At 47.1% G+C, this 142,694-nt stretch overlaps 1 protein-coding gene and 1 long non-coding RNA gene across 4 annotated transcripts; one reads left to right on the top strand and one right to left on the bottom strand.

Annotated features, from left to right (window-relative positions):
• Positions 1-50,306: 50,306 nt before the first annotated feature.
• Positions 50,307-54,046, bottom strand: LOC141951714 (uncharacterized). The gene is made up of 2 exons (XR_012631435.1): positions 53,936-54,046; positions 50,307-50,875 (listed from the first exon to the last, which is right to left on the bottom strand). It is a non-coding gene; the product is annotated as an uncharacterized LOC141951714 (long non-coding RNA).
• Positions 54,047-54,177: 131 nt separating this feature from the next.
• Positions 54,178-106,945, top strand: PMEPA1 (prostate transmembrane protein, androgen induced 1). Of its 3 annotated transcripts, none has more exons than XM_074888322.1 (5): positions 54,178-54,722; positions 71,505-71,543; positions 94,726-94,880; positions 101,430-101,483; positions 101,584-106,945. In XM_074888322.1, the coding sequence occupies exons 1-5, from the start codon at positions 54,620-54,622 to the stop codon at positions 102,130-102,132; spliced, it is 900 nt and encodes a 299-aa protein (XP_074744423.1). In that variant the 5' UTR covers positions 54,178-54,619; the 3' UTR covers positions 102,133-106,945. The 3 variants fall into 3 exon arrangements, with proteins under 3 accessions (XP_074744423.1, XP_074744424.1, XP_074744426.1); XM_074888323.1 differs by having other exon boundaries at positions 101,587-106,945; XM_074888325.1 differs by lacking the exon at positions 71,505-71,543.
• The last annotated feature ends 35,749 nt before the right edge of the window (positions 106,946-142,694 follow it).

Here is a 142,694-nt window from a genome sequence, read left to right on the forward strand (position 1 = left end):
AGCAAATCCTAAGCCACTCCTACCTCCTCTGACTTTTTCCCCAGTGTGGGGGGATTTGCTGTTTCTTAGTTTCTCATATCAATGATGACAAAAGAACATGGGTGTCCCAGCTTCCAGGGATGTTCTGGGCATCATTTGGGAAGCTCTGGACTTTGAGTTGTTCATGAACTCCTCATTTGGCTACTTTAGAAAATCTTGCTCAGGACACCCTATGTGGAGCTCCTGACAGGCTGAACACAGGAGGGCATTATGCATCTCCCGCTGGGTCTGAGCTGCAGCATCCTTGATCAGATTTAGTATAGGAGATGTGAAGGCATTTGGTCACCCCTCTCTGTGGGGCACATGTGACTCACCTGTGAGGTGGTTGGGGAGGTGGGTGGCAAGGGAGAGCCCATGGCTTTGCTCAAAGCTGCAACTGTGTCCATAGGACATTTACCTGAAACAGCTGCAGAGACCTGGCTGGGCAGAAGAACCTCATGAACTACCAGTCACTCACCCACTGCAGCAGTAGCATGTGCTAAGAAAATGCAGCTGGAGGATTTTAAGGCATTGGAGATCAAGGTACACAGTGAAAACCTCAAGGACAGTTTCAACCCCAAGCACTAGGTTCATCTTAGCAGCCTACACCACAACTCAGATGGAAGGGTGGTTCATACGATGCAAGTGGGAAAAACTAGTTAGATATATTTATGGGATACAGTGGAAGAAACTCATTACAAAGTAGAAATCCTTGACTCTTAACTAGATCCTCCCTTCCAGACAAATTGGAAGCAGTTGGTGGAGACTTGCCGGGTGATGGGCAGAAATAAGGACCAGCCCTGCCTACCCTGATCAGGAACAGCAAAGCTGTCCGTCCCAGGTGCGGTCAGGAAGAGGTGATATTTGTACAGGAAACAGGAGGAGGAGGATGCTTATTGTTGTGTCTCACTATGGATGCTGGGAGTTCAGCTGTACGTGTAGGCATTGTCTATTGGGAAATAGGTATGGATGGAATTGCAGTTTCCTTAGAAGATAACAGAGGTATTAACATTAAAGAGTAGAGATTGTTTAGATTGTTTGGGGAGGAAGAGAAGGGAATGAGAGAAGAGAGAGCTATTTGAGAAGGAAAAGGATTTATTAGCCTTTGAAAGTGGGGATCTGAGAGAGGCTGGAATGGGGCTGCTATGTCATTATGGGCTGCAGTTGGAGATGTTTCAGAGAGTAAACTAGTAATAGAAATATTTTATAGGCCACCTGACCAGAAAGAACAACTGGACTGTGAAATGACTGTGCAAATAAAACAGGCATGTAAAAAGGAGAGAGTGGTAGGAATTGAAGATTTTAACTACCCAGGCATAGACTGGAATACATTAAGGGAAGGAAAATAAGGCTGGAGGTATGTTTGCAGATCAGACGGAGGCCTGCTTTCTAATTCAGTCTGAGAATCAACTGCACAGCTTGGGTATTACAAAGGGACTGCATGAGGACATGCACAATAGGGGAGAGCCCTGGGGAGGCAGCTTTGACAGGCTCCAAGGGAAGAAAAGATTTTAAAGGTGGATTGTGAAGCAAAGGATGAAGGAAAAAAAGAAAAGAAAGAAATAGTGGTTTTGGTCTGAGTGGCCTTGGAACTTGCATTTCAAATATTTGGGTTTTATTGGACTCACAGGTCCACAGAAGCAATCAGTGGTGTGTCTGCAAGTGTTAAATCGTGACCCACTAATGAATTAAATCCTGCAGTAACGCAGCTTTACCCCAGTTGAAGCTCTGTCTGCCATTAGTTAGGCCTGGAGAAATAGGGCCTATAATGAAATCCTGGCCCCACTGACACCAATGGTAAAAGTCAGACTTGATTTAACAAGGCCAAGACTTCATGCCTGATGCTCATAATCTTGTTGGGCAGGAGGATGATTAGGGGAAGTGGGAGTACAAAGCTGGTTTGAGGAGCCAGGGAGGCTCCCCAGTGGGAAGAAGGTCTAGGGTTTCATCGCCTGCCATAGGCACCTCTTAAAGAGTCATCAAAGAGTGAAACACCCACCATTAAAGGTAATGATTTCAGACCACTAAGAGCAAAGCTTGAGACCATTAGCGTCTGCATCTCTGAGAGCATAACCAAAAGGATTTGGCAAAGGTTCATTCACCAAAAATGGCTTGGGTGGCCCCGTTCCAGGTCCTAGGCCACCGCCCCTGGAGATGCAACCATCCCTCTGTGCGAAAATGAACACTGAGCCTGGAGTCAGCTGGTGCAGGGGCTGGTGCCTACAGACTGCCCCGCTGAAGGGGCTCGCTCCTTGCTGGGAAGCTCTGAAGTAACTTTGTAGAGACTGGGGCACCTCCAAAGCTTCAGTACTGCGCTTGGAACTAGTGAACTGCGCTGAAAGTGTATGGGGGTTTTGGTGTTGTTTGGTTTTTTCTCCATAATTTTGGAGACTCCTGCCTTGCTAATTCCTTTTGCTGGCTGATTCAAAGGTACTATTACCAACTACATATGAATATGACTGATTTTTTAAATTTTTTTTTTTAAATCAAAAAATGGGTCTCTTCTAGGCAGGGACTATGTATGTACATGTATAAAAGGGACAAGGAATAGCTAATTTTTGAGCACTGTAGCTGTCATGAATCAGACACTGTTTTCTTATAGCCCACATGCTTGACTTCACCTTGTATTTGCTATCTGATGAAAAAAATAAAGGTAAGTAGCATGGTAGGTAAATTTGAGAGGTTTTAGGAACTTGGAGATGGGTCTGAAATAGCTGCATGTATGACACATACTAAGATATGAATTTTACTACAGTTGTAGAGCTACTGCCAAAAGATAGCCTTCTTGTTTTATTCTTTTGTATTTAAAAGAAAAAAAAAAAAGTGTGTGTTTAGAGGAAGCAGAAGAAAGAGGTTGTAGAGTGAAAAGAAACCTCAGACACCCCACACCAAGAGGTGCCAATGAATCTCAGCTTTCTTAGTCACCATTACTGGCTGCATGAATCAACAGAAGACTCTGACTATTAAATAAAGATTCAATCTTTGTATAAAATATTACCTGATAACCATCCAGTCTATATTCAGTAAATGCCTTATGAAAGACTCTGATGGAGACCTCCAAAGAGAGACAACTCTGTGCACAATCATTTAGCAGAAGTAAAATCTGAGTTTTAAGAGTCTTTATAAATAAAAAATAAAAATCTGCTATTATTATAAACATAATTTAAGTTTTTAATTGAATGAGAATGAGCACTCCAGTAAAGTTATTCAGAGTGCAACGGCTACCAGAGAGAAAGGTAATTGTATTTGTGTTGCAAATGTTTGCTTAGCAAAATGAAGCGTCCTGCAACGGGGGCCCAAACTTCAGGGAAGCTGCAGGTCATGAGTGATTCAGGCTGTAGCACAGAGGGTGAAAGCGGACCCTGTGCCGGGCAGCTCAGTGCAGGGGTGCAGCCAGAAACCCCATCCTGTGCAGTCAGGCACCGCCCAAGCCCCCAGGCCTCAGTGCAGCTCTGAACAACAGCAATTGTCAATCAAAAAGCAGCAATTTGCAAACTATGTCGACTCATATTTGTACATAGCAATGTGTCCAGAGCCAAGGACACATCCATTGTGACTACTACTTGCAAAAATGTTGAAATGAATACAAAACGCCCCTTTTCTCCTTTCCTGTCTCTCACAAACTTCTCAATTTGGCAGATAAAAGTCCTGTCCCCCCCACCAAATACCACTGAAAATAATAGTAACTATTTAAACGGATTTTTTTGAAGGTAATGTTTTTTTGGAGGTGAGAAGTGTATTTGTTCATTAAAACTGAGATTTTTCAAGAAGAACAAACAGGATCTCTGGCAATTGTTTCTGAGTTATTAATCCATTTTTTCACCTCCTTCTCCTTTAATATTCGGTGGAGTTTTCATTCATTCTCAATAAAGACTACTCATTAAATGAATCTTCTAGCAGAACTGGCAGGGTATAATAAAGAGATTTTTAATCCCTTTTTACTCCAAACAACATACGGGCAACAGAAGTGTTCAGTTTGATTCACCTGGAGTTGTTGTGGGGGCTTCTAAGAATCTGGTTGCATTTCTCAGATCTACTCAGAGGATTTTAAGCAGCAGCTGATCTCCCAGTTTCTAAAATGTAATTTGTGACAATGCTTTCTTCAAGATGCTTAAACTTCCTAAAAGGCTCCTGACTGCCAACTCATAGTCAGAGAGAAAGCCAGCCCTGATCTGGCTGGCACAGGGGACGGTGGCATTGTGTGTGGTGCGACGCAGGGGCGAGCGCTGTGCCGGCTGGTGCTTGCTGAGACCTAAATCCTCTTTGGCCTCTGCTGTCTGCAAAGCTGTGCCTGCTTTTCCTGCAGCAGGAGCCACCGGGATGCTGCAGTCTGTGAGATGGCTGGGATTTCTTCTGCAAGAGCCAAGCGTTGATCTGTACTGCTGATGCTTAGGATAATTAAACAATAGAAGCAAAATTATTAATAAGGTTCTTTTCTAAGGCGTGGAGAAGGCTGAAGGCCTGGAGAGGGGCCACTGAATTTGACTAAATAAACTTAGCAGAATAGGAAGATTTTCAGCAATTACTGGCTCATTTTTTCCTCAGGCTTTCTAACCCATCGCTTTAACTTATTGGCTTAAGACACTCCTTACACCCACATCACATTTTGCCTTGGGCCATTCTGCTGCTCTTGACAGCTGTCTAGGGCAAAAGGAAATCACCCGACCACAAATGTTGTCTCATAGCTTCGTAACAAGGGGATCTGAAGAAGTCAAAACTTTGGAGGTTCAGACCCTGCTTTAAAAAGCAAGGTAAAATTAGGACCTGAAAACCAGGCATTGCCCTCTGCCACCCCAGCTGTATATCCAGTTGCGCTGCTGTGTACACAAATTAATAGCAATTAGCAGCAATTTGGAAATGGTTACCTGAATTTCTGAACTCATGGTGATAATTAGAAGCCAAATCGCAACCACTTGGTGCTGCTGTTTGTACCTGGTTGGCAATGCAGACCAATGGGGAGGCGCTGGGCCGGGGCTGGTGTGGTGGGACCTTGCTGGGGCTGGATCCCAGCTGCTGATGGATGCCACTGCCCGGGGACAGGTTGAGAGTGGCAGGGCATGTGGGCAGAGCATTTGCCCTCTGGCAGTGCCAGGTGGGCAGGACAGTCTCGATAGGATGATCAGTGTTCAAGCTAAAAGTAAATTATGTTCAGCACTGATCTGGCTGCTGACCATCCCAGGGGAGGGAAAAGGGAAAGATGCCTTTGAGCCCACCCAGCCCTTGTGAACTGAGCCAGAAGATGCAGAGCCATGGTCACACACCTCGCCATGGAAGCAGGTCTTCCTTGTGCAAGCTGCTTGGTTGTCTTCATTGTGCACGTGAGCTGGCTTCACTGATGGCTGTGAATGAGCCTCCTGCGCCTTGAAGAGTGTTTGTGTTAGCCCTGCCCGCAGCACAGCTAGCCACACCAGTGGCAGCTACCATTATGGCACATTTCTGATGCCTACTGGAGATTTAAGTCATTGAGGCCTTCAGTATCCCCTCTATACTGTAGGTGTTCAGTGTTTGCTATGCTGTACAGCTGAAACACACTGAGTAAAAGGTGTCTGTGAGGGACTGACATTAAAGGGACTGGGAACAGACACGTGTCCTGACACTGCACTTACAGACATTACAGTTCAGTGATGTTCAACTTGTGCTCCATCGTCTGCCAATGGTCCCTGCAACAGGTGGATCAACCAATGACTAGAAAATAATAAAAACCTGCTCTGTTTTCCCACACAAGCTAGCAAATCAACTGTGAGAAAATAAATGCAAATTAATGAGCAGTTGCTGTTTAGGGTCTTTTGTTTTCTCAGCAAATGGGTGTAAGGGTGTCCTGGGACTGCTTTGGATAGGTCAGGGGTCCTTTAAATGTCAAAAGCTTGAGGGATCCAGCTGGATCTCGCTCAGATGTCCCTGTCTGAAGGCAGACAATGAGTTGCCTTTTAATTTCTTCATGTTTTATTTAGACCTCTTCTTCCTTCGGATCTGTTTAGAAAACTGTACACTCAGTCATTCTTCCACACTCCTGTCCCCTTCCGCAGAGAGGAGAAATGGGGAGGTTTTAGTGTGAGTGTGACTGCCTGTCTGAACTAGTAAGAGATTAAGCAACTTGCACAAGGTCACAAATAACTCACTGACTTCCCCTGATGATTTTCAATACAACATGTGCTCCAGCACAAGTCCTCTTTGGAGAGTTTGTATTTCAGTTTTACTGTGGCTACCTGTATATGATCACTTCCCCCTTTTTTTTACAGTTACACGTGCTCAGCCTGAAAGCCCAGTTTGAAGGAAAGTTGTTATATTGTTCCTGGGAATAAGTCTGTCTGCAAATTTGATAATGGTTGAGGATCTGGGCCTTTCTGTCTTCACTGTTCTTCCTCCAAACTTGTGTTGGAAAATCTTGAGGAGCTGTTCTTACGGCTCCAAAATGTACTGGCCAGTTCTGATTTCAGTCTGCAGCTGTGACGTGTGGCTGTAAGCTCAGCTGCACACAGCCTGACCCCCTTGCTAGGTGTGTGGTCAAACTCTCAAATCTTGCTGGAAGAACAGTTGGGAGGTTCATGGCGCCGCTCCATGGTGCATCCAACAGGGACAGAAGTAAAACTGCAAAGCAATAGCTACTGGCTATTAAAAAGCATAATTAAAAATTTAATTACTTCTGAAAATAGTCGTGTCACTGACTAGACATGCAAATCCCACTGCAAGCCAAGTAAGAAATTCAGGTTTCCAGGAGGACCCTTGTTGGGTACACCTATGAGAGTGGAGTGAGAGGGTGGGATCCCAGTAAGGCGGACAATGGGTGCCGTACCTGTTGTGGTTAGATCACCCTTCCCCAACTGCCTTCCTTCCCTAGCAGTCTGTCTGTCTGTCTGTCTGCCTCCCTCCCATTGCTGTACTTATCTGATGGTCGAAGTCGCTTACTCTTATTTACATTGCCCACAGGGCATGTTGGTTTGGAGCACATTTCCTCTCTTGTTACAGTTGATGAATGCAGCCCTATTAAAATATCATCTCATCCTCACACTAGATTGCAGTCTAAGATAATATGTGTTTTTTCTATATCGTTTATACAAGAAAGATTATGTTAAATGCCAGACCCAGTAAATATTTCAAGATCCACTGCATTGCTGAGAACAGTTTCTCCCCGGGCATATGTTTCAGAGCCAAAGAAAACACTTTAAAAATTTCCTTCCTGTTTAATTTTTTTTAAAGGGCATTTTCCCTATATCTCTTACTGAAATGACAAGTTGTCATGTTCCATGATCTTATTACAGTTGCAGATGTAACTCAGCAGGGAATCTGCCCGAGTTTACATTTAAAATCATAAGACCCTGATTCTGATCTTTTTTTTTATCAGTTTAAATCTTTCTACGGTATAGGACTTCCAGCTTTACCTCATTGTAATCAAGATCAGAATTGCTCCTAATTATAACACTTAACTCCTGTGTAGTGCTTTATACTTTCCAGGCTCTCTATATTCATCAATTAATTAATCCCCAAAGCGGTATTACATTCCCACTAGAAAAATGGAAAACCAAAGCACAAGGGTGAGAAGGACTTGCCAAAAGGCAGAGGTGACGGAGCTGGTGCTGACACCATCAACACAGTAGCCTGGGCCCTTCCCTCCCTCTCCCCAGCTGCCCTCCCCTGACGGTGGTGTGATGAAACAAAACATCACCCAGGGGTCCTGGAAAGATCCCTCAGTGGAATCTGGGTTCCTCTGGATTTTGGGGACTAGACGGTGGTTTAGAAAAACAAAAAATCTTGGAATATCACGTGTCTCTAGAAGAGGTGTCTTACCAAGGCCTGCCAGTCCATGTGCATTGCTGAACTGTCATCAGGAGGGGGCCAGAGGGATGGCCAGGCACTAGAAATAAAACGTCAGACCACTGAAACCTTCCCTTAGAGAGAGATATATATCTCTCTGGAAAAACACAGTTAGGAGTAGCCATATGTCTGAAAAGCTTACAGATCTGTACACCTAATGCAAGCAAAGGTGATGGTCTTTAACCTCAGTGGAACCAGATTTGTCCCATATTTCAAGCATTTCCTCCATGCTCCAAAGACCTCACTGTCCTGGGCTGATGTTAAGCAAGGTTAATGACAGTGCAGAGCGAAACAGCTCAGGGAGGAAGAGAGAGGCCCCAGTTCTAATCCCAGTCTCTTTTTGCAGTTCATTCTCTCTCAAATCCTTACTGGGTGGATTTTCCTTCCTAGAGTGCTTGTGCAGGGAAACTTCCTTGCATAGTTGTGTCACAGTAACTGCTCTGTGCGAGCTGCACCCTGCATGGGTTCTGGAATAAAAGCCATGGCTGCACAGAGACATGCTTCCAGAATAAGATAAATTTCATTCCATAATAATATCTAGGCAGGCTATTTTACTGGCCTGTCTATAGTAGATTAATTATTCTAGTACAGCTGTTCTGGGAAGGTATTTCCCTGTAGACACGCGCATGGAAGGTAAAGGGGAAATGTGAGCTTGTTGAGGGATTAGGCAGAAGGGTGGGACGTTTAAAGGTTCAGCTAAGCTTCAAATAAATGAATTTAAACCTTTGGAGGTTTCCCCATTGCTTCTCATGGAGATCAGATCACTTTTATCAAAGAGAGAATAAAAAGGACTGAGATGCAAATTTTTTTCTTACTAGGTTGGTTAGTTGGAGAGGGAAAAAGAGAGAAGTGACTTCAAGAGGAAAAGCAGGTTACATGGACTTTAGATTATGTGATTTTGGAAGGTGTGAGTCATTAGGAAAGAAGGGGGGGGGGAATAATTTTCTTTGGTCGCTATGCAGTAATGCAGAACAGTTGTTCCTGTGTTTATTTCTGTGTTTTCCAGCACGGAAATTGTTGGCATGCACCATTGTGAGATAGGGATTGTGAAAACTCAAATAGAAAAGCAAATATTCACCAATACAATAGCAGCTGATGCCAACTGTAACACCTGACGCAAATATGTTAAACATATCAGAGAAGGAGGGATCATTAAATGAAACAAGTATTCCTTTAACTTTCATTTCCTGAAGGGTTTTTGATTTGTTTGGGGTTTTTTAAGAATAACTGGAACAACTGCACTGGACTGGAAGTACACACCAAGTAAGGGCAGAGAGAAGGAATCTTTGATTGAAGGAATCTTTTGTATGACAGAGTCTGAAAACAGAGACTTCATTAAAAATACAGGCAGCAGAAGATTGAATGGTTTATTCTTACAGTGTATTAATATTTTGAATCAATATTTCATTAATGAAATGCCTTACTACATATTACATGCCTTTCTACTCTTTCTTAAGAAAAATTGAAAATCAAATAAAAGTAAAACAAGCTGTTGTGTTCTTCCTGAAGGTCCTCTCTCCTGTGCACGTGGGTGTTGGTCGCTTTCCCCCATTTTATTTTGTTTTTAAACCCTGAGGTTGATAAAAGTCAGATTATTATCAAATTGTTTATATTGTTGCCTACACTAAAACCAGCCCTTTTCAAGGAAATTAACTTAAAAGCAGCCAAGTCTGCTGACATGGTATCGTCTGTTGAAAATGCCTCTGGTCATGGCTGCTTTTTTCAGATTGGTTACAGGTACATGAATCATTGCAGCATTTTTCTCTTGCTTTCTCTGACCTTGCTGGTTTTTGTTTGTTTGTCTTTTGGGTTTTTTGAGCAGATTTGTAGATCAGAGTCACGCAGGAGATGTCGCAGCATTAACCCGGGCTGCCAAGCAGCTCTTCGTTACACACCTTGTACACAGAGCGTTCAGTGCCGCGGCTGCTCCAGGCCCCCTTAGATTTCATATTCCTGGGGTTGTTGTTGTTGCTGCTTGTAGAGCAGCGCTGTGGCCCCTTGCCCGTGTGCCAGCTGAGGCTGCAAGCTCTCCGAGGCTGGAGCAACCTCAGCACCAGTCTGTCCTGTACGGTAGCTAATGGTTTAGCCTGAGCATCCTGACTAACAGCGCCAGGGCAAATCCCCGCTCAGGTTATCATGTTGTTGGTCTTTCTCTGTTTACTTCTGTGTTTGAGGGCGCTCTCTGTGCAGAGACAATCTAAAGCTCACCAGACTGAGAGGTGGTTTGCTCAAGGACCTGAGTGCAGCCGTTCTTCTCCCACCTGGCCCACCTCTCCCTTGTGGCTTGTCTCCCCGTGGTTCCCTCCCTGGGGAAAGCAGCTGCTCTGCAGGCTCAAGGCTTGTCCTGACCCTGGGTAAGGAGAGAGCTGAGAGCACAACTTGGAGCTCTCAAATGCTTCTGGGTTCGCCCGTGCAGACACAAAGTACTCAGCAGGAGAACATCTGCCTACAGGGAGTACTGTGGAGGAGTTGTAATGCTTGAATCATTTTTGTCTGCTCCTCTGGTGCAAAATGGACAGATCGCAACCCAGCACATAGCAGAGTCAGATGCTGGATTCTCTTCTGGCTGAATAAATTATCCCTGATTACAGCTCCTTCCCATCCTGGAGGAAGCCTTTGCTCTGCGGACAGCGGGGCAGCAGCACAGCATTCGGACAGACTCAGCACTATGAAGGACCTCTGTGTGGAGCTGTGTGCCCTGGCAGTGCCCCACATTTGGAGGCTTTGGACCCAGGGTTTGTCTGTCCTTAGTCTCATGAGAGAGACAGCAGTGGAGCGCTGATCCAAATGCAGATGCTAGTCTCCTGTATAAAGAAAATACTGGTGTTTGGGGATATTTCTCTTCTTGCATATCTAGTCCCAGCCTTGAACTGTCCCTCTCTATCCCACGGAGTTATCTTCTCTTCTAGCATGGATGTTTTTCACTGGTCCTTCAATACCTGCATTTCTTCTTTCCCAAAGTTTAACTCTTCCAAAACAGAGGCTCAAACGTGTTTTCTGTACGTTCATGGTTAGGCTAGCAGAGCCATTCAGACAGGCTAAGAAAAGCCAGCCAAGCAGGTCAGAGAAAAGAAAGCCTTCGTATGCTTTGTGGATTGCTCTCATGGTTGGTGAAACTGGCAGGACAGGAAAAAAGAAAAAAAAAAAGTGTTTGTCTGTGTGTGTGTATGTGGAAATCTTTGTAGCTCCAGTCTAGACCTTCCCTGCTGTTCAGGGAATCAGGGAAACTGTAGCCGGAGCAGCAAGGCTGGGTGAAATCATAATAGTCCCATTGACATCAGCCTGCGCTCGGCGGACGTGCAGACCCAACACCCTGTCAGGGAAAACGTCTCACACTTGCACTGACACTGTGTTGTGACTGAGGGACCCTGGCTAACACCAGTTGTGATACTTTCTCATGCAACAGCAGAAATACCAATCAGGACACTTCCTCTGAGCTTTAAGTAGATCCAGGAGAGCTGTAGATCAGATGTTGCATAAGTAAACAGCACTTTAGCACCCCATTTATACAGGAACACGTATAAGGTATGATGTGAGAGTAGCTTTTCCTTCCATAGTGCCATCAATGCTCTCCACTTCTGATGTGAGAAAATCACATACGCTACCCTGGAGACTGAAACACATTGAGGTTGGCCAAAGATGGTGCGTTGAGCCATATGTTGACCCAAATCATCAGGAGATTCTGTGGGTTTCGTGTCCCAGCTTTGTTGCGTTCAGGCCCTCCCTTGTGTTTGTCAGGCTTCCAGGGACTGATGTCTGGTGTTCCCACCCTGTCTGCCACCCAGTCCCAGCGAGCTTTTTGCTGGAACAGGAGCCTTTGATTTTTTATTTTGAAGTTACTTTGGGGGTTGAAATTTCTTTCCTGGATGTTTTTTAAGATTTCAGATGAAAAGAATAAAAAGGCTGTATCCAAAACAAAATCTTTTATGTTGGGGGCAAATTAAATGTTTCCCCTTTTTTCTCCCCCCCCCCCCCCCCCCCCCCCTTTCCCTAATTTGATAATGGTTTAAAACACAAACTGTACTCAACCAGAAATGACGTTACAGTGCTATTATCATCTTTTTCCTTCCTTTCCTTGGCACTGATGCATTGCTCTGCCTGCATCCTGACTTCCCCAGAAGACACTTCCCGGGAGCCTCTTTTTCCTTAGAAACTCCAACCCCGTCTCCCCAGGTTGTTCCTGTATGTACCAGATTAATGACATCAACTCCACCAGTCTGTATTTGCGGCTGCAAAAATAGCAAGGTGGTGACTCAAAATGAAAAGTGCTTTCCAAGTGGTTATGTTGTATTTAGTATATTAACCACCACCCCTCAGAGGAGGCGGATGAATGTGGAGGAGGAAGAGGTTGTTTTGGAGATTTTGTGCGAAACTTCTTTTGACTGACAGCATTCTGTGACAGTTCCCAAAAGCAGTGCTTTTTACTGGCTCCTGAATTCGCTTATCTTTTGGCAAATCTCCTCCCCAGCCTGCTGCCTCTCCTCCTTTGGATACTGAGACATTGTAAAGAAACAACAAAAGAAACACCTGGTACGCTACCCCCGTGGCACAGGGACACGGGATGAATGCAGCTCAAGAGTCAGTTCTCAGCATATGGGCTTGTAGTGGAGTGACGGCTCCTGCAGCCTTCAGAGTCATGTTGGCCCCAGTGACCAGAATTCTGATCATGTGTCCCTGATTATTTTCTGAGCTGCTGCTGACTTTTAAGACCTACTGCATGGCTAACTGATGGAAAATAAAACCTTTATAAGCGCTACCGGCAGCAAGGGTGGGGGAGGATCTTATTATGAAAGCCATATATGGCATGCTGGCCTATGCTATAACTGTGTATTTCAATTGTGCTCTGCAAACTTTGCCCCTGCAGACTGATGGAAAATGGCTAGATGGAGCATGGATTCATTTTCTAAAGGAAATGAGGATATAAATTCATTTAAGAAATGACATGCCAATTTTTCTTGCTCCGTTTTCCTCTCATAATAAACGGTACAGCTGCCAGGAATTTTTGTGAGAATAACACTTGCTTTCTTCTTTTTTTTAAAAAAAAAATCCTGCTCAAACGTTATAAAAGACCCAGAACCAGATATATCCTATTTAAGATCTCAGCAGAGGTAAACCTCGCTAAAGAAATTAAGATCTGTCCCTGTCCCCATTGACTGCTGACAATGATAGTGACATAGGCTGCAACATTACTTCCTCAAAACTTGGAGAAAATATATAACCCATTTACTTAATGGACTGAGCTATAATGTCATCAGTTAAGTGAATCCCGTGAATAAAGAACAAGATGAAGTAATTGCTTCCAAAACATTTCTGGAATGAAGTAGAGCTTCACAGTGACTGGTCTCCTGGGGTCCCATTGATAACCTCTTTTGAGCAAAGTTTGTTCCGTGATGCAAAGGTCCTTTTCCAAGTGTTATTAAGGACTTAATTCACTAGTCAGCGTTAAAGGGGGCAGCTTGATCTAACCCCACTGTGACTGGGTTTGTGAATTGCCATCTTGGTTTGGTTTAAAACACAGCAGCTGGAATAAGAGCCCCCTCTAACCACACTGAGTAAAATTGTTACAGAGGCATAGTGCCAAGTGCTGTTAAGCTTGTAAGGGGGTATAATAAAGTCTTAATGCCTCCAAAATACACTGGTCTAATGATCGAAGCACAGCTCCAGAAGTCAGGTCACTTGACCTGTGTCCCATGAGCACTGTGCAGAGCTGGGAGGTCGTTACCGCTATGTGTAGCTGGGTGGTGCAGGCTGAGATGCAGGTACCCTCATGAGGTTGGCACTTGCGGCGGTGTAGATCAGCACTGGAAGAGCCATGGACCACCACCACAGACAAGTGGCTGTTGTGCCACTTGGATCCAAGCCCATGCCTCTGTGAGGACACGGGGCTGCTGGCTTCAGCCTGTAACCCGGGGCTGTGCTGTGCACTGCGGCCGCAGCTTTGAACACGAGCCCTGTGCCTCCTACTCTTCACTTTGCCTCCGACTCCATGGGGCCAACTTCTGGGGGAAAATAATCTGAAGTGCACAAACTGGCATGCATGTACTGTATTTCAGCTATATTTCTGGGGGTGCTGAGCACCTGTAGGCCCTACATACAGCAGTTATAAACACAGCCAAGAAATGAGACAGAAAGCTGGGGTGCGTGTCCCAGCTGAGGCAGTTTCAAAATAAATGAAGAAACTCTACTGATCTAATGTTGCAATCATCACTCCTTGACTGCTGTGGGAGACCAGCAGAAGCAAGGTCTGCAGTGTTTGCATCTTATCTTTCATTTGGCTTTGGCCTTTTTCTTAAGAGTCAAATAAACTGGAGAGAAAAGGCTAGTATGCCATCCCAAAGCAAAAGCAGAGAATGAAAGGCTTACCTGTCACTGAGTAGCTTGGTGGTCTGTCTGTAGAGACCCTCTCTTTCCTCCAGGATTTCAGGGGTGTTGAGCCCCTGAGGTCTAGGTTTTTTCTGATAATGAAAAGAAACAACTGTTGGAAATGCCGTTTTTGTAGTCCACAGGATAGAAAGGTGGTTTTCCTGAATCTTTGCAGCTTTTGCTGGTAACCTGTGACAAAATCAAAAGACTAGGTTGGAAGGGACATCTGGGGGCCATCTAGTCTGACTGTCTGCTCAGGGAAGGGCTATTTTCAAAATCAGATCAGGTCCTATAAAATAATCAGTTTAGTCCATGATTATAATTTTTAGAGGTTTCTGCCTCTGTAGCCACACAAAGAGCTAATCTGGTACTTGGCACAATGAGTTAGGCAGAAATTTCCAGCTCCAGAGGAAAAGCAAGACAGAGGCAAGAAACTCTTGAGGTAGGTCAGCTGTGGGCAGGATAGCTCCTTTCTTTGTCAGTGGCAGATCCATTTGGCAAGGTTCCCACCCCTGATTCCCATCTTCCCTCCTGTCCCCACTGCCTGGCTGCTGAAGGTCATGGGGCCCATGTGGTTGTGCAGAGTGTGAAACGAAGTGTTTGTGTGGCTGTGCTCCGAGGGTCAAAAACCTTGGGGAGCAGAGGCAGGAATGGGAATGATAATTGTTCACCAACTGTGCTTACAAAGCAAAATTAGCAGCCCTCTCTTGTTCCTAACTCTCCTTCCTTATCCTTTGCACAATGCCCCTATCTGCCCTTCTCATGTGATTTTTATATTTCCTTCAGCAATGTTATTTGCGCAATTTTTTTTCCCGCATGCTTATTTTTCTGGCTACTTCACATCGGCTGAAATGTTTAGTTCTTTCCATCTGACTTAGAGGCTTCTGGTCTTACAATTACTCTGGAAAAAATTAAGTGCTTAATTAACATGCAACTACTGGAAGTGAAGAGAAAAAGGAAATATATGATCACATTCTTTTATTTGACAGAGAGCAGAGCCCAGTGGTACAAAACGCACAAAAATGGGATTCATCAGGAGATCTGGATTCTCTTCCCATCCCAGTACCTTGTATGACTTCCAGCCAGTGCCTGATCTCTCTAAGCCTCCTTGTCTACCTCCTGCTATTGTGTCTTGCCTTTCTTTCCCATTCCCTTATTTTCCTATCTGTTGAGGTGCTGAGCAGCTTAGGGCAGGTGCCATCCAACCTAAAAAGTACCTGTGTCAGCTAGCAAAGCACCTGCCCTGTGATCGCTTTGCACTCAATGGGGAAGAGAGACACCTTCAGAATGATTCAGATCTTAAGTGGGATAAATCACAGCTCTTAAAAGCCTTTTTCCCTCCATTAGCTGCAGTGGGAACCTAAAACTACTGTGTTGCTAACCTGGACAAAGAAAAGCTAGTGGGAGCCTACGCAGGCTGGAGCATATGCAGTGTTTATCACAAGCAGCTCAGCTGAAAACTTTAACACCTAACTATAACAAATTATAATGCTAGGAAAAGCTACTTTTCCTGGGTTTCTTTCACACAAAGAATCTCAATGCTGAATATCACTATCAAAGCAAGCAGAGCAGAAATGACTTGAGCTCTTTTTTGTAATAGCAGTGAAGGACTGTAAGCAAAATCAAGCATTGTTCTTCTGGGAATAAATAAAAGAGCAGGGATCTGTGTTAGAGCAACCCTGATGGAAATTTAGAGGAAACTTAGGGCTTGATACTTGGTTTGCAAGGTGAAGAAGAATAATGAGGATGCAGTGATTGGAGTGGGGAGTTTGCCCTGTTGGGTTGTTCTTTAGTGGAAGCGAATAATCTGCGTGGCTCTGCATGATGAGCAGACTGCCTCATTATAGCCAATCTAAGTGGAAGAATTACTTTGAAGGGGAAAGGAACTGCATGGTGTTCAGCTACCTGGCTTCTAAATGAAAAAACTTGTGGGATTAAGATAGCAAATTGTTGAACACCAACAAGAAGTCTCACTTAAAAAAAATAAAGAACCCTTACCCCCAAACCTCTCAATAGGCCAAATGGTCTTTGAAATGTGGTATTTTATCTGAGAAATGCAATAACAATGGATCATGGAAGTCAGTAAGGGGTTTCTGAAAGCAGTTGCTACTGCTGGGTGTGAGGATGGAAGAACAGGTCTCTCTTATCTGATCTGGTGGAGTCACCTCTCTTTGTCCACCCTCATGATTTTCCATGCATCCCTTCTGCCCTCTCCTCCCTGCCCTATCCCCCTCATCTTTGCTCCCATTACATCTCTTTCCAGTTGGATTATTTTTGATGGATACACTTTTTCCTCAAAAAAGCACATATTCATGAAGATAATCTGTCATTTGCCATTATGACTTTGTGTGTTTTGTTTCCCTTCCTACTGTGTGTTGGGGTCATCTTTAGCTTTAGCTCTGGAAGAGCTTCTCTTCCTGCTACCCTGTGCTTGTGCAGTGCCTAGCACCACAGAGCTCTGTTCTGTTGCCATAAACTCTATGATGAACCACTCCTGCATGTGCTGAGTTGTAGGACTCATCTGTCAGCAAATGGGTGACCGTCGCTACAGTAGCTGATATAGCCACTGGATAGGTAAAATAGCAATAAAATTCTAATAATTAATTTGCTAAAGCCTGTTCTTATGGACAGATTTCCTGCTACAAAATGACGACTTGGCCGCCACCATTTTCAGTGGTCCGTTCTTCAAAGGAGGAATGCTTTTCACCCAACAGGGTATTGAATCGATTCCCTAGGATGTGTTAGGTATTTGTGCAAGCACCATGTCGAGGTGTTGTTGTTATGGTAACTCTTCTGTATTAGTCTTGATTCTGCATATAGTGCAATTATGAATGCTGTTGTTTTAAAATAATCTGAGCTGTCTCCAGTCCAGGGAACCAGCATTGCTCAATAAGACCTGCACATCCACACTGAGGCAGAGCTGCTTTACCATATGTTGTTAAAATAAAAAGTTGATGAGGGAAAACAACACATCAGAAATATTTCTGTGGAAAATCAGTGGAGAAGTCCACATATCCCTTGAACTTGTCTCCACAGCTATAAGACAGACATCTACTGTATTTTTCCTTTTAAATTAATTCAGCCTTGGTTCTCAGGTAGTCACGAGTCCAAATAAGCAAGACTGCACTGTACTAATTTAAATGATTATATAAGCTGTGATACTTACACAGGGGTGCTTTAGAAAAGCCCACGTTCACCCAAGTCTGTCAAGGTCCAGAAATTGTACACCCATGCCAGACCTTCCTCAGTATATCCCAAAAGAGCTAGGGGAGGGAGCTGAAAGCGGAGGCACACGTGCGAAGAGATGGTGTCCCTGTGCAGTTACTCCCAGGGTCCCCAGGCGAGGAGACAGGGCCAGCTGGAGGCAGGGAGGGTACAACTTGATGATCCTGACCACTACACACAAAGGGGAGAGGGGATGTGCTCCTGACCTCTCTAGCAATAACTGACTCTGCCCCAAGGTGTGTGATGGAGATCTCAGCAAGCTCACCTGAGGAATAGCTCCCTCAAACCTGGTCATGAAACCGTTAACCTTTATCTCTGTAGTAGAGATGGTCCAAGCCAGCATCTCGAACTGCAGAGCCCAGCATGCTCAAGCTGCGAGCAGTTTCTTCAGATCAAAGTCTGAATTTCACAGCTCCAAACTTTCTCTTAACTTGCAGCCTCCAGCCCAAAGCCTCTTTGTCCTGGCCAGCAGCTACCTCTGCCACCTGGGCCGTGTACAGACCCCTCCTGCAAGGTTTATGCCAACACTGCTGCAGTGGCCCACAGTGCAAGGCCTTCCTCTTGCTCACTCCCTTTCCAGGTGTCATTCTGGATGTGAAGCAGCTCTGGTCTCAGTGCAATATTAAGAACACACAAAACCACTGAGGACTGTGGCTCCGGCTTCCACAATTTCCCTCAAGGCTCCAAAACATTCCCTGGATGTTGCCCAGGGGACTATAAATCCACTTCTATCTCTCCAGACTTTGAAGGACAGACATTTACTCTTAAATAGACCTTCTCTGTTTTCATTCCCTTATTTATCTGGAGCTGACACTTTAACACAGTAGAAGCAGCCAGGCACTAAAAACAAAGAGAAACTCGAGTCCTTGACTTCTTCTGAGACTTGCAGCCTGTGTTTAAGAAGAAAAAAAAAAATCTAACAGAGAAAGCGCTTTTACAGATTTGTGTCTTTGGCTTTTCTACAACATCAAATAGGCAGAGCAAAGATTATTGGTTTCTTCTACTTGATGAGATACTAGGAAAAAAAAGAATAAAAATATTCACTGAATAAAAAAAATAAGAATCAAAGAAACAAAAGATTCAGTACATAAGGTGTTCCTTTGGTTTCTTGGGAAAATATGCGGTGAGGCTCGAGATTGTTTGTCTGCATTGCAAACCTTCACATTGAGCTTTTGAAAAATGTTGCCTTTAACTAGATACTTGACCCTCTGTGTGGATAATGTGTCTCCAAAATGAAGGGAGGAAAGGAGGAGGCAAGGAAGAAGAAAGGAACTGTCTTAATGCTCCTATTATCTTCAAAGACTGCAACATTTCTGCAGGGTTTCTAGATAAACTGTGAAGGAGAGCTCTCCCATCCTTCTTGCCACTCCGGGAGACGTTGTCCTCCAGCCTGTCTGGTGGAGGGCTGATTTCACTTTCTAACCATTTGCGGCAGCGTGTTTTACCAGGCTTCAGCTGCAAATAAACCCAATTACCCAGCTGGGCCGGCCTCAGCAGAGAGTATTACAACTTCCAGAGACTGAAATCAAGGTTTTTTGCTTCAGGTTCAAGTACTGAATAAGGCAGAAACCAGTAACAGGGGAGAACGGTAAGATGGCCAGACATCCAGAAGTGCTTGGAGCTGCATGAAATATCTCTTCCTATGGCAATTTCCCCCTCTTGGGCAACTTTGGGTGGAAGTGCCCTCTTTGCTTTTGCCACTAATAAAGCAATGACTGCTGTAGGCATGAGCACTCTAAGTCCTGAGAGGATGCAGAGAGCAATTGCGCTGCTCTCAGGTTGGGCAGTGGGATCAGAAATGAGGAAAGCAGTGACCAGAGAGGGAGGAAGCTGCAAGGACATAATTTGGCCCAAAAGCAGTTTGAAAAAGTCTGGAAGGCAGTTTGGGTGTTGGTTTGGCAAACAGTGCACTAGTCATCCTAGCAGGCCTCGCCATTCCTTTCCTACATCAGTGAGGGCTTCACAGTCTCTGTAAAACCCAGCCATTTATTGAATCACTCAGATAAGGACTTGGGGCAGTTTATATTTCAGCCAGCCAGGTTTGAAGCTCTTGGCCTTGGCCTTGAAGAGGAAAATGAAGCTGGTCCTGAACACAGAGTGGTTCTCACGTGGGTTTTTCTGTCGCCACCATGTGAGACTAGCGCGTGCATGCAACAGGCACCAAGCCACAGCCACCAAACACATCCAGACTGCCAGCTGGACTTCAACCAGACATCCAAAGGTGAAATCTTATCTCCATGCCTGAGAGAAAACAGGAGGGGATGCAGATGGTCCCAATAAACCATTGCAGGAAACAAAGTACACTTGATAAGGAGCAAGGGAAAAGGAGGACGAGAATTCCTAATGTCAGTGATTCTGTTAAAGACTTTGACCATGCCTTATGGGAAACTGCAAAGTTAAAATATAAATAAACTGACTTTAAAACCTCAATATTGCAACAGTAGCGGCTGAGTTGAATTTAAATTACCTTCTGTAATTCTTGGAATGTCTAATGCTCTAAGAAAGTGTGATGTTTTTCTTACCTCTTACATAACTTTTTTTTTGGTCAAATTTCTGAAGCAGTGTATTGATTTTATTTTTTTAAGGCAGAGATTATCAAGCCTGTTATCAGCTGCTTACAAACAAGATGCAAGGACTAGGCATAAGGAAGGGAACTAACAATTCAAAGAGTAGGGGATTGTTCTCAAAGTCTTGTCTAAGCATCCTAATCCTTTTCTCAAAAGTCCCTGAGTATTGAAGAAAGATATGGATGGAAGCATCATATTAGTGACTGTTGTTTTATTTTATTTATCTGCTGAGTGCAGGGCAGAGAGGGAATCATTTCCCAGCATTAAATTACTGTAGCTTTTGTCCACAAATAAGACCTAAGTGCTGCAGACTACATGGTGCATTTGCTCTTTGCATTCTGAAAGACCTGTTGGCTTGAGAAAAAGGCAGTTGTGTATCTGCTTTTAAACAGTGAAAACCAGACCTAAGATCTAATTTGAAGCTTAGTTTTGTCTTCATCATCTGAATAGGAATGAGTATTACATCAGCAAGAGCACAGTCTAGCATCCTCAATGGCTCAGCATTTTGGGATAAGTCCATGCAGACCTGCAATATTCTGTCTTATTGATTAGAATTAATTTAATAATACTATTATGCCTCTACTGAACACAAAATTACTCTATAAACCCTAGTGGTGGGGGGGCTCCCCTTCTAAAATGGTATATGAGACAAGTAAATCTACGGGACACTCTTAGACTGACTGCTGATTCATTTCTGATTCATAAAAATAAACAGATAGCAAGACATATGTCTGAGCCAAACAGCATTTACTCTGTGGGAACATGTAAATGTAATAACACTCTTTAACAGGGTTAAACAATATTAGCCCTCTGATTTGTCATTATTAGTGTCACTAATTCTAGTTTCATGAACATCACTGAAAATATATGGCACGCAAAAAACAACTACCATAATGTGAGCACATCCATCTGTCTTTCCAGAAGAAAAACAGGCTTGGCAGGGACTGCAGTTCTGCAAGGATTTGAAACAACAACTTTTTATTCATTAAAATGTGGTTATGGTCTGAAAATGGACTTGGGGGAGAGGAGGAGGGAGGGAAAAAATGATCTCTCATTACAGACAGCACTTAGCCATTCCAGTTTGTCTTCCATTGGCAATCTGCACTGACAGATAAAATGGCTTATTACTGCCCCCATTGAAGCCAACAGAAAAATTCCCTGTTGAATTCAGTGGGAGAAAGACCAGACCCCAAATCTGGACTGCTGTCAACAGTGGGGAGCCAATGTCAGTCTAAACAGAGCAAATTCGGTTTCTTTTCTGCCCCATGTGTCTTCAGCAAATTGCCAGCTAAGTGTTGAATCCAGACTCTTTATAGCTCTTGAGGAGAGTGGCGGGTCAGGCTTTGCCAAGCTTGTGGAGTTTGAGGCTTTGTGAACCTCGTGAAATATTTACTAGCTTTGCAGAACGTGATTGACTTTTGCAAGCCAGTTCTCCTCTGACTTCAGGTCAGGGCTCACCTCTTTCCCAGGACAGTACTGTTTTGCCTGGGTGTCCATGCACACGTGCACGTGAAGGCAGTGGTCAAAATGTAGCACCTGCACAGGGGTGCGCTTCCCCAAAGCCACAACCTGGACCAAGTCTCTTCTCCAGCGTGTCCCTGCCTTGCTCTCCCTCCTCTCCTTGCCTGCTGCACAGATTGTTTGTGTTGTGCCCACGAGTCTCACTTTGTACAAAGCCTGACACAGTGGGGCTTCCCTTCGAGCTGCGAGGGGCTAATACCAATAAATAACAGTACCCCGAGCGGAAGAAACGCCTCTGCTGCAAATGAAGGGCCAAGCTGTGATGAAGCACTGAGCTGGAAAGACAGACAGAGTCGTCTTCTGCCCCTGCACATGACAAATAGGCCAGTGATAACTGCAACCCGCGTGGGAGCCTGGGGGTACACGGGATCCTTCTGAGGCCAGAGTTACCTCCAGAAGGTAACCGTACCCCAATGGTCAGCGTTGCCCAGCAGGGAGCTCCAGCTTTTCCCTAACCCTACCAGCAAGAGGAGAGGGGCTGCTTGGGGCAGGGGGGGTGATGGACACACACACAGTGGGTGTCACCAGCAGCGTCTGGCTGCAGGAGCTGAGCACAAAGCAACAGAAGAGGGTTTCTGAGGTGCATGGCCTCTGCCTCATTAGTGTGTTGTGAAAGCCACCGGTGCAGAGAAGGCACCAGGACTGCCTCACACAGTCTGGTCCAGGATTTCCGTACTGTACGTAGTTGGAAAGATGTTTTCCTAATGCCTCACATCAGTCATTTTTGTTGTAAATAAGGTGATTTCTTAAGGAACAAGGAGAGCTGTTGATCATTGTCCTCTTTATAACAAACTTCTGCATATTGGACGACTTTTGTCATATCTTTCTTCATTCTTTTCTTTTCCAGGCTAAACAAACCCAATTCCTACAACCTTTCTTTACAGGTCGTGTTTTCCAAATATCTTATCATTCTTGTTTGCTCTTCTCTGGCCTCTCACCAATCAGTCTGTGTCTTTCTCAAATTATGGTGCCCAGAGCTGGACATCCTGCTCGTATTTTGCTGCTTTGGACCTAGGAGGACAGTGAGGCAAACAGAATCAGCATGAGATGAGGAGCTGATTTTTAATCCCCTCCATTATCCCTGAGCTGGATAGCACTGTTGCAGGATTTTAGGAGAAAAAAGAGCCAAAGTGAGAGCTCACTAAAGCACTCAGCATCAAATTACATCAATTCCTAGTTATGACCAACTCTTAAATTATGCCAAGTCCTAATTAACCCTGAGGTTATTACTTTGCTCAGATAAATATTCACCTGTACATTCACCTCCAGTGGGGTTTCAGGGACAGCATGAAGTGTTTGCCTTGCTTCAGCCTGACTCCTGCCAGCACCTCTGCCTCTCCACTGCATTCCTGCAGTCCCACCGCTGAGTGGATCACGACGGATATCGCTGTGCCGACTGTGGGAACAGGGGGAGGACACTGTTGTCATGTCCATGTTCTATCTGTCATCTACTGGTAGCTATTTATACTGCGCTTATCGCTGTGGTGGGGATGAACATGGGGTAATGGTAACGCATTAGAGAGCCTTTGAAGCAGAGAGCTGAAAAAAGAAAGATACTGTTGGATTTTTAATGTGCTAGACAGAGCCTGGGAGGGAATAGCTACCTGTCACAGCACGGGGACCACTCTGCAGGCACGGCGTCTCCGCAGACCCACGGCCTTCCAGTGGCACTCAGAATCCCTGAAAAATCACGGTCTGCATCAGAAAAATGCAAATCCCTTCGAGACTGAGCTCCAGGGCTTTAATAGCAGCATGTTTTATTCAGCCTGTTTCCCCTGTGCTGTATGTTGTCCTTTATGTGTTTTCAATATTTAAAACCTGCTTTTCATGAATGTTTCTTCTGGCATTTCCACCCCAAAATTTCTCTTTTTCCATGCCTCTTCATTCCAGGAAAGGTGTGGTTTTGTGTTTCCTCCTACAGTTGTGAAATCTCTGGGTATCCATTAAGATGAAAAGAGTGACAAAAAATTAAATTAGTTTTATTATCTATGGTAGCAGTGGTAGTGAAAAGCTGGAAGCCATATCTGTTTGGGCTGTGTAGCACAAGTAAAGTCATGGCAGCACCTGGATTATTCGTTTTGATTTTTTTTAAATTCTGTTTTTCCCCTCAATTGATTTGTAAGGAACCATCATTGCCTTTTATTGTTATAAACTAAGCTGTGCAGGAGGTTTCAAATGAAACCATTTAATTTTTTAATCCTCCACTTCCTTCATGAAAAAAACCATTCCCCAAACACTATGCATTCGGTGCCACTGGTGACAGGAAATCAAGGACCATTTTTAAATAGATTCATTTCTCCAGACAGTCCTGCCGTTGACAAATCCAGTTAATAACACTACACAATTTTAGAGAACACAGAGAAATGTTATATCTACTCATTCACCTGCAGAATAACTTAACACTGCATGTCAGCATTTAAAGTGGATTGTCTGTAATTAGGCTGCTATAAAACATAAGTATAGTGGTCACAGACAATAAAACCCAAGGAAGTATCTTTGCAGTATGCCTGAGCACAGGCAGTTTATACATGACCGTAACAGTCTTTCACAGGAGACTCATACAGAAGAAGAATAACATGTATGTGTATATATAAATGTATATACACACAAGCATACACACACTACAGAGGGTAGGTCTATCAGTCGTATTAGTTATGTGTCGCCTCCAGGGAAAATGGAACTTGGGTTTGGGGAAATTTAAAGGAATTATTTTTAACTGAGGATTATTACATCTACATCTGTGATCCCGCAAGACACTGGGGTTTCTCTGTCTTCCTCTGTGTTTTCCCTGGAGACTATGTAGGAAAATGAACAAAGCAGAAATGCAGGGGTCTGTGGCTGCTCTGGAGACAGAGGCAGCCTCATGTATGGCATGAGAGAGGAGAGCCAACACTCTTCTTTCCATCAGGAGCCCAAAGCTCCTTTATAAAGACAGATATGCTATTGCTCTGCCAACACAGAGGACATCCTTTGAGGGCTCTGGAGGCTTTGGAGTCACTCTGGATGCTGTTGCTGGTGGGTTGGAACCCCCGAGAGTTGTTCTGCCACAAGAACAGGGCTGCTTATTCCCTCTGAAACAGGATATCGAGGGGTGGGGGGTCCCAAATGAGCGGAGTGTTGGGACTCTTGGCCAACTGCACAGCCCCACCTGCGTTCTCCAGTCTCTTAGTCCTCTCCTTTGACACACAGGGATGGTGACCGGGCACTCTGGGGGCTACAGAAGCAAAGTGCTGTATGGGTTGCGTTGGTATTGCGTGGTGGAGCCCGGTGCAGAACGGCTCGCAGCACTGGGCAAGTGCGTCCAAAGTGCTTAACCTTGCTTCAGACGAGTCTAGCTGCGGCTTATCTACAGCGCTCGCGTCTGTCAGCTGTGTGTTTAATGGCTCTGCTCTCTGGAAAGATGAAATATATGGTTGGGCAATAAAAGAAAAGCTGGAAAGAAAGATTTATAATTTTCCCCTTAAGCCTGTCATTCATGTCATTAATATAGATGTGATTTAGGAGGGCAACAACTTTTTCTTCTTTTTTCTTCTTTCTTTTTTTGCTAAAAGCTTTGTGTATGTACCCACAGTCTGACAACCAAATGGGTCTGCCTTTCTTTTTTCCCCCTCCAATATGTGGATTGCTTCTAATTCTGTCAGTCAAATGGAGCAGCAGTTTCGGGAGGGGAGTGATTAAGGCGCTCTCAGAATAAAGGACTGCATGCTGCGCCTCTGCTATTCATCAGAGCTGGAGATGGAAGAGCGATTCCGGGCTCCTGAATAACGGGATTTTTTCAAACATACAAAACACACCTTAGAAATACTGTACAAACAAAGCTCAAAATCTCCAAGTGCCATGCTTATTTTCTATTTATTTCTTCATGCTTTATTTTCACTTTTCATCATGTGCTCCAGGACCCCACTCAGCCAGGCTCTCGGTCCTTGACTGCAGACTCACTCAGCAAAGCACTTGGCAGCTCCTTAATTTCAGTCTGTGCATAACTCACGAAAATCAAACGAATTTAAGCTTGTGCTTAAAGTAAAGCCTTTTATTATATAACTTGTTAAAAGAAACTTCCCGATTAGAACTGAATGCGTGGTTTTGGTCATTGGGGGGGCGGGGGGGGGCGGCAAAAAATGGAGAGTATGTGATACTGCAGTGTTTCCCAAAACCAGTGTCAGTTTACCAAAATATTTGTGTAAGGAAAAAAAATAAAATAAATAAAATAAAAAAGGTGAAATGTTTGTGAAAGTGTTTCTAAGGAACACATTTTGATTTTTTGCAAACTGTCATTTTGCAATTTCTTCCAGCATTTTGCAGAAATGTTTAAAAACCACTTATAATGTAAAAAAAAAAAAAAAAACGCCTTTTATTTATAGTCAAACAATATCTTTTATTTGACTTCAGATATTTTCTTTTTCCTTTGTGACTCCTCAAAGATTTTTGACAAATATTCATTTCCAGTTCTTCTGAAACAAAATACTGAGTTGTTTTTAGACTAGTATTTATCAGCATGTATTATTATTTTGTTCTTGACTACCAGGCAAGACTTTGTTTCTTTAGTTAAGCTGTTCCCTTATAAAACAACATAAAAGCACTGGTGGACATACTGAAGCAGGATCAGTGTCTGTGCATCTTTCCCCCCAGCCCTCAGGGTGGCCAGCCCAGGTGTGCTTCTCTCCAAGTGCTGGCAGCCGTGGAGGAGCTGCAATATGAGCTCGTGTGTGCAGCGTGAGAATCCAGAGCTGCATCTCTCCCCCAAGCCAAGGAGATGCTTCAGTCTTCGTTTCAGGCTGGGAATCCTTCAGCTTCCCAGCTCCACCTCCAGCAAGCCTCCAACAGCGTTTTCCGGAGAAAAGAGAGCAGAGAGGAGCTAGTTCTGGAAGTCTCGAAAACAGACGAAATAAAAGTTGTCTCTATACATTAGAATTGAAGTGGGAACATGGACTGACTTTTTTGTTTGCAATTCAGTTAAAAGATAAGCCCCGTCTCCGAGTCATCAGATACGCTATTGTCATTCAGGGGAACAAGGAGGTCCCTGTCCTGGCAGCAGGGCTGAGAATGGGCTCAGGGCAGAGGAGCAGAGGCATTAGTGGCTTGTTCCGCAGATGGGAGACCAAATGGCTGTGACTTATCAGGGGAGTCAGGGAGTCTATTGCAGGGTTGGTAACTAATCCACAGTCCCCCAAATATCAATGCAGCACCACTGTCATAATATTATCTTCTCTATGCAGTTAAGATAAAAAATATAGATGACTAGAAATTGTACTCCTACATACCAAGTGTATCAAATGGATGGTGCAGGTCCTCAGAGACCAAGCATTTGTTGAAATGCAAGATATTACTTCCTGATTCCCCACTATGTTTTATGGTGTGGCAAATTTATTATGGAGATAATATTCAATGCCCACACTTAACTGAATTTAAATCCAGGAGAACGTATCCAGGTCAGGTTTTTTTCTCATCACTTTTAATGGCTGCAAACATCCTGCACATGTGAGTGACTGTAACAGCATGTCCACTGTGTTTGCTAAGGTACAATGGAGTGAACACGTCGGTACAACATAGTAAATGTTTCATGAAAAGAGTATCAAATGGACTGTCTAAAACCCTCAGAGACTGTCTGCTCTGCACTCAAATGCAGGACATTATTTCATGATTCCCTGTGATCCCTTTGGCATTGTAATTCTAAACTGTGCAAAGAGAAGTGGATGAGGGCGGATTACAAATTCTAGTCCATATAAAGAACCTGTAATTATTTGTTAAACTGTTGTGTTTAGTCTCCTGTTCTGCTCTCTCCAGACCAGGCCATGCAGTATTTTCCAGTTTAACTCCCTGACTGTATTACTAGTTTTAAGAACTTTGTGTACCTCCTCCTATTTTCTCACAAGCCTGCAGATAAGATTTCTCCTTCAGATCCCAGGCGATAGCCTGAGCGCGTCTGCAGGCAGAGGATAACTGCCTGTGGGATACAAGCTCCAGTCCCACGCTGTGCTGGTGGGACACTTTGTGACCTGACAGCAGATATTTCTGTATGAGCAATTTACATGTCTCCAGACTTCTCATACTTTTTTTTTTTTTTCTTTTGCTCTTGTTTCCCCTTAGACATAATAGGATTTGTTTTGCTTTGAGATAGAATTTCCCCTAAATTGCAAGAAAGTATCTGCTTCTTTGTCCATCCTTCCTTTCTCGGAAAAAGTGTCCCCTGCTTCATCTAGAGATGTGTGTGTGTCTATACCTATATATATGTATCTATCTATAAGTACATTCTTCTTACCCTGTTCCACTGTGATTTAAAATAGCAACACTTTGCCAGTCTCTTCTCTCCCACCAGAGACAGGTAGGGTTATTTTGGAAGGTGCGAGGGTTGTTTGTTTTAATTTTTCTTTAAGTCACCAAAATGGTGTTAAATATAATTTTCATGAAGTGCTCCAAACCCACTGCATTTGCCTGGGTGTATTGTTTTTCAGGCTCTCTCCCACCTCTAATCAGCTATGATTCGGCACAGTTGGCAGCCTCTGCTCAGTAAGCAGACTGCCTGAATCACAACTCAGCCCTAGAAAGGATGGTCTTTCTAGGTCAGGGCTAAATATACTGAGTATGGGGGTGAGAATGGAAAAGTTCCCATTCCAGCTGCTATCCTCCACTGAGTCTGCGGGGATAAAACTCCCCACCTTGCCGGCACATTGGGAAGCTTCATTCACTGGGATTTGCAAGGGGAAGAGGGAGGGTCCTACCCCAGCAGCAGAGAAGTCTGCTGGGGACATGGCATTCAGAAGTGAGAGTAGTCACTGGTCACCTCAGCATGAACCAGGCTCAGGTCTAAACTTAATATTGCTCTTTCCTAGGCCTCCCAGCTGTGGTGGTAGGATCAAGAGGTCTGGGTTCACCTACTCTCTGTGCCTAGCCGGGCAGGGTGCCCTGCAAATGCACTGGCCTGCAGGATGCTGCCTGTTCTCCAGTAGTTGCCATCCTCAGGCAGTGAGGGATAGCTACCAGATCTTTTCCTGATCTTAGGGATACTTCCAGGATGGCTGGCAAGGAAAGCAAGCTCAGGCAGCTTTGCTGAGATATGGCTGTGCTGCAAAGGGCAGGGTATGGGTGACATTCAGCCATGTTTGGATGAGGATGCCCCAGACAGTTCATGAAGCACCAAGGCTGGCAGCGTAGGGAGAGCCAAGTGCTTTCTTCAGGGCTGATGTCTGCATGATGCCTTCTGAAGCACGTCAGCTATGGAAAGAGAGCACTCACAGGATCTCCCTCCAGCCTGGTCCAGCTATTCTTCCAGCCCATGGCTGAGACTTGGCAATCTGGCTGGAAAAATTAGAGCACAAATCCATGTGCTGTTTGAAGTCTGTAATGAAACAAACTCCCTTTTCCAGGAGTGGGACTACATTTCCATTGGCCCCTTCCTATTAATTCTCTAATACCATCTTTCGTTTTTATATAACACACTAGCCTCCTGCAAGAGTTTTCTTTCCTTTAGAAGATGAAGCTTCAAGATTGTTACAGTTGCTAGAGGCAACTATTCTGCACAAGCTTTTTATAAAATGTATTTATCTAATTAAAAATCTTTTAACAGCACCATGCCTGTAGGATCAAATATCTCATTTATACTGTGCAGGGCTGGGGCAAGTGTTTGCTTCTTCTGTAGAACCACAGATAAACAGGGACTGGAGGGGCATAAGATGGCTGCTCTAACTCAGCTAATCCTAATGCACCTTTTCCAATAAAATAGTGGGATCTAAGATCTCTCTGGTTTATTATTGGAAGAAAAGTAATGAGGAGGGGGGAGGAGTAAGCTTATAATGGAGTCAATTCAATGTAGTTGGCAACAAGAGTAGAACAGCCTTACATCAGTGACATTTTCCAGTGAAACAAACCTGTTGTACAGAGAACAATTTTTAATTAACTCTGTATCTCATGTGTCGAGGAACGTGAGCAAACTTCTTTATGACTTTACTTTTGGCTGCAAAGTATATCCCAGTTTTTATTCTCCAAGAATAGATTCATGAGGTGAGTGGCAGGGAAGAGAGGGTTTCTAAATATGCATGTGAAACTCAGTACAAAGCAACTTTGCAAGCACTTTATTGATTTTTTTTATCTGCTTCTTTTACATGATGTAGAGCACGGCATATTAAACATTAAATGGTACTCAAAGAATCTTTAAGAAGACAAGGCTTGGTTGAAGTTAGTATGGAGTTTGGAGAAAGTAAGTACTTGACGTTCAGCCTTGACAAGAAAGAGCCCAGGTTTCTCAAAATGGTGGCCAGTGTGGGCCTGTCAGGGTGGCAGCGCCGCTGACCTGCCTTGGTGTCTCTCGTGGCCCAAGAGAAGCAGCCCAGGAGCTGCCGGTGGCCCAGGGTGGACATTTTGTCTGCTCCCTTGTCCCCACTGCAAGAGCAGGGAAGCAAGCAGCCTGCTGCAGAGCCCGCTCCTAGCTCCGACGTAACCAAGGGTGAAAAGCATTTTCTTTCTGGTGGCATTACCCTGTCCTGTGTGTTTGGGTCTTCTCCGATGGGTCAAGATTGCCATCTGGTAACGTGGGGGACAAAGCTCAGATGGGGTACCAGAGGAGGTGACTGTTTTCAGGTATTGGGTTGGTGTGAGCGACTTCTCGTGTTTGAAAGTTCAGGGATGAAATCAGGAAGAAATTGGAAGTGTCTGTGCCACGGCAACGTTTCTGTGCGAGATAGGAGCCACACTGAAGCACAGTATAATGTCTGGAGATGTTTCTCCAGAGACTGAAGCTACCAAATCACAAAATAAAACACTTTCTCTTTGGTTTTTTTTTAACCTATCCTAGCAAAATAACTTCTGCTCTTAATTAACTTACCCAATCAACACCAGAAACCAGTCATTGCTAGCTATTGGCGTGTCTGGTTTGGCTGCATTTCTCCACATTGCTGAAGATGTGCACAGAGCTTTGCAAGCAAGAACAAGGCAGAAGCTTGCGCTGGCTACAATCTGAACTAGCGTGCAGACAAAAAAAAACATAGAGAATGAGTTTAAAAAAGCACATAAGCATCTCTTTGGCTTTGCACATCTTTTGACATTCCAGGAACATTGTTCAAAATATAGATTGCACTTACGGCCACAAAAGGAGGTTGATGATTTCCAGTCAAGCTGAAAAAATGAGTATTTCATGGGGAGTTGAAAAGGAATTAAAAAGAACTATCTATAAACCAATTGGTTTCACTTATGGTCCCGAGGCTCACCAGAGCTCAGGTATTTGTCTCAGTGGGGTTCCCTGCTTGGCCTGTAACCCCCCCCACTGCTACTCCCACTAATGTGTATAGATTAGAGCTGCGTTGCAGACATAGTAATGGCATGTTGAACAGCATAGATCATAGGGGATCTGAATTTGTATGCTTTAGCACAAATTAGATTGCATTTCTAAAATCCTAATAAGCATAAAGATGGATCCAGAGGGATTGTTACAAATCAAACCAGAATAATAAGCTCATCCAGAATTTACCTAATGGACAAAAGGAGAGATGGTTCTCAAATAATGGGCACATCAAATGAACCAAAGAGCATCTCAGGAAGAAGAAATATGATCCTGTTCTGGGATGCTGGGGCCTGCAGTGGGACATGGAGGAACTTTGCAAATTGTGGCTGTGTTGGAGAGAGATGCCGATGAGTGGGTAGCAGACTCTCTCTTAAATACAAGAGTCAAGGAAGTACTTTATGTATGGGTGAGTAATTGCTTTTATGAGGCCAAGTCCTTCATTGAAGCTAATGGAAAATTTGTCATTGACTTCAACAGGATCGGCACTAGACCTGTAACAAGAAAATAATAATGGTCTTGTCTGCAATATAAAGCCAAAAAAAACCCAAAAAAAGGAACCAAAAAAAAAGGAGCTAGCATTAACAGCAGCCAAGAGCCTTCTGCATGGATCTAGGAATGCTGTACTTGGTGAATCATTTCTCTGTTAGATAGAGCATTTGTTCTGTTCCTGATTTATCTCCAAGCAAATTTAGACTACTCAAAATCAATTTTGCTCGTTATAATTTTTCTATACCTATGGGCAAACTCTTGGCTTCTGTTGTTTCCTATTGTTATTCCTGCTGAGCAATTGGTTGTCTGACTCACGTGGGTCTGCTCTTCCTCCCTGCCTGTGTGACGCAATGTTATAAATAGAGGGCTGGTAAAAATCACAGCTCCCCATGTTTCACGGAGGTGGGTTGGCATGGCTCAGAAGTCCTCTGTTGCACTACTTGTTACATGGTTAGCCCCAAAATTCAGAGATTCTTCTTTAGAGTCATTTCAAAGCACTTGGTCTTTAAATGAACTGGGTGCACATGTTAATAGACAATAAAGAAAAGCAAAGCATGTAAGGCAGCAGCTAGGAAGACCTTAAAAGGGTTTCCCTGGGAGAGCCATTGAATCAGAAACCTGCAAATCTCCATTAATGAAAATTATTTTGTTGATACAGGTTTTTCACAATAATTTGATTGGGTTGGATTTGTATTTAGGAAGAAGGGACCTAAAGAACATTACTGGAAATGATTCTGGGGAGCCTGCTAAGTCTTAAGGCAATACCAGCCCAGTGTCAGTACATTTTATGGACGCTGCTACAGCTCCTTTAGCTATTTTCTGGGTGGGATTCAAGCAGTAGCCTGAAGGGGATTTTACAGACCTCTGGCCTTTTCTGTTGAAGCTGCTGCTTACCCAGGATCCTGTCCAGATTTTTAGATATTCTTATTTGGCGTCCCTGTTTACAATTTTAATTATATTTGGCTATTCTCCGCCCAGTCCAGTTTAGTGCTTCACTCCGTGTTCTTCAACACTCAGAATTCATTACCTACAGGGACACTCAATGATCCTTTAGGCTTTATCGCCTTTAGTTCCTCTGGAATTCTGGGGGTTTACAGCCCTGCCTGTCCCAGAAGACCTTTCACAGGAAATGTCCCATTGCAGGAGCTGATCTACTGTTATTAACCAGTGTAAGAAGCTCAGTTCAGCTGCACGGTCTGCAAGAGTAGCCCAGGCTCAGCTTAGCTCTGTTATGTACATGTAAGATGTCATTTCTAACTCATGCAGTAACATACAGGTTTGTCTTACGTCAGACTAAGCAGCCCATCTGATGTTGGGTTTAGCAGCGAGCCATCATGCCTTTATTGGGATCCTTTGTTCTTGCAGTACCTTATACCAAAGAAATTTTTTGGAAATGGTAAGAATTTGCATGATATTAAAATGCACGTTCCATTGGGCTTTCCAGTTAATTCTTTCTTTCTTTCTTTCTTTTTTTTAACAAATAGGGCTCAGTTTTACCATCGTTCAATTTTTTCTTTTATTTAAGCAAAATTTTCAGCCATTCAGTGCCTCTGTTGAGATTTTTTCTTTCATTACTTTATGGCAGATGAAAGTTAAGAGGTCCAATTACTAGCATTTTATGATAGAACAGAATATTATTAAAGCACTTAAGAGGTTATTAACACCTTTTACGTACCTCATTATTTAAAAGCCTGCCATATTTAATCATTTTAGCACCATTAAATTGGCATTAACAACAACCCTATGACTTACACTCAGAAATGTCACCATTTGACAACACTAATGCAATAAAACATCTCACAGAAACCTGGAGGCACCAGGTGAACTATAATGCTTCACAAAGATTGGGGTTTTTCATGGCTTTCCACCAGAGAGCTGCAAGGAGTGCCAGGGGGGTCCCCACCTCACCCTGCAGGCAGTGCACAGGCATGGACACAAGTCATGGCTCAGGCTCTGAGGCCCCTAATTCAATAACTGTCGCACTCCTGCCTATGCCTGATGATGGATGAGTAACTTTGACAGATAAGTAAGGGAATAGTAGCAAAGCCCTTCATTCCCTGTCCTGCCGGGTCCCCTTGTTTACAGGAGCAGTTACACATGTACTACTCCCTCTTGTAAAGTTCTAAAATTATTTCCCCCATGACCCTCCTCTTGGGTCCCTTTCCTTTCTTTTTTTCCTCGCTCCCTTTGCTGCGGAGGGCTGAGGCTGACATACAATCTGGTGGTTAGCAATTACACACTCACTATCAGCCTCTACCCGTTGATTATCAAGGACAAAAAACAACAGCAGTGGAGTGGCTAAGTGGAACATCATGTTAATCAAGTCAGAAATATTATTTTTACGGCCTCCTGATTATTTCTAACAACCTGCTAAAAGCCAGTGGGACTGGGTGGGTCAGAAAAGCTCTGGTGACATTGGGAGCGTTCCAGTCCCTGCTTTTCTAGCAAGCTGAAACTCCAGAAGCAAGATTCAATTCATATGGGACTTTTTCCCAGCAAAATATGGGATGAATTGTGTTTTCTCTTTAAGGCTTACAAACAAATCCCTTTCCCATAATCATTATTTTCATAGATGAGCGTTACTAATATATTTTGGCATTTTAGAGCACATTCTTGAATTTACGCTGGCAACTGCTATACAGCTGAACACAGAATCAGGCAAATCTATTCCATTACTTATCTACCCAGACTTCAGTAGCATTCTCTTTCTTTGTGATTGTCTAACAGAAAAAAAATAGAAAAGGTCCCACAAGCCTCAAGTTTGGAGCCATAAAAGGCCTCCTGAGTTGTTTTTCAGATGCTGGCACTCAGACAAGCGACTGTGTCAAAAACCCCAACAGGTCTATGTACAAAACATATCAGTCCCATCTGCTGGAAGGATGCCACCACCACTATCAGTATATTAGTTCAGCCATTTGGGGAGAGTAAATGTCAGTATTTGTGACTCAGAAGGGTCAGGGCATTCTGCTGTTAATGAGGCTGCCTGTCCACAGCCAAATCCCCACTGTGTACGTGATCTGCGGGCACTTCCCTATTTCCATTGCCTTTGGAGGGATGGATTAATATTCCAGCCCAGCCATGCATGGGTTTGTTTTGCTGTTTGCATTACATCTATATCTGCAGCACTTATATGCTGGTAGGTCTTCAGGTCTGTTAAACAAATTATGGGAGCCTTTAAACATCATGTGCTGGGCTTTATTCCCCACAGACAGTACACAGATCGCTCAGGTGCGAGAAGAGAGAAGTGAATAAGGCTTCCTGCCAATCCCCCTCTCCAGCAGAGCCAACTCCCTCGTTATCTGGAAAGGTGTGGAGTTAATTAGCATGTATTAGTGTAGGGTTTAACACAGTGCCCTGGCCCTGAGAATAGAGCTGTGTCTTGTTTTCTCCTCCAGATCTAGTTCCTATCTCCCCAGGTGCCTCCAATCTCTCTGGAGTTCCCTGCCCCTCCTTCATGCAGCTCCCCCACCTTTTTTAAGGCTTTTTTTTTTTTTTTTGAGGGGGGGTGGGGAGTGTTGTAGCACCCTTCACTAGAAGACTCTTGATAATAAGTGGGCCGAAGCAAGAGAAGGCTGTAAGGCACTTTATTTTTCAAAACAGCTTAGAAGTGAGTGCAGATTTTACTGACATTTGAGCTCTTAATTAATTTGGCCCTTTTAAGAAATGTCCCTTTGCACAGCCAAGGGGCTTCTTGAGCCTCCCACAGTGGGAAGCCATGACCTTCTTCCCCTCTGCCATGGCAATGGGGCCAGGACGTGTTCTTGGGATGTGGGCCATGGGGTGCATACCTGCTGTGCTTGCTGCAGGGCCCTGGGGACAAGGAACACTGTGGCTGCCTGCGTGTCTGATGTCTCCCTGGCATGGCTGCCCTCCCCGTGTGCTTGTGCCAGCCGAGCTGGGCGGAGAGAGGAATGTCTCTGCGGGGTCAGCAGCAGCTCTTGCTTGCTGGCGTGGGCAGCCTGGCTACGATGCTTGTGGCTCTAGCAGCAAAGTGAGCGATCAAAGTGGGCGAGGACTGGGCGCCAAGGGGAGGGAGACCAGAGGTGAAGAGCTGCTATATATTTATATTTAGTATGCTATATAATACTTTTCTTAAAATGGCAAAGCCCAGATCCTGCCTATGTGAGCAAGTTTTATCTGTTATATCAATACAGCTGCAGCAACATGTAATTGTATTCAATGCTGTAGAATAGCTCCCATGTGGACTTTCATACTAAGTCTTCATTGCCAGAAGAGGTGTGACTTTTATTTTTTTTCTCTGTGGGCAGATAGCTAATATATACTAACCATTTTTCTGTAAAATCCAGTGGAGATGAGACTGAAGAACTAAACGCAGTGTTGCTAGGTGAGACCAGCCATGGGCCGCTTAATGTTGCACAAGGTTTGGTCCCTGTGGTTATTTCAGAGTTACTATTGCTCTTTAACTGATGAGTTAGCTTAAAAACCTGTCTCAGCACTTGTTCTGCTTGTGTAAATGCACTTCACTGGGACATTCATTCTAGCCTGTGTAGCCAAGCCAGCAGAAGTTTCTAGTTTAGCCTGCCCTTCATCGGTCGAGGGGACCGACTCCTCAGCAAGCGGAGCTAGGCAATTTGGCTGTGTTTTGCAGAGTATCAGCCCGGGCTGGTGCAAACCCAGAGTCATTTATCATCTGGGTGTGTGATGGATGAGGTGATATGAATTGGTGGCTTTGGTCCATTACTGTTGGAACCAACTGATCTCCTTATTGGCAGCCTCAGCAGAAAGTCTGGGAAAGACTCTTGGTGGCCTGTGGCACCTTTCCCTCCTTGGAGGAAGCCGCTGTCCTTCAGCGGGGACTGTGAGCAATCCACACAGTGACCCTTGAGATTTTGCTGCCTCTACTTTCTGGAGCCCTCCCTTCTGCCAGGGCTTGGTGGGTGCTCTGGATAGCCTGCTGCGAGGCGCAGGAGCCAGCTCCCTGGTGACTTACTGCCCAGCTCCCCCAGGCAGGCGATGTGGATCCCACAGCTACTTTCCAGCCTGAGGTTTGCATGTCTGGTTAGTGGCTGGTCTGCAGCACCGAGGTATTTGCATTTGTGAGTGCGCCTTTTTTCTGCCCCAGATCCCACAGTGAGCCCTGCTCAGAACTGTGTCTCGCACGCAGCACAGGCAAGGCTGGCTCGCTTGTGCAGCTCACCTGGCGCTTGCCACAGATCGGCATGTCAAGTTAAAGTTAGCCCTGGCTTTTAAGGTCTGTTCCAACCCATTTAACTTCTCAGCTTTTTGTGAAAAACAAGAAGGGAAATATAAAAGCTTACATCAGCTCCTGTAACTCACAAAGTAAATGGGAAAGCGACAATAAATTTACAGTCAGGAAAAAAAAAAAAAAAAGAGCTGTGCTTTATATAACTCTCACTTTGTTCAAAGACAGTTTATTATCAAAGGATAATTTTAGGTGGCAGTTGTTGCTGGGGTATTTTGTGCTGGTTTTTTTTTTAATTATTACCACTTTTTTTGTTACACAGCATGATTCTTGAGCAGATACTCAAACAAGCAAGATTGGCTCATCATTCCTCTTTAATTCCACATCATGTCACTTTGGAAGGGAAATGGCTTGGTAAAAGCCAGAGAGTTCAGATATGATGCTGGCAGATCGTTATGAAATATTCACAAGACATTTAGTTTAACTTGGTGCTAATTGAACACTGACAGCACAAGTTACTCCTGCCTGCAGCGATAGTCTATCACGTTTAGGCAAGTGGCATTCCTTCCCCTTTGATGCTCTCCTAGATAGAGGCTGCGAGGGAGCACAGCGAACAACCAGCGAGCAGCATTAGAGCCGGATCCTGCACTCCTGGTGCAGGGAGAATCCTCCAAAGCTGGTGAGAGTTTATTTGAACAGAGGCTGTGATAAGACTTCAACTCTATGAAAATACTCAGTATTATGCAAGGGGTGAATTGAAACTGATACAGATTTATTTTTTTTAGTATCTTCCTTAGTGAAGACACTTGAAAGTAAGACTATTTGCAGATTTGCTAATGTCATTTTTCTGAAGCCATGGCCCAAAAGCTCTCCTTGCCCTGAGATGAGAGGGTTTCCAGGGCAGTTATAGCTGTACTGGTGTAACAGTGTATTTTTCTATGGAGACACGGCCTTATTTACTTCTTTCATTTTTTTTCTATAGCTCAACATACTGTTTGCTGATATTTGTGAATTTGTTTCTTATTTGTCAGTTCAGCTTCCCTGTGGACATTTAATAACAGGAATTTTCCTACCATTTTAATTGTCTCTTATTCCAGAGCCAAGCAGAGTTTGAAACAGAGTATTAATGCCATCATTTTAGTCATCAGACATGATGTGTGGTCTAAATAGCTTGGATCAAGACTCAGTACCCAGCTTTGCCTGAAACCCTCTGCCTGTCTGTGGCTTAGAGGCACGCAGTCATCTGCCTTGGGTGCCTCAGTTTCCCAGCTATGGTGAAAGACCAAGTTGATAATCAAGGACCTTTATCATCTTCCTATTTGGAGGAGTTTGCTCCAGGCTTCTGTGTGGTTAGCACAGGGGGTGCACAGCGGGAGTGTGCAGGAACGGCTGCCTCGGTAGGGACCTTGCTCCTTTCTTTGCACTGCAGTCCATGCCAGCCACATTTTGTCACTGTCAGTGTAGCTGAAGGACTAAGTGACTTCTACATGTAGCAACATGTTAGAAAAGTGACCCAGAACAATTTAATCCACTGGGGGAAATGTGCCCATCTGCCCAATTCACCTACCCCAGGCAGTTAAACTGGAGTCACATATGAGGAGGTGTTAATGAAACTGTAACTGAACACTGAGGTGACAGTGACTTGGATTACATGAGTTCATGTAGCAAATGGTGTGGTGACTCTGAGCTCTGACGGGATCACTTGCTGGCTGGAGAAAGGCAGAGAGTAGTGCAACCACCACGACTGACCAAAGTAGTAGTAGTAGCACAACTACTAGTAACCATCTAAGAGCTCCAGCAGCTCAAAAGAGTTCAGTGCTTGTACAAACGCAGGGAAAATGGGCATCCCCTTCCCCATAGTTCTGATGGGAAGCTACAGATGGGTGTAAACAGCCAAGGAAGATGAGTTAAAACCTGAGTAATATTGCATGGGCAGTAGTCACAGCACACACTGGTGCTGAGGCTTTGCTTTTCCCTTTTATACAGAAATCTTTGGAAAAGGTAAGTCTTAAGAAAGAATTTAAAGGAGGTAGCTGTGACTTCTTTGAAGCTTGGCGTGGGATGGAGGGAGAAGGATGGTTTCTGAGTTGGGGAGATCGGAAGCAGCAGCTGATGACTTTGGGGGGATCCCCATTTCACTCGTCTCCAGCCCCAGTCCAGTGAAATGGGGCTCAACCCAAAGGTGCTTCTGTCTGAGGTGGGGAACACCCAGCTGGGATGTAGAGACCAGGTAAATATAAGCAACCGAGAAAAAGATCTTTTCAGTAGCAGAAGATCTTTTCAGCCCAAGCAGAATCTGGATATAAGATCATAGCTGAGCGGGAAGCCATAGAAAATGAGCTTTTCTGCCCTGGAGTTTTACAGGAGTTGGCTAATCGCTGTAGATAACAATCTGCTGTAAAAACACACCTTGCTTTCAATGAAGACATGATCTTAAACATATTTTCAAAAGCCGAGGATGCAATACTGGACTAAAAGAGCTCCCAGACTTCCTTTCTGTGAACCCCCCACTCTTGGATTGCTGAATATGGTTCTCCCAGTAATCCTGTCCTTGGGAGGGTTGAATAAACTTACAGTCCCCCTATGTCTGTATAAAACATCCTCACCAGAAGCAGAGGGAGGGACATGAAATGTCCCATCCTTCACAGAGTCCTGCTCCAACTGGCTTCCATAAGCATTGCTCTTCAGGAGGGAAAATAAATGAGGCTTTCAAAATTGTTTCACTTGATTCATTTCATTCTGGGCTAGAGCAAGGCAAATAGACAGTGGGAGGACTTCAGTGATAAAGTATTTTTTTTTCCAAAGCAGAGAATACCAGAAGATAACACAACAGCAAATTACTGCGTATTTTAAACCCTTGTAGCTAAACATTCCCTTTTGGGGCTGCGCCAGGTATCTCATGGTGCCAGTGAAAATGGGATACAGATGTTCACTTGTTTGGATGGAGACACTGCAATAATTCATGCCTGCTGCAAATGATAGGATGCCTCGTGCTCACAAAAGAATACCCTGATCTTTTTGTCAGTAATAAGAAAATATATTGTCTGTACCTATATTAAGGAAAATAAGGCCTGTAAAAACTGTGAAGCGCGTTTTTTCAGTCTCCAAAATGTAACTTCTGTTGTAGCGACGCAGCGTGTGCTGGTAAAAGTGCTACTGCTGTGATACCAACCCACGGGTGTCATCACTCAGAGGGGAGTGAATCGGTGTCTGGGACAGGTATATGGAGTGTTCAATACCTGCTGCTAAATGTGTGTGAACAAAGGACCTGAGCTTGCAGAACAGGGGAGGTTTGGGACGTGTGTCTGAGACTTTTTTTTTTTTTTTTTTACAACTTTAGCTTTGAATACTTGCATATTTTTGTAAGATGAATTTAGGTGGTTTTAAAATGTTACCTCTGAGTTTGAACTCGTTTGTGGTGAAAATATTCTCATTAAAGTCCATGGTAACAGCATTCAGGAATGTGATCTGTCAGTTTTAATGGACATTATGGAAATGGGAGCTGTATACCCCAAAATGCATAGGGATGGAATAGGGAGAAGGAAGGGCTGAGCCCATCACACTGCAACATAACAGCAGGGCTGATGCTCACCTTCTGCTTTTTCATGTGTAGCAGATAACTGCAAAACTGGCATCTGCCAAAAGAATTTGTTAGCATACCTGAATACTTGCACCGCTGGTTTCCCCCTGTTGTGCTCCTGTCAGGAGAGGTACAAACAGGTTCACACCTGCTGTATAGCTTCAGGTTGAAGGAATGCATGTGCAAATTTGGCAGGTAGAAATTGCACCCTTTAAATTAGACTCCACTTCTTGAAATAGGAGCTCTCTGCTTTCCCTGCCTGCTGTTCTATTTTTCACTTTCTTCTTGCAATGCCCATATTAAAATGAAGATTATTTTTTTTTAATCTTCTTAGTTCATTTTCATGGTGGAGCTGTAACCAAATCCAAAATCACACTTCTGGGAATCTGGTGTCAATGTTGTATGAAGGTTTTAAAGGTGTGCACAGTTTTTTCTCTTGCTCCCCCAAATTTTACTTTCTCAGTAATTTTTATGAAGTGGGTTTGGGCTTGACACAACTGGCACAGTTTGGGATGTAATGACTTATTCTTCTGGTTTATTTGGGAGACATTTAACCATTTGCTCACCTTTCTCAAGTTGTAGGTTGACTTTTAACTGAAAAATCTCATTTTGAAACAAAAAACCCCAGAAAATCTTTTGATTTGGTAGCACTTAAATGCAGTGCTTTATTTCCCTAATTTTTTTTCAGCTGTTTTTCTTGGCTTAAACCACTCACCAGATTTTTTTTTCCAATTTAATGAAAAGTTTTGGCATTCTGAAATGGCATCTTTTGCAGGACTAACTGTTAACTGATTGTTTTTCCCTGTTACTGTTTACTACATTGAATTTTTCACATCAGTGCAGACCATGGACAACCCTAGCTAGCCCTATATATTAGGGCAGTGATTTTTCAGTCCTCATGAATATGCAGACCATTCAAAAGTTTCCAGGGGAAACGTGGATCCCTGGATAGCAAATTTAAGGCTGCCAACAGCTGAATACCTTTTCTCATATCTCTGTGAACTCCTTGAAGTCTCCAAGCCCACAGAAGTTCACAGAGCACAGCTAAAAACTACTTCAGGTTTGCTTCCACTTGCTCACATAATGTAGTAGTTTAGCAAATACGCATTGCCCCACTGGTATTTCTTCAGTGGAGCTTGTCTCAGCCAGAAATAAAGGCAGGGTCTATTTTTTTCTTCTGTAAGTATGTTCAAAACATGAATTTCCATGAGTTTCCAACATAAGACCTATATCTGCATGGTAAGTAGAGTCACTTTCACTTGCAAATGAGGTTGGATCTGCTAAAAAATCTGCTAATTTGCAATAAAAATAGCATCCATCTTTGCTCTGCAAATATAGCCTCTTTGAAAACTGTCCCATTTTCAGAACTGCAGCAGCTTGTAGGATGGGAGAAAGGGGAAGGAGGAAATACCTTGCATTTGAAGTCACTTCGTATTTCTCCAGGACTATTTCACACACCTTTAGTCATTATGTTGCGTTTTGTGTTGTCACATTAATTTTCACAGCAACAGACTGATATAAACGGTGTGACTGCACTGCAGAAGCGAGGGGAGCTGGATTGATTGGGAGGGAGAAGGATTTGTTCAGACATAAATATCTCCTGCCATATTGAGGGGAGTTTTAAAAAAAAAAAAAAAAATGGCCAGCCAAGAAATTGCTTTTTTGTAGGAACGTTCTGTTTCTCTCTTTTTCTTTTCCTTTTTTTTTTTTTTTTTTTTGTTTTTAATGCATGCTTCAGTGTGAGAGACCAAGAACAAGGGGGAACCAAGTGGCTATTTAATGAGTCTGGGATGCTGAATGCAGCTGCTCTTTCAGGTGGGTGAAACTGCAAGGAATGGAAGACAAAGAAGGTGAACATGTATGCAGAAGATGGTATTAAGAAAGGAGGCCTGGTCATGTAAGGTCTTGTTGGGGAAACTGCTGACTTTCTTGCAGGTTAAATGCTTGAAGGAATTGCAGAGTCAGGCTCCAAGAAAATGAGGGCATGCACCAAAAAATCAGCACCTCAGCACACAAACAGGTGAAAATACCAGGTGCAGAGAGGAAAGCCAGTGCAGTGCCTTCTATCCCAATCTTCCTGCACCCAGTGAAGGATGCAGAGATTGCACAGAGAAGAGCAGGTATTGTTGTACCTATAGAGCAACGCCTACCCGGCCATCACTTTTATCCCCTATGTATTGGGTTGCTATATGCATGTCTCTAGGGCTCTGGACTTTCAGAAACCTCCCGTAAGGGCAGGATGAGATGGATTTCTTGCCACAGGTAGTTTCCCATATCACCTGTTGGTGATGTTTCCTATGAGGAACTCAGTGCTCTGGGGACTAGGAAATGTGTGACATCAGTCTAGGATTTCAGAGTAGCATCGAAAGTGTCAGCAGTATCTTCTACAGTTACATTTGTAGGACTAAGACCTTCCCTGTTCCAGTACCCACATCTCCCTGGCTTAGCAATGCTGCTTTTGGCCTGCTATGTCCAGTGTGATGACATTCAGTCCAGGCTGGAAACATTCCCTGTGCTCTCATGGCTTTTCCTTTAAGGGAGGATCTGAGAGATGCCTCAGGTTTGGAGCTGATGATTTGAATTCTGTGTTGGCACTTGTCACTCCTTGAGTATTTTGGACTAGAGCTTGTGGACTGGTGTAAGAAAATAAATCCACCTGTAAGGAGGTATGAGGAAAGTCCCAGTATCTGATCAGAGGTTTTACCAACAAGGACGGGATGGGTTGCAGCTCTGTGAATGCCTTATTCCTCACACTTCTGTGCTAAGGCCAGCTGTGACGGGTCACACCGTGCTTTGCACAGTATCTGAGCCTTGAACTGAGGTTTCCACTTGATATGTCCAAGTTTCTGACACCAAAGCTTTGGGTGGAAACTTGCTTATGTCTGGATGGTTTGCAGCAGGCAAAACTCTTAAAAGAAGAACAGCTAATTGCATATTCATAATGGCATATACAGCAGTTGAGAAAAGCCCTTAACTTCTACTGTGGTGGATCTGGAAATTCACCTCTGGCCATGCTCAGCAGCATCTCTCCCCAGTCTCTGAAGAGCATGGATCAAGAGGAGCTTTTTGGCCCTTTTTCTCTGAGAAATAACCACTAATTTCTTCAGTTTGAGTGCATTATTATTTTTTTAACAAAAGAGCGTGATACAGCTCTATACACCAGTTGGAAGCAACGTGATTTGTGTCATGAATACTAATATGCGTTTGACAGTATCCTATAAATTCAACACATTTTGAAGTGCGTTAACAAGAGTTGTAGGAACCATACTTAAATTCTTCCCCTACTTTTTTTCAATTAAAAGAAAAGGAAGCTAGTGAGAGTCTGTATTTGTATCCAAAACAAATATGGCTTGGGTCATGGCAAGACTTCAGCACGTCATGCTAGACCTGGGTCTACAGCACATTCATTGATTTTTGTCTCCATGAATCACCCTAAAGCTATAGGCAACAAAAGCTGAAGCTATGTAGATGTGATTTCTAGTTCATTTGTTGTTCATTAGAAAGATTTTCTCTCTCTTATTTGCGGCACCCCTGCTGCTGCGTGTTCATTAGGAGAATGGAATGTATTCCAAATATTTCCTAGCTCTGGCAGGGCAGATGGTGGAAAGTAATTTTCCAAACTCTTCTGGAAAAGGGGGGAAAAACACACCCAAATAACCCCAAGTCACCCCCTGCACACCAGAAGAATTAGGTATTTCTGAGTGGAGACGTGCCGTACACTTTCTGTCTCTCTGGTTGTACAGTGCCGTGTGTCGGAGTGGTGGGAAGTGTGTATGAATGGGAATGTATCACATTACATGTGGGATGTTAGCAAGGCTGGGATTTTTTTTTCACAGGAAACTGCATTTGCAAAGAGCACACAGCAACATGCAGTACCCTAGAAGATGTGTGTGAAGGAGTGAGCAAGATTCATTTCCCTAAATCTTCTGGGCAACCCAATGCCTAAGGGAATCCCAGGGAGGGAGGACAGAGCCTGGGCCATGCTCCAGTTTCTCTGTCCGGCCCTGCACAGAGGCATGAGGCAAACTGGAAGCTCCTCAGACAGCCCGTCCCCATCCCCTGCCCTTCACCAGTGCGGGCAGAAGGATGTCCAAGTGTTCAGACAATGGTGGAGGAAGCAGCTCTGGCTGCGTTTCCCTTCTGCTCCCTGGGGAGTCGGGGGAGCACACAAGCCAGGGCCAGATTTAGCTCTTGGATCCACATGAAACATCTCTGTGCCGACTGCTCCCTTCCTTCGTGCTCAGCCTCTTGTCACGGGAGTGGAAGTCGTGCACACACAAGGGGAACAGAAAAGCCGAGTCAATATGCAGCAGGCAGAGCCAGAAACACAATGCGGGCGAAACAAAGAGCAGGGCTGTATTTACTGCCTTCCCGGTGGCATTCACTTCTCGTGCTTGGAGCTGGTTTCCTCTTTTCATGAGCCTCTTGACCTGCAGATCCCTCTCCTCAGCAGACAGACCCCAAAGCCCTGCGGCTGGATCCTTATGCCTCTTCAGATCAAACCAGCAAAACACTTTGAACACAGAGCCTGAACTGTGTGTTTGCATCGAGGCTTTAAGCTCCTTGGCGCTGGCACCCGGGGTTCCTATTTGTTTTCTAACTCCTGAGGACAGCAATGGTGCTCTCTAAGTCAATACAAACAAACCATAAGAGGCTTGAGGCAGCACGGCAGAGCTTAGCTGGGTGCCGCCGTCCCCAGGACTGTGCTGTGCTTTGACACGTGGAAGGTGCCTCCGGCACTGGTTTGGGCTGTCAGCTCAGGCCAGAACCCCCAAAATCTCACACACAGAAACCCGACAGAACAAGAAACTTCCTCAAAAGACAGGCATTCATTGCCCCGTCTGTGCCACCCAGCTTTGGAGGGAGGTACTTTGACAGCTGCTGCAAAACCCCATCAGATTTTCAAAGCCTGCTGTGAGTGATGGATTTTCAAGCCCCCGCTTTCTCCAGGCACTCTTGTGTTGCAGAGTGCGTGGGTGCAGGTGGAGGTGTTGGGGCCTCTCACTTGATTCAAATCCACATGGGCCTTTGGGTGCAGATGTACAAACAAGCAGTTCACAGGCAGACATTTGAAAAGGCACCGAGAAAGGGTGCACCCACCGGGTGTGAGGCAGAAGACCCCCCTGAGCCTGCGTTCAGCTTTCAGGCAACTCTATCCCGCGGCATCTGATCTTTCCGTAGGCTCAGTTAAGCATTAGTACAGTAGTGCCATGCACATTGTGCGACAGCTTTGCGGAAGCGGGGTTGTGAAACGGATGTCTTCTGTAGCCGCCGTGACCTTAAAACCCATTGCTTGGTCACCCAGCAGAAAAAATCAGGAGAATTCCTTCCGAGCAGCCAAGTGCCGGTGCCCTTTGGGAGCCGGCTCTTCCTCTTTGGCTAGCCAGAGCTTCCGCAGCCAGGACTGTCTCACCGCGCTGCGCCAGCTGAGATTCAGGAATTTGTCTAAGCGACATCTAATACCTAAACTTAGATTTTTCACAGCCTGACAGAGTTTTAAACTCCTCTCCATCAGCTATGGCCAGTAGCCTTCAGACACGAGCAGTGGCTACAATTGATTCATCGAGACTCCTGTTAATTTGTTTTTGCTCAATTGTTGCAACGTATTTGATTCCCAGTTCTTATGCTCTGGAGTCAAGCTTCCTTTAGGTAATTTACAGTGTAGCCTACATATGTGTAAAAAAATTTATCACAATCGTGTTTTTAATTAAAATGCATACGCTAATACCGAAAAGAGAGAGGGGGAGGAAGGGAGGGAACCCAGATTAAGTTTTTAATTGTTTTAATAGTGAGATTTGTTTCAGTGAGAACAGGGCATATTGGTTTCCTTGGAAACATTGGCGATGTATTAGCTGTACAAAATCTAGCATAAAAGATTTGCGAAAGTGATGCCTTTAGGTTTTAACTGATATTCTAACTCTCTTCGTTTGGAAAATCAGATTCACACGTGGCTCCTGGACTCCCAAAAAGGTGTCTTTTTTGTGTTTTCTCTTAAACCTTAGAATTAATAATTTCACAGATTATCAGAATCATTAGAAATCTAAAACTGCAATAACAACAACAACAAAAAAATCCCTTCAACAAGTCAATATCCCTGATTCATACAATTTAATTAGATGTCCCTGTAAATTCTCTTTGTGCCAAACAGTACCAGGCTCAGGCAAGACTCCATGTGATTTGAGGAAGAAGTACAAAAATTTGGCTTTTTAAATGTTCCGATAAAACTAGAGATTGTTGGTAATGGAGCAGCAGGTGATGTTTTATATACAACCTATGTTCAGTTATTTTATTGTACACAACACTGATACCTGGATATATAATATACAGTGTACTCTAGCAAGCTTCAAGTTCAGAGCATCGCTGTAGCTGCTGCTAATGTTCTGGCCTCACATGAAGTCTTTGATGCTGCTGTTTTTCCTGGCATATGTTTTAGGAAAGAGAGTATCCCCGGAGAGCCTCATCCCCAGAGACAGCACATCGGGTTTGGAGCTACAACACCCCAAGGCACCACAGGAGGTCAAAGGTACCTTTTAAGGTTGTTCTCATCTGAAGTGAAAACATTTTCTTTTCATTCTCTTTGAAAATCAGGCTCTCAAATTAACAATTTTGTCTCTTTCATGTTAGAAAATAAAGCCTTGTGAGGGAGGATTCAGCTCTCTGCAGTCGAGTGGGATTGAAACAACCAATTTTAATATCTGTGATTCACCTCTGAGCCCAAACTGTGATGGTATAGTGCATCTGGGGATCAAATACTGCAGAAACTCTCTCTTTTAAACAAAAGGGGGGGAAAAAAAGACTGCAGATAAAGTACCAGATGTAGGATTTTTGACTATCAGAGAAGAGAATGGATGGCTTGGTTTTAGCATGTAAGTCTAATCACTCAGTTGAAATCATTTCAGCAGCTGAGTAAATAGACTTACGGAAAAGGCATTTATGGGAGCATTTGTGTTCCAGGATCCTCCCTCTTTCCTAGTCCTCCTGTTTGTTTGTTTTTCTGTCTCTTTGGTGTTGAAGCTTCCCAGTTAACAGGTTTATTAGGTAGTGATGACGATGTCAAATGTGCAGCTAGGCAATCCACATGGCCCCTCAACTGCACCGCAGCCGTATGGGCTGAGCAAATGGAGTGCAAGTTCAACAGCCTGTCCACGAACAATGGGCCTCTCTGCAGCAGTGGGGCTGTTCAGCTGCGTGCTTGGCTCCCCGCCACCCAGAGCCATGACCACTCCAGCACACCCTCAGCCTCTACCACACACACCCCCCCGCGCATCCTGTCGCCTTCTCCTTCTGCTCCGCTGCTCGCTCCCATCAGCAGCACCCAGCCCGCTGCCTGCGCGGCTCCCAGCCGGCAGCTCGGGCCTGGCCCAGACGATGCTCCTGAGGGTGTTTGCCAAGGTGTCACGGAGGGGCACTTGGAGGGTATAAAATAACTAAAGCCTAAAGGAAAACTGAGTCCAAGGCATTGGTCCGGGCAGCGCAGCAGGCTCTGCGGGCCCTGCTGCCGACGTCTGTGCACGGAGCGGGCTCCGGCATCGCAGCTCTGCCACGGGAAGGTGCGAGCGCTGCCCGCGGCGGCTCTGTCCCGCTCCCGGCAGGGCCCAGCACCGCTGCCGAGTCCCGGGGAGGCGATGCCGTACGCTAGTGCCTACTGTTGACCTACCGACGGGTCAACCGGCTTCGTCCTCCCGTGCGGGAAGTGCCGCGGGTGCAGTGACACGCACCCCACGCACACACCGCGTTTGACCCGCGCCCTTCTCCCTAGCGCGGGCGCCGCAGCTCGGCGGGTCGGGACAGCCCCATCACCCGCACGCCGCCCCCGGGCCGAGCACCCCGCGCAGGGCCCGCCGCGCCCCGCAGTGGGGTCCTGCCTCTTTAAGGCGGCGGCGCGGGAAGGCGCGAGCTGCGCCTTTGTCATGCCCCGGGTCACCGCGCGGTCACGGCCCCGCCCCACGTGGAGCTGGAGCCCACATGGCCGCGGGCGCCCCGCCCCCCTCCGCTGACTGGCTGCCTTGCGCCCGGCGGCCGGGTCCCCCACTTCTGATTGGCTGAGCGCGCGCGTCATTTACATGCGGAGGGGCGGGGCAACGCCTGTCCGTGACACCGGGCGCCGTCTCGGGCCGCCCCCACGGCGTCTGGGGGAGATTTAAAGGCGCAGAGCCCAGTCGGGCGCGCGGCGGGGGGCGCTCGGCTCCGCGGGCGCGTTGCAGGCCGCCCGGTTCCGCCTGGTTTTTGACGCGAGTCCCGCCGGGACGTCGCTGGGGAGAGCCGGGACGAGCCCCCCACCCTCCTCGGGGCGTGCGTGCCCGTAGGAGCGGCTGCTCCCGGCCGGGAGGGAGCCCCGGGCCCCGCGGGGGGTCCGTGGGGCCCCTGGCAGCAGCCGTGCCCCCCCAGCGCGGCACGTTCTCCCCAGGGAGCCTGCGCAGCCCCCGCGGCAGGCCCGGGTGGGTGGTGTGAAGGCGTTTGCCTGGGCCTGAGGTGCGGGGCCAGGGTGGGGGTAGCGCACCAGGGGGGTAACTCAGAGCAGCGCCTGGGCGATGAACCCCGCGGGGGTATCCCACACCCCCCGGGTGTGCGGGGGGTGAGGGCTGGCCCTGTGCCCAGCGCTGCGTGGCCTGGCGAGGCTGGGGCGCCTGCAGAGCCCCACCTCGAGCTCCCCCGCAGCCCTTCCCGGTAGCAGGCCCGTAGGGGCTCCATGGGGCGACCCCTGAGCCCTGGGGGGCGCAGAGCAGGGGTGGCTGAGCGGTCCCTGGGTGTTCCCCGGCAGGGCAGGGCAGGGCAGGGCTGCCCACCTTCCCGAGAGCTCCGGCCCGTTGGTCTGTGTCAAGGCAGAAAAAGGCAGAATGCAGCCCGGGGTTTCTCTGATCTCAGCTTTCATACAAGAACCGAAAGAAACTAAACACAGAGCAATTGGTTTTTGGCAAATATGAGTATGTTCGTGTGTATGTACGTATCTAACCACATATGCAAGTGCATGTGGGTGTATATGGGTATCACGTAAGGACAATTCAATCCATGAACTGTTTGCAGCTGCTCCACTTCTAAACCGCTCTACAGAAGGAGCCCGGCAGCAAAGCCGCTACGAGTGGTTCAGAGCTGGCTTTCAGAATTACTCAAGTGCTTCCTCAGATGAGCTCGAAGTCTTCACTTCGGTATGTCAGCTCTCAGTCGGGGAGTTCAGGGTCACCTTTCTTTGCTTTCCAAAGCACCATTCCTCTCTCTAAAATGCCTGGTTTTCCATCAAGAAAAGTCAGGAATTATGTTTATGCGTTTAAAACTCTTTCCTTAGCACTGTTTTATTTTACATATGCCATCCTGGTTTTCCTAGCACAGGAAAACGAAACGTTTTCAGCTGGGGAGCTGTGAATTCAGAGGGCGATTATTTTTTGTTAGTGAAGTGATATATTTCCTACCAGTGCCTCCAATAAAATGTAAAGGTAGGGTGGAGTCTTTCCAGTGACGTCAGTGGAGTTATATCAGGCCCCAAATGAGACAGAATGGGTTGGAATAACATTCTGGTGGCTTCAGTAAAAATTTTCATTGCAAACAAATACTCATTGACTTTTTAGCCCTCCTGATTGGGAACAAAACCTCCTAAATGGGACCCAACCCAGCACTGTGCAGAGATGGAAAAAAGCACTTGGGAGGCAGCTGTGAAGTGCCTGGGTTGGTGACAGCAGCTCCTGCCCCTGGGCCATTGTCCCGAGTCAGCCCGATGCCACAGCGAAAGGAAGGAGGGTCCTGGCCCCACCAGCAAGAAGGGAGGGAGTGGGTGGGCTGAGGGGGCTCCCAGCGAGGGGAAGGGAGGGCAGGGGAGGGTATTTCAGAGCCTTTTGCGTGGAATATTGTTTGAGGTAGGTTATTGACACTCAGCAAATGGGATGAAGTCTCGGAAGGAAAATGCTTCTGCGGTTCCAAAGGAGGGTGAGGGCTTGCCTACCAAAGAGTTACCTCACAGTGTCTCGTACTCTTCAAATCGTACCTGAGATGTAGCTGTACTGACTCTCAAAGGCAAACAAGCCCTTAGCGAAAACTGGCGAGCATCTGCATCCTTGCCTGGCATTGTTCTCCTCTGTCGTGGCAGAGATCTTGTTCTAATTGTCAGGGAGAAAACTCAAGTTTCTGATACCAGTTTAAAAAAATAAAATTAAGAGGTTAGCCACCAGAAAGTGGAAACCATGTCTGGAATTGTTAGAAATAAGGCTTGCTTGAAAATAAATATAGAATTATTCACCATGGTAACTATTGCCCTATTGCGTTAGTGCATATCGATTTAACATTAATCCAAAGACTAATGCTGTGAAATATTTGGTCTCTTTAATGGACAACTGTTTAGTTAACAAAGCTTTGGGGAGTTGTGGAGTTTTTTTGTTTTGTTTTTCCTCAGATCGCCTCAACCCCTTTTGGAAGAAAATGATTTGACTCTTAGGGTTACTTATTTCTCACATGGCTCTCTCTTTCCAATTACATTTTATGAATTTACCCTTAGTGCTGCATTATAATGATTATGTGGGGTCGCTCAAATCTTTAACTAATGTTGAAGTGTTGCAGTGAGGAATAAGAGGAAAGATTTAAATGTGACTGCACAGGCAAATGCCTGACTTCTGGTCTGGCAGCGTGTGAAATTATGTTATAGTCCAAAACTAGCCAGAGCAGACTGATGTGTCCATGTCGTTCAGTGTGTCCATGTCGTTCAGTTTGTCCAAGGACCTCAGATACTATTGAAGCTCCTGTGTGTCCCTTCCCATCGCTGAAGAGCCTGAGGCCCCGCGAGCAGCCCCAGCTCACCCTGAAATTTTGTGGCAAAACCAGGAAGTAAAGGGAGATCTTGCAGTGCCAGACTCATCCTGCAGCCATCAGAGGTGTCTCTAGGGAGAACATAAAAAGAAACAGAAAAAAGCTGATCAGTGACTGAATACAGGAGCCAAAATCAACAAAAGTGTATTCTGGAAGTATCCCACCAGTCAAGCAGTACTCGCTGCTCCTACAGAAGAAACGCTGACAAACAGCAGTGGGCTGGAGAGTGGATAGCGTTATTACAAAGAACAGGGTGAAGCATTTAAGTTAGCTGATGTACTTTTAATTTTTACAAGCCCATCTGGGATGACTTTAATTATTTGTTCTTAAATCATGGTGGAAAAATGCTGATTGTTCTTAAAGCCCCATGAGTCGTTCAGATGAAATCGGGATGGTGGTAAACAGTGCATTTTTAAACCAGCATTGACTTGCAAACAGTTATTTTTTTCTCTTTTTTTTTTTTTTTAAGGAAGGTTAGGAAGATGTGTGAACTTGCAGCAGCCTGCTGGAGCCTTTATCCACCAAAGCTTTGCAAACCTGTAAAAACTCCCCCTAGAACAAGCTGGCTGATTCACAGGGTGAGGGCGGACGCCTTTCCCCCCACCAGAGCCAGCTCTTCCACAGCTCAGATGCAACCTGGGCACCGGGTCCTCCCAGCCTCGGCTTGCTCAGCCATCGGTGCTCGTTAGGGTCGGTGAGATGCCTCTACCAAGGCTCCTCCTGCCTGCGAACAGGCCTCCAGCCGTGCCCTTCCACGTGTTGCCCCGTCTCCCGTTCCCTGGGCCCGTGGGTGACGCTGTGCCCGGCTGTGACAGGCAAAGCCATGCTTGTTGCAGCAGAGAGAGCGCAGGAGGACTCTAACCCACCACTCAAGGAACTGACCTGCCACAGAAGAATAACGTATTACTTAAAGCTGCGTTTACTTGCTTAAGACCATTTAAGGATGTACAGCGTCTGTGTCTTAAAATACAAGAATTCTCAATCAAACAGAGACTATGGCCGCATCCACGCAGCCGACGAACTGGGAGGGCTCGGCAGTGGTGGCAGGGCTGGTGCTGGCAGGCTGCTGCCATCTCATGCAACACGAGGAAGCGTGTAGTGATCTCCTTGACTTATTTATGGCGGTGCTATGTATTTTAAGTGCAAAGGACTGTTAGTTGCAAGCTGGTGGGCTCAGCTTAGCTTACAGCCACCATTTCTGGCCAGTCAAGCAAGGTCCATTGGAAAAGTGTCTCTAATATTCATCTGCCAATTGTTTTAAAAAGAAATAAATATATTTCCAGCTAAATAATAATAAAGGTGGGTTGACTAATAAAGGTCAAAAATCTGAACTGGCATTTATTTTAGGCGTTTTGACCGTTGCTTTAACTTTCAAGCTGGCCTTTCTGGGGCTTGCGGGCTCGCACCGCTCGAGGCCCATGTCCCTGTCACAGGGGTAACGTCACTTCACATTTGCTTGAAGCATTTCTAGAAATTTGCCTGGCACAAAAGAAACTGAGACTCCAGGACCAACGTGAAGGAATCAGCCAAAAGGCAGGTAAGAATTACCCTTCCTGCGTCACCGATGAGGAAACTGAAGCTGGGAACAAAATATAGGATTGGAAATGCTTTATTTCCCGTTTGAGCGTAGATTTTGTTCAGGCAGTTGTCCCTGCTCTCCCGGGCCTGCACACTAACCCCCACCTCTGGTGCCACCCCTGGCGCTGCTCCCCCTGCGTTTGGGGAACGGCACTCGTACGATTATTTCATGTCTGCTGAGCACTGGGAAGCACAAACTTCTCAAAACTCATTTCTATCCGAGCCGCAAGATCCTCTTCCGTGTTTCCTTTGGATTAGTAATTGTTGGGAGTTACCATCTGTCAAGTGGCAGAGAGTAAAAGATTAAACATCCTGGCAATTCCTTGTTCCTTCTCTTCAGGCATTTTCACAGGAGTGGATGGGGCCGCAAGAGTAAAGCACAGGCACGTACGTAACAGCAGTTTGTAAGTAGTCATGTAGAAATAAATTCCATTTTTGTGGGGGAAATAAAGGTTAAACCTGACCAGTGAGTGCCACCGTGCCTGACCCGACTCTCAACACCATCCGTCTTGTGTGATTTCTGCAGCTTCGTACAAGGTTTGGGTCAGTCCCCTTCTCGGTGTGAGCTCCCTGGCAGCGTCTCTGGGGAGCGCAGGCCCAGCTGGGGACTCTTTGGATATTTCCAAACCATAAATCAGAGCTATCAAGAATTATGGGAAAATATGCTTTCTTAGGAGATAACTGAAGCTGTCTTTATCTCCCAGTAACAGGATTCACCAAGTATTATAGCAGCTACTTTGTGCCACTATAGTTAAGCTTGTTTCAGCATTTTCGTTATAAACCTCTGTTTTCACAGGTTTATTTCCCAGAACAAAAAAAAAAAAAAAAATCTGTGTTGACTAAAACTTGGCACACTGAACACCCGGGGAAGAGATGATCTTTCTTCCTTTTACCAGTCTAAAAAGTGAATGGGGTCACTCCATTTTAAAGCGGGCAGTTTGAAACAAAAATGGGAATTTCTGTGTCTGAAACAGTTCCTGAGCTCTGTAGAAGAAATCAGCACCGTTGGCCTTAACACTAGAGCTCAGGGCAGAATCCAGCCGAGTCCAGCCATGGCCAAATCCGCGTTACAGGTTTCCTCCCCCCATTTCTTTTCCAATCTTTCCCGTTTTTTCTTTGAAATGCTGCATTTGGGAACTCTCTGTGCAAGGGACGCCCGAAGCTCGGTGGCCGCCGTGCCGCGGCTCCCGGGGCCGGCCCGAAGGGGGTTTGCCCACTCGGGCCGCCGCGGCTCCGGTGGGCGCTGTGGGACGGAGCTCGGCTCGCGCGTGGTTTTACTGCGAGATGCCCAAATCCGGACGGTTTCGGCCGAACCCGCGCGAGGTCCCGTCCACGGCGGGACGGGGGCGGGCGGCGCCGCGGGCCCACGCAGGCGGCAGCACCCGCGGGCCCACGGCGGGCGGGGCGGGGCCGCCGCGGAAAAACCAACCGCGCGCGGCTGGGGGGGGGTGGTGGGGGGGCGCCGAGACACCCCCCCACTCCCCCCCCCTCCCTCCCGCCCTTCCCGGGAGCTGCCGCCGTCCCCCGCGGGGGCTGCGGGGGGTGACCGTTACCTGCCCGCGTGTTTCTGCTGTTCCCGGGGGCCGGTGCCACCCGCCGCCCCCTGACAAAGCCCAACGGCCGCGCAGCGCCGCGCGGGGCAGCCGGGGCCGCGCGCACCCGCTCCCCCCCCCTCCGCCGCCCCCCCCGCCCGGCGGCGGCGCGGGGAAAGGGCAGTCCCCGTCTGGCGCTGACGTCACGGAGCCCGCCCGCGGCTGGCGGCGGCGCGCGGCCGCGTCCCCGTGGCCGTGAATGAGCGCGGGGGGCGGGAGCGGAGCGGGGAGCGGGGAGCGGGCGGGCCGCGCTCCCACCGCGCTCCCACCGCGCTCCCACCGCGCCGCGCCGCGCTCCCACCGCGCCCCACAAAAGTGCGGGGCTGCCGCGGCCAGGCCCAGCCCAGCCGCTTCCCGGGCCGGAGGGGGCGCGGAGCAGCCGCTGAGCTGAGCCGAGCCGAGCCGAGCCGAGCCGAGCCGAGCCGAGCCGAGCCGAGCCGAGCCGCTGCGGGGGGCGCTGCGCCGCGCCGGGTTTTTTATTTCCAATTTTTGATCGCAGCTGCATTTCCCTCCCCCCGCCCCCCCGCGCCGAGGAGGAGCCCCGGCTGTATGTGGTGCTGCCCGGAGAGCGCTCGGCGGCCGTGAAGTTCTTTGTGTCGCCGTCGCCTTCCTTTTTTTTTTTTTTTTCTTTTTTTTTTTTTTTAAATGTATAACTTCATGGGTCTGAACAGCACGGCCGTAGCTATTCAGCCCAATGTGTCCTGCACATGCAACTGCAAAAGGTCTTTGTTCCAGAGCATGGAGATCAGTAAGTACTTGTCCTGCCGCTGCCGCGGGGCCGGCCCCGACTTCCCCGCGTGTGGGTGCGAGTGGGTGCGAGGGTGCGGGTGTGCACGGCGGCTCCGGCGCTTCGCGCCCCCGCCGCGGGCAGGGAAGTTTCCGCGGGGGCTCCCGGCAGCGCCGGGACCCTTCGCTGCGATTCGCTTTCTCTGAGGGATTTTACACACACACACACACACACACACACACACACACATCTTCGTGCGAGCTCCGATCGCTCGTCTGTTGCGGTCGGGGTGTCCAGTGCGGGTGTGACACGCGTGACAGTGCGCGCCCGCGGGCGGCGGGCCGGGGGCGGGCGGGTCTCGGCGGAGCGGCCCCGGGCGCAGCCCCCCCCCGGCCGCCTGCGGAGCGCGGCCGCTCCCGCGCTCGCCTCTCCCGGCCTCGCCCTCCCGGCACCGGTGTGTGGGATCCCAGCGCTTCCCCAGCCCGGCTCCATCCCCGCCCGCGCCTCGCCCCTTCCCCGCGGCTCAGCCCCGGCGATGCTCCGGCGGGTGCAGCCGCCCCTGCCCCGCGGGTCTGCCCCACGCGTTTCCCTCCTGCGGGGCGGCCCCGAGCCTGCTCCGGGGCTCGTCACCAGCCCCTGTGAGCCACCTTCTGCTCCTTCCCGGGGCGCGGGGAGCCCTGCGGTCCGGACACCCGACTAGAGCTTATATTTGGGAACCTGTTCCCCCGCCTCCAGCCCCTGGGGGCTTTTTGTTACGAAGGGCTATTTGCCTTTTTTCATTAATATTTTTCAACCCTCGCAGAGTAGCAGTGAGTACAGCGCCTGACCTAAATATCCACTACTTTTCTGTTTGCTCTTTTCCTCTTGAAAATGAAGTGCGGGGACGTGAGAGAAAGAATATTATTGCCGAGGAAAGAGAAATGAGTTGGTTTCTCTGGCAATTTAAAGCGAATGGTATTTTCTGTAAAGGGAAGGTTTTCAAGGCATCCCAAGGCTGGGTGGGTTGTCAGGATTGTACCCTGCTTAACACCTTGTTCTGGGCTGTGAAATCTAAATCCTGCACAGACTAATGTAAAATGGCCCAAAATGAAAACTTGGGAAAGAGTCTTGATTTTGCATATATTCCTGGCACTGCGATGGGGCAGGCTTGTGCTCGGTGCATGTAGGGGAAAGTCAGCTGAGCTGTGCCTGTTTCTGCTAGCACAGGATTTGCCCCATTACCTCCAGCGGGGTTGCAGAGCAGTATTTTAGAGCCAGCATCTGTCCCTTGGTATTTTGGATGGCTTTTGTCCAGTGTCATCTGCCTTCACCTTCTCCAGTTTCATCGTTGTTTAATTCAGGTGTCTGAGTCCTGGAGAAGGTCTGTAGCCATTTGTATACCAGGTACTAAAATGTGTTCATTCTGAATTTTAGCATAAACCATACCCTTTGTACTGTATGCACATTTAATCTTGATTTAATCTCATTCGTGTTCAGACAAAACTAAGCTGGATTTGCCTGATTTTATTAACACTACCGGTACTGAATAGACCATTATTCTTCCCTGACTTTAACAGGCCGGGCTAGATGTGCATACCAATAGCGGTGTATAAATAATGAAGATACAGTTCTTTTTTGTGTCAGCCAGTTGGTGAACATAAACCGTGTCCCCCAGAATTGCAAGGATGAGAGACTTTACTTTGTGTCTGATCAAGGCTCATGGTTATGATAAAAGTTGTGAATTAAAATGTGTAATGTCCTTTGAAGAAAAACCTTCTCTTCCAGTCTAACTCTTGGCATGAGGTTTTGTTGGAACAACTCAGGTTTTTAATTTCATTCCTTGACTTTTTAGAAATAGCATATTTTATAATTTTTTTCCCATTTTTTCAGCGCATGAAAGGCTTGGTAGGAGGCAGGTGCCAGTTATGGGGGGGTTGTGTGAGAGGCTGGGGATGGTGAAGTACGCTGGAGGACACCTTGCCTGAATTCAGACGGGTGCTGCGGGAGCCTCGTGCCTGATGCCATACGGCTCTGAGGTCCTTCCCTGGTTTGTCCCCTGTCAGCACTGCGCCTGTCCCCCCAGGTCATCCTCTCAGCTCCTGACACTTGGATGCTGAGTTCCCATTAGCTCCCGGGAGCTCCTTAATGCTGCCCTTCCTTATTTCATTTTTGGATAGGTTTCTTTATCGCCAACGTTATTTATTTATTTCCTGCCGATGGCAGGCAGCATTAGCTCACCTCTGTGCTATAGGAGGGCTTTGGTTGCACTGCAGGGGCTGTTACCTGATCGCTTCTTCCACCTGGGTTCAGTGGAAGGGACAGAGTTGAGTCTCCCTGAGATAAATGCATTATACAGCTTTTTTTCCCCTCCAATCGCTTGATTTTCTTTATCCTTCCAATACGACTTTGAGAGAACCTCAGAGTGGCTACCACCAGATGCTATTCAATTTTCTAGCCAAAAGTTACCACGCAGGAATGCTTCAGAAAAGTGGCATAACTGTAAACTCTTTTAATTTAACCCTCTAATTAGGTTAACTGTACAACTGATCCCCAAAAATATTTCTTTGCAGGCTTTATTCCGTATGGCAGGCTGCGGCGCTGCGGTGGAGGAAGCAGCTGGTTTCTGTGTGTGGCGCTCCCAGATTAGGATTATAAAAGGGCTTTTTGGGGGCGGGGGTGCGGAGTCTCGCCTGCCGCCGCCGGGGCTGTAGTGCCAATATGCCGGGCGGCGTTAAGCAGCCAGACATCTGCGGCAGTGGTCTCTAATCGCTTTGGCTGGGTGAAAGAGGTCAGGGGTGATTGTCGTGGCGGAAGAGTCTGTCAATAACTAATTATTTGGCGCAGGGAGCGGAGCGAGGCGGCGTGCCTGCCTCCCCACCGGCTTCCCCGCTCGCTCACCCGGAGCAGCTCAGCTCCCGCTGCTGGCAGGGCCGGTGTGAGCCAACAGCACCTGTCCACTCTGGCCAACGCCACGGCCCCGCCGCCGGGGGGGCCTCACGCCTGCGCTGGGGCTGCTTCGCACCCGCGGGGACTTCCCCCAGAGGGTTTGGGTGCCAAGGCTGGGGATCCTGCCTCCGCAGGCACCCGCGCATCCCTGCGAGAGGACGGCTTCAGGCGCGGGGCATGAGGGCAGGTCTCTCTCTGGGCTGGGTGGCTCTCGGCAGAGGCTTTGCTCGGGCAGTAAGGTTAGCCGAAGTGTTTGGGAGTTCAAGAGGTGTCGTTACATCTCCCCGAGGAGATGAGGCCGTTCCCCTTGGCTGGCAGCAGCGCCCAGACGCCGGTGTCAGAGCGGCATGCCCGGCCGGTGGCGGGCTGGGGCGAGCGAACCGTGAGAGCGGGTTTCTGTCCAAGCGAGGACTTCTAGGTTTTCACATTCTTTGGTTTAATAACAAACCAAATGCAGATGGCTCAAGCAGGGATCACGTCTCCTTTCCACTTCATACTGCTTTTTTGGCAGATACATTTATTTTGTGATACTGTGTCAATGGCAGTTACGGCTTCTTCCAGGGTGGAGTGGATAATAACCACGTCCTTCTTTATTCCCCCCCAAGTTTTCCTCCCAGAAGTAGGGACATGGAGGGAAGCCAGATCTGCTTACCAGATTTCAGCAAGTTAGTGAGTGTTTGCACAGAGTATGTTCAGTTTGTGGCATCTCAGTTTGACTTCAGCCAGCCCAGGGAGTTCCCTGTGTCTGGCTCTGGCCATGTGTCCATGACAAGCACTGCTTTATGCTGAGGCCCTTTTTGCCGAGATCAGCATCCCAAGGTACGACCCGGGAGGAGCGGAGCACGGATGGCTTTTGCTTACGGTGGCCTAAGAACTGTCTGTGTGTGCCCTTGGCTGTCCCCGGGGACCCTGGCAGTCTGCGGTCCCAGCTCTGCAGGTCACACCTCTTGTACCCAGGGCAGCAGGGAAAGTCCGAATTCCCTGAGCCTGGAGAGCACAGGGGTCTTAAAATTACAGTTTATTTTGTGCCCTCAGGCAGTGATTTTAATCTTAGTGTTTTATAATTGGTGTTGAATGGCAGAGTGAAAAGACACAGAGGAGAAAATGGAGGGAAAATAGTCAAACTTTGTTTTTTTCCTCTGGGTGAACACCTGGATTGTGTTGTGCTGCACGGCGGGACTGGCACACACAGCACCAGAGGTGATCCTGTATAATCAGAGGCAATCATATATAATGCAAAGTGGAGGCAAGACATGGCTAATTCTTCCTTTTCAGTCAGCATCAGGGTATATTCAGAGGAGCATGGTTTGACACAGCAAGTCCTGTTACCTTCTCCCGTGAAGGCATCCTCTGCCCCTGAAGAAGCCTTTGGTTTGCCTTCGTTTTCAGATCCCGGTTGTGAGAGGACCGGCACTGAAGGGTGTGTGCAAAACAGCAGCCGTATTCCTTTCCTTAAAGCCAGGAATTCCCAAGGTAGGGTCTGGGATCACCTCTAAATTTTCAGGGTATTGAATTAGCTGAACTACCACTGCTACCTTTGCAGACGGAGAGAAGAGTACCTACAAATGTATGTTCTTACTTTTATTTGCTGTTGCTCACCAAATAGACTAATATTTTTAGATTTCCCAGGTTGAGAGTTGGTGGCTAGATAAATCCAGTTTTAGAATGAATTTGTAAACCTAAATTATAAATGGATAGACGTGAGGAGACCTTTCCAAGGGAAGTACCAAAATACATGGTGTCACTAATAGACAGTAATTACAATCCAGCTTCTTCCCTGAGTAACTCATTGTACAGTCATGTCTGTTGGTCTTGTTTCAGGTAATAGCAACCGTCAGAATTTGGTAAGCCTAATTAGCTAAAAAAGGTCATTTATTTGCAATGGTGTTTCATGTAAAAACTGACTACCAGTTTGCTTCCTGGAAGGAGATCCCGTGCATGGTGTGCGGTTTGCCTCATCAGATCCCTCAAGTTCTCCGATACACGGTGCATCTGTTGTTGGCGTGTTTCATCAAAGTAATAACGCCTGGCTGGAAAGCTGGCGAGGAGAGAGGTACAAGGGCCACTTTGCTGCAATTAAGTGGAAACTTGGTTCACACCATGAGGACACTCCCAGACGTCGATAAAGCAAAGGAATCATTAATGTTGGCGGGGATGTTTTTTGCAGTGTTCTTCCTGTCTGTGTGGCTAAATTGCTGGGTGATTATTTTATAATCATTCTGGGTGGCAGAAGGTAGGTCACTTGGGCAGATCCCAGGTGAGGAAACACATCAGAGACCTGCTCTGGCTGTGAGCAGCACGGCCGAGTCCGGCCCCAGAGAGGAACAGGGAGGATTTCGGCGCAAGGTTCCTCTCCGTGAGAGCAGGATCTGACCCGTCATCTCCCCTCTTTCAGAGCTGATTATGTGGGCTGCTGCATTGCTGCTCCCTTGCTGCACTACATGTAAGAGTGGTCTTGGAGCTCCTTGAGGAAGGGCGGCGTGAGCGCAGGGTGCAGTGGAGCGGTGTAACAGCAATAGTGGCGTTAAGCACGGTGCTGCCGTGGCAGGAATGGCTACCTGAGCCGTCAGCACCTCAGTGGTTGCAGGATGAGACCATATACCTGTACACCCCTGACTGCTGACAAGTTTTCAATACTTGAAAAAGTATCGGAGTACTGGAGTGTGTATACAGGCATAAACACATTTGTGAAAGTTAATTGATGTAGTAATACAAGAAAGTAGTTCAAAATGACCTGGTTAATGAAGTAGTTGGTAACCAGAGAAAGGAGTTGTGGGGTTTGGGCTTTTTGTTTGTTTTTTTAAAAGTGGATAAATTTCAGCTGTAGGAGTTTATCATCCAAATCAGAGGATTTGGGGAGCTATTGAGAGTAAAGAGAGCTTTGATGATTTGGCAAGGAATACAGCTTCTAAGGCAGTACTTTGATCTGCATTTTAAATGCTTCTTTGTAATGACAGTTTCACAATTTCTTTTCTCATTTTAAGTCAGTTTTGCTGAGGTATGTTTTGAGAGAAAATAGTAACAGCACACATTATTCTTGTTGGCTTCGGAGCCAGCTAGAACTTGTAGTTCATCCCAGATCTTTTGGCTACTATGGTAAATTTATGATTACACCAAAAAGGAAATTAGTAGAGATGTTAAATATTATCAAAGCTTTGCAAATCTTTTGAAATATCTCCAGTGTGAAACCTAAACTTGCGTTAGCGTTTTTGCTGTGGTATGTTGTACAGGATTTATCTAAGCATCCACCTAATATTGTAGGTTCCTGATTTAGCCTTTTTTCTTTCTAAAGGACACGTTACTGTTTAGCACGTGCATCCTTTTAGTCTTGTGTTGCACCTGAAGGCCTTGATTCTAGTGACTCAGGCTTTCTAAAGACAACCTGGTGCTGCTGTAGTGGTGCTATTGGGAACCTTTTTCTTCCCCTTTTGTCTACAGCACATCCTCAGATAAACTTTCTTTGGAGGGAGAAGGTTGTCGCCTACATATTCTTATACAAGAGAGCTTGTTGCATTAATTTATGTAGTATGGGTAGAGTAGGAGAGAGGATAGGAATTGGGAAAGTTTATTAAGGTTTTCATTTAAATCTTGCACAGCATCTTTCCTTCTTGTAGCCAGTTTGGGGTGGGGTTAATAGCTCTCTTGGGAAATCAGCAGCCTTAAGGGTGAGGACAAATAAGCAAGTTTTCCCAAACTGATTTAGAGCTGTGTGGTAGCTCTTCTGGTGCTGTTTTTGGCTTTTACTGAGCTGTGACTCTAAGCTGTACCAGGCTGGCAGCTCTCTGCCTGTGACCAAGTTCTGCTGGTGTGTAGAAGAGGGCACAAATTCAATTTGCAAGCTAAATTAGCCCATGAAGTGGGTCTTCAGTTACATGTCAGGGGTGGCATCACTGAAACACCTTAGACAAATAGCATCATGCATACATTTAACTTACATCCTTTTCCAAAGCATCAGTGACTTTGTTCAGTTGGACATTATCTTGTTACTCTGCATATCTCTCTGGTACAGGATGCTGATTTGGAGCATGGTAGGCTGCGTGGCCCTGAGACTCGTAAATTCAGTCGTCGTGCTCAGAAACGCCACAACCAGTGCACGGGTGCATATTGCAGGCTCAAGTTGGCACCAAGTCCACCATCACCTTTAGACTTTTTTTTTAACTTAACACTACTTTTCACTGCATACAGCAAGGTAGTATTGCTAAGGTTGTAATTGATACAGTATCCCCTTTTTCCTCCAGGTAGTCAGACTTCCAATTTCTCATTGATACAAGACTAGGCTTACACTCCATCTAGAGGAGGGTGTGTTTTTCTCTGTGTGTGCTGTATGTTAGTGTAGTCCCAGGCTGTGGTGTTACATAAAGATACATTTCACATCTTTTGAAACTTGCCTCACAAGTTGTCGGTGGATGTCCACAGTGCTTTCAAATGGTTCACACATTTGTGTTCTCTGTATTCAGTCTCGCACAAATCTTTAATAAAATGCCTCAGACTGGCTAATTTTTCACTTGCAGTATATATTTAAAAGTGCATTTAGAAAGGCAAGTGCTTTTGCACATGGCAGTTCTCTGATCCATTCATGAGACCTTGCTCGTGCCCGCAGTGCTGGGGAGCTGTGGCTGTGATGGTTTGCTGGTGTGAGGTTTGTGCACTTCAGCAAGTGCAACAGGATTTCCCACATTTGCAAACTTGGCCCAAGCAACTCAGCGAAGCAGAATTTAGCCTTGGAGAATGAAAGCTGATTAACCCCCAGGCTTGGAGCATACCGAGAATGAAAAGATGTACTTGCACAAAAATCAATACTACTTTCCAAGAATATATGCAGGACGTGGTCTGGGGATTTTTTTCCATCTCTTCATTCTGTCCAATATGTTAAGTAGCTGGTTTGTTACTCTAACCCCCTACAAATGATTGTCAGTAATAATTCTGTAAAACTATGAATCAACTCTGCATGACTTTGTGCAAATAGACTGAGTAATTTCTTTGTTCTTTTCTTCTTACTTTGTAATTGGAGTCTGTAAAAGCCCAAAGGTTTGGTCTTGTGGAAAGCATGATTCATTTATTGGTGTCTGTGCCGACTAGTTATCTTTCAGTAATTCCAGAGTGCTGCTACAAGCCAAGAGTGATTCATACATGGCTAAGTGCACAAACAAATGGGGTCATGGCCATCTGCAGAAACTTTTCTAATCTATTTATGGTATCGGAGAAAGAAGTGGGTGTATTAAGGATGATGGAATAGGTGTCAATTACATTAGTGAATATAACCGGTTAAGTAACACTAACCATTACTCAAAACCACATCTGCTCACGACAGTAGGTCCTATTTAAATGTTAACATAGTTCTGATATGAGAGATGGATTGAGTGTCTAGCTTGCCTCCTAAGGAGCTCACCATCATAACTGCTATGGTAGTCTCTTCTACCTTACTTGAGATTTAGACATTAACTTGCACTATGGGTATTTGCAGTAGCGAAGTCCAGCTCTTTGCTGTTGCAGACCTCAGTCATTGTATGATTTACATGCAGAATTTGGCGTAATACTTAATTAACTTGCTGTTGATGATCAGTGGTAGGGTTTCTTACTTGCACACCAAGCAGAATGGCTGTGCCACATCTTAATAGACACAGTGGTGGTCAGGTGAGTCAGTTTTTCTTCTGAATGCATCTTCAGTGCTTTAAAATATCAGAGGGAAGATGACCTGCATCTTATGAGGTAGCCTTCCTCTACTTCTGTCCCATTTTATTAATTGTGAGAACTAATTTTCCCCTTTGTAACTCTTGATAACAAAACAGTCCTGGCTGCAGCCGCGTTCAGAATTGCTTTCTTCAGATTTTAGTCTTTTGCTTTGGGGAGGCAGTCTGCTCCTGCCGTGTGCGTGAGTGGAGGAGCCGGGCCCCAGGGCTGGCACTTGGGTGCCTGAGTTGATCGTGAGGAGGAAGGAGTTTGAGACTAGCGATGGGAAATAGCAGGAGCAAGAAGCACTCCTGAGGTGTACGGATGAGGGCAGCTGGTGGGCTCACTCCAGACCGCTCTCTGCCAGTGCCTGCCTGCTCTTCAGTCTTGCACACTGCAGCTGGTTTTGCACCTGAGATACGTGTATCCAACAAGATCTTGCTCTCACAGAGCATGTGGTGGTCTCGCAGTGCTTTAGAAACATCCCACGTCCCCAGGATGGATAAGCGTTACGCCGGAGGCGAGCTGGAGGCACAGGTGGACCAGCGCCGTGAGGTTTGGAAGCGGCTGTGGCCCCGTCTCCCCGAGCCCTGGGAGACTCGTGCGGTCACTGCTCAGTTGTGTTTGATTTCAAAGGGCTTGACTGGAGCACAGAGCTCATGGACTCAAATTTCTGTAAATTGAATTTAAGCATCAGTGCTGGCCAAAAATATGGAAGAATTTGGCAACATGTCGTTGTTGTCCTTTTACTGATGTTTTGAATGCTGTGACCGTTTCTGCTGCACCCTCGCTGCACATGCTCTCACGGAGGGAGACGAGGCCCTGGCTGACACACCGAGTATGCTGCAGAGGGGGAAGTGACCCAGACTTTTGCCCAAAGGACTGATGAGCCTCTCCTGATGTCTGAACAGCTTTCTTCTCCTGCCCTTGCTTTATTTAAGTCAACAGATTGTGTAAGCCACATGCTAGATTTACCTGCAGGGCAAGTGGGAAGGAAGCAGTGCCATTTGGATGAATTCCCAAAAGACGTCTAACCGCTGAGTATTAGGACTAACATTTCCAGGCCTGAGTCCCTACAACCGTCCTCCTGAATCTGCTCACCGCCACCTCCACCCGTGTGCGACGTGCCCGTGGCTTCAGCTGCCGAGGTCGAGTCCCAGGGAAGCTGCCTGCTGCGGCCGCAGCGGGTCTGCTGAGGGCTGGGCTCTGTGCTGGAAATTCTCCCCCTTAGTGGTTTCTGTTTAATATTATGATTAATATTGTTACTAAACATTGTTGTTGTTATATATAAAACCAAAAAATGTCCCCCAAAAGCGAAGCTCTGCCCCGAGCCTCCCGCACCCTCCCATGCTGTATTTCCCCCAGTGCTGAGGGTACCGGCTGGCTGTCGGAGCCGCGGCGATGAAACCCACAGCTCAGCAGCTTAAATGACCCAGGGTTGGTCTTGTTCTTGGTACGTGCTCCAGATTGAAACCAGGCTGGATTTCGTTGTGCTCTTCACAAGTACCGGTGCAGTGAGACCCGGTTCCTTGAACCGGAGAGCATTGGTGTCCCCTGCGCTGGTCTGGGCTGCCAGGGCTCGGCTTCGCTGAAGGCGAATGTCTCAGCTGCTTTCCTGGAGGAGCGGGTCCTGCTCTTTCTGTGCTTTTTTCATTCTTTCCATTACTCCGCCTTACCAAGGGTGGTCTCTTGGCTTCAGTAATTTAGCACTGAGCTCTGAAAGTATCTTGGCCTGCTAGGTGCTGCCTTTAGGACACTTAAGGAACAACATGATTTATGGACACTTGTTTCACACAATGCGGAGTAAAATTATCTTAAATTGCAATAATTTCCTATCTAATAAACAGGAATCTCACCTCTATTGTTACATTTGTATTACTGTAATGGGACTTTGCTTGAATTGGACGATGCATTTTCAGGTTCAGTGTGTCCCTCTCCAGCGTGCTCAGACACACACATGAGGTGCGTAACACGTAACGGTACTGATCACTGGTGTGTAATGCAGTGAATGTTTTCTGTTTCTTTAGTGTGACTTCTTTGTAGCAGTATATACAATTTGCACCTTTTTCAGTTTTTCTGTGAATGCAGGTGATAGCTGTCCTGTTGAATGATGTGCCAGAGATGGGCTCAAAAATAAGCAGAGGAGACAGACTCCTCTGATGGGGATCCCATGTGCTCCAAGTGAGACACAGAACAAACTATGGGGTTACAAACATATTCTGTCTTGCTGATAGCTTTTAATCCTCATCATTCTCATGGATTTTCCTGACAAATACTTCTCAACATCTACTGACTTGCCATTCAGGCCTGAATTGTAAGGAAAAATAAATGTAATGGACAGCCTCAATTTAATAGATTCACTATGAGCTTCTTTTTTAGTGCAGCTTTTTTTAAAAAAGAAAAGTAAAGAAAAAAGATGACTGCATTTATTTAAGTTCAGAAAGTAGCTTTTTCAAATCTGAGGGAATCATGCCTAAGGGGGCTCTGTTCAGCTAATTTGGTTATGCAGCAAGGGAACTATCCGTCCTGCTGTGCAGCCTGCAGAGCGCTGGCTGGTCTCGAGTGGGTTAACAGCCGCATGCAGATGTTCAGGAATTTCTCTTTTGACTTGTCCGTGGGGTTTTGCTGCTCTTCAGAACACAAGTGCACTCCAGTCGCAGCAGGTTCATGGGTTTGGAGATGCTTTTCATCCTCTCCCGTTCTTTCTTTTTGCTTGGGAAGGGATCACGCTGTATCTGGCAGCCATGTGTCTTCCTTGGTTACGCTTCTAGAGATTTGCAGACCCACATTAAGCATCTATTAAATTAAGCAAAATGGCCTTTAGAAAGCTGCATTTCAAGTGGAAGAAATGCTTTATGTAACATAGGGGTATGTGAGGGGACCTAAATACAAGCTTAAATTGGCTGTTACGAAAATAGGTATAATTGGTTTTTTGCACAGTGATTTTACGGCTTCTGAGTTTAATGTCCTGATGAAAGCCTGCATCCAGTCCACACGCAGCCGAGGAGATGGGGGTGGAGGAGCCGGAGTAGTGGGACTTGTTCTAGGAACAGCCTTGCCCTCATTTGCAAAATCGGACATACCTGTCATGTGCTGAGGCTCTGTTTGTTGGGAAGGTGTCTGGAGCAGTGGTTTCCTCTTGCTCGTTGGTCTCTCCCTGCAGCACTCGGTGTCCGGGCTGGGCAGGGGAAGGGGCATCTCTTACTAAGATTGGAACTACTTGCAGGTGAAGAACGCAAAACTCTGGCAGCTGTACCCTCCTCACTGTACACATGCCAAGAGCTGCAGCTTTGTTTTCCAGCCTGATCAATGCAGTTAGTTTAAATCGTTGGGTAATTTAGTAGCTGGAGGCACTTCTGTGGGCTTGTCAGGGAAGGCTGGGGAGGGTTTCTGAGCCGAGGCTACTCTGGTCACAGCCGGGGCCAGGTTGATGCTGTGGGGCTGTCACCCAGCGTTCTGGGATCAGGAGCCTGGGGAAGTGGAGGATATCGTGTTTTGACCTTGCATCCTCATATTAATCCAGATAGTCTTTCTTGTTTCTATATTTGAAGCCTTTCTGTTCTTCAGTCTGGAGACACAGAGCATCAGCTCTCTTGGGTAAAGATTGACCCATTCTCTTTTGGAAAGCTGGTCACTGAGTAGCTTATCTCCATAGAAAACAAGACTCCTCGGAATCTTGTCAGGAATTGGAAGAATAATTTTTTTATTTGGTGTATCTTCAACCAGTTAGGACTTAGAGCTGGTTTTCTTTCTAGCTTACTAAAGGTCTTGCAAGGATGAAAAAAACTCTGTTGCTTTCTTAAGAGTCTTAGCCAACACATGGGAGGAGAGCCTGGCACTGTGAGACAGGGTGGAAAAAGCTGAGATGGGATTTGCTGCTTCTTTGAAACTATCACTTTTTAATTGTCCAAACAGTGTTTCAAAGAAAATCTCTGCTCTTCTCTATCTTCTTCCAGCATTATAATTCTATATAATCATTTTTCTTTCTCAAAAAGAATAGGGCATAATTTATTTTTTTTTTCAGGAGGAAGGGATAAATTCCAGATGTTGCTGGGATACACTTTTTGCCTCTGTTTAATGTTTAGTGGCTTTCAGTAAACAGGCTGCAAGAGGTGGGGCTGATATTTTTATTCCAGGACAAATCATGTACAACAAATCCCATCTGCTAAGTGTATCTTGGGTGCGACTTGGTGCAGTTAGGAGCTGATCCTGGCTTTTCTGCCCTGCAGAAAGGCAGCAAAGGCTGAGGCTGGCCCCGGTGCTCCTTTGGGGTCTTTGCCCTTGATCCTTCAGGGTATTTGCCCTGCCCTTCCCACCTGGCTGCCGACCTCCGGCTCCATGAATGAGAAATGCCGTGCCAGGTTCAGTCCCCTGCCCGTGCGGACCCGGGCGTGGGAATGGGCACTTTGGTGCTTTTTTGGGAGCTGCTCTGATCGCAGGCAGCCCTGGGCAGCCGAGGGCTGTCACGTCCTGTATGCTGTCCCATGCGAGATGCCCGGTGTAGCAGGACTCTTGCAGCTGTGCTGCCAGCAAGCCAGGCTTTTTTGGTGCTGGTGTTGCAGTCCAGCAAAAAGCATCCATGTGCCCTGCACCACAGTGTGAGGCCAGATCCAGGAGCTGGGCTCTGGGGACAGGCAGTCCTCTTCCCTCCTCCCACAGCAAAGATTTGTCTTTTCAGTACATGCAGTGCTTTACCTGCTTTTGGAGCCTTCTTGCAGACTAAACCAAAAATAATTTTCCAGCATGAGTTGCATACAGGCATCGTGAGACAAACGCGGCAGCTCCATTCCCTGTTTCATGTTTTCACCTGTTTAGACTAAGTACATCTTTGTTTTCTTGGCAGCCTATTTGGTTGCACAAACAGTGTAAGACAAAACCACTAGCAGGTGTTGGTCCAGCCAGTATAATTACTGGTTCCTTGCTGCTGCTGCTGGTAGGCAGACAGTGTGAGCCACCCTTCACATGGAGTCGTCTGGCAGGACTGTGGCTGCAGAAGGGCTCCGGGCACTGATCCACAGGGAATATGTGCCGACTGCTCAGCCACTCCTGTATCTTTTCCTTGCTGCTGATTGCATAAAAAAAAAAGTTATGCATGTGTGGAGGAAGGGAGGAGAGCTGATGGTGGCTCTGGTCAAGTCTAAAGCTCTGACTTTAAGTGCAAATTTTAATTTGCATTTTAAAAGTTGGCAAAATGCATGGCTAAACCAGAAGGCCAAAAGTGAGCATGTGAGAGCCAGGGGAGCTCAGAGAGAGGTGAGAAGCAGCAGCCTAAAATCCTGCCTGACTTCAGAGGGTTCAGGCTTGCTTCTCCCACACATCCCAGGCCATTGCCAAAACATCTTGGGTGAGACATCATGTGTCGGGGTGACGTGCCCCTGTGTGCATAGGGTGTCATGCCTGGGGTATGTGCAGGGCCGCCGTGCTGAGCACCAGAGAGGGATTGCCTGTGCTGCGGAGCGGGGTGTGGGGGAGAGCTGTTGCTTTCTGCCCTTTTGGAAATTCAACCAGAGAACAACTGATCCTGGTCCAGCCAGCTGCAGGCAAGGCTCATTTGGACTCCCACACCTTTTGGGCCTCCCATGCCTTTTTGGTTTCCACTTTTTCTCAGCCTCTCCTTTTCCCTTGCCCTCTCACCTCTTTTGAGCCTCCCACCCCATTTTGGACTCCACTTTTTTCAGCCTCTGCTTTTCAATTGGCCTTCCACCCATTTTCAGCCTCCCACCCATATTCAGCCTCAACTTTTTTTCAGCCTCTACTATTCCTTTGACGTCCCACCCCTTTTGGGCCTCGACTTTTTCAAAGCCTCTACTTTTTCTTTCAGCCTTCCACCCCCTTTTGGCCTCCTATTCCCTTTTGGCCTCCACTTTTTTGCAGCCTATACTTTTCCTTTGGCATCTCGCCTCTTTTTGGCCTCTACTTTTTCTCAGACTCTACTTTTTCCTTGTGGGCCTCCCATCCCTTTTCAGCCTCCACTTTTTCATAGCTCCTACTTTTGGCCTCCCACCCCTTTTTGGCTACTTCACCCCTTTAAGTCCTCACACACCATTTTGTCCTCCTGCCTGTTTTCAGCATCCACTTCTCCTCAGCCTCTATGTTTTCTTTGGTTCTGCACCCTGTTTTGGCCTCCCACCCGTTTTCTGCCTCCGCTATTTTGCAGCATCTACTTTTCCCTTGGCCCCCAACCTCTTTTTGGCTCCCCACCTCTTTTTTGCATCCCACCTCTTTTTGCCCTCCTCCCCCTTTTTGACCCTCACTTTTTCTCAACCTCTACTTTTCCCTTGGCCTCCTACTCCTTTTGGGCCTCCCACCTGTTTTTGATCTCCACTTATTCTCAGCCTCTACTTTTCCCTTGGTTTCCTACCCGTTTTTGGCCTCCCACACCTTTTCATCTTTCACTTTCTCTCAGCCTCTACTTTTCCCTTTGGCCTCCAACCCCTTTTCACCTCCACTTTTTCTCAGCCTCTACTTTTCCCTTGGCTTCCTACCCCTTTTCTGGCCTTCTACTTGTTTTTGGCCTCCCACCCCTTTTCAGGCTCTGTGCAGCGGAAGAGGAGGGGGAGGTCTCGGGCTGCGGAGGAGGAGGGGGAGGTCACAGCATGTTGCTGCACGTTGCTGTTTGGCTCACCAGAATTCCTCTCTTTCCCTTCCCATCACGAGCAGTGTCAGTGCCGCTTCCAGCGGGGCGGCGGTGGTGTGCAGGTGCGCGGGGGCTCTCGGCTGCCTGGGCGAATGCAGGCGACGCTGCACGTTTGCAGGGTCACTTTTGAATGCCTCCTGCGTGTGAAGCATTGATTTGCAATACATCTGAACTCATTGCGCTAAATCAGCCTGACTTAAAATCAGTGAGCTGGCTCCGGGCCTGCGGATCTCAAGTTATTTAGCTGCTGCAGTAATTTACAGCAACTCTGTGACCCTTAATCTTTTCCTGGGGTGAAAAAGTTGCTTATCTCTGTCCTCTCAGGTGCATGGAAAGTAACTTTTTAAAGCTTTATTTAGGAGGAATGATGTGTTAATATAACCCCTTGAACCTCCTAGCCTGCTCTCCTGCACTCGTGGCTGGTGCTGTCGTGGCGGGAGTGGAGGCAGGAGCAGGGTGAGGAGCGGGTGGTGTGTGGGTGCCCGAGGTGCAGCAGCCTTGGCTTGGTGTGTCTGACGGCTGGGAGCCTCCCTTGCTCTCGGGTTAAAGGCCACTTTTATAGGCCAGTAGGACTCCTTCAGCATCAGACTGTGGCAGGTACTAATTAGTACCAATTAACCATTATCAGTGACAGACAGTTCTTACAGGCTTCATAAAAAAGTCCCGTACACAGGTTTTCTCTGGTTAAATCCCCTGTGGGACTGCAGAGCGGTCACCCAGCCTGTGGTGGCCCACAGCTCGTCAGGCGCTGAGGTTGTGCTGGTGGGGTTGGGGGGGACCCGTGTCCTGTCATCCCATCAGTTTTGCAGATACTAATGCATCGCTTATTGACGGGTGAGAGAGAAGTCATGAGTGGTCTTTTATTCCAAACTTTTTGCTGTTTTGTTCCTCGCTTGAAAATACATCTGCTGGGCATTGCATACGGGGTTTTATGCAAGGTTTTGCTGTGGGTCTTCCTCTTCAGCACCCCACAGCCTCTGCCCCCGCACTGGGATGGGGTGCTGGGAAACCCCGAGCTTTCACCAAGGCTCAGCAGCACGTGGGGCTCAGCTATGTGTGTTAGCAGAGAAGACAGCACGTGACAACTAGCCCACCCGGTGCCTTGAAGCGCACAGTGCTGCCCGGGGCCATGGACAGGCGGTCTGACACTGTTGAACGTGGTGGGAAGGTCTCTGGGGTGGGCTGAGTGATCCCAAAAACTTTGCAAACTTTCGTCAGGCTTTGGCGTGTCATCAGGCGAGTTGGCCGTGAGGGCTGGAGGAGAGCGGTCCTGGGGAAGCCCATGCAGTGGCATGGCTGGAGAGGAACGGGAACTCGCGCTGCAGCTTCTGGTGTGGGAAAAGCATGTGGGGTCATTACCAGGAGTGGTGAGACTCGGCTTGTAGTGCTTTTGGTACTGCTGGCTACTGCAGAGGTGGTAGGCTTGGGTGCAGATGTCAACTGTGGCTGGCTATGGGGGAGTTCTTCAAGAATGAGCCCCCAAGAGGGGAGCTGGGGTGTGTGGTGCAGCCGGTCGGAGGTGGCTCCCATCACTGACAGATGCTTTCTGTTTTTCTTTCAAATGTCTCCAGGCACTGAATGTTTAGGTCGCACCTTTCCAGGTAAACTGGGTAAGTGAAGTATTTCAAGAGTTGCCAAGATCTAATTATGAAGGCTGATTGCATGATTGCAGCTGCTGTACTATAAACACCCTGGTTACTCGCTTGACGAAATGGGTGGTACGTTGCCTTGCCCTGAGAGCAGCAGGTACCTGCTGTTCGGGGTGCAGAGGGGGATGCAGTGGTGTCTTCAGAGGCTGATTGTGCAAACCTGGTATTTTTTGTCTTACCAATAGCTGGCTGCACTTGGTAATCCTGGATGGGATTTTTACTTCTGCTGTTCAATTTAGAAACATCTTTGAAAGCTGAATGTCTTTTTAAGCACGAGTACTCTTCCATTTGCTGTTATTCTGGCAAACTAATGAGCAGCATTACGTTGAGGGAAAAAACCTTTCACTGTATTTTGTGAAAGTAGTTTTACAACCTGAATTTTTTTAAGTCATGGCATGTTTGACTTCTGTTGAGTGTGGCAGGAGCTGCCCACATTCAGGACAGAGAAAACCAAGCGTCGGGAGCCCTGTTGAACCAGGCTGCTGGATTTGAGCTGAACCTGTTTGCAAAGAGCCTTTGCTGGTTTATAAAGACATTGTTGTAACATTTACGGGTTGCTCTCAGTTTAGAATTGAGTTTATGAGAGTACCTCAAAAGTAAGGCGTCTTTGCTCAAATGTCGTGTCCCAAGGCTGCTGGGGAAGAACCGACTAAATAAAGTGTTAACAAGTGGTGAATAAATGATTTCAATAAATGGCTAATCAATTATTACAGAGCCTGGGAAGTCAATAGAGTTTATGACCTTGGCTTATAACCACACTCAGATCTTTAACATGCTTATAGTACCTACAAATCATTCATAAGGTTTTTATCAAGCATCTATTAGTAAAAGTAATAATCTAAAATAAGACAAAAAATAATTATTTCTGTTGCTCTGTTTTGAGCCTGTTGGCACAATTTGGTTGCACAGCAAAATAGTCCTTGCTTATGCAAAGAAGCTGTAAGACACCACTGGTCCCACCAGCAGTGTTATCATGCTGCAAACATCAGGCAGGGGAACAGCAGGAGCCGGAGGCTGGGAGCAGCCGGTACATGCAGGGTAGACACAGCCTCGGTGCTGGGACACTCACACCAGTCTATAGGGAAACTGTCCTGCAGCAGTCCATGATTTATTTATATTTATTTTATATTAATCCTTTAAATGACAGATTTCAGCAGATAAGCCGGGCGGGTGGAGGGAGCCCCAGTGTCACGCCGCTCTGAGCAGCGTAGCTCAGGGCATTTTCATTCTAACAAAAGGTGTTTGCTGTTGCTTCGCTGTTGTAAAACTTGCACCCGTTTTCTTGTCCTGTGATTTAGGAAAGCGTGTGAGCAGGGATGTGTTCTAGCTGTGCTGCTCTTCCTGCTTTCCCTGGTCTTCCCTGTCCCATTTCGTGTGTATGTTTGTGCCTCCGGGAGGGAGGCAAAGATGCAAGTGAAAACATGTGGTTTTCTTAGAATATAAATAACAGAAAATTAAATATAATTTTTTTTGTTGTAGAGTTGTTCCATGCAGTCTCCAGTTACTTGCTTCTTTGCCACACTCTTGTATTCTTTGTGGGTTTTTAATCTTACTGGATACTATTTGGAGTATGGTGTAGGACACTTTAGCGATCTTGCTGCTAGTTTAATTGTGCGCCCAGCAAGGACCTGCGTTTGCAGACATCGGTGCATGCCCAGAAAGTCTCCCCGGGCTTCTGAAAGCAGCGCTCTGCCAGACGTGGCTGCCTCTATCGATGGCTTTTTGCCTCGCCTTTGTTGTCTGCGTCCTTGTCTGCAGCTACAGCCTGGGCCAGTATTGCCACACATGGCCACCTCCACCCCCCGCGTCCCCCCGGAGCACCCTGGTGCTGCCTGTGGAGCTGGGACCCTCGGGGAGAGATGCCCGTGCCCATCCCTCTGCCTTCTAGGCTAAAGCCCTGCACCCAGGGGATCAAAACACAAACCCTGGGCAGGGAGCACCACCTGAGACCGTCTCAAGGGAGCCTTAGTTTTCATTGTTGTTTTTTTTCTTGGGTTTTTAAACTGGTCCACCATCTTCCTGGTAAGTCCTGGATGCCTCTGGTGTGGATGCCAGACTCTTGAATTTCTGTAAATGACCTGTGGATCTCTCTCTCCTGCTGAGAGGAGATCAGTTTGGCTGGGCTGCAGCCTCTGCCCAGAGCTGTGCACAGGGGGCATGGTCAGGCGCTGCCGTCCTCCCCACGGGGAGCAAAAAGGGGTGCTGCAATTTCTGCTGGGTTTTTGTGTTGGCTATTCTGCTTCTCACAGAGGGTGTCCGGGAACGAGTACAGAGGGTGAAGAGGAGATGCCCTCACCAACAAGCCACTCATCTGATTTAGGAGATGCAGTCCTTGAACCCTTTCAAATCAAAGGGCAGGGTGAAAGGTTTGCACAAAACAAAACTCAGAAGCCAAAACATGTAGCTAGATAAAAATGCGTGATCTCCTGATTTCTTAGAAGTTTGAGTGAATTCTGTCCGAGTGGACACACAGACCTCCCCTGTTTCCCAGAAGCTGGGTCATGCGCTGTGTTTGCTGCAACGCTCCCCTGTGAAAATGCCCATATGCATCATTCTTTATTTTATTGTTGTGGGTTTGGGCATTTTGTTATATTAGTCTAAATGGGTTTGTTTCCATAGCTGCATACTGCTGATAAAATCCCAGTGTAGGATCTCTCAGTCTCCCTGTGCATGCGTACCAAAAATAAATCACACGCAGTTGTCAGAAGATGGGCTGCTGCCATGGGAGGTGCCAAGCTGCGAGGAAGTTTGGGCTGGACCTCGCTGAGACTGCAGGTGCATGGTATCTCACCCTGGTGCCACCATGCAGTGTCCTGCTGCAGCTCCCAGCTCTGCAGGCAGCGTTAGTGCCTGGGCGGCCCCAGGGACCTGGAGCACCTGGGGAAGGAGTTGCTGCAGGAGGGCTGAGGTTTTGGAAATGGGGTAGGAAGGGATGGAGGCAGGGGGAGAAGAAACTCCCTGTCCCTCACTTTTTTTTCAGGTAGAAAGGTATGGATGTGGTAGGGTGTGTTGGTGAAGGATTGTCATCAGGTAGCTACCAGGATAATAAAACTCCTCTCTTGCTCTGAATTCAGTGTATTCCCCATCAGCTGTTAATATTTCACCTCTCATCAGAAGGGGGTGGGCTTTTAATGGCTATATAAACTATCTCAGCTGCTGGGGCTGTTTTTGCTTGGCTTCAGGCTATAACCCCTGGGGGTGGCAGAAGGATGGAGGGTCCTCTGCAGCTGGCTGAGGTGGCTCTTGGTTGTGCCCAGGGTTGTAGGTCCTGTGTGGAGTGGTGCTCCTGGGCCAGTGAGTGCTGCTGATGCCCAGGGTGGTACCACACCAGTGCTACCACCTCTGTGTGTATGTGGTCCCTCTGGTTTCACCTTCATACAGCTGGGTTGGAGCATGGCAGAAAACAGGCGTTCTGAGAGGTAGTTATCTTTCCTTTGGGAAGTATGAAACTAATGATTTTTGTTTTGCCAGAAGTCCTGATCTGCAGGTTGGTGCATTTTGGTGTGGGACTGTAACAGGACCAGCCCTGCTGTCTGCCAGGACCACTCGGGTGCTGCTCCCACTGCCTGTGGTAGCATGGCCAAGGGCACGGTCAGGGTATGGCCAAGGGCATGGTCAGGGTGTGGGAGCACCCCAGGGAAAACCTTGTCCTGAGGGTGCATGGGGGGTGGCTGGTCGGGAGCACTTCCCCTGCTGCTCTGCCAGGGGTGTCCTTAAACCCCTGGCTGCACTCTCTCCTTTAATGCATCTTTTTAAGTACTGAGTAATAGTGTTTTCTTTCTGGCAGAGATGAAGGAGGGCTTTTAATAGGTCTTTTGTTTTCTCTTCGTGCAGTTCCCTGGCAGTAACCTGCTATTAGCTCTAGCATTTATTTAGGGTATTTGTATTTTTGTATGTGGGGACCTACTACGGTGGGAAGCCAAGGGGCTTGTTCTGGGTCACATAAGAAATACATGGTAGAACTGGGTCTTGACTTCAGCTTTTCTGAATGTTGACCTGATCTCTAGGCTTGGTGGAAAGGGAATATCTTTTGTCCCCTTTTAACTAAGACAGGGAAAGCAGAAAATAAAGGCTCTGTGGAAGGAAGCTTTTTTTTTTTTGTGCTCTCCTGTTGGGATCTGCACAGAGCTGGAATTGCAGGATGGTTGCATTTGGGAGTGTGAGGATGGTATATGTGAAATACGTGGAGGCAAATGGAAACTCAGGACTGGTGAGGCAGGAAACCCCGTGAGCTCCTTCATCTCCACTGGGTCCAGCTGTGCTGGAAACTGGGAGCTGCCCTGAAAGCCGCTGCTAAACCCTGCGCTGGCCAGGAAGGGTGGGCTGTGCCTGGCCTCCCTTCTCAGTAACCTGGTGCATTTCGGGGCGATGCTGTTGATCGCTGCAGCTGGGGTTTGCATCACTGCTCCTGTCCCGCAGCGCATGTGTGCCTGCCTTGTCTGAGGCAGCACAATACCCGCCTTCACTCGCCATCAGACTGGAGGTCTAGACGCTCTCCCTGCCTTTTGTTATCAGGGTCACAGGTTAGGGAGCGTTCCCAGCTCCTTTTCCCTCTGCTGGTCAGGAAACCTTCCCAGAATCTGGTGCTCCCTTAGGGACTGCAGCGGGGACCCCTCTGGAGGGAGTCACCCTGCTACCCAAACACACTTAAGATTTAAAATTATTGTGGCAGCTCCCAAAAAAGGAATGCGCTTTTGAAATGCAGTCGGGATCACCCCCACTCCAGTTCTTGCAGGCACAGATGCTCAGCTGACACCAGCTAAATAGAAACCTTTTAGCCCTTGCCAGTAAGTCTAGAGCAAACTGCCAAAAAGCATCGAGGACCAAGATACAAAACGAAGTCAGGCCTGAGCAAAGTACTTACAAATGAAGGATGGAACTGATGTGCTCTGTCTCGATTTTTAGCACATGAGATGCTTCAATCTTGGGGTTTTGTTAAAATACAATAGTGGAATTTTAAAGGTTTTCAGCAGATACAAAGCAAATAAGTCCCCTAGCAACAAAGGAACGTTTTTTTTCCATTAATGCAGACTTTTTTTGACATGAAGCATTTGTGAATTTTTTCCCCTGCTTTAAATCAAAGATGAGTTTTGCTGAAAGAGACATTTTTAATGGCTTTTAGACATATTCAGAGATGGGACTTGAACCCTTGATGTGCATCTGCTTGTTCCCCCTGCCTCAGCCCACCCTGGCTGGCTGAGCAGCTTCAGCCTTCACCTGGCCTGGCCAGTGCCTTTGTGCTGCTGCTTAGGAGAGCAGTCCCATGCCTGGGTGGGGTGGGAAGGAATGGTTCAATAAATAAATTAGTAGCAAGTTTCTTGCATGGTTTCTTCTTTTTTTTTTTTTCTTCCTGGCAAAAAGATGTAACAAAAAATTGGCAGGTTCATATTTTTTATTATTGAATTAAAATCTATTAAATAATACAGTGAGCCAAAATCTGAAATTGCTATTAGGCAGTGCTCTTGGTGAAGTGAAATTCTTCTGGATCTGGCTCACTTCTACATTTTGTGTGTATATGCATGTGTATTATGTGTGAAGAATGAGTGTATGAAGCTCAAATAGAGGTTTTAAATAGAAATAACACTGGCAGCTCTTTCTCTGTGAATCCAAGGCTATTATGAGCCTGGCTCTCGCCAACATGAATTGCAGAGGAAGTTCATGTAAACTCCATGGCTGATTTGACAGCTGCACAACCGTGGCGGGTTTGAAGCCTGGACACTGTTGAGCAGAAGCAATGACGTTTTCTATGTCTGTGATTTACCTCTTTGCAGAGGGTGAGGGGGGACTGAGGGAGCCTGTTTTGCACCCCAGGCCTGGCAGCCACAGTGCTGGTACAGGGATGGACACGAGCTGTTGGGCAGTGGTGGCATTGCCTCCTGCCCTGCCGAGGTTTGTGCTTTCACATCTTAATGAGGGGTTGTGATTCTGGAGTCACTGAAAGCCGTGACAGCACAGGTGCTCGTGGTGGCTGCAGCCAAGTGTTCATTGGGGACTTCGTGTTGTCCTGATGGCAAAACCCACAAGTTATGGTCAGGTCAAGGCTTGAACTTCTTCCCTAAAGCTTTACTGGTGGTCTCGGATACTTCCAGTCTCAGGTGCATGTCACCAACTTGCACTGCCTGGGGGACACGGGGGGAACATGGACATATCAGCCGGGCAGGGTGTCAGCCACCCACTCCTCTCCTGGGACCCTGGGGCTCTGCTCTGTGCATCCGTGGATGCAGAGCCCGGTGGGTCGGGTGGTGTCGGGCCCCTCCAGTGCCATGTCTGCAGTCCCTGGAGGGAAACGTGCTTTCTGCCCTTGTAGAAATCCTAGTGCAGCGTGGGGAGCAAAGTGCACCTGCATGCACCATGGCAGCGGGAACAATTTGGGGTTAATTCTTCTGCGAACCTGCAGTGCACCGAATGATGCTGCTTGTATGGGGTGTGGGGGGAAATAACATTAAATTAAACTCTCCATAAGGGAGGAAAAGCATCCAGCCCCATTCTTTACTGCTCATTTTAGTAATTTCTTCCAGATAACCGACACATCTGTGTCAGTGCAATTAAAGCAGAAATTCTGTCTAATGAACAGTTGTAGCCCTTGGGCTATTGTGGAATGAACAGTGAAGTTGGAAACAGTCTTATTAAAATAATAATTAAGAAACAAGGGTGGGGAGACAGAGGGGAGGTACGAACGCCGTGGTGGTGGTATGCTATAGGGTGAGGAGCAGAGAATGAGGTCAACCCGGTTTTGAACTTCCAGAGGTGACTCCCCACCGTGACCCCCTCACGGAAGCGACTGTGTGGTGCGGTTGGACCCGGGGCTGGGCACACCCCAATCACAACAAAACAGTCTTTAAAAGCCAGTCTTGCAATTTGCTAAAAGCGGCTGCCTGGAGGGTAGCTGTAGGCCTGCGGGCGCCTGCTCCATGGTCGGCAGCGTTAGCCATCCTGTTAAGCCAGATCAGCTATTTTGTGTATATGTATTTTCTGAGATTTTGGTTCTCTAGCAGCTGATAAAGCTCAGGAAGAGAGGAGAACATTTCTTACGTTAGACAGGATTATATCTAGTTTAGCTTTTTCCAGAAAACTGTCCTTTCTCAGTAAAAAAAACATGCTGTGCACACCCACATAGTTTGCTTTAACTTTTCTTTCTCTCTTGCTCTCATGAGGACAGTGACTGCCCAGGCTGAACTGTGTCAGTGATGGAGACTGGCCAGTTTATCTCATGTGAGATATTGTTTATTCTTTTGCTTTTAAGTAAATAAAAAAAAAAATTCCTTTTCAGTGTTAACCCTTGGAGTTACAATGGCATCTCTCTGCAAGTCATCATTTTATATCAATAAATCAATTAGTACTTGAAATTGGCTTTTTCAAACTTAATACACTCCTATTTAGAAATGCGTGTGCTGCAGAAAGCTAGTGACATCTCAGATTAACAAAATAAAAAAAAAAAAGCAAATGCCATAAAAAAAAAAGACCCAACAAATCCCACTGGAATGATACATTGGAATGATTTTAGTGGGATTTATATCTATGAGCTGTGGGGTTTTTGTGGTTTTTTTTCTTTTGAAATGGTTGTGAACCAGAGTGATTACTTATCATTTTCATTTTAACTCCATCTGACAAATCGTTTTAGATGGAGAAAGCAATACTGCATCTTTAAATGGCTACTCTGTCAGCGCATCTTGCAGGGCTTTAAATGCCCTTTGTTATCGCAGTCTAGACAGGACGCAGGCGGAATATTTGATATGTTATAAGGCAAAGATTTGACAAGGTTGAATTAATTTACTGGCTTATTTAAAACTGAATTTCAAAACATTTTTCCTTACAAACTTGTCTTTCTCTCTCTATCCTATATGTTTTTTTTCTAAGTTAGTACGGTATGTTTCAACTGTTTAGACTGGGAGAGGAGACATTAGCTTACTGCAGCCTGCAGTACTTTAATTGCCCTTTTTATGACTGTCTAGACATCATGCAGATGCATGTTTGTGGTGAGAAGACATTTCCCCCTCTGGTTATACGATAGTCTGAAACCTTTACATTGCCTATCTCCTTACCCCCTCTGTCTTGGAATGTGCTTTACTCCATCTCTGAAAATCACTTTTTCCCCTGTTTTATTTTCTGAAGGACACTTCAGTCCCCATTTTCCTGTTCTCTTCCCCATGCTTATTTGCAAATGCTAATGCTTTCTGGGGGAATAAAGGTATGTGGAGCAAACGGCTCTTGGAGCCTCTCGGGCAGGTCAACGCTGCAGCAGGGGTGGCTTTGTGCGGTGCCCGGTGTGTCCCTGCATCTCTCTGCCAGTACAGCAGTACCGTGTTTGTTTGGGTTCCCCTTGCCATAAGAGCACAGCCTTGCAGGCCAGGTTTAAGAATGAAAATATCAGCAAGGCTTGAATGGGTTCAGAGTTTTAGTTATGCAAATCGGATGCATTAATTAACCCCGTTGCTATAGCTACTGCTTTATTGTTAAATGCAGTGAAAAGGGGACAGGCTGTGTCCATGGATAATCCTCCCCTCTCTGTTCTCCCCCCCTCACCGTCCTCCCGAAGCCGCCCTCCGCCCCGGTGCGAGGGCAGCTGCCGCCCCCCCCGCCCCCCGGGGCCGCCCCGAGTCCCCGTCCCGCGGGCAGGTGGCGGGTGGCCGGCGGGGGGGGGCGGCTTGAAAAGCCGTTTCGAAATCACCTCCGTGGAGGGGGTGGGCGAGCCAGGGGGGCTCCTCGCCCCCGTGGCCTCTTCCCTCCCACCGCCCCCACAGACCTATTGTCGGGGCTGACCTCGGGGGTCGGCTCCCCGCCGGCGCCCCGTGTCATCAATCTGCCGTCTGGGGGCTGCGTGGGGACGGGACGGGGGTGCTGGGGACAATGGGGCGGGCAGGAGGGACGCAGATGTGCCAGGGGATGGGGATGGGGAGGGCATGGCCACCCAGCCCCAGAAACCTCTCTGCCGAGCAAACGCTGCCGGGCTGTACGTGGGAGAAGGGCTTCTCTTTTTGTGCGTGCTTAAAAACTGACAAATGCAAAACGCTACAACAAAACTTAGACATTTCCAGCAGATCTGCTGTAGGAGTTAAAACCTTTCTCAGGCTGTTGCTACAGCTGAGGTGGAAGTAAATTTATTACCTTTAATGTTGTCAGATTTGGGGCGGTTTTACGCACCTCCCCCATTCGCTCTGGTGCGTGTGCATATAGAAATATGAAATTTGTTTTCACATCTCTGTGTGAGAGTATGCACATGCATTCGCTTCCATCTGGTGGTGTTCAGACCAGTTCAGGAACTGAACTTGAATATTGCAGTGACCAAACGAAGTGTGTGTGTCTGGATATTTGCATGCATTTTGCATATTTCTTTCTGCAGTGCATAATTATGTCTGTAACTTAAGATTGTCCTTGTTCTATGGGAGTAACTTACCTTGTGAAAGGTCACTCCTTTTGTAAGCAAAAGCTGCAAAATGATATAGACGGTAACAGTGCTTAAGAGGCAGAGAAGGGAGTGGTGTCCTGCTGGTCGGCCCTGGATGGGGCTGAGGAAATCCGGTTGCAGTTACAGCCCCGTCATGACCTGTGTGGCTTTGGCCAACTTGCTCAACCCGTGTTTCGACACCCGTCTGGGAGCCGCGTGTCGGGGCAGCCCCTGCGGCACTGCTGCCCGGGGGCACATGTCCCGGGGCCCCCAGGGGAGCTGCAGCACTGCGGCCTCGGAACGGGGGCACGGCAGGGTCCCCGGCACCGCTCCCAAATGCCGATGGGCTCCTCGGGGCTGTGCCGGGTTGATAAGTGAGGCAGCGTGGGGGGAGCCGTGCTGATTCACACAGAAAAAATGCTGGAGGAGCACAGGTTCCCCAGCCACAGCTCATGGTGTTTCGTAGCTTCCCTGCTCCTCTGCCACATCCCTGAGCCGGGTGCTGGGTGTGATTCGATGGGTGTTATGCTTGTGGCAGGGAGGCATGGGTGTTCCTGCTTGTCCTTGTGTCCCTCTCGGGGTGCCCCTGCTTGAGCACTGGTCCCACAGGTCTTGCTGGGTGCCGTGCTGGGGGTTGGGTGCTGGCACTGGGACACCTGAGCTGCAGCTGGCCCTGGCGAGGCCATGGCTGAGCATATTGGGAATTGGCCGATGAATGGTTTTCCCAGGAATAGGTGGAAAGAAAACTTTCTAGAGGACAGCCAGGGTGGAGGAAAGTGGAAAGTGAGGACATTGGAGAGGGAGACACAGTAAAACCTGGCGTATACCGCGTTCAGCCGGGAGAGGCTGTGGTCCATGCTGGTGACAGCCATGAGCCCCCATCTCCGCACCCGTGTGCCCTCACTGCTGGCTGTTTTGCGGTGGGGTGTCCCACTGAGAGCAGGAATGCCTGTGCCATCTTACTGCTTTGCAGGCGAGGAGAATGCCTTGCTGCTGCCTTCCTTTCTGTGCGTACAACAGATGCAGCGTACTGGATCCTCGTGACCTGCAGAATTAAAGTTGCCTTGTTTTGATGGGCCTGGTGATTAATGAAACGCATATTCCTTAGTGTCTCCGCAGCAGCAGGAGGAGGGAGCAGGCTACGGCACTGCTGGCAGCGCTCGGTGGTGTGCGCCGGGTGACGTGGTGCAGGCGGCTGCGGCTGACTGTGAAGCTGCAGGTGCCCCGTCGATGTGAGGCAGCTCCGTTGCAGCGGGAGATGGGGCTCAAATGAAGTTGGAATCGGAAACCCAATCCCTGTAATTGCTGTTAGCTTTCTGGAGAGGTGGCAAAGCCCTCCCGGGATGGAGCACTTGCTCTCCTTGGAGCGTCCACGACTGGCAATTTGTCTGTCGAAACAGATGTGGGCAGCGACAAACATCTATTTCTATAACTAGAAACAAATTTGGTAATTGCCTCTTTCAACAGGACTTGCTCAAGCAGGAAATGAAATTCCTAAATGGCAGTTAGCAAAAGTATTTATAGCTAAGTTCATAAATGAGATGTGCTTTCCTTTGTCATGAGTTTCTGCTTGGTGGAAGGAAAAAAAACCTCTACGGTAGCAAGCCACATATTGATCAGGAGTGTTTCCAGGGTATATGAAAATACTTACATATTAATGTGTTTATTTTTACTAGCTGTAGAAATACCCCTGACAAACAAAACCTCTTTGGTCTTTCAGGGTTGGCTGGCAGGGTTTGATCCAGATATTGTGTACTGTGTTTTTTCGCTGATTTTTTGATATTTTTTTTTTTCTGGTTCATGCTATTTATGATTGCAGACAGTAAAGTCTTGTTCCTATATCCCTCTCTCTGGATGCTTATGTTCAAGAGGGCGGGTGACACGCTGGCCTTGCCCCTGCCCCAGACATCGTGCAGGCCTGCTGCCATCGTGCTGCTTCTCGGGGAGCAGGAGATACTCTGGTTGTTCTCAGCTTGATGGGGGCAGTGAGCCTTGTTCAACAGTTTCTAGTGAGCAAGCAATTTTACCTATCTTTTAAGTGCAAAATCAAAATTGCTTTATGCTTTTAATCCAGTTTAGCTGTCCTTACCCTTGGGAGTAACTTCAAAAGCAATGTACTCCTTCCAGTCATCTCAGTAGGCTGGGATCAGGCTTACTGTGCATAAAATAAGTTGTCTCAAAATCTTGGAAAGGGGGAGGATGAGAGAAATAGGCACAAAATGGAGAGAAGGGCTTGAGTGTCCCAGAGAACCTCACTAGTTCTCATTGGTCTGAGGGAGTTGGTTGGTGTCTTTAGGACTTTCTCTAAACAGGTCTCCAGTTGGCAGCTCCCTGCTCAGAGTCAGGAGGTGTCCAAGCTGAAAGAGCTGCTGGCCCCAGCTCTCAGGTTTGTAATTTCCATGTAGAAGCTGAGTGCTGCCATGCTGGTCCTGCCTTTCTGGCCCTTGAGTGCAGGTCCCACTCCCTGCAGCTGCCACTGTGGCCATGCTAGCTTGGGAAGGTCACCTTTTAAGAACAGGCACAGTGATATGATCGGGACAGTTACTGTGTTTTAAGGACTAAAAGAATTTTCTGTGGCCCAACCAGTCTGATACTTCCGTGGCTATAAGCATGAAATGGGGCTATTTCCTTTAAAACAAACAAAAAAAGGGGGTGGAGGTGCAGGATGAGGCCATCGTTTGCCAGTGACTCAGAGGATGTGATGCTTGATTACTTGGGGTGACAAATGAAGAAAATGAGCTATGTTAAACGCAGTTATGGCCCAAGGACTGACACTATGAACGTGACTTCTTGGGACCCCATCACCCATTTTCCAGCAATGTTTTTTCTCAAACTGGCTCCTTTTTTGAGTCCCCCTTGCTCTCTGCCCTCCTGCCCTGTTCTCAGCCTGCCATCACTAGCTTGCGTGGTGTTACCTACATCAGAACTGGCCATGTTGAATCTGGAAATGCCATTTAGCTGTTAACTGTCCTGATGATGCATGAAGCAGGACCAAATCCAGTGGGCTCTTCCCAGCTGACCTGTCTGTTGTCACAGGCCTGATCCTGCTCCCTTTAATGCTTGGCTGTTGCTGCTGCAGCTCCAGCTTCAAGATGCTGCTGCTTAGTGCCAGCAGTGGCAATATCAGTATCAGGATCATACTCTGTATCTATCTCCAGTACTTCCCATGCGGCCTTGTAAACAAATACAATTGTTGACAATCTGATGGGCTCTTCGTATGCGGTTTTATGGAGGTATTATTTAGAAGATAAATGTAGCAGATGCTAATACACTAATACTGCAATAATGACTTCTCCTGGTCTGATTGTTTCTAAGATGACCTAACAGACAAGTGGTGGAGGGTGAGTAATCTGCCATCTGAAGTTCCTTGTTCTTTCCTCTCTTCTTCCCTGTCCACAGTCTCTGAGAGGGAGAACATTGGTCTCTTTAACGAGTGGAGCTCAGCATCTGGTGGATGAAATGGCCTCTGTAAACCTGGAGCAGTGTTCGGTGCTGCACCCTCTCTGGCAGCCTTTGGATTCCAGCTGTTGCCTGGAGCTGTTTTGGTTCTTGCTTAAATTAGAGCAGTTCAAATGTAATGTTTAGCATAATGGGCATGTCCCTTTTCCAAGCAGGGCTGGGAAGGATGCGCCAGGGCAGAGCTGCTTGCACTGGGCAGTGTTGCTGATGTGCCAGGGTATTTTCCTCCATGTCATATCTATGAGGGGAGGGTGAGAGTCCGTGGCCAGACATGGTCCCAGTGCTGACCCTGCTGCTTCTCCTGTGGGATGCTGCAGAGCCCGAGTCCCTGCAGCTGCTCACTGAGGAGTTGTGAGTTTACTCCCTCCTAAAATCATAGCTCAGAAGGGTGACTAGATTCAGATGGCTCTTCTCAAATTCACATTCTTTAGCCTTGAGTAGAAAAAATGAGGTCCACTCTTTGGCTGCATTGCTTAACCCACATCCTTTTACAGAGGCTTTGATGAGCATCTGGCATAACAACCACACTTTGGTTGGACTCAATTCTGCTGAGTTTAACCCTTGGCTCCTTCCAGGGAGCCACATGCTGTTCCAAAGTGTGCCCAAATTTTGCTGTAACATCTATCCCCTGCTCTCTGAAAGCATGCTCGCAGCCGGCAGGCACAAATGCAAGCTCTTCAGGCAGGCAGGGCTTTAAACGGAGCATGAGGACCAGGCAGACCTCAGGCCAGCTCTGTGGACCCCGCTTTGGTCTAGGCTACTGCAGACCAGTTCAGTAATACCAGCTCTGGACTTTCTGGTTCTCTGCTTGCAAAAGATGTGTGTCAGTATGTGTAAGGCAAGGCACAGGGTGTCCTTAGCTTTCATTTTCCAAAAGTGATTAGAACTGGTTTTGTGCCCTAATTATTGGGGCATGGAAGGTAGTGGTAGGCTCTCAGCTGTTTGTGGCAAGGACTGTCCTTGTGTGTCACCTTGTTCTCGATGGTGCCTCTGGGCACTGCTGAAGCTGTGGTGCCCTGAAATGTCAGTGAAGACTGGGGAGGGGAGCGGGCCAGGCTGTCAAGTAGCTGACAGCTCCTCCTCCTCCTCTGCAGCCTGCTGGTGCCCAAGCCCCTGCCCTTGCTGCTTCCTTCAGCCAGAGATGTGGGTGCTGAGAATGGCTGAAAGTCAGACTCATCACTTCTAGTTTAGGGCAGTGTCTCTGCCCACCCATTGGCAATAAGTTTCGTGCGAAGATGGCAGCCCAAGTCTGTTGGAGAAAACTCTGGGTCATACTCTTCTGCCTGTCAAAGCCCCTGGGTGGGTAGAGGAGCAAGCTGAGGAGGATGCTTGCTATAGGATGCTAGTGAAGCAGCCCAGGTTTTGGGTCCTGGTAGACAGACAGCTACTGATGCTGGAAGAGCGGGACCTTGGTCTGCCCCTATTCCAAGACTTGTTTTCCATTTGCTCTTTTAGGAGCCACACAGGCTTGTTGAGAAGCCTTTAAGGTTACTGGCCTGAAATGATTCTTGGCTGAAATCCTTGAGCATCCCTGTTTGGCATCCCACAAACCTTGTAAGTGCAGAATTTGGGGAATCACAGACAGGGAGGAAGGATGCATGGACACTCTTCAGCTCCAAGCTTCAAATTACTGTCAGTGCCAGTCTGATTTGGACTTCCATTTCCCCCCACCACCTTCCTGATTACTCTTGAATAGCCTCATCTGCACAGCTCAGTCAAAAAGTAGCTGTACCCTTATTTATGTCTTTTACATGCTTGTTTTATGTAACTAGAGCGCTGTCATCAAGGGCTACAAGGAACCTGTTCAAACAGAAGATGCCCAAGGGTGGGGGTGGATGAAAAGATGAGAAAATTGGGAGGAGAGGGAACTGCAGTCAGGGCTGTGTACATCTCTGCTGCGTCTTGCTCTGAGTCATGCAGCCAGGGCAGCTCTGTGGATATCAGAGGTGTTAATGGAAAATCAGGGATGAAAGTGCACACTGCAGATTTGTGAAGACTTTTCATTAATTCATCCAGTTAATTTTGCCATGTCTGGAAAGACTCTGTGTGTGCGTGTGTGTAGAGACCTTTCTTTCCGGGGTGTGTGTGGTGGGGGTGCATGGAGGGCGGAGCATTGCAGTCTGTTGAATTTACCCTAAATCCCCAAGGATTATGGAAGAAGCCGGGACATGTGGTGTGACATTACAGTGCCACCATATTTAGCCGATGGTAGGCAGCAATTCATTTATGGATTTTATAAGCTTCAGGACTGGACGTGGCCTGACTGTCCCCAGTCCCTGGGGTCTGTGCCAGAGGCTGGTGCTGCTCACCAGGTGCTGCTGTGGGACGGTCCCCACCAAGGTGTCCCACTCCATGTCGTTGCGGGCTCTCGACTGGAATCTGTGGAATCACGGTGCTGAGTCACCCGCGTGAACCAGGCTCTGTAAATAACCATAGGCATTCCATGAAGCAGCCGTGCGCAGCGAGGAGCAGAAAGTGCTGCTTCATAGTTGGAGCAAGGGCTCTGGGGGCAGAAAGCAAGATGCTTTTCTCAGATCCACTCTTCTAAGTATCACCTAGCTCTTTGCGTGGTGCCGACAGGTATCCTGCTGCCACCCCACAGGAGGCACGTGTTCTCTGGAGAGCTGGTTGGTGGCAGAGGGCTCGGGTGCTCTGTGCTGTGGGTTCCTTGTTCATGCCAATAGTTTTGTGCCCAGTAATTGCATCCTGTTGCTGGTGAGGTCTTTGGCTCCATGCCTGAACCAAGGGCCGTGCTCCTGCAGTCCCAGGAGGGACTGGGTTCCTTGGCGAGGCTGAGCCAGAGCTGGGGCTCATTCCTGGGCTGAGTGACCTGGGGAAAGACTTTGTTCCTCTGTGGTGGATGGGCTGGGAGGCTGGGCTCACCACTTGGCAGGTGATATAGGTGTCCAGGGTCAGGGTGAGCACTCCTCTGCCTTGCTGTGGTGCATCTCCCATGCCAAGCTTTGTTCCAGCTGCTTGCCTTCTTTGTCTTCCCAGGGACCTTAATTCCTTAATTACATCATTCCCCACCACCAACCCCCTATATCTGTGCATTGACTTCATCCATAGGCTATGGCTCTGCCGCCTGAGCAAGGAGGGAGACTGTGGTGTGCCCACTGCTGTGGGCAAATCCTTGCTCTAAAACCCTGCGTGGGCACCTGCAGGCCCTGCCGGGGTGGTCAGGGGTGCTGCAGGGACAGGACAGGGCCAGGGAGCTCAAGCTACTTGCCATTAGAAGTCATCCTTAGCCTGTGTCTTCTGGAGGCTAGAGAGATGCTGCCCAGGTTTGTACAAGACTGGATTACAACTCTTCATACTTCAACAAGAAAGTTGGAAAAGTCTGAGTCTGTTTCTGCCCATTTTATTGGGGCAGTAGGAGGAATCTCTGTACAAAACTATCCCACGCAGTCTTGGTGTAAAAGTTGTTTTAAGTGTGTCGGAGAAAGTGAAGACCAGAGGTGAAGGCACAGTACGCAGAGGGGTTCCTTGGCTCTTGCATTAGGCACTTACAGGATGTTTCTCTGGGAACATAAGTGACATTTAATTAAAAATAGTCCCTATGTATGGTGGAAAATGGCCAGTCTGGAAATTTCTGTACAGCTGGGCTGCAGAGTAACATCCTAGTGTAGACAAGGATTCTGTTATCTCGGATTGCAGGTGTTTGCGGAGGGTCTTCAACAAGACTGTCCTTGCGCTGTGGTGGGCTAAAACCCAAGGCCATGTCAAACACCCGCCTGCCCAGTGAGGAGCCTGGCTGCTGGGAGTGAGTACCTGTGTAGGCAGTGACAGCACAGGGGTGATTCAGGGGGAAATGCTGTTTCCACAGTTCTCTGAAACTTCTGAAATAGTGAAATTTGTGTTGTTCTCAGCCCCTTTTTAGCCTCCCTGACTCTTACTCACTTCCTTTTGGATTTTTCTACTACTCAGATTCACATCAGTTTCTAGATTAGAGGAAACTGCTGGAGTTAAGCTTTCATTTTAAACCCGATTTTTTGCCTTTTCTGTGACCTGTGTTATTGCAGATGTTGGGGCAACGTTGGAAGTTTCCCCATAGACATGGGGCTGTGCCCAACACTCCCAAAGCCTCATGAAGGCTTTGCCTGCCTCTGTTACCAGCTGTCCTCTCTGTCAGGCACATGGAGCAAACTCAAAACACAGTTTTAGATGTATTTTCCCAAAGAATGCTAATAATACAAGTCATAATGGGGCTCTGATGCTGAGGGACTGTTATGGGAGCATCCAGAAGCTGAGGTGCATATTCCATCTGTCCTGGGTAAAAATAACTGATGGCTCATTAACTTCCAAGAGCGAGGCTTGCTTGGGAGGTATCTCATCCTGTCTGGCATGAAGCAGGGCGTTGGGTTGCCTCACACCGGGCTGATGTCCACCAGAAGATGAAATCAGCAGCAGGAGTTTTTTCTCCACACCCTTAAGAGCATATTTTTGATAGTCTGAGTTTGTGATTGGACTCATCGTGCTTGAACTGTCCCAGCAATGTTTCAAGTCAGAACTAAGGGGTTTTTAATGATAAAAATACCCCAGAGGAAGTGAAAGTGAGCATAGGAGAAGCAGAGTATTCTTCAGGGGATTCTCTGCTTGCTTTAATTTTGTCTCAGCAAAACAGACTTGGGTTTTAGCACAGTGTACCACAGCATTTATGATGACTGGCATATGTTTTTAAAAACTTTTTTTCTTAGGAATTGTGGCTAGTGCGGCTATGTTTGGTTCAGCTTAGCTGTTATCTCCCGAGTAATTTCACTTCTCATCACTTCTCACAAGATATATAATTCCAATATATATAGAAATTGTAGTTGAAGCTTAAAGAGAATTGTTTTGACCTGCAGATGTGTACCATACCCAGCTGAAAGCAAAGGTCATCTTGGCTGACACCCTGTTTGAAAGCTGTTCTGTCCACTTGCAAATGATAGCTGGAGTACCTCTAATTATTTTTGTAATTATTGTAGCAGAATGCAGGTGTATTTTTTTTTTTTTCCTCCTCTTTATATTTGCCAGTGCTTTGGAGCATTTGTCTTCAGCAGTGATACTCTATGTGGAAGGAAGAGCATTAATAAAGTTTATAGTAAGCCTTTTATGAACTGTAGTGTAGCTGTAAAAAGTAAGGAAATGCATTTAAAGTGTATCATAGCCTCACCTCCCCTGCGGCCGTTGTGAACTGTGTGTGTGTGCAGAGGCTCAGCGCTCCCAGTGTCACCGTTGACTCAAGTAGGTCTCCCTCCTTGCAAAAATATTAATGAATTTTAAACCTGTGGGTGCCAAGTGTTTTGTTCGCACTCAAGGAAGCTCTGAGATGCATCTTTCTGCAGCTGCTTCTGTTGAGCCATGAGTGTGGTCTTTGGTGAGAGGAGTGGGGCCGGACGCCCTGGCAGCCGTGCCAGTGAGCTGCCTCTGCATTGGCACCAGCTGCCAGCCAGCTGCCATTTTCATAAATTTCAGACACTTTAGAGTCTTATCGTCTTGGTGGCCAGGCAGCAGGCTGGTGTGGGCAGCAAGAACACGTGCTGCCTTCCTCTAAAAAGCCCTCTGAGCAGGAGTGCGGCCACAGCCTGTGTGTTGCAGAGTCTGCAGGCTTTGGGAAGCAGCAGAGTCTCCTATCATTCATTGATATAATGCTATAATCTACTGTGAAACCCTTATTCAAGGCCACATGTGGTTTAAAGTGGCAAGTGAGTAACGAACTTGAAGAATGGGATGTGACAAGTGATTTTACTTGATCACGAATATTCAGTTTCAGGATTGTGAGAATCTGGGGGAAAAATGCTTAGTTGCAAAACAGTTACACGCGTGCTGACTTGAGTCCCAAAGCTGCAGCGTCTAGACAGAAAATACAGAAAAGCAGGTTGTGTCACTTAAATGTGATGTCTGAACCTGTTAGTTTGAAACGTATTCTGGAATAAAAATTATGCAAAATTAAATTAGTGTGACCTTACTTTGCATTTGGAGGCTGAATATGCCCATCTTGTAAAGCCTAGTGCATTTATAACACTTCCCTTGGGGAAAATTACAGAGAGAAATGGAATGAGGTCTCTTCTAATTGAAAAGTGACAATGATTAGGAAGCCAAATACAAAATGTGTTGAGTATTTTTTTTCTTGTTTTGTTGTGTGTGTGTGTTTTTAAGAATATCACTAGAATTATAAATTATGTGCTTTGCAGTTTGGCTTGTTTTTCATTCCCTAAAGGCTTTTTATTAGCATAGCAGCTGAATTGCACTTGTATAATAATGTATTAACTCAAAGTTTGGGTTTTTAATGATCTTTCTTCATTAATTTGACTGAGCTACTGGATAAAATCTTACCGAGTATATCCAGCTTTTCAGTGTGTTGGGTTTTTTCCCCCTCTGTAAATGAAGTCCATGAAGACAAGTTAAAACAGAGGGAGAGTTGGCAGAAACTTTGACGCCTCAAGTGGGTATGAGTCTCTTGAAACTTGAAAAGCACAAATTGAGTATGTGGGACTTTTTTTTTTGTTGTTGTTGTTGGTTTGATTTTTATTTTATTTTTTCCAAAGGTCAGATTGGGCAACGTGAGCATTCTTGGGATTAAAGCTGATCTCGACATACTTGATGTGTTTGCTCCTAGGCACTGCGAGGCTCTGCTGCTCCTCACAGGCTGGGCTTGGGGTAGAACATGACTCGGGGCACTGTGTGCCCTCTGCTCTTCCCTGAGCTCTTGCTGGTGCGGAGGAAAGAGGTTCCTGATGGGTTTGGCCTCCTCATGTATACACACATCATTGGGAAGAAATTTTAATTTTAACAGCACCACCAAAGAAGACATGGGGGGCAGATACATTTCTTGTATATGATACCTAAACGTTCAGACCCTCATCTGTGCTGCAGGACAAGGGTGGATGTGCTCCACTGCAGTGATGGAGCTGTTTGCTTCCCCATGCTAACAAAGGAGATTGGAGAATAGCAAGGCCATTGGTATGAAAAGGCCAAAGTCCGAACTGGGGGAGCTGATCAGGTTTTATCGTTTCACTAAACCCATTTACAGAATGTTAATTTGCAGCTTAATTGTTCTCCCTTCTACCACGAAGTGAGATACTAAAATTGCTCTTCTATTGATAACACCAGTGTGATTGCTATAACGTTAGACTAGATTCCACACTGAAATAACCCAATTTAGAGTTTAAAGAGCAAGGCATGATGCATGGCTGAACACTGCTTGTGCCTCCTGGCCTCGCCCTGTGGACCCTGGGGGGTCCAGCCTGTCCAGGTGACCGGTTCCAGTAGACCATGGGAGGGAGAGATGGGGCAGGAGGAGCATCCTTGCCAGAAAGCAGCATCCCCTTCATTCTGGTAATCACGTTGTGCCTTATTATTGCACCTCATGGCAACTGTTTTGTAATACCCCAATTACAAGAGTCCCAGAAGCAGAATAAACAGCATTCAGGGCTGGATGGGGATGGATGAGGTGCTGGTGTGTTGTCCCAGATCCTGACAGAATTCCCACCCTTTCTTCTGTTTCAGGCTCTGCTTGTTATATGTCTGTACGTGTGTGCTGGAAGCTTGGCTTAGGTCACTTGTAAATGACACGTCTTGTGTGTGTTCCCTCCTAGGAAGGAATTAGGGCAACCCTTCCTGATGGCCAAAACTTCACCTCTGTCACCAAAGTACTGCGACCAATTTAGCAAGGTTTGGTTCATTTAAGGGACCTCTCATCCTAAGAAAGGAACTTTCCTTTACAACTACCTTGGTCTTGTTTTTCTTCAGAAATATAACCTCTTTTAACAGAAAAGGAAGTTTTCCATCACTGGCCTCATTTATATTTTTTCTTGTGTTTTCTTACTGTGGCCAAAGCACATGCTGCATTTTGAGGCTAAATTGACTCATCTTCCTAAAAACCTTGGTTGCTTTTTGTTTTGTTTTTTTCTTTTCTGTAATGAATTCTGCAAAAAGTGGGCTCTGTACCCAAGCTGGGTGGCTGCTCTCCAGCTTGTGGGCTCTGCTGCCCGTGTGTAGATGAGGCAGAGGGGCTCTGTGTCAGTGACCCCCTGGGGTCTGGCTCTTCGTGGGTGACCTGGAGAACACCCGGGGGAGCTGTGGGGCATCCCATGCCTGACTGGGGTGTCAGGGCTTCACCCTGCCAGTTGGGTGCTGGAGGCCAGTGGGGATGCTGTCACCGCCTCTGGGTGCAGCTGGCACTAGGATGTGCCTTTGAGCTATATAGGGACGTTCCTACATAGCAGGAATGACATGGGAAGAGACATTGTGCCTTTTTTTTAATAGTTTTGCATCATTCTCCTTTCTCAACCCTTTAAGATTTGGTGTGTTTGTGCGTCTGGTTAATCTGATTTGTGTTCAGAAAAAATGAGCTCCTGTTTCAGCCCGTTCCTCCTCCTGTGGTAGGTCTCTGGTCCTGTCACCTGTTGTCCCCACGAGCAAGCTGTGCTGCTGCTTTGGGACTGGATCATAAATTGTTGGGAACGTGGGTTTTTTCCAGGCTTTTTCCCTCGCAGTGGTGTTCGGGCACCTTGCTGGGGTTGCTGTGAAAGACCCAGAGCTCTTTTAACAAGATGCTTTTAGCTAAAAGGCATTTTTAAGGCAAAACTCCTTTGCAGTGTTTGGCTTTTAATCCCTCTCTTCCCCACCATGTGCAATCTTCTGGTGTAGAGGCAGCTGCATTTTAGGGGTGCTGTAAGTATACGGGCTCCAAGTCACTCATACATCTAACTTTAAGTGACAGGTAAGGCTCCTGCTTTCAAGGCATAATTCTGCTTTTTGAAGGTGGTGGGCAGAGCTGGTTAAGCATTTTAGGCAATGGCAGAAATAGCTGCTGTTTAGCAGAATGAGCTCCGAGGTAACTGGCAGCACTCACCACCTGGACTGTTTTCTTGACATTTATTTGCTTTTACTGGCACTTAAATGCCACCTGCGAGGAGAAAACTTTCCATTAAAAAAAGAAAAAAATAAATTTGCTTGACTCAGCAGAAGCCACCCTGGCTGGGACGAGCAGTGTGGTGCTGTCCTTCGAGGCGTGATGGGTCTTCCTGTGTATCTCAGATAGATACATGTGTGTGTCTGTATAGATAAAATATAGGTGGCAGCGTCTATGATAGCCTAGGGCATGGCTTTCCAAAGCTGGATTTTATAGCTGTCCCTAATGAGAAGCAAACAAAGTTTAAATCCCCAGAACTATTGAATTTTGCTGGTCTGGCCCCTCCTTTACAGTGAGCACTGGAGTTGCTGCTGCCTGGTCCTGGGCACAGTGAGCCCTGGGTGCTGCTGGCGTGAGGGGGTTTGAGGGGGGACGACCGAGCGGTTCAGGGATGGCGTCTGCTCTCTGGGTGCCAAATGCACGGAAATAATGACCCCAGCGCTACATTTGCCTCCAGTACTCAATTTTCCTTAGCCTCAGAGAGGTGTGAGGAATTATTTCCTTAGGAAATTTTAGGAGTGGCTTCTTACTGCCTCCTGCCAAGTATCTCCGGAGTTAACTGGATAGTCTGTTGTTTGCTTGTTCTTGTTTGTTTGGAGGATTTTTGGCAGTTTTCCTTTATGCCAGTTCAAGCCACTCAAGCTGCCACTGTCAGCTGGCCGAGCCCTGAGCCGAGGCATGTCTGGAGCTCCGGGACATGGCCTCCATGGGCAGCTGTATCGTGCCCGTCTGGCGTCTCACTGGAAAGCAGGAGGTCTCCCTGCCTGTGCCCTGTGGCGGATGGGCTGACGTCGGGGAGAGGGGGGCTGCCAGCACTCGTGCCTGCTGTGCTGTGCCATGCTGTGGGCTCCCTGTGCCACTGACCCCCGTGACAGAGGGACACGTGCCTGGTGTGAGGGTGTGCTGAGAAGGACTTCAGTCAGTCCTCCCTGGAGGAAGGAGTGGTGGTGATGGGAAAAGAATTGCAGAAATCTAGCTTACATTTAGCTAAGTTGTTTCATTAGGATGAGTTATGTTGGTTCATGGCTCCGTGGCCCTGAGCAAGGCGTGCTCAGCGCTGAGATGCTGCTGGTTTTGTGCCCAGCGGTGGGGACATCCAGCACACTGCAGCTGGGAGGGCTTTGGGAAGTCCTGTCTGCAGTGTGGCTTGGAAATACTCTGCTTTGTAGATCGTCTTTAAAGATCCCTCCTAGAGACTCTTCTATGGCACTGAAAAAGTGAACTGATAAGTTTTTTATAAAGTAGCTGGCCTCAAAGCATGCAGAGCCCATGTAGGCATGTTTGAGAGCTTTATATGGGGGAAGGATGCAGTGGTGTTATTGGCATCTCGGCCACATTAGTTCTTGTGCTCAATTACATGCTGCTTTTTCTGGTGGCTTAAAGTCTGTCTGTCTCTCTTGCAGCGGAGTTGGAGTTTGTACAGATAATCATAATCGTGGTGGTGATGATGGTGATGGTGGTGGTGATCACGTGTCTGCTGAACCACTACAAACTCTCTGCGCGATCCTTCATCAGCCGGCACAGCCAGGGGAGGCGGAGAGACGAGAACCTCTCATCAGTAAGTTACACCCGGCTCTTCCAACCCAGATCGTCCTGCACCATTTGCCAAATGATGTGACGCTGGGGAAATGTTAGTGCCAAAGGCATTCATTTGGGTCATGTTTGCCCATGTGTCGCTTGGCACTGCATGAAGAGACACCTTCCAGGTTGGGTCTTGGCATAATCTGTCTCTCAGTTATTGGGGGGAGATGGGGGGGCTTTTAGGGATGCCTCTGGCTCTTTAGGGTGCTGTATGTTGTAATATATGCACAGCTATAGCCTCCGCCTTTGTCCTGAGCTTTCCAGTTCAGACTTTACATCAGTAAAGTAACTGCACGACGCTGTTCTTGGTGTGTTCTATTCCTGAAACCACCACGTACCCTCAGCTGCTTGGGATGCATGTGCCTTGCCTTTAACAGCCCCAAACTATTGAGTCCTTTGGCAGCTCTAGTTGAAGAGTCTGGCATGACTGTATAAAAACTTATTGCCTGTCTTGAAGAGAATAGGAAATCCTGAAAGACTTTCTCCAGTTTTCACCAGTGGTGCTGCCATTACTGTGGTGGAGGGGTCAGAAAACACTTGTCAGCCAGGCAAGCAGAAATGTCTCCAGGGGAATGCTCGAGAAGTTCCCTGTGTAACCCAGGCTCTCTGCTTCGTAAGAGCCCGAGGAGAAATGTGTTAATTGAACCTCTGACAGGGACTTGAGGGGGAGCCTCTCTGGCCTTGGGGCAGATGTTGGTTTATGCAGTTTCCTCAAATGCAGCAGCTCAGAGAGACTTACAAGAGCCTACAGAGAAATGGAATCATATTTTCTTGGAGGAGCATGTACTGTTCACTGCTGCCTACATGACTCTGCCTTCAGTGCAGGGATATCTTGTGCTGATTCTTTTTTTTTTTTTTTTTAGTGTTCGTCCTGAAGGATCTTAAAGCTCTTTAAATGATAGGGCTTCCTCAAGGTCACTGCTTCACTCCCTCTCCTCTGCAGGCTTCCAGGGCAGGCTGAGCACACCGGTGCTGCCTTGTGGTGGTCTGTGTGCAGCTGTGCTCTCTTGTATCAAATCCATGCTTGCTGCTGAAAAATAATCAAATTCTGGGATTGCTCTTTTTTCTTTTTTTTTCCCTTCTATTTTTTTTTCTTTTTTTTTTTTTTTTGAGAGAGATATCTAACATATTTTATTAAATAAGTCTTCAGTACAGTGCTGTTGAAAGCTGTCCGGCCAGCAGATGCCCAGGGCACAGACTGTCCCTCTGCTCTATAGCTGCTCTTCTTGTCACACATTACACACAGCAGACGAAGGTCCCTTATTGGACTCTTTGTGCCGAAGTGAGAAAGACACCCCTTGGGAAGGAGAGCTGTGCAAACCCCAAGCTCAACTACCCTTTGTTTTGTGGGCTGCAGAGCGTGTCTCCAGAGAGCACAGCAACGAGCTCAGCTCGTGGTCGTCTATCGATGCTTTGCAACAAGATCAAAGTGCCGGGAGCGCGTGATCCCGCGTTAAACCAGCCGGTGCGAGGGTGGTGATCGCTCAAGCACCTGCCTGCTTTGGGGATCAGAGCTAAACTCCCTGCACGTATCCCCGCTCCTCCTGGAGTTACAGAATCTTATGTCTCTTCTTACCATCCCGTGTACCCGCTTCCAACAGTAGCAGAGTGTGGGCATCTGAGCACATGAATTATTAAAATTAGCAGAAAGATTGTATTCCCATTTTCAGAGTTTTATCTCGTTTACCATGGCCAGAATGTTTTGCTTGAACAGTATCGAAATACTTCATTTTATATTTTCAAAGCAGGTATCAGATCAAGCATTTTTATTTTAATATACTAATTTCTGTTTTCTTAAGTGGCCTGTTCTTTCCTCTTTGTAAAGAAAATACAAAAGGCTAACATGGAAAGAGAAGAGAAAATCACATGGAGATTGAACAAAAATTTCAGGTTGAATCAAAAATCATTGTCTGTTTAAAAAATAATACCTTTTTCCCCCTTTTTTCTTTTTTTCTTCTTTTTTTTCTTTTTTAAATTTCACCAGGCCAAAATTTTTCAGTCATTTTTTGTCCAGTCCCCACACCAAAACAGCTCCGTTACTTATTCAGTCTTCAGACACGTCAGTAATTAAATGGCTTTTCAGCAAAGGTTTACCTCTGTACCTCTGCTAGACCTCAGTGAGGATGCAGAGTCTTCAAAACCTTTCTCAGAGCTAAGGAGAGAAATGCGAATGTACCATTTTCGGTTTCTTTCCCCCTCTATAATTCTTTCCCTTCTCCCTGCCCCTGTATGTGCTGCGATGCGGTGTTGATGGAGTGGCAGCCAAGCTTCCCTGTGGCCCGAGCACCCTCCTGATGGGACAGAGAACCCCCTTGTGTGCTGAGCGGGAAGCTCATTACAGTGGGATCAATCATAATAAAGATCTTTAAGGTAGCTCATTTCGGATTCAGCACAGCATGTCTTTTTGTAGAAAACAGCTCCAGTCTAAACAAGCGCTGAAGGCTGGCAGTCAGAGGCCGTGCTGAACTGGATACCGGTTTATGTAATCCATTAAACTTGCACTGAACTGGTGTTGGGCTTTTCAAATCCCAAACTTCATTTTGCTGTCATGACCGCAGACAGGCACCAGAGCTGCATACATGCTTTTCATCTTTTGAAATATTAAAGTAGTTCATCCCATGGTCAGGATGCTGCTAGGTCTGCCGGAGTTGTCCTTTTTTGTTGTTGTAGCTCAAAAATTACAACTGAAGGAGAAATTAATTTCCCTAAAGATTTTTTTAAATGTGGTTCTTGCTAGCAAGGAATTCTTGTATTATATCATGTGTTTCTCCATCACTGTTATCGCTGTACTTAAACTGTCTCCTTATAACAAGTATCTTTATTTTTCCAGAACTAAGAATATTTAAGAAATGCTACTAAAAACTTTTTTGCAATAAGAATGGCACTGTCCCTGCACCTTTGGAACAGTGATATCCCACTCCCCCAAGAAGTGGTTTAAATGCAATTTTCATGCATACCTTTGTCCCCCAAAATGGAAAATATAAGTCCTCCTGAAGGCTCAGAGACCTAATCTGCACCATACAGCTTTACAGAGAAAATTTCCTGACATCACTAAAACAAGTGGTTTTATAAAAGTAGAGATCAATCTTTGAAAAAGAAATTAAAAAGCAATTTTAGGTTCTGCAGTGAGTCCTGGAATACTTGTGGAGGCTTTTACAGCCATATTGCTCGTCAGACAGCAAAATCTCAGCTTTCATTTCAGAAAACCATAGCTTTCTAGACTCAGCCATTGTTGAGATAAATTCAAGTCCTAAACATTATGAAAATCAGAGGTGAGTGAGGTGAGCCTGGAGAAGGAGGATTTACCGCGGTGATGCTCCCTCACGGGGCAGCATGGTTTTGCTTGTGTCGGTGGGGCTGTGTAGCCATCCCATGGCCAAAGCACAGAGGCTAAAAGCATGTCTGTTTTCTGTCTGTGAGGCTTTGCCATCCTCTGAGTACTCATTTCCAGCAATTTTAATTCCCCTATTGAGTTTTTAGAAGAGATGAGCTGTTACCCAGATGGGCGTCACAGTGTGAGGCAGAGGGTCGGAGTTGGCGAGTGGTGAGCGTGCTTGTGGTCGGTCAGCCATGGGCACAGATGTGTGTCCGGGTCAAGCCCTGGAGTCCTGGGAGAAGTGGTTAATAACAGCTGCAGAGATCTAGCTCCTACAGAAAATGGGTCTCCTGTCTGCTCCTTATCTCTCCGTGGTTCCCATTTTAATGGTGTTTCTACTGGTTTACTACTCTTGCATCTGCATGTTGCTGGAGCATCGTTCCTGGACCTTTGTGCAAACGGATGAGTTAACGTGTGAGACAGAGCTTTTCTTCTGAACACCTGGGTGGGATATTGGGTGCAGGCGTTGGGTGAGTGGGTGCTTAGGGGTAGGGGATGTTTTGGGTGGAGCAGCGCACATGAGGGACAAGTACGTGCTCTCCCCATTGCCCGCCGCAGCGGGAAGCCCCAGCTGAGCACGGCGATGCTCCGCACGCCGGGAAGCGCCGGGCTGCAGCCGCCCTCGCGGGAGCCGGCTGACATCACTCCCGGGAAAGGGGGAAGCAGATGGGATATTGCCATGGCACTGCCCACTGCCAAGTTAAATATAAAACATCTAGCAGAAGGCAGCGGGGTACTCGCTGCTCAGGAAGTCTGCCACGGGGGCATGGCAAAGTAAACACAATTTTCGGAGTGCTTCCTGCTCCTGCCCGCTGCTGCGGTGTCCTTCGGGATGGGGTGAAGGGCTGGCAGCACGTGTGGCAGTGCTGGAAACCCCCCTGTGCCCTTTTGTGTCAGCACTGTGGCTGAGCCGGGGCTCAGAGGCGAAGATTTGATTGTGGCAGACGCAGTTCCTCTTGGGTCTTTTGGCTGCTGGAGGAGTTTTGACTGTTGACTATCCCTGCAGGCAAGAAATACATGTAAAATGGACCGAAACAGTTGATGCCTGTGTAAACAGTTGCATATTGAAGTCTCAAGGTCTGTACAAAACACGGCGGTGCGTTGCTCAGGGAGGACTATGCGGCGCACAGCTCAGCCAGCGCTTTCGTTAGCTGTAGCTGGGGAGGGCGCTGGTATTGCAGCACTTAACCTCTGCTCCGAGGAGATGCTCCCTAAAAACCACGGAGAAGAGGGAAGAATCTGGGCCGTCTCATTTACATATAAATCACTGTTTTCCTTGCACCGGCCACAGGACTGCCTTGAGGTTTATGTGCAGAGCTGAGCTTCAAAAACAGGAACCTGATGGGATTCTCTCCATATCTGATGCCACGTGTGATGCCACAGGAGAAAATACATTCTGAAGTTGGGGAAAATAAAGAAGAAAAAGGCAGGGGGGGAGAAGAGAGGGGGAATATAATGGGTGGCTGCTTTGGAGATTTGAACGCGGTGCTGGTGCTGCGTTTGGGGCAGTTGGGTGCGTGGTGTGGGATGCCCGGGTGCTGAGGCTCCTGCCCAGTGCTTGGGGCTGGCTCTGCCACAGAGGCACCCCCAGTCGGTCTGATCCCGGAGGCGCTTCTGGGGGGACGGGAGACGCCGCTCAGCTGCCTACTGGGATAGCTGCAAAGATATGCAGTAATGTTTTTCCTTGCATGCCACAGCCTGGTATGAGGCCAGATGTGCTTCACAGCTGGGGGAGGTCCAGGGAGCATCAGACAGGCAAAATCCCTTCAGACTTTATCAGCAAAGGTGTCTGGTGCTGTGGTACCATTGCAGCTTTTTACAGGCTTTCACTGCAGCACCAGGCTGCCTAGATGGCCACCACAGTTATATAGAAATAGGTATCTTCATAGTAGGAAAGCTTGTGGTTTGCTTGTCTGGAGAGTCCTGCTGCAGAGGCTGGGCCTGAGAGTGGCCTTTGGATGGGGCACCTTAAAGGGAAAAAGGGCAAAAAGAAACGCCCTTGCCATTTTTCTTCCACTGGTGGTAAATACTTCTGCCTGCTCCTGACTTGCTAGTGCCAGAACTGGAGTTTCACCTGCAAGGAATTGAGAAGTGCCAGCTATTCCAGGTTATAATTATGAGCCTTCTGGCTTGTTTTCCTGCAGTCCTGCCTGCCGGAGGGATGCTGCTATATGTGAATATTAGAAATATTTAAATATTTTAGTTCTTAAGGCAAACGTGTCTAGGGTGAACTGTGTATGCTCAAGTATCACCAGAAAATGTGAAGAACCTTTGTTTGTTTTGATCATGAATTGTAAACTAATCTCATGGTTTGGGGGAAATTGGCTTGTGGCTTTATCATGCCTGGGGTTGTTGGTGCCTATGTTCAGATTGCATGATCAGGGTGATGCTTGCAGTGTAAGAAAGCCTCTAGACCACAGTTCTTTGTTTAAGCCAAGGATCACTTATCCTTTTGGGGAAAACATGCTCTAGAACCATCCTGTTGCTACAGATTTCTATTTTTTTTTAGCCAAATCAAAATTAGGCTTAACATTTGGTTATTCACTTATTATCTTTATTTTCCCATGATTTCCTTGATTGTATGCATCAGAATGTGGGTGTGAGGTTTTTCTAAAATCTTGTCATTATTTCATGGAGCGTTTTCTGATGTCTTGTGAATCACCCACGGCTCATGGATCACAAATTGAAAAATACTCCTCTGGCATGTTTGAACCAGGGAGAGAAACATGCTGGGTGGGTGTGGGCGGGAGGGGGGAAGTCTGCAAATGGGAGAGCGTTGTTTGCTGGTGTCGTTCTCATCATTCATTCTGCAAGTGATCTATTAAATATAAATGGAGGTGAAAATGGAGGGAAATTTTAATCAAAGTGTTGTTTTCAGTGGTAATATGCTAATACCCTTAGCCTATACCCATATGATACCCAGCATATATGATAACAGCTAATGCCCTACTAGAGCTGGCTGCCTGCTTAGAGGAAGGTGTGTGCTGTGCGTTGCTGCAGCCGGGGCAGGAACGTGTTGACGGCAGCAGCAGCAGCAGCTCACCTGGGCTCTGGTGCAGGATGAAACCTGGCACGAGCCGTTCGCAGAAGGGTGTTAACCACAGCTGGCAGTCAGACTCACGCTGCACTCTCTTCTCCTTTCCAATGCAGGAGGGAAGCCTGTGGCCTTCGGAAAGCACCGTGTCGGGGAATGGAATAACAGAGGTGAGGGCGATGTGGGTGTGGGTGTCGCTGCTGTTCCCGCTGTCGCAGGCTGCAGCGTCTCACACTTCTCGTCCCCTTTCTCTCTTTTTCTCCCTTTCAGCAGCAAATCTACACCCCGAGACCCAGCGACCGCCTGGCAGTGCCATCCTTTCTGCAGAGGGACCGCTTTAACAGATTCCAGCCAACCTACCCCTACATGCAGCACGAGATCGACCTGCCGCCCACCATCTCGCTGTCGGACGGCGAGGAGCCCCCCCCGTACCAGGGACCCTGCACGCTGCAGCTGCGAGACCCCGAGCAGCAAATGGAGCTCAACAGAGAGTCGGTCCGGGCCCCCCCCAACAGAACCATCTTCGACAGTGACTTGATAGATAACTCCGTGTACGGGGGGCCGTGCCCCCCCAGTAGTAACTCTGGCATCAGCGCGACCTGCTATGGGAGCAATGGTAGGATGGAGGGACCGCCGCCGACGTACAGCGAGGTGATAGGGCACTACCCCGGGTCGACGTTTTACCAGCACCAGCAGAACAACAACGGGATGCCCTCCATCTTGGAGGGCAGCAGACTCCATCATTCACAAATCAATGGCCTTGAGAGCACAACCGCATGGAACAAAGAGAAAGAGAAACAAAAAGGGCACCCCTTTTAAAAAAAAAAAAAAAAGAAAAAAAGAAAAGAAAAGGAAAAAAAAAAAGAAAAAACAAGAAAGTAAATGAAACACTCTGCACTTCTCGTAAAAAGAAAAAGGAGAGAGAGAGAGTTGAGGAAGATGAGCAAAGAAAAAAAAAAAAGCCCTTCCCCATCTCTCCATGTATAAATATTTACTTGTTATGTCTGGTCTGAATGCACAAGCCTACCAAGCTTGCAAAAACATTTCTTTATTGAGCTGTGTCTAGACGTTTAAAAAGGAAAAAAAAATCAACTGTAGTCCCGTTTTTTTTTGTTTCTAGTTGAGCTGTGTGTGAATGCTTTTTTTTGTTTGATTATTTCACTTATCTTTAAAGACAAAATATTTGCACAAAAAACATTTTGTTTAAAGATCTGCAATATAAATATATAAATATATATTAAAAATAAGAGAAAGTGTATGTGTAAGGAGCAGGAGTATTTTTGTATTAGAAGAGGCCTATTCAAAAAAAAAAAGTTGTTTTCTGAACTAGAAGAAAAATGGCAATTTTTTGAGTGCCAACTCAAAAAGTGTGTATTACATTGTAAAAAAACAAAAAACAAAAAAAAATCAAAAGCAGGGGTTTAGAGTTATTTATATAAATGTTGAAATTTTGCACTATTTTTTAATATAAATATGTCAGTGCTTGTGTTGGTCAAAGCCTCTATCATGTCTACCATGAACCTGTTAAGGGATATATGTCGAAGTGAAGAACAAAGTAGCTGGAAGGGGGTGGAAAACGCTGAAGTGAAGATGCCAGCCCTGGGAGGAGCGGTGAGCGAGACTGCATCTTATGCAAATCCTTAATTTCCAGAGTCCCTGCGCATGGCCGCTGACAGTCACGGCTTTATACATTCCCTACAAAGCAAGAGGAGTTGGTGTGTGTTTGTATGTCATCCGGTAGGATTATTGGAGTAAAAAAGGTAAAATGAAAACTCCCTGCTTCTGAGAGTCAGTAATGACTGAAGCAGACAAAAATTACTTGATTTTTTTTTTTTTTTTTGGACAACCTCTAACTTTTTGGAGGGGGGTGGTGGGGATGAGAATAAACTTCTGTGTCTGAAGGAACAAAGTGTTTTTTGGTTTATTTCTTTCGATGTTCAACTGAAGGGCCCTATTTGGAGCTAAAAGGGTGATTATGGAAGTTAATGTGAGTAAATGGTAACGTACCCACTGGCTGCCTTTCAGCTGGGGTTTAAATATCTCATTGAAAGTACAAGCTGAAAAGTGTGGTGGTGGTGAAGGTAGTTTTCATTTTGTATTAACCTCCCAAACCTCTATTTGGGATATACGGGCGCAGCCGTGTCTCGCAGCTCCGCCGTCCCCCGGGCTGCCTCTGGTCATCGCTATTTTTTACTTTATTGTCCTAGCTAAAGAGGCATCAGATACAGTAGATGGAAATGAATCTGCTCCTGTGATGTATTAATTAAAGGCTAAAGAAATATGCTTAATGCTTTAGAAGCAAACCCCCTTTACCTCTTCTGAAGATGTCCTCATCCACAGCAGTACGGTCCCACCTGCCCTCCCGCCCGCCGGGTGTTGTGCGTCTTTAATTTATCTTGGTTTCGGAAGCATTTTGTCTTACTATGCTATTGTTTACATTTTTATATTGCGTAGGTGTCTGGTAGGTGTTTTACCCTCGCGGTGAATTTGTATGTGACGGAGTGAGCGAGTGAGAAACCTGAGAGCGCAAGAGAGAGAAAGCAAAAGGGAAAAAACCTGTTCTTGGTCCCGTCTCCCTGGCCGGGAGAGCGTCTCTCCGAGCGCGAGGAAGGGTCGGTAGGGGAACCATGGAGAGCGAAGATTTTACAAGGAGGTGTGATTTCATTTTTTGCAGGATGCTATCTAGTAGAGTGACATAAATGAAAGATATAAAGGCAATAACTATTGTTTTTAAGCAACTTTTCTATTACTTGAAAAAAAAAAAACCACCATGAGAACGGTTTTGAAGTTCCGACCATTTGAACAATATTTATATATATTTTAAAGAAGACGATGAATAGCTGAACTTGAAGTTTGATCATTATTTTTTGCTTTTTTTTATTTTTGCCTAGAAATAGTCCTGTACCTTCTCAATATTTCAAACTGCTTTTCCACAGCTCTTGAAATCTTCATAGCTTTACAGTCATGTAACCTAAATTTTGATGACCTAAAAAAAAAAAAAAAGCCACAAAAAAAAGTCATGCAAAGGAATAAATCTAGTTTGTCATGAAAGGTACAAAACTGATGAATTTATACGAGTTTTTAAAATGTATCTTTCCTTTATGTAACATGTCTATTTAGTGCCTTATTAAAGAAACAGTAACACTCCCTTTTTAGAGAGGGGAAAACAAAATCATCGTTAGCATCACAAGTAACCAGCGTCTGGTCTTTTGCTCCTTTGGACCTTGAATTCATTTTCCAGTCCCTTCTTTTCTGGCAGCGCTGCCTGCTCCCCAGAGCAGCCCCGTGGGCCTGGCCATGCAGGCTGCTCCTCTGCCGCTGCTCTTCTCCCACGGTTTGTAAGGGAATTTTAACACGTTTATGCACATAATCCTACCCAGGGAGGTAGGAAACTGGTGGATATTGTAAATGAGATACCAACCAAAAGAGAAACAGAAATATAATATCTACTGCCCTCTTGAGCCAAAATGCATGAATAGTGTTGTCGGGGTTGGGTGGTTTTTTTGGGTGGGAGGGGAGGGTGTTGTTCTGTGATCTGAACTAGTTTGCTACAGAAAAACTGGTTACCTCAGCAGGTTTTGGGTGGAATATGCATCACGCATTTAAAACTGAGCAGTGAATAAGGAGGTGTCGTGGGGACCGGAGGTTGTTAAGTAACGGGATTGTCTTGTCACATGGTGTCACCTGGCCACCAAACCCCATAGAGAGGTCAGGGAGGCAGGTAGGGTCTGGAAGGGCACAGAGGGATAGTGGGAGAGGGTCTAACAATGCAGTGCAATTAAACCCAGCTCTCATGCTTTGAAGTCCTCAAAATTTCAACTGATTCTCTGTTTTTTTCCCCATTTTTTTTCTCTCTCCCCAGTCCACTCCCAGTGTGAGCTTTTATTTCTCAAGCATCACCCCAAGCATCTGCAGTTGAGTGATCAGTTTGTTTTGTTCCTGGGTTCAGTTTCATTTACCTCTTTCTCTAGTTTGGGGAATTAAATGTGTGAAATGGTGTGGCTCATCACCAAATTTCTGTTGCAAATGATGCCTTTCAGTCCGTGCCATGCACAAACAAAAACTAAGCTGCCACCTTCCCCACTGCTGGTGCAGGTCCCTGGGGAGCGGCTGCAGCCCCGGTGGGGGGGAGCCCCAGGTCCCAGGCAGCGGGTGCAACTCAAGTTCACCTCGACAGAGCCAAGTTGTCACCTTTTGTCTTTCTTCTGTCCATCCCTCTGCTTTGCAGTCCCAAGAACTGTGTATTCCAAGTGCAGATACCAGATCTGGGGCCCAGATCAACTCCAAGTTCTGAATGGGTGTGTAGAAATAATGGTCTGTTCTTTTTTATTATTATTATTGTTGTTGTTGTTGTTATTGTTGTTATTATTATTATTACTATTTAATGTTACTTTTTGCCTCGGGGTCCATTTCTTCCCAATTCCCATGTCCTGTATTGCCACCAAGGCAGAGAATTTGCTTTGCACACCCTTGCTGATGTCTCTACTCGTTTCCTTCTGGCCTTCATGCAGCTCAGGAGAGAACTGTACTAGAAGCTGGACTGTGGTCCTGCTCCATAGGAGTCTCTAGCGTCTTGCAGCTGCCAGCAGAGAGATTCAGGCCCCTTAAGAATGATTTATTTTTAAACTAATACAGAAGAAACAAGGCATTGCTAATGCTTAGCAACCTCTTGTCCTAGCCTGCCTTTTTGCTCGAAGTTTTAAGAGTCACGTTAGCTTTAAAAGGGGTTGTTAATCTTACAGAGTTTCTTAGTTTACAGTACGGCAAACAGCATCCTTAAAGTGCCCCCAAATCTTAATGGCCTGGAATGGGAACGTGGCTTTGTCGACCAGGATGGTGAGGAAGGGTGGGTTTCATTTGGGGCTGACACTGATAAAACTCGTGTTCCCTTCACAACCCTCGATTTCACCAGTTTGAAGATTCAGCTTTACTAATCTAGTGCGTTGTTTCCATAAGTGTTATGAAATTCATTCTATCTTAAGTGGGGGTATAAGGAAATACAATTGCTTTCTGGAGAATCACCCTTTTGTATGTGTATTGAACTATAAAATTGCACTAACTGCTATATTAAAAAATAAATAAAAGCCCAACATTTTTACTAAGGATCGGGGAAAAAACTGAATCCAGATGTGTAGCATTAACAGTGCTAGGTGAGAACAGAATGAATTTTTAATCTCTTCTGTCTCTGTATTGCTCAGAGATTTTCTATGTACAACACAAAGTGACAAAAAACAAAAAGAAGTTTTCCAGAAACTGCGCTTCAAATTTTTGCTGTACTATAGAAGCTCATGAAGGACAACATTAAAGTCCTAATTTGCCTGCCTTATAGACACATTTCATTGTATTAATATTTTCTTAAACTTCCAGTTGCATTGCTTTGGCTTTGGAGTTTGTTATAGGCAGTCCTGTATCCTGAGTTCTGTTCAAGTTTAAACTTATGTAAACTATTGACAGCACATGCAATGCAGTACTTATCTATATTTTGCTGTTTTAGTATGAATATGTACTCTGATGCCAATTTACAAAAATCTGTTGTAAACGCTTATTGTGTAACAGTAACCGATAGTGGCAATTATATGTCATTCTAAAAGCTGCAATACTTATACAATAAATTTTACAATACTTTGGAAAATTTGCCTTCACCTTTTGCTTTGTTACCCAAAAATCAGTTTGCCAACACAATGTAATTTCAAAAGCTCTTCCTATTTTCTTTTTGAATATTGGAAAATGAATATTCTCAGTTTTTGATATTTGTGTGGTTTTCCCCTCTTCCTTGTTAAGTAGCCTTCTTGAATAACAGGCCAACCTCTGTATTGCCACAACATGTTCTTCCCGTGAAGCTGTAGCTGGTTCCCGGTGTATTTGCATGCTCGGTCTGTGTGTGTGTGTGTGTGTGTGTGTGTGTGTGTGTGTACACAATTCTGTTTTCTTTTGAGTAGATCAGGTGTCGCAGCTTTAATCCCAGAAGAAGCATTCCTGGTTTGCACCAATATGTCCAACACTTGCGATCCTGCCTTTCAGCCAAGAACATCACTGATGGTCAGAAGGTCTTAACTTGAATAACCGTCAATCAACAAGAACTGTGTAGATTGACTCAAATCCTAAGCACAGATTATTTGTGTGACTTTTCCTTTCTGAGACTGTGGTCAAATTGCAGTGATCACATTAAAATGATTGAAAACTTAACTGTTTGCAGGGGGTTTTCTTTTTGTGTTTCTGAAGGATGTGATGTAGATTTGCCCAGACCTTGGGTTCCTTCTTGGGACTAAGGAGTGTGCAGTAGGAGTGTGCTGAAGGCTGTCAGCTCTAAGCCCTTGGTCTCCCCAGCCTTTCTCTCTGGCTGATTGCAAGCCTCCATTTAGGGTGGCAGCTGGGGTACCACTTGGAGGAAGAGTGTGCTGCTGTGGAGGCAAGGCTCATGAGCAGCACGATGGGTTAAATTGCTCTCATTGCCATTTGAGACTGCAGGACACTGGCCACAGCAGTCTGGGCTCCAGGATGAATTGGTGAGTGATGATTTGGAGGTGCGAGTCAGCTTCTTGGGGCATTACGGAGCACTTGAGATCATGTATTGGAGGTACTGGAGAGTGCTGTGTGCAGTACTGCTCTGTGCTGCCAGTGTTCGGTGCCTTCCAGTCCATTTACAAACCACCAGCTGTATTAGCCAGGAAGACTTTTTTTCCTCTATATCATGTTTTAAATGAGCAGAACCCTGCTCACTCCATTTCAGTGACTGACCAACTTTCACATGAATGTTTGAAGCTAAAAATTTTAACCAGTTTGCAGTCAAGAGTGATGCTTTGTCCCAAAACTGAGCTCTCCGGGGCTAGATTTCTTGTTGGGACAGTACCTTAGCAGCTCAAGCAGGCTTGTGAGGAGGCCAGTGGCAGCTCCTGGGGGAACTGTGCTATGGGATAGCTTTTAGGAAGCAAAATCTGCATTTCAGCCCGAGTGCATGGACCAAAACAAGTGACTCCCCTGTTGTGTGTGTTCGGGTAGGTACTGAAGATGTGAGCTTTGTCTTCAATGCAATCTTCATTAACCCTGCTCCTGCCTCATCTTCCACATGCATACGAGCACGACCAGGAGTAACCCTTGATACAGTGGGAGCTCCACAGGAGCAGACACGGCTAGCGGAAACCCAGGGCCCCATCCTGAAAAGACACAGATGTCTTATTTTATGCACTGTGAATAACACAGATAAAAATTCAAATGGCTTACTCAGTGTATAACACTGCACACGGGAGTCTTGTGGGATCAGGGCCGGCAGGAAGAAACAAGGCAAAAACCCACAGCGGGGATGAGTCGATTTGCTTTACCAACACAGCACTTTGATTGACAAATGCGATGCCATGGGCTGTGGGGGCAGCACGGCCTGGGCAGGACAAGAAGCTGTGGTGGGATGCCAGTGGCCCCAGCGTTGTCTCACACGACTCCAAACCCGCTTTCCCATCCCATGTGCAAAGAAACACCGAAATGCTACATTTCTGAGAGAGGGGCAATGACCCTGCCCCAGCCTCATGATCACAAGTATCCAAGGTGGGAAACATCCACCTTGCTCCAGGCACAGCGAGGCAGGGGGAAGGGCAGGGTTTGTTTTGAATCACTGTTTTGAAATGACATTTTTCATTTTCGGATTCATGGCTGAAACCACATCTTCCCACAGAAAATGGGAACTCAGCTGAAACCACATTTTCCAAAGGGGATTTTTTTTTTCAAATTAAAAAAAAAAGCCAAGTTCAACCAGCACAGTGCGTGGGAATGGGCAGAGAAATATTGTTACTAAGCTACCTTTCCCCGGCTAATGAGGTGATCTGGGGACACTGCAGCACGGCTGATTGGCAAAAGATTATTTTTAACCCTTTTTTTTTCTGTTGCAACTCAGTGGAAGAAACAATTTTGTGACTTTTGGAAACCACAAATGGCAAAGAATCATAGAATCGTTTAGGTCGGAAAAGATCTTTAAGATCATCAAGTCCAACCGTTAACCTAACACTGCCAAGTCTACCACTAAACCATATTCTACACTTCTTTTAAATACCTCCAGGGATGGTGAGTCAACTGCTTCCCTGAGCAGCCTGTTCCAATGCTTGATAACCCTTTTGGTGAAGAAATGTTTCCTAATATCCAGTCTTAACCTCCCCTGGCACAACTCGAGGCCATTTCCTCTTGTCCTATCACTTATTACTTGGCAGAAGAGACCGACCCCCACCTCGCTACAACCTCCTTTCAGGTAGTTGTAGAGAGCGATGAGGTCTCCCCTCAGCCTCCTCCAGACTAAACAACCCTGGTCCCCTCAGCTGCTCCTCACAGCACTTGTGCTCTAGACCCTTCCCCAGCTTTGTTGCCCTTTTTGGCCACACTCAATGTCTTTCTTGTAGTGAGGGGCCCAGAACTGAACACAGTAATCGAGGTGCGGCCCCACCAGTGCCGAGTACAGGGGGACAATCACTGCCTAGTCCTGCTGGCCACGCTATTTCTGATACAAGCCAGGATACCATTGGCCCTCTTGGCCACCTGGGCACACTGCTGGCTCATATTCAGCCGGCTGCTGACCAACACCCCCAGCTCCTTTTCCACCAGGCAGCTTTCCTGCCACTCTTCCCCAAGCCTGTAGCGTTGCAGGGGGTTGTTGTGACCCACGTGCAGGACCCAGCACTCAGCCTTGTCAAACCTCATGCAATTGGCCTTGGCCCATCAATCCAGCCTTTGATTTTAAACAGATTTCTGTGCTGCAAATTGAATAAAACTTAAAAAAATCAGATTCAGCTTTCCCCTGTGCTCCCAGAATCGAATCCCTTTTTGCAGTGCTTCTGGTCCTCCCTGGCTGCGCTCACTGGAAGGTGTAAATTCCAACTTCAAAGTATCTGAACTTCACAGCAGGCTTGGTTTTTTTTTAATTTCTTGTCTCCATATTTTATCTGCTTGTCCTAACCCAAACTCTCCCCCTGTGTCTGCCGGTGCCTCCTCTCTGCCATCACCTTCCTTGGGACCCACATTAATCCCCACTCCTGCTCTCCCTGGCAGATGATTCATTTCTCATGGGTCAACAGCAGCTCGAACCACGTTGCTGCCTGCACCTGCATTTAATCCAGTTTGTGCCTGGAGGGCATGAAGCAAACCTCCCCCAGGGCTTGTTCAGCTCCAGTCCTGGTGCTTGGGGATGGTGCCCACCAGTGAGTACTTCCCAGTAAAGATGGAGGAGATGGGTTGGGGTACTTTGGGGTGGGGAAGTTGTGAAACTTGGACTCAGCCTCTTGCTTTTTAACCTGCTCAGGCTGATTTTCCCTTGGGATGATTTATTGGAGTTGGGGTTTTTTTTTCCATGCTGCTGTCCCCAAAGCCCCTGCACAGGCTGAGACCACCATCAAGGGAGGGGAAGCCTTGATCAGGGACAGAAACCCCTAAGGTGGCTGGAAACAAAAATTCTCCCCCATGGCAACTGTCGCAGTGATGGGTTACACTGAGATTTATTAAGAAAGCAGCATGGTCTCACAGGAATCCTTGATGTTGACTATCCTGACTGTAATGGGAATTTACTCCAAACACTGCTATCCTTTCTTTTTTCTTTAAGAAACGAGTCTAGAAATTGCCACTGCTTTGACATAAAACAGGACTCTGTAACAGTTAGTAGCAAAAGCAAAAAACTGGACAGGAGAAAAGAGGAAATAATTCCTGCCTTGTGCTCCTAGACATGATCAGGCTGGAAAAGCAGTGCTCAAAATTCACTTCATCAAAGGTTTGATGGGGTCAAAACTGTTTCACTCCCCCTTTTTCCCGTTCTCAGGAGCCCTGCAGACAGCTCACCCCTCTCCTTTGAACCCAGTGCAGACAGACTCATGGGTTTTGCTCAGTGGGCAGGCAGGGGCAGCTGGGGGCTTTGACCCAGGTGGGCACAATCCTGCCATGGCCCAGGAGGCCAATCTAAGCAGCTCCAGGGAGGGGCAGTTTCACTCCTTTCCTGCTGAGTAGGAGCTAAAGGTTTTGAAGAGGGGGTTTCCTGACTACTCTTTGCAGATGCATGAGGCAGGACTGGGTTTTGGTTCAGTGATGCCTCAGGTTTCTGAAGTTGCCTTGGTGATGTGAAGGAAAGATGAATTCTCTGCCACTTCAGTGCTTACTCTTTTTGAGGTAAGAATGCATTTTATGGCATTTTTTAGGGTACCCAAAACTCAGCTTCAGGGTGTCCTGGAGCCATATGCTGCAGGCGTGCTTTTTCTTCCTCTGTGGCTGAAAGTGCATCAGTCACTGCAGCTCTGGGGCCTCCTCCCTGGCTGCCTTCCCCCCTGGGGTACATGACCTGCTGCTCCCCGTGTGAGTGGGGCTTGCTGGAGAGCAGACCTGTCTGCTGGGCGGTGTTGCCAGCAGGCCAGGTTGGCAGCTGCACGGCTCCGCAGCTTCCTCCCTGGCTCTGCGTATGGAGAGTCTTTTGTCAGGTAAGATTAAAAGGTGCATAAATGAAATTTAGATCTCTGGCTGATCAGACTGATGGCTCTGGACTAGGCAGAGGAGAGGTGACATGAAGCACTCTATGCTGTGTACTTGGAGTGGGTCTTGCAAGGCAGAAATGTGGGAGAGCACTGACTGCTGGTCAGGATTCATTAGTTGTCAGCTCTTGGTGGGTGTTCGTTCCCCACCCTTGCTCAGTCCTAACTCTCAGTTCAAATGCATACAGTTGCCTTGAGATTGATTGTTAGCAGCAGCAATAAATCACAATCACAGCAGCCAGTGGTGAGTTTTGGATGCCAGTCAAAATGCAGCTCCTCAGAGTATTTATCTCTTGCAAAAGCAGGGAACCTGGACATTGAACAATTAGATCAGCGTGGCTCTGTGAAGTTGCGTTTGATTAAGAGAGTAACTCTGAAGTACAAAGCTCTTGCTTTGGCATTGATGTGCATCGCTAATAAGAAGCCTGGTTTTAAAAAAAAGAGAGTAGAGGCTTAAGTATAAAGCACCTCCACCACACGGCTCACCAAGCAACATGCTGCACCAAGGCAGGTGGCTTTGCACCAGGCTCCCACCTTCTGCTTTCTGCTGTGGCCTTGTTATTGTCAAGACATAAATGGAGAGGAAAAGGTGGCTTTTACTGCACTGGAAGCTTGGCACAGATGTCATATCTTGTTTCCCACTACCGCAGAAACTACTGGGCTACTTCAAAAGACCTTTAAGATGGATATACCTGGCCCAGGGAGGGGAACACCTGTACCACCCTGGGGACCACAGCAGCTCTGCTGAGTTGCTCATCAGCAGGACATGGCAGTGGCTGTAAGTCCCAGTCAGTCACTGTAGTGTCACGGGTGGGTATTCTCAGATTGCCACGCTGTGTCCCCTTTGTGTTACCAACAGAGGTTGGGCTGTGGCCACAGCTCCTGCTCCAGTACTGTAGCATTAGTATCTTCAGTACCAAGTGCAGTCAGATACCTTTTTGCAAGAGGTGTTTACAGCATTTTGGTACTTAGGCCCATTAAGATGTGTAAGAATTAGGCATCCAAAACACTTTAGGAGCTCTAAAATAGTCCTGCAAGCATGCAGTCATGCAAGAGAACCCCTTTTGACGTGCTTTGTGGCATTTTGAGGAGAGTCTGTGTATGTCTGGGGTTGTCAGCAGAGCTGGTGTGAGTGCGAGGAGGGAGCTGGGTTGGGTTTTAGCTTGGGGTGAGCGCACACCAATGCCTTTCTCAGGGAAGATGACGAGCTGTAAGCACATGTTCACTCCAGACAACTTATTAATGTACTTGTCCATCACAGTGCACACAGATTTTTTTTTTATTTTATTTGAATCTCAAATCAAGGCTCTGCAAGGTTCAGATGAGCACAATCAGGTTAAAAACCAAATGATGCATGACCCTGATGGGCCTCACTTCTTTCTTTTTCTCATCTCTGTTTTTTTCTCTTGTGAGAGCTGCTGTTTCCCCCTTCTCTGACCAGGTCTGTAAATTTTCTGCTCTGAGGAGGAAAGCTTGAGGTTCCCCAAGAGCCTGGTCCTGATGCCCTGCCTCCCCACTCCCAGGGACAGCCCTCCCGTGGGCATGGAGGAGCTGGAGCTAAATATAAGCTGGGAAGGGGGGGAAAAAGGGGGGTGGGGGAGGGTGAGCAAGAGGATCTGTTTATTTTCCCTCTGATCTCTGAGCCCTGTTATGTTTTATTGCTTTGCAAACAGGAGGTCTGGAAAGCTTCCTTTCCTCCTGTGCCAGTGCAAGGTCAGCTGGGTGCATAATTCCTGCACTTGAAGGAAAAAATACTAAATATGACTAAATTTGCAGTAATGTTGTAAGAGTGGCATGAAACTGGAACTCTGTTTACCCTCTCCAGGCCAGATTTTACTGTAAGTGTCCAAATAAACTATTTAAATAAACAATTTCTGCAAGCTTACACAGTGTCTGAATGCACTTGCACCCTGCTGCTGAGAATTTAGATTCGATGAGTAACCTGTGGTAGAAAGGCAACTTTTATTGCAGAAAACCCCTATGGAAGGCGATGCAGGCAGGTGCTTTATGTGCAACGGATCTTGAGGAAGGTGAGGCATCTTCAGCACACTTGTTCTTTATGTGCACACAAGGATGTGGTTGCCGTGGCCTATAGCCTGGCGATGCTTCAAAGGCAATTTCTATGTCGGAGTGCATGGTGTTTGAGTAGCTGTGTTGGAGAACAAAGGGACAGTATCAAGGGATATAATCGAGACTCCTTGTGGTGTAGACAAGCACAGTATGAAGCAAAGCTTTAAGGAAGTAGAACAACTTTAAAAAATTTGTTCAAGTTTACTCAGCTCTTCCGATTTGTCAGAAGATGCCCAGCTCCTTGGTGAGGTTTCTGCCCTGAATCGAGGCCTTCTCAGACTGAGTCATGGGCAAATGTAACTAGTTGTGAGTAATTGCTGGAATGAACTGTGAGATTGGAAAATGGGTTTTGTCTTTTCCCATAAACCGAAACTTTAAGAGAAAAGGCATTGGTTTCACTTTCCTGCCCTGGCTTTCAGCACCATGTGTGGGAGTTCCTGCTTCTGTGTGTGCTGCTCATGCATGAGGGTTTCTGACACCCCCAGGAGACTATGCCCATTGCTTACTTTCTGTCTCAGTCTTCAGCTTCTGGACTGACTTTAGGACTTGGGCAAATGGCACAAATGTCATCCAGCACAGATACATGTTGCTTTTAAAAAAATTCTGCATTATCAGTCCTACACAGAAAAAAAACCAAACCCTCAGGGACTGCATCATGTTGTCCTCCATCCCTATGTGCTATCTGTGTGTGCTGCCCTTCTCTCTGCTTCTGGGTTCCTGTTAACCCAGGACTTGTTAATGGCTTGAAGAACAAGGTTCAGCTGCAGAAACAGCCCAGTCCCCCAGCCCTGTCCTTCGATGCATCTCAACATCCTCATGGCAAAATGACAGGCAGCACTTCCCACCACTGCAACCCCTGATCTGCCTTTCCTGGAGACTCGTTTCTTCTCCCGATCTGGCTGAGATACAGGGTGGCAGTATAGGACTTGAGTGGAATCAAAATTGCATTTTAATTGTAAACATTTGTCCAGAAATTAATGTTTCTGAACTAATGTTTCTCTCCAACCAATGCATTCAGAAACAAATGACTCTTGCTAATTGATTTTCCCTGTATAACGGGAGATGTACATGTAGAAAATCAGCCATGCATAATTGAAAATCCCCCTCTTTCAGCAGGTATCTACATAATCACTCAACTGATGTGTTTGCTGGTACTCTGGCAGTTATCACCTAGGAGTTACGTGGCTGTCTGGAGGGGGTTAATTTTTCTAATTTTTATTTCTTGATCTGAATTAAGTGTTGAAAATCACTATAAGCAGGCTTACATGTCTAATAAGTTTGCTTATAGTCCCAAATAAATGTACTCATAGGGGGAGTATTATTGATGGCTTTGTCCCTTGGTTGGAAAGGTGTATTTGATGTCTTCACACCTCTGAGATCAATAATTCCACCATTTGTCCCAATATGTAAAACAGTCTTGAGCAACATCCAAGGGCCTTTTAGCAGCTAATCGATGGCTCCTCTGCAGTGAAGGTACTCGGCTTCAAAGCCCTTGTCTCTGCTGTGCCAAACCGACTGCCTCAAAACCCCAGAAACCTAACGTAGAGAACTGACAGTCTGAGTGAGTGGGAACAGAGTATAAAAACAAGTGAAAAACAAGTTGTAAAACTGAAAAGCTGTGATTTGTTGCCTCTCGTATAAGGCAGGTGAGATCTTGCCCTACTGCAAACCAGGTCTCGAAGGTGACAACAGATTTCAGTTATTCTAGGAGGGTAAAAACAAGCCCCGCACATACTGGTGCGTAAATCAGTGTGTTAAAGGAGAGCTGCAGGGCCAGTGTTCCACCCAGGAGCATCCCTCACCTCCCTCTGCTGTTCTGGGTGTCTTGGCCTAGCAGTGCATGAAGCTCTCCTGCCAGTGGAGAGGGGTTTCCTCTAGGAAGCATAGGAAATGGTCAAAATGCAAGAGCTATGCTTCATTTTACAATCTGTAGATGCCAAGGGGAAGTCAGGAAAGACTGACTGGGGATGGAGCTGAGTCAAAAGGAGCAAACTGGCTTTGACATTTCCCGGCAGGATGGGGAGCATCAGCTCCCAGGGAGCTGAGCAGATGGCTTGGCCCTTTCAAAGGGGTTTGTGGCAAAAAAGACCCCACCAGAATGGCACCTGGCCAGTGCAATTTGGAAAGCAGGGTTTGCACGTGGGGAAGTCAGCTGTTTACATGAGTTGGGTTTAACTTCTCATGTGATGGAAAAGGTTACAAGATGTTTGGGACCCTTTGTGAAAGATGCTGTGAAATCCAGGAATTAAGAAGTTGCTGAAAGCGTACTGAGATGCAATGGAGCATTGAATGATATGATTATATTTAGTGGCTGCTTGAGGGTCAGATTCTACCCATGTGAGATTTGTGAGTGGCCATGAGATTACAGGACTTGGCTTGCACCAGGAGTGACTACACAAACAGTTTGTGGCCCCTTTGAAAGCTGGGGATTACATGGAACAACTTCCCAGCCATTGATCGTTGAGGTCTGAGCCTTGGAAATGCTGAAATCTGGGAGTGTGGAGGAAAGCAAGACCACAGCCTGGGGCAGCTCAGGGTCAAGTGTCCCAGCTATCTGGTGGCTGCAGGCAGGGAGGGCTTGCAAACTGGGCTGCAGGTTGTGGTGACAGCTGTCCAGTATCTTGGGCTATACATGGGATGGATGTACCTCTTGCAAGTGTATGGCAACAGTTTACCATGTCCATGATGGTACTAGTCAACTTGCTTTGTACAAGTTTCTCACTGCACACCTTCAGTAACAGCCCATGATGGGTTCTAGCAGTTTAGTATTTTACAGTAGTTTCCCTGTGTCGCTTTGACCTCTCTCACTATCAGCCTGAACAGATAAAAGTAATCAAGGTTTGTGCAAAAGTAATTTTGCTTTAGAACTCCTCTTGAGGAACAGATAATTGAGGGGGTTTTGGGGGTTTTGGTTTTGTTTTTTTTTTTAAATAAAGCTGCATAAGAAAGGATTTCATCTTTCCAGCAATACTGAATGTAATGTGCCTGCAATAATTAATGCCACTACTAATGGCGGATTGGAATTTTGCCTTAATTATATCATTAAGATACATTTCATGCATTTAATTGTTTTTGTAAAATGACAGCTAAGCTCTCCCGCCTCACATTACCCATTTCCTGATTCAATTACTTCACATGCAAGGGCAACCTGCTAGTAATGGCCTTTCACAGCTTTTGCTTTCCAGGGGAAATCAAGTGGGTTTTGGTTACACATGCCAATACATTTCAGGTTAGCAAAGCTTTTCTGCGCTGTTTGTCAATGTTAGTGGTGAACAGACGCACTGAACTTTCTCCTTTGTTGGCCTGGATTTCATGGAAAATAGGAAAGGAAAAAAATGTGTCAAGACAGGCCTGGGAAGAACAAGAAGGTTAAAAACCAATCTGGAGGCCTTATCGCATGCCCTACTGCACCAGTGGGAAGTTAAGTTTGGGTAAAACACGCCATGTCTGACCAAAGGGCAGGAGTCTTGGGATGGGGGACACTCAGAGGGGATGATGCGTTGATTCAGGGATTCACTAGCACAAGTTCTTGAGCGTCAATCACATGAAATCCAGTTGCTGGAGAAGAGCTGGCAGCTCCAGCCAGGTCCATCTCCTGCCACAGGGAACAGGCAGAGCTCGGCTATGGGAAACGGGATAGGATCTTCTGTGTGTCCTCAGCTTCAGAGCTAATACAGCTTGCACAAGATAGTGTGATCACACAGGATATCATGTTCTGGAAGAGATGTTTTTGCAGGAAGACCTGGGACATCTGTTTCTTCCCTGGTTTGTTTTCACATGGTAGTGTCGATTCATCAGCCATGATGGTGCTGACCTGTGGGAGCAAGTCACTCATGGGAGATGGAGCTGCAACTCTGCACCTTCTCATGGGGCAGCACCAACCAGGAGGCTCAGGGCTCCCTCCTGGACACGTGCCAAGTTTCCTGCTTGCTCTTTGAAATTAAGTCAGTTTGTATCTTTGCAAGGCCAGAGCCAGTCACCCACAGCAAGCCCAGTCTTCTAGTAAGGCATCTAGGAGGCATATGAATCAGTGTGGTCCGTTGTGGTCCAAAATAGGACCAAGAGCCCTTGGCAATGGTGACGTACGTGGATTTGTTTTGAATGAGTAAATAAGTTTTCACTGGACAGGAATTTGTAGTTATGTTTGCAATTCCCAGCTGCTCAGAGGGATGGGAGTGGTGCATACTCTCTACACCATGCCTCTTCTGACTGCAGCTCCCTCCCAAATCTGTAATCATTGTTCTATGACTACACAAAGGCAAAACTCAGGATGAGGGTGGTTAGGAACCAGGGGAATCTCTGGCTGCAATAATCACTACAGGAAATATTGTTAAATTGCCTTGAGGGGTAGATAGCTTTTTGTTTGTCTTTAACATCATTGAGAATAGTCAAAACTGCCCCAAAGGCCATCCAGATTGCTACTGCCATTTGCATTGCAAAGCCAGAAGCACACAGTGTTAAACTTGCTATGTAATGAGAAGCAGGTAAAGCAAGCAGAGAAATGCAAGTGGATTTGTGCAGACAACAGAGTGGGAACTTCCATGCCAGGCGACAGACGCAGCAACTGGTAAATACTTTGAAAACCTTTCCAAGTTGTTACTGCAACATTGACCGTGGGAAGCATTTGGGAGCAGGCTTTTTTTCTCAAGACTATAACCATGCTGCTGACTTGACGAGTCCTTGACCTCAATTAGTTGCGTTTGTTATTTGAAGTCCAGTGGGGATGAAGTCAACTGCCTCTTTCTTTCTCCTCTTTCTTCCCATCCTTTCTTGCTTGGCGTATGACAGAGCTTAAACTTGGCTAAAACACAAATCCCATTCAGCACTTGATGGGTTTTGCCCTAACAGCCTGCTGGGGGATCTGCAGAAAAGACAGAAAACCCCTTTGGGTTCTGTAGAGCCACAGCCAATGGGGGAGTCCTGCATTAGAAATGTCCTGCTGAGTAGGCTGCATATCTGCTTTGCTACTATCCTGCTAGAAGCCTTGAGTGAGAAGCTTCACAGGTCTTTCTCATATATTTTGAAAGTGATGGAAGACATTCACGCGCTACATCCTCCTCACATGAAGCTCATTAGGGATAATAACTCAGTAAATATCTACAAAGTTTTGTCAACCCTGAATGGTTCAAGCCACTAGAACACTAGTACACCATGACCTGTATCTGCTGGAACAGGGTCTATGCTGTACTGTCAAGCTCTGGAAGTCAATAACCTTCATGTTTTTTCTCAGGTGAAATAATTTCCTGTGTTTCTACATCAAAACAGACCTCAGAGGGCTTTAGGGGCTGCTCATTGGAAAGACAATGCAGAAGGATGACAATCCATGTCATATAAACTGCAGAGAGAGAGTCTTGACTTCTGATCAAACACAAAGCAATCAGTTAATGACTGTGCAGCAGGCATTGTTCTGAGATTTATTTTTTTGTTACATCAGGTGTTGGGTAACGCTTAAAGGAACTTTGTATTTTTGATTATTGATACTTTCAATTAGCCAACAAAAAGCTCCCTCCCAGTTCTCCTTGGGTTAGAGAACACTGACTACTCTTTCATTTTCTGATGCTTTTCTTGAGTTACTGATGCTAGTGGTTATTGCTGGATTTATCTTTAACCTTTATGGTCAGGAGTGGGGAGGTTGGGTCTGAGCTGCCTGTGCTGTGACAGAGAAGAGGGCAGCAGGTGAAAGGAGATGGAAAAACCACTGAGCTCCTCCTCCTTTCCACCCTTTGTAAAACAGGGCGAAGTCTGAGACACCATGCATTTTTGGCTCTAAATAGGGATGAGACATTATGAAAATACAGATTTATGTCAGAAAAAAGAATCCAAAATTAACTAGAACTTCCTTCTGTCATCAGATAAGTTGTACTTGCTTTCAGCTCCTTCCTACTGATGCTTGGGCAAATGGCAGTCTGAGACATTAGAGAAACACTAGATACCAAAAAGAGCTAAATAAGAGGTGTGAGGAGCACTGATTTCCACTATATAAAGTAGCGCAATACCATCTCACATCTTTCTACTAGGAAGCTGAATTTCCAGTTCAATTTTGCTTATAGATACTGTGTCTGGAGTGGTTTTTCACCCCCCTCCTTGCTGTGATTTAGTAACAAATTTATGTTGTGTTTTATTTCAGGTTGTCCAACAAATTTTGGAACAAAACTGAGCATCATTAATTGTTGTTCTCGGAATAAAGCAACAACACAATTTATCAATGTGGCAATAACAGTAATGTTTGTATTTCCCCATCTTGAAACACTTGGATTGGAAATGACAACATTATAATTGAAAATAATGGTAATTATCTCTCTGTAAAGGTGTTTTGTTGCTACACTCAGTATCTTCTTTGAAACCAGCCATGAACAGAAGTCACCATAAGCAACAATAAACTAAAAATTCATTTTCCTAGAGATTGTTGCACTGCATCTGTTGTGTGGGAAATAACAACTCTGATTTTTGTTTTGTTTGGGATTTCAAAATGGTTTGTGGATAGGAAATTTCAAACCAATACCATCAGGAAAAATCAACTGCTTCTATTTAGCTAAATTTAAATGTTATATGATAATATGAGTGTTTTTTAATTCAGTGTGTGTGTATAGATATGTATGTACACCTTGAGATCAATATTAATATGGAAACAAGACACTATCAAAATGAGAAGGAAACATCAACATAATTCTTCATGCTTTCCTACTGAAAAATGTCAAATGTTGTATGTTGTCAAACTGTGCGCAACATGTTGAGTTGGGTATGGTTGAGTTGAACACTGCCTGAGCCCAAGGGAACAGTGTTTCCTCCTGGAACTAGAATCCTCAGCACTGCTCGCACCTCCTTGTGCTCAAGGTCTCTCACCTGGCCCCAGTAAATTTTGGTTGGTTGCTCCAGAGCAGGTTTAAACTTCAACTACTAAAATGTATTCACAGTCCTTCACTGGAAAATAATGTACCATTGCAGGGCAGGGAAAGGATGGTTTAGATTGTATTTTGTACGTATGCCTCCCTTTTTTATTGCTCATTTCAAGTAACACCACCCTTTTGCATTGCTGCAGTGCCAGAGGGTGAGACGCCTGCCCCAGCTCCTCATTTTCCAGCAGAGACAGGGACTTCCCAGAGAGGAGCCAGTGAGCAGTAGCTGTGGAGAACATCTCCAGTGGAAGTGAGAACCAAATGAGCATTTTGGACATTTCCAACCTGGATTTGGGACTGGAGGAGGCAGGCAAGAACCTCGAAGGTGAGGTGGCACCCCATAGCTGGACTCAGGGAGGGACACCTGGTCACAGGGTAGGGTCCAGCAGCAGCTCCATGCAGATGTTTGACACCACCTCCTTAGATCCTGATTTCACTTTAATCTATTGAAATGATTCCCTATGAACTAGTTCATGGTGTCCTTATTAACCAAGGATTAATTAATTATTAATTAAGCAGCCCAGGCTACTTATTAATTCAACTTGTTAATTAAGTATAGGACACTAATGAGGCAGCTTGTTAATTGAGTTGTTGGGGGCGGGGGGGGGGGGGGAGGGGAGGATGGGGAGGAGGATCTCTGCCTGGTTCCTGTGGCAGAACCAGAAACGTGCTTCCTCATGGGGCCATCAGTCGTGGGCACTTCCTCAGCTGGGTTGTGCAGTCACAGCTTGGGAGAAGCTTTGTTTGTGTTTATTCTTGCTGTAGGCCCAAAGCAACCTGTCAGGAAGAGACTCCAGGACTTGCAGGCCAATATCTCAGTGTTTCACACAGGGCTAAACTGTGTAAGCACTGGGACAGGACCAGTGCGACCATGGGATGAAGGTAAGGAGGATGACTTGGAGGTGTGGGAGGTAATGGGCAGTGGTGGCTTGTGCTCCTTTAAACTACTTTTGCACAAGACAAGAAAGATCTGCAATTTACAGATGATAACTAGAGACAAACAGGAGTCCTCTGCTTCACTGGAGCCTTTGCAGTGAGCAAGAGCCACATATCCCTTTCCAGTAAGTTAGAGCTACCTGTGGCCTGCCCCAGCTCTGCTCCTTCTTCTGTTTGCAGGATCAGGCCAGGATGCATTAGAGGATGGAGCCGCTGAGCTGTGCTCCTGTGTCTCCCCAGAGCTGTGAGGACAAGATCCTTCAGCATTAAAGCTTTGTGAGATAACCCCATGCAAGCATCTTACTGCACCTTAGCGTCAGGTAGTCAGGACTGATAGGGTAATTTCAGGATGTTTTCTCTGAAAAGTTTGCTGATGGGCCATTTCTTGTTGCCAGCAAGACTCTAACATCATTGGTTTGTTCTACTGCTAATGCCATTCCCCAGGCGAGCTGAAAATAAAACCATTCCTAATCACTTCTGAAAGTTTCTGAAAAGAACTGGGGGAGGGAGAGAGCTAATGAGGAAAACACACATCTTTAGAAACAGTAGTGCATTCCCTGAAGTCAACAGCCTAAAAAAATTAGGTTTTTGAATATTCATTTCTACTGAGATTTTCCATCACTATAATTAATTTGTCACAAATACACTGACAAAGCATTTCTGGTGGAGTGATGAAGGCTACAGGCAGAGGTTTACTTAGTCCCTTTTGAAGAAAAATAACTAGCTATCAAATAACTTTAAACTCTTAAAGCTTTAGTGGCCTGATCCTATTTTCATTAAAGAATGCTACTTGGCTTTGAAGACAGATAAAGCTATTGAAAAATTATTATATGGATTTATTTTGGGTTAATTCAGTCCCCTTCTGGTGTATTGGTATATTATCCATGGACACTTTGACAGGCACTGGATTTTTGTTTCTCTTAATGGAGAGGGAATAGAGCAAAACCTTTAAAGCACCCACAGAGTTTTTCAAGGCTCAGTTCTGCTGGTTTTCCCCTTCCGTTTTGTTGGGGTCCTTGGGACACTTACCCAAAGTAAAAGACTTCTGACAGCATCCAAATAACAAATCGATGCCAAATGTCTCAAATGACTGACACATAATGACATCTGCCTCATTAGATCAGATCACTGCTCCCTGCCAGGTGGGCTTGCACTGCTAGTGGTGCTCAGTTTGGGGAATTAAAGTCTTCAAGGTTCTCTCTTTTGTCTTTCTACCTCTGAAGTAATTGCTGCATGAGTCATAGACAGGACATCCTTGCAGGACCTAGTGACTGACTCAAATCAGTGAGAATATTTTTTGATGGGAGAAGGATCAGACCTGATTCTGTAACCATTACTCACCCCAAGTAGCACTAGTTCAATAAGTCTATTCATGTAAGTAAGTCTTCACTGACATGAGTAATGGTGGCAGATTCTGGCCCTGAGTTATTACACGAAACCATCTCAAGCTCAGGAGAAAGCTGCATGACTCAGATCTAGCTTTAAAAATAAAAGTTTTAAATCCCAAGTTATGATGTGCCATTTGGCTCCTGCTGAAGTTGGTCTAAAAAGGCTGTGCTGAATAATAAAAAAGATCAAGCTTTTGATGTTAAGTTGCATGTTCAAGCATAAAATCCAGCCTTGATGATGAAGCTTAGCCTGGCTTATTTCACTCAGGCAAAGACACTAAACAAGAACCTTACACTATTTCTCACTTAGAGGAAATGTCTGTGCATTAAAAAAAAAAAAGTTTTGACAGATAAGTAATTAGGAAACATCTGGCCAAACCCAAGGCGACAGAAGTGATTCCAATCAAAGGTGGTTCATTGAAAGCTTTTCATCTCGCCTCCAACAGAAACGGCAAACTTAGCACTTAAAAAAGAAAATATTCCAGCTTTCTGATGAAGTGTTAAAAAGTCGGACAGCGAAAAGTGCATATACATCCACCCAGCACAAGAGGCTAAATGGAGGAGAGAAAATATTGGCCTGTGCATACACAGAGGTGTGTGCCAAAGGCCCAGAGGCAGGGCCAGCGTTTCGACACTGTCACGGTGTTTTTGATTGAATTCCCAGCAGCTGCATGGCTCCAAAACTGACTCGTTATTGCAAAGGCTGATGATCGAATGGTGCTGTGGCTGCCTTGCAAGTCCCTGGTACCTGCTTCCAGTGGTGCCTCCTGCAACGGCTGCTCTGTGGACCCCTACCTGTGGGCACCGTAGGACAGGGAGGCTTGTGAGGGCAGTTCGTGGCTGGTCTGCAGGAGCTGTCTGGGAGGTTACTGCAGTCCTGACAGTCCTTGTCTCGTTCCTCCTTTTCAAAAACTTCATCAGAGCTATGCACAGAGTAATGGCATATCCTTATCGGGGATTTTGGGCGAGTGATGTTCCCTTTCAGTAGGTTCTGATTCACTTGCCATGGTGTTTTGAAGATCTTTCTCCACATTTAGTGAATGCTGTTAGTTTGAAGGTTCCATTAAAAGAAATACTAGAATTGTGTGGATGCTTCCCTCAGCTAATTGCATTGGAAGGACTTTGATGCGTTCTTTAAGAGGTGATGTTTTCTCATGGTGTTCTGGCTGTTGCAGCGCCTGCTAGGAATGGTTCTCCAGGCTTTTTAAAATTTCAAACAAGATTCATTTTGAGTTTTTGAGCAAAGATTTAGATGTATCTTTTTTCTTCAAACTGGCAGGTTTACACATGTCTAACCTCTTCGACCTCCGTGGCTCTTCCTTCATGGCATTTACATGGGGTATCTCAGCAAGGGGTTGGCAGGACAGCTACCTCCATGCTTTGCAGGCACTCTAAATCAAACCCTGTGTTGGTGGGGGATGTTGCTTCCTTAAACTGCCCATTTTTATATTTTTAATACACCAGACTAAAAGCTCAGAGCAAAACTTACTGCGTCTTGATGCTCAGCATCCAGCTGCAGATCTGAGCTCTGCCAAGCAGGGCAGGAGGGGCTGCAGGGCCCCAGAAAGGGATGAAATCAGGCAAGCGCTGGCCATGCGTCTCCTTGCCTCCCTGCCCAGAAGAGGAAGAGGGGGAAGGAGGGGATCGGTGCTCCAGCACAGCAGCCATTTTAAGCTGCTTCTTGCACAGCTGGAAATCATTGCGATAGCATCAGCTGCCAAGGAGAGTTATGAGATTTGGCAGGATTCAGAGGGAAAGAGGTAGCAGCTAAATCATTTGTGAATAGTAAGTGCTTCAAAGACATAGTGAGGGGCCCTGGCTCACTGGCGGGTGCCAGCGTGGGTCCCGCTGCCCCGTGCTTTGCCCAGCCCCATGGTGGGACAGAGCAGGACCCAGCACCGACCCCATGATGGCACCTGAGAGGGAATGAGGCTCCGTGCAGGGTGAAGGGCACCTGCAGATCTTGAACTGCTCCTGCAGTTTGTTGCCCCACCAGCGTGTCCCCAGGCACAGACAGCTGTAATACCTTGCAACTAGGATGGATTTATTATTGAATAAGGAAATACGTGCTTTGAAACCCCACCGCAAAAAACCTCCATAAAGCAAGAACAGGAAGTGTACAATATATTGCTTTCCAAATTAATTGCTATTATTTTGATTAAAACACATTATCATATAAATATTTGATTAAGAATGCGATTAAATCTTTCTTGCTCATGAACTGTGACAACTTTAAAGTCTAACCTTTTATAGCTTGGCACCACATCATTATTTTTCTCATTAGCTACGTTTAATAATTCGATCTCATAATATGCTTTGCCATTTGGAACCTGCCTTTGTGTGCCAAGTTCAAATCGATGCTGTTAGTTATTTGTGCCACTGCAGATAATTAAACAAAAATTAAAAGCAATTTAACCTTGCAGTCTGGCTTCGGGTAGATGAGCGTTCGAGAAAGGGAGCAAATCACAGAGCACAAGTCAATGGGGGTGGTTCTGCTCTTTGCTGCACTGGTGCAAAGACAGCCAGGAGTGGTGTGGGAAAGCTGAGGTGGCTCCTGGTGGGGGACAGGGAGGCTCCAGGATTTCAGAAAATCCCTTTCCACCCTGTAAAGTTGCTGGGCATCACAAACAGAGCGGGCAAACTTCTTGTGGACTCAAAAATGACATGATAGGGTAAAATGGTGAGCAGTTGGGTCTTTGGTGTGCGGGGAGGGGAAGCAAAGCAGCTCCAGCTGAGGCTGCCAAGGGGTCACCCCCGAGGGAAACGGTCTGCCTCTCCCCCAGGACACATCTATGGGCATGAGGGTGCTGCCTTCCTGCCCTGGCTCCTTCTGCTGGCTCCAGGCTCCTGCTCTTGGGTAGCAGGGTGCGCTGTGGGCATCTCCTGTCCCTCAGCAGGATCAGGCCCTTGCAGGCTGACTAGAGGCAGAAGGATGTCTCTGTGTCTCCCAGCTCACTCCAAACAGCCAGAGCCCACTTTCCTAATTTAAACCACACACAAAAGCTTGCCTTACATGGTCACGGATGCTATTTTTAGGTTTGCCAATTAATCCAGCTCCGTTTGAGCTGGATTAGTAATCACATACTCCCTTAATTATAGGTGTATAAACTCCAGACTGGCAGCTGTTTTGACATTCTCAGCTGGGAAATTTGCCCTAAACAGCCGCCCCCCTCCCCGAGCTGCGGCAGGATTGCGGGCTCGGGGCTGCCTGCCTTCGTGCCCATCTGCTGCGATGGCACTGCGCCTGCTCTCGGCGCGCTTGGACGCCTGCCCTGGGACACAGGTGCCAGGCAGCAATGAGCTGAGATGGGCAGCCTCCCTCTTTCTTCTTTCTCCATTTTTTTCTTTTTTTTTCCCACCCCCCTGCAGGAAAATCTCCCCTGAGTCCCTCAGGCCTTTTCTTTCCGCTGAAGACATCTGCCAGGAACAAGCAGGGGCCCGTGCCGACACTTCCATGGCAGGGTTTCTGTTGGGGGCTGCGGGAAGTGCCTGCCCCAAGCGATGGGCGATGGGGCTGGCTCCTGGCACTGCCGGGCACCGAGCCCCTGTGCAGGGCTGCCGGCCTGGCATGGCTCGAGCTCCCCACAGCCAGCAGTGCCAGCCCACACGGGACCTCTCTGTGTGCCCACAGCTAACACGGGAGGCCATGCCATGGGGCTGCTATGCACTCCCCAACCTTGCTGAGGCACGCAGGCGGTGCTGGCTCCATGGGTGACCCCCACAGCTGCTGCTCTGGGTGCTCGAAGGGTGGGATGATGCCCCTCTCCTGGCGAGGGTTCCTCTCTGGGGAAAGGGAAAGAGGAGGGAGGAGCTGCCTTATTTTAATGTGAGTGGGGGAGATTTTAAAGATGAACATCCATAGTATTGCCCATTTCTAACACTGCTTGTGCTGCTGAACAGTGAGTTTCTGGTGTGAGCCCGTTGTGACCTAAAGCAAAGAGGGAAAAAGCAAATTTCAGAGAAAGTTCCATGGGGACTCTCCCTGGGACGGGGCTGTATCCAGCCCAGAGGCAGGAGCTGTGGCACCTCCAAAGGCCCTGCATGCTGGGGCAGAGGCAGGGCCAGGCAGTCAGACCCCGTGTTGTTACCAAGACCCTCGTCCCACCCCGAGGAGACATGCCCAAGGCAGCTGCTGGAGCATCGCTGCTAATTGTGGCTCCCTTCCTGTGGCAGCCAGGGGAAAGTTTGTGGCTGAGCCATACCTGAGCAGTGAGCTAATTCCCCAGCAGCACTGGGTCAGTATCATTCCCCTGCGGGAGGGTCCCTGCCTGTCCTGTTCCAACTCTCCATTGTTTTAATGCCTGGCGGTCATCTCATCTCTTCTTTCCTGGTAGCTGGGGGTTTGACAATAGCCAGCATGAATGCTGTTTGATCTTAAAAAATGCTTTTATTTTGTTTCAGTGTAATATTAAATGCTTTCAAGTCCAGTGAACAAAGTGCCCTGCTCACTTGAGCTCCATGACACTTCCCTCCCCTTATTTTATGGCAGTGTCAGTAGCACATGGCAGTCCTGTGCCCGTTTCCCAACAACCTCACTGCACCTCTTGAATCCCTTTTAATTTTATACTCTCTGAATCAGCTCTCCAGGCTACCTCTGACTGGAACCCCTCCCTGCTGAAAACTGCACCCCAGGACCATCTCCATCAGGATCCTGGCATCTCGCCCCTGGCAGAGTTGGTGATTCCTGCCCTGTGCAGTGCAGGTGCTGATACCAGACCCCGATGCACCTCCCTGCCACCCCCGTCTGCCCATGCACCCGGAGGCATGCGCTCTGGCTGGCAGGCAGCTAAAACATCCCCTTGCAGGGGAAAAATCACCCCTTTTTACAACCTGCTTGAGTTTGTTTATGTTAAAATCTGGCACACTGCATCTCATGGGACAGCTCGCCGACCAGGCGCAGGCACCCAAAGTACTTTTCCATTGAAGCTGCAGCCATATACATTTACTCATCATATTTTCCACTGCCCGACGGAAAAAAAGATGTTAGTGTTACAACTGCCAGCACTGCCCTGAGAGAGGCAGAGGCTTAATGCTGTGTTGGTGCATCTGGCTGTTGCCTTCAAGCAAAGGTCTTCCTGGATGCAAGCGAGATGGATGGTGCTGTGGGGAGCTTCTTCTGCCCCAGGGCTGTCCCAAGGGATGGTTTATGAAGCCATGGGGCATGACAAGCAATGAGGAAAGGAATGAGCTCATTTCTCAAGTCAGCTCTTCAGCTGTGTAAGACAGAGAGGTCAGCTCTCCCAGTTGATGGTGACATCTCAGGGGTGCTGGAGGAGCCCTGGGCCACCCTGAGGCCCTGGCAGGAGGCACAGCACCAGGCACACACTGCTGCCACAGCTCCTGCTTCTCAATCAAGAGCTGGAAGGGAAACACGTGAGGATTTCCCAGGCCTTGCTGCTGCTGGTCAGACCAGCAATGCCCTGGCAGAGCATCAGTCCCACCTGTGACTTTACAGAGCTGTTTGGAAAGAAACATGTGTGTCTGGCAGGGGTCAAGAAGGGGAAAGTAGAGGTACCTGCTTTTATGGGCTTTGGAAACTTGTAAAATCTTTGGTGGAGTTGTGGGGGAAGGCTTTGAGGCTGTCCTGATCCAATCTACTGGTCCCAGGGTGTGGGGGCTGCCTCTTTTCCCTGCCTTGCTGCAGCTTTTTTTTGGTGGGAGTGATGCTTTACTTGTCCTTGATGTCCACCAGAGCAAATGGGAGGCAGTTACCAAAGCCGGCAATACCGGTGCAATAAACCCAGAGCTCCTGCTCCCCAACGTGAGTCACGACACCAACACAAGCCCCATTTCCGCTGGGTGGCGGAGCAAGAAATCAAGAAGGTTTCGTGTCTAACAGTGGTTATTGCAGAGTGACTCACAGGGCAGCAATTCTGCCCATACTCACCCCACTGCTGCTGAGCAAAGACATCCCTGTGGTGGATTCCTGAGGCTGTGCGTGCCACCCTCCCCGTGACCCCCCAGTATGACACCGAAACCATCACCCAGAGGTGGCTGACAGATATCACTGTGAATCAGCCCAGGGTGTGAGGGGTTGTCATGGTGTCCCGTGTCCCCACACCCAGGGCTGGACCACCTGCAGAACAGCTCTGCCAGCCGCTGCGTGCAGAGAGCTGAGCGACGGGGTGACAAACCAGAGGTTCAAATCTTCCTGCCCTGGGCCTCCCAGTAGCTGCCCTCCAATGTGCCACTGGTGTCATCTGCGGTGTGGTTACAGCACCAAGATCCTGCCTGGTTTGAGCAATCACTGTGATGCCCTAAGACCACAGCCCAAGACAAGGCAGGTCTCCTGGCCCTGGGCAAGCACCGGCAGGTGAGGCCAGTCCTGCAAAGGGATTTAGACAGGTACAGAGGCAATTGCTCATCAAAGCAATGAATGTTCCTGGTTCCTGTTGAAGCCCCTGTAATGTCATGAGCATTTTTGGTCATATTGTTTCCATACATCCTATAGCAACGTCTGGAAATGAGTAGCTTTTCATGCAACTGGAGTTCACTGGACTGTGGGGGGCTGGAGGGGAGGAAGACATAGAGGTGACCCTTGATATTTAGGCCCAGAGAGGATGATAATTTGAATGTTTCCAAACTCAGAACTAATTAGCAAAAAGTTTTGTCCTGCCAGTAGATCCCCAGATACCTGTGCACCTTACAGCCGCATTTTTGAGCGAGATCCACCTCCCCACCACAAGCAACCAAGTTGCTGTCACCGTGAGCTCACCGCTGCAGCTGGAGGTCTGCACCGCCAGGGAGCCCCTTCCCGCAGCTCTGCCAGCCCTGGGGCAGCTCATGCCATGGGCAGCTCTAGCTCAGGGCCTTGACATCCCTAAATGACAACAGAGAATAAACTTTTAAAGGTCCTTTTGCCTTCCCTCCAGGCTCTGAATTGATTAGCTGCTACAGGGCTGTATCCAGACATGAACCAAGAGCTGTGAGCTCAGCCCCGCTCCTCCATGGTGCCCCCCCACTGTGTGCTGCCCGGGAAGGGGACACGGAGGAGGGGACATGGGGACCTTCCCGCATGCAGTCCATGAGTTTCTGCTAAGACTAATGAGAAAACCAAACGGGGGAAGTAAATTTACAAATCTCTGCAGTGAGAACTGAACAGAAACCTGCTGACTTCATCTCAGCATGCTGACCAGCAATGGCCAGTCCCAATCGAGGCTGGCCACTGGGAGAGCAGGGCTTGGATGCTGCTCATAGCACCCGGAGCCATCCAGACCCCTCTTGTCTGCTGCCAACACAGTGAAGAAACCCCCCATGAGATGAGACAGGCCCTGCCAGCCCGCTTCGATGCCTTCGAGTTCTCGCAATAGCCAGCGGGAACTGCAATTAACGTCTGCTGCAATTTCTTCATTATCATAATGACAGTGCTCAGCAAAATATACGGGAGACATTGACGGTGACGCCCAGATGCTGGAACCATACGATGCCACATGGAAAATCATGGCGTGGTATAAAAACTAGGCTTTTATATGGTACAGCTGCCTCTGCATAATGCCCTTGTAATTTATCAGTGTACAGCATCTGGTTCTTTGCTGTCATTCTTCGACTTTCAGACAACCATAATCTCAAGTGTCTTAATAATAACACAGACCTGCCAGACAGGGGAGGAGGGAGGATGGGAAGGGGGTGGGGAGCAAAATTGCTCCTTTTGTGCTGTTCGTCCCAAATTAGAGGGGAAAACCAGAAAAGGGGTAAGTCTGGTGGGGGACGGGGAGTGCTGCAGGGGCGGGAAGGGTGAGGGATGCTGGAGGAGGGGCTGGGGCTGCACAGCAGGTCCTGGAGGACCCTGCCCGAGGGGGCACATTGCAGAAGCCATCACTTTGGTATCCAGGCCTGGAAAAGCTTCCAGGCATCTGCTCTTTCTGGGGCGAATTTCCCTTTGTAGGTTTAATGAAAACCATTTGGCCGAGCCTGCAATTTGAGTGTGTGCACAGCAGCAGTGCAGCCCGGCGTGGGGTGGCACCATGGCAGAGCTCGCTGGGGCTCAGCCGCCAGCCCCAGGGCTACGCAGGCTGAAGGGACGATACTGGGTCCTGCATTGGCTGTTCAGAAAAAAAATGCTGAAAGGGTTTGAGGCAGAAGCTTCGCCTTTGGAGCTCTGCAACCAAACTGCCGGGTAGTTGTGGAGCTGTGCTGGCACAAAGCTGCCCACCCACTGCCCTGACGGTCCCCTCGTCACGGAGGGGCTCCCATGGCATGTCCCTTCCCATTGCAGGCACTTGTGAGGGTGCCTGACCTGTGACATCTACAGCAGTTTTGAGCTCCCCAAGGGTGGGCACCCCAGACCTGGTGTGCGGGTGGAGTGAAGAGACAAATTTTTAAAATCCATTACAAGGCTGGGAGCATGAAATTGCTGCATGGCCCACACATCATTGCCCCCATCGTGTTAATCTCCTGGTGCATCTCCTATCAAAGTCGGGGGAAATTTCTGGGGTATGACAGACTCCTGACTGTGAGCGACTCTGCAGAGAGGACCTGAAGGCACGGGGGCCAAATCCGTACCCTGGTTACACGGGTGTAAAACCACTGACACTACTGGGGTCAGTCACTTGATTCGGGACCAATAAGGGGGGACCTGAGCAGCGTCCGGTGCTGCGGGTCCCCAGCACCCCATGGCAGAGGGGTGCCCCAGCCCCTTGCCCTGTCCCCAGCGCGCTCTGGGCCCCTGGCGAGGGGATGTGGGATGCGGGGACGTGGGTGTGGGGACGCGGGACGTGGGAGGTGGCGGGCTGCCTGTGCCACCACGAGATGGCGAGCGAAGGAGCCTCTTTGCGGGTGTCCGAGGGGAAGGTGCTCGGCTCTCGGCTGCACGGGCTATCTCAGCGTGATTTTCCGTAGCAAGGGATGACAGGAAGGCGGGGAACAAATATGGGGACACCCACGGCCAGGCTGGGTAAGAATAAGGATGCTTGAAACTAGCCGAGCAGGATTTGGGATTACATGGCAGCGTGTCCCGTGGCAGCTCGTACCCCCTGACTCCCCCCCACTTTTCTGACACGCTGGATCTGCAAGGGAAGGGTTCCCTGCTTCCCCCCTCCATCCCCCTTACTGCCGGGATAACCCGTGCTGTCCCACCCGCCAGCAGTCGGAATGGGTGGGAGCAGGGCCAGGGCAGGAGGGGGTTAATGGCAGTCCCATTAGCGCTGATGAGGAGCACCTGGAGGGTGGGGAGGCCCTACTAGAAGGAGAGGAGGGAGGACAGGAGCCCAGCTTGGAGGTGTTGCCCGGGGAGCAGCAGAAAGGCTCTTTCCTGGGTGTGGTGGAAGAAGGTGGCTGCACGAAGGCAAGTGGTGGGGGCTGGCTCTGCCCGGGGTGAGCCCTGCTGTAGGGTAATGGTGATGAGGATGAGCAGCAGGGCTGAAGTCTTACTCATCTGATTCTTTCCTCTGAAGTAATCAGATCTCTGTGGCTGCCTCCTGCCCTCCGAGTGCTCTGCTCCTGGGTATGCATGTGAGCCCCATCCTTTGCTGGGCTGTGGCTCTTGTCCTGGTGCTTGCCTGGGGGATTTGACCTGGTAGGAGTGTTTGGGCCATCCCCAGGCCAGCCTGTCCCCTGTGATGCAGGGTGGGAGCGATTCCTCCCTACCCCAGTTTGCAAAAGGGGCAGCCAAGCTACTCCCCCCTGGATATTTCTGCTGGAAAAGCTTCCTGTGGAAACCAGCTCACACCTCCACTGGAAAAGATGTCTGCAGGAACAAAAAGGGCTTTTTGTTAAATATGTGCACACGTGGAATTTGTATGTGAGCTGTCTAAACACCTTCCCAGAGCTGCTGATTGGGGTGGGCATTTGCATGGCTGTGGTTTGAAAGCGAGACTGGCCACTGTGCAAGGACCAGGAGCGTGTTCAGCACTGCAGCCTCCAGAACCGAACCCTGGGGGTGCAGTGCCGAACAGGCATTGGAGTCCCTTTATCTTTCAATATCACAGCAATTACTTTACTACCCTATTGAGACAAATGAGGGTGGTTATGACAGCTGTTTTGTAATGGGAATTAGTAATCTAATATACACACAGTTAGTACTCCTCCAGTAGTGCTTTGACCTGCAGACCTGTTTGTGTAGCTACAATTTGTGACAGTCCAGAGTATCCTGATTTTTTTTTTTATTTATTTTTAGTGCACAGAAACTTCTGGCTACTTTGTCCTTTTAAGATAGGAGGCAAGTAGAGAGACAGGGGTTATTTTGCCCTGCACTCTCTGTATATGAAGAGATAAGCACCGTATTATGTTAACAATCAGAAAATATGTGATAAACTGGAGATATTGGCCCTAGTTGAGACAGAAGCTTTATCTTGGGAGGGTGCCTGGGTGAGGGGAGATCTCTCGCTGGAATGAGTAAAGGTGCTGCCAGCTTCACCTTGCCATCGGAGGTGAAGTTTGCTCAGGCTTGCTCTAAACTCTTTGGCAGGTATCCAGATGTGAGGCACCTCTCCAGGTCATTTTAGGTTACTGGGGTTAAACATTGATTGTAGTGAAGGGTGCCAATGCATGGATAGGCAAGGCACTATAGCTTAGTGGCAATGTTAGCTGAGCCACAGAAACTGGCCCATTGGTCCTCAGCATGTGTACTGGGGTAGTTTAGCCTCCTGTGAAAGAGTTTAGGCAGTCTGTGCTAAAAGTGTGTTTATGGTCAGGGACTGCAGTTCAGCTGAGAGGGGGCAACCTAAGTCCTGGCAGCATGCTCCCTCCTAAACCAGTGCATGCTTGTATATTCATCGGGGGACTTTTTGCACCAATAATGTTGAATTTCCCTTCAGTGGTTACCTGAAATAATCTCTGAAACAAGATGTACTTTTAAAACAGACAAAACATCCAGTTACAGAAACCCTAAATCCTGCTTTCTTTCATGCAGCACTGAGATTAAGTGACCCAAAACAGCCTGTCCTCTGGTCATGCAACAGATTGTCCCAGCTGGGTGGGCACCCAGCCTCCTGTGAAGGGACTTTGTGCTGCTTTGTGCAGGATAGGGTCTGTGTCACTCCCACCCCATGGCTGGTGTTAGCGGGGGCCCTGTGTAGGAGGGAGCCGCCTGGCTCTGAAGGGCTGATTTCCTTAGCACTGGGGAGCTGGTTTGGGAAGAGAAGGTGTCATATGGGCAATGTGGTGCAGGGTAACTGCCAGCAAGGCAGCCAGTGCGTTAACTTCCCTGTCCTGATCCCAGCTTTGAACCACTGGCCTGGAGCATGGGGTGCTTTTGTCTCTGCTGAAGGCATGTATCTCCTTGCAGCCTTCCTGAAATCCTGCATGTTCTTGTGCACCACCAAACGCACCCATGGCAGGGGTGTGCAGGTATTTGGGTCAGGTGTCCTTTGGGGCTGCCCTCCCCAAGGTCTGTAGCATCCCTCTGCCCTCAGGCAACAACACTGGAAAAGGATGCAGCTGGCTAGGAATTATTTCCCAATGTGTCTTCAGTGTATAGACTAATCCATGCTTGTAGGCTCTGGCTAGGTTTCTTTCTTCCCAAGAACCAAACTTGCTTACAGCCTGGTCTGCCTGCCCCTGCTAACCACAGCCTGAGCCTCCAGGCAGCCCTATCTCTTCCTTTCTCCCATGCCCCCTTCAAATCCAGACTAGCACAAAAATCCCCTGGTTTTGCTTCTGTGGGAGCCCATGAGCCCGCTGGCCTGGGCTGCTGAGATCCTTTGGGCCTCCAGCCTACCCATAACTGCTTGCCAGTCCCCTCCTTGCACAGCAAAGCCCCCTATGCCAGCACAATCCTCGCAATTTCTGCAAAACCGGCACATCTGCCCTAGTAATTTGCCAAAAAGGCTGAATACAAATAAAGTCGATATGTCCATTGGTTTACTGAACAAAGTGGTGTGTGTGTTGCCCTCTGAAAATCCAATGTTTACCCTGGTGGCTGTAGTGTGAGGTTCATACATGCAGGTGAAATGTTCCTGGACCAAAGTACAGCCAATACAGCCGGCTGCAAGCAGGAATCCAACACGTCGGAGAACAAACACGTTACGCCAGCGGGTGAGCTGGAGCTGCATTCCTGAGTGTTTTTGCTTGGTGTGGGTGTCCCTGGGATAGAGGAGCCGATGGGGGAGTTGCCAAGTGGACCCTTCTCTTAATTAAAACTAATGTGTAGTTAGACTTTATCAGGTTCAGTGTAAATTAACACACAGGGATAAATCCACTTATTTTAGAGCTGCCTCTTTTCTGTACCTGCTGGTCATATTTTTGTGGTCAAGCTTCATTGACCTCCTTTTGCACTGATTCTCTTCGTGTTCATGGAAGTGTTGAGTAAGATGGACCTCAGGAGGGCTCTAGTTTGGTCTCTGAGCTGTTACCAGGGCTGGTTTGGGTCAGCTGTGTCTTGGCCTAGAAGCCTCTAAGGACAGAAATGCCTTGGCCTCTTGGGCAGCCTCACCATATTGCACCAGCCTTCCGGGATAAACTTTCCTGATGTTCAACCTGAACCTCCCCAGGTGCAGACCATGGGCCCTTGGCATGTCCCCGGCATTGCAGGACATAAGGATCAGCTCTTCCAGCCTTGCCAAGCCCCCTCTGCTCGGTTTCCACCTTTGGAGTAGTTGGAGTGAGGCAGCCTGGTAGGTCTAGGAGCTGCCAGTGAAGATTATCATCCGAAGAAACACATATTTTTCAATAAAAACAAATGCTGTGAGCTCTTGTTCTTGCTGCTGGCCTGGGTCAGTCCTGAGGTCTGCTTAGTCCTTTCCTCATGGCTAGGAGACTGCAGATATCCTACAGCTCAGAAATGAAACCTGCCCTGAGAGGAAATGCCTTCCTGGTGCCCAGCTGGGAAGCCTGAATTTTTCTGTCCTTTTTAAAAACATTTTATTTTTTTAAATATGCTTTATCCATCATTTCAGCTGAAGCAGGAGTGGTGAATGCTGCTGGGAAATGGGGTTTGGATCTGAATGCTTCCTCTGTGAGCTCCAGAGGGGTGGTAGAGTCTTATCTCTCCTCAGTCTCCCTTGGCAACATCTATTTACATGGCTGCACAAGCTGCTGAAATAGTTACTTCATCCTAGCCTTTTGTTTTGTTTCATTGGAAACCAATATTTTGGCCATGTCAAAGCTTGAATTCTTTTGTGGCATGTTTAATCCAGGTTCAATGGCTTGCTTGGGTCCCAGAGGTAGAAAACTGAGTAGAAATAAATACAGGGAAGGAATTGTTGGGATGTAAAAGAAACTGGGGGGGGGACCCCTGAAGTCTCAGCAATTTGGCAGAAGCCTCTAATTCTTTTGTAATATGGCTCATGAGACTATGAATATCTGTTTAAAAAGGAGGGAGATGGTTTCAAAGCCTCTGGTGGCATGACCAGATCGTTAAGGAAGTTCTCACTGACCGAAGGATTTTGGGTTTCTGTGCACAGCTGACAGAGGTTAGTCCTTCCTGCAAGTTGGGGATGCTCCTGCTGTCTGTACTTTTCCTCCTGGCTGGTGGCAGCAGCATGGGACGGTTTCGATGGGTGTTGTCTCCTTCAGCCTGCAGTGATGGGGACCTCACTGGTGGTGCTGGCCTGTGAGCAGGCTTCTGGTGCCCACATCTCTCTTGCCTCTATTTTGTAAGCTAACAGCATCCTCACCCTTACACAGAAGAAGCCTGGGGGAGGCTGCTTCCCCAGGGGTGGTGGCCTTGGATTGTGTCTAAAGTTCCACCTCCTGCTGAGTCTCCCACCCATCCCTGTGCCTCCAAGGAGGACACTGGGTGCCTCTTTTTCCTCCCAGCTGCTCTATCATCTCTCCTGCTTTGACCATATGTTCTCTGGACAAGAAGCTTTAGATGGGGTTGGGAGGTTATTGTCCTGTTTGTGCCTGGGGGTGCTGTTATTTTAAACAACCAAAGCAGTATCTCTGCTCTAGCTGAGCAGCCTTTGCCCAAGTACATATTTGCATGGGAGCCTGGAGGAGAATTTCACTTACTGCCTTATCAGCCTTATCTGCTTCTCCCCTGAAGCCAGAGCTGTGACAAGTGTTTTCTTCTCATTTATCTGTGTACCTGCCTTAGCGATTGGCCAGAAGAGATGGGGAATATTGTAGATATCTAAACAAATCACTTTCTTCTGATGTGCATAAGTTACTCCAGGAATCAATTTTACCACGTTGTTTATCAGTCCGGATAGGGCACTGCTGCTGCCATTGCAAAGCTCACACCCAAATCTTAGCGGAGTCTCTTGAAGAGCTTTTATCTAGGTTTGATTTTTAGCAAAGATAGGCATTATCTGCACAAAATAAACTTTTCTGCCCTGTAACCCCTAGTGATGTTGCAGATGGGAGACCATGACAGGACTGCCAAAACAGAGCCAGACAAAGGGCCAGTTTGCATTTGCTTCTTGGGGTTGGGCTGTGCTAGCAGCAGTGTATTGCTCTGCTAGCCAAACTGCAGCCTGGTCCTGCTGGGCTGCTCAAACCTGCCTTCGAAGGTGCCTCATTCCTCATTGCTGCTCTGCTGTCTCCCTCAAGCTCTCCACATGCTCCCAGCCCTTGTCCCACCCTGCAGGTGGTTATCTTTTCCCTCCTTCCCCTAAAGCCCATATGGATGCAGCCCCAGGAGGTACCATGTGCTGCCATAGCACAGGACAGTTTCCCTCATATTCCTCTTCCTCCTCCCTTCCCACTGGTGCTGAGGGGCTGGGGGACTGTAACCCTCACCCCAAGGGGACCTGCATCACACCTTCACGATCACTGCCTTGTGTTTGGCAGCACATCGTTGCTAGTGACACAGGGTAACTTGGCCTAAATAATACATTACAAGAGCACTGATCTCACTGTGCAGATCATTTTGCTGGCTTTGTAAAGTTAATCAGTTTACATGTTGCCATTAGGTCAGGAAATCTCCATTTACCTTAAATAATTAATCAAGATCAATTAAACACGGGGTAATTGTGAAGAACAGCAAAAGGCAGAATGACCCTCATTTCTTCCAGTTCTTTAACCTGCTTAGACAGCCCCGTGCAATAGCACATCTTACAGAGCTTGGGCAGTGGAAAAGTAACTTACATTTATGTTTAGTGATGACAGTTCTATCCCGAAGGTTTGACCTAATTACTATGTCTTGTCTTGACTTCTGTCTGGGAGTTATTGTTGCTGTCAAAGTGGCAAATGCAGCTAATGAAAACATCCCGTGGTTCCATTAAAATATTAGTGTGGTGAGCTGGCTCTGTTGTGAAAGTGCAACTGAATGTTTCTGTATTTCTGAATTTTTTGTTGACTGTCTTATCAAATGTATCATCAAAACAAATATTTGTCAGAACTTCTGGATGATATCTTCCAAAGAAGAAACTTATTGAAAAAAAAAAATCTATAATGTCTTTGATAATCATTAAGATGCTGATAGAAGCTACAGAGGACTGAGTTTCTGGCAAAGTCAGATGAGGGAGCAACATAGCAGAAAGCAGCGTAAAGCATCTCCCATAACAGGGAATTGAGATGCCCCTTATGTAGGAGAACTTTATAGAGGCTGAGAGCTTTGGCCATTTTAGCTGAGCTTGGAGCTGCTTGGTGGTAACTTGCAGTAGTTTACACCGACTGCTTCCTGGGCTCTTTATTGCATAAATAAGTTGGTTCAACATAGTAGCAGCCAATACAGAAACTAGCAGAAAGAAGCATGGTATCTCCCAGTGACACTGCTTTAGACCAGCCCTTTGGAGGTGGGGGCTGGAGAGATGATGGAGGATGTTCCTGGAAAGAGCCTGTTTCCTTCACTCCCACTGAGTTACAAAACTCGTTTTCCCATTCTGAGAATCATCAGCACAAAAGGACCATAAAGTTTTAAGAAGACTTTCTTTGGCTTGCTTATTAGGAAGCTCTTTGCAGCAAACTGGCAAATGCCTGCTGCTTGCTGGCTGGCCTCCTCCCAGAGCAGGGGAAGGATTAGCTGAGGTGGCTGTGTTTGCAGTCCTCTTAACTGGTGTAAGAATTACTTTAGTATGATAATCTCCCCGGCCCTAACTTCCAGAAAGAAGAACAGCAAGTCCCTGAGCCATGGCAGACTTTGAGAGGAACACAGACCTGCAAGATACTGTAACATGGGCTCTTTGTGTGAAAATGGGAGACTCTTGTCCCAAAGAAGCAAAGGCAAATAGTTTCTTGCTCAAAAGGGTGTGCTCAGAGAGATGAACAGATTAGACATGAATTATGGCTCTGAAATGATCTCTTCTGCTTCCCTTCACTCTCATGGAGTCTGTTTACTCGTGGTCTGTTGTGATAGCTTTGCTTATTCTTTGTCCTCAGACATGGTGTTTTTATATGGATACATCTATAGATAATAAATTATAAAAAACATTCTGCTCAGTGATAACTCACTGATCTTTTTGCTTCTCGTAGGGAAATTGAAGAGGTTTTGTTTGGCTGTAATTCCTAGAGATCAGCATGTTAATGAAGTAGTTGACGAACTTTGGGTTGGATGTTGCAATGTCCTGCGAGCTGTAGTACTTATCTGGATTACTTTTCAGAGGACCCATGTCCTATCTGCTCCACAGGGAGGTTCATAGAGCAGTCCATAAATCCTCAGTAATGCACACAATGGATTTAGTTTTAATTTCTAATCTACCCCGAGTCACAGTACACTGCTAACTAGTTGTTGATCTGGCTGGGCTGCCTGCTGTACTGACATAACTGGTGGGCAATGTACACTGAATAGCTCTCCAGGCAAACGTGGTTCCTCTTCAGTCTAAATCATCCTACCTGGCAGCAAAGCAAAATGGTCTGATATACCCAAGGCCTGGAAATATTTATGTTACAAGGACTTCTGGGCTAATGTGTGGCTGGTGTTGTGGGTCCCTGTGTTGTGTACACCGTGCAGCAGCAACTGTCAGGCACCTAATTTCAGCAGTGTTAATATTGAGACGTATCTGGTTCTGCACACAGGCAGGCTGCAAACCTTCTGATAACAACATAACCTCCAGCCACCAAAATAATTGACCTACTTTGTTCAGAGGGGTTGCACTCTGTCTCTTGGATGCTTTTGAGGTTTAGCAATAAGGGAGTACTTAGCACTCTAACCAGAAGTTTGGGGGAGGGAAACTGGCAGCTGTGGGAGCCTTGGGTGCCTGCAAAGAGTTAACTTGCACCACTGGTTGCATGACAGCCCCCAGCTGTCTGTGCCTTCCCCTCCAGCGTTTCTCTCCATTATTTCATCAAAGAAACAGGCATGGTTTTAATTTGCCATGACTTGCTTATGAAATATGATCCTTGCTATAATAAAGAAATGATTTGGTTTGTAATGGATACATAAGAAATCAATTTCCTATTTTTAAATTAGGTGGGATTAACAATGAAGCAAACAATAAGCAGAGTGACGGGGAGAGAAGACGGATGGGAGAAAGACCCTGCAGCCCCCAGACAGGGCTGACTGCACTTGGACGTGTTACATTGCATTTGTTAATGGCTTTACCAAGGCAGTCACAGCTGTAGTGTTTCTTCCAATGTATATTCATTTTCTGCTTGAAAATCATGATGTTGGGAAGATTGCTGAAGATTCATGACTTTCCTTCTGCCTAGCAGTGACATTTAAGGTGCAACATGGTTTCTGTTCAAATTCATGGTTCAAAAAAACTGGCACAAATCATAAATGTCTTGGGAACAGATGCCCTCCCTGGCCTTCACTCTGTGTCTGCTCAGGGACAGCATCCAGCAGACACATTCACCTGGACCAGGAGGTTGGGAGCTGCTCTCCAGCAACTGGAACAGAAGAAGCTTCCAGCTTCTACTTTCTAAGGGAATAACTATATGGGAGAGAGCTGGTTGTTTGGAGATACCACAGCAGTGTGACATAGCCTGTAGGGAGTTTTCTAGCTGTCATTGCTAGAAACCTCTGGTCCCCAAGTATCTAGTCCCGCTCCTTTACCTTCCTCATACATCACTGTACAGTGCTGCTTGGGGACCCCAGGCCAGACAGTTGTCAGCAGTCCCACAGTCCTGCACAGGACTAATCAGTACAGTCACCTTCCTGGCAGCTCTATGTGCTGTATCCCAGGAAAAACAAAAAGGCATTTTCCAGTCCCTGCTGTAGTTAGTATTCCCAGCACCTGGTAATCCTGTGTTGGCAGAGCAGTTGCTCTGGTGAGGTCTTTTGGAGAGGGCCAAGAGGTGCAGGGATTAGCCTTTAGCCTCTTGAGATGCTCTGTGTGCTTTTTTTCCCCTTGCTCTCCTGGGAAATTCACCTCCTGTGTGGCACGAAGTGGGTACAGCGCTTGCTTGGCACGTGTTGGGGGCCTGGTGCAGGCTGTGCACTGCAGAGGCACAGGCTTCACTCTGGGACCCGGTTCCTTGAAGTTGCAGGCATCTCTGAAGGCAGATTGCCCTTTAGACCTTGGACTGCAGACAGTTGATATAAGTTCCCCTGCCAAGCCGCACCGAGCATTGCCAGCGTGTTTTTGTGTTGTTAACAGATGTGCTGTTACTCCGTTTTCCTATGCACGCACATGGCGCACACTCTGCTGAACAGGGATCTCGAGGATCACACTGTCCCTGGAGCTATCTGACTTGGAGGGTTTTGAAGGTGGGGAGGTGTGCATTTGTGGTACTGGGGGTATCAAGCCTGTCCGAGTCTGTCCCCCTCAGCAAATCACCAAATTGCAGTCTGGACTTGCTAGAGCTGCTCTTCTGGTGCCAGCATCTCCTCCTGGCCCAGCTCCACGCTTGTGCTAAGTGGCTTTGGAGCTGCCCCAGGGGTCTGTCACGGGTTGGAATTAAGAGTTGCATTTGGCTGGCTGGTCCGTCTTTCCTTCCTGGATGCTATTGCTTTTTTTAGCTTATCTCAGTTCTGCATGGGTTTGTGAGTTCCTGCTGAAGTCTCTAACAAGATTTGTATGGTGGCTTCTTTTTCCTCCAAGCAATCATAATTTGGCCAGAAATAAATGTCTGCAAAAATCTTTTTAAAGTCTCTCCTTCATGTAGGTTTCAGCAGCCTTCTTGAGAGACAAGCCATAAAAACTGATGGGACTTTTGGAAATGGTTGGTGGGACTTCTAGGACTGGGCAGAAGTCCAAACAATTTCTTGTAATCTTCTCCACATAGATCTGTTATTGCTGGGGCAGGTACCAGATGCATTATCACTACTAATCTCCTTCAAGGGTGGAGGGGTGCCTGAGTGTAGATAACTATGATGAAATAGAGCCAGATTTCTGTCTTTATAGAATAAAGAAAACTCCACGGAATCTGAGGCCTGCTTCTACTTACTAGTGTCAGAAGGATATTGTTTTATACTCTAAGACCACCAGTCAACGCACAGTTCTCAAACAGCCTCCCCCTCCCTTTCCCTACTGCTGTCCTAGTTAAATTTATAGCTTTTTTTTTCTACTGGCTACCTCTGGAGCTTCAAGTAATTGTTGGTAGTATCCCAAACTGAAAGGCAAAACCAGACCAAATGTACAAAAACAAACCTCAGCAAAGAACCCACAGATTCTTCTTGTCACTGCCAAAGCCAGCAGGAGCTCTGCTGTCCAACTCCACTGTCACTGCCATGTGGCTCTTCATGAACTTACTATTCAACATTAAGGCAATCCAGTGACTGAGGTGGAACAAAAGTTCAGGCACACTTCCTTAGCCTGGTCATACTTGAACGAGCTATGGGAAAAGGAATATAGGAGTCAAATTGCTTGATGAGAGTCAGTGCAATGCACTGTCACTTCCAG

This window comes from Strix uralensis, chromosome 18, assembly GCF_047716275.1.
Source record: "Strix uralensis isolate ZFMK-TIS-50842 chromosome 18, bStrUra1, whole genome shotgun sequence".
Lineage (NCBI taxonomy): Eukaryota > Metazoa > Chordata > Aves > Strigiformes > Strigidae > Strix > Strix uralensis.

Bases quoted from the DNA above. Each gene is read 5' to 3' on its own strand.
- PMEPA1 (XM_074888322.1), top strand. From the start codon at position 54,620: ATGTATAACTTCATGGGTCTGAACAGCACGGCCGTAGCTATTCAGCCC. The intron at 54,723-71,504 runs GTAAGTACTTGT...AAATGTCTCCAG, and splicing joins GTTCCAGAGCATGGAGATCA to GCACTGAATGTTTAGGTCGC. The intron at 101,484-101,583 runs GTGAGGGCGATG...TCTCCCTTTCAG, and splicing joins CGGGGAATGGAATAACAGAG to CAGCAAATCTACACCCCGAG.